Genomic DNA, 121896 nt, shown 5'->3' with positions numbered 1-121896 from the left:
CGGGTCTGCCCCTCCTCTTTCCCACACGAGGAAGTTTTAAATACAATGAGGCCTCTCCTCACTCTCCAGACTGGACATGACAAGTGGCCTCAGCCACTCCTCCTATTTCCCCGCCTCAAGGCTCTTCATAGTCTTCGTTGCCCTCCTTTAGACGCTCACTAATATCTTAATGTCTTCCATATATTGTGTGCCCAAAACTGTCCCCAGAGCTCGAGGAGACGTCCCTTTCCGCGGTGCTGCTTTCCAGCCTCTCGCTCCCCAGTCTCTCCGTGCATCAGGCACCAATTGTTCACCACCGTTCTCCCCCTTCTTTTCTATCAGAAAGCAGCCGGGGGCTGACTGCTGGTGGCTCTCCAGGGCGGTGGCACCCTCTGGGCTGCCCAGCGCTGCGCTCCGGCTCAGCCAGGCCGTGCCGGCGGGGCCCCGGGGCAGGGCTGTGCCCGTGCCCGCTGCTGCCGCCGCCTGAGGCGCTGGGCGCGGCCGCAGCCGGGCGGAGCCGCCCCCGCGCGTCACGGCCCGGGCGGGCGGAGTGCAGCGGCGGAAGATGGCGGGCGCTGCCGGGCCGAGCTGAGCGGGGTTCGGCGCCGCCGCCTCCCTCCGTGTCAGGCTCCGGCTGGGCCCGGGCAGCCGCCGCAGGGGCCGAGTGCGCCTGACCGTGGGGTGAGTAGGGGCGGGGAGGCGGGGGGCACGGGCTGGCCGCGGAAGGGCAGGGGAAGGACACGGGGCTGTGGGGGAGGCGGCGCTCCCGCTGCCAAACAAAGGGCGCCGCGGGGCCGCTCCCGGCGGGGCCTGGGGGACCGCTCGGCTCGGGTGATTCGCGGCCGCCGTGGCTCGGGGGCGCGGTCCCCTCAGCGCAGGGCCGCAGGTCGGGAGCGCCCGCTCCGCTGTGTCCTGGGGCTCCGGCGGTGCCGTGTGCGGGGCGGAGCGGGCCCGCTCTGCCGGTGTCAGGGGCACCGCCCGTGGGGGAAGCGTCCCGGACACGACCGGGAGTCTCTGTCACCCCTGTCCCGGGCATGGAGGAGCCTCTTGTACCGTGTTTCTCTCTTGTTGACTCGGACGGGTAGATAAGGGTTCGAGCCGTCAGCAAAGTTTTTGGCGTCTAATTTCCAAGGTAAAGAATAACAGAAGGTTGAGGATGGGAGGGACCTCCGCAGGTCATAAGGGTGCAGTCCTTCTCCTCGAGTAGGGACAACAGGAGTGGATCTCCCGGAGGGCTTTGGTGTGTCTCCAAGGACGGAGACCCCGCAACTTCTCTGGGAACCTGTGCCCGTGCTGGGTGACCCTCACAGTAACAAAGTGTTTCCTGGTGTTCAGACAGAGACGCCTTCGAATGCAGAGAAGGGTAGCGAAGCTGGTCAAGAATCTGGAGCACAAATCCGTATGCAAGAGTACTGGGGGTGTTTAGCCTGAAGAGAAGGAGGCCCGGGGGTGACCTTATCACTCTGAAAGGATGTTGTAGCCAAGTGGGGATCAGCCTCTTCTCCCAGGTAACAAGCGATAGGACAAGAGAATGTAGCCTCAAGTTGTGCCCGGAGACATTTAGGTTGGGTATTAGCAAGAATTTCTTCTCAGAAGGAGTGGTTAGGCATAGTAATAGGGACGTACTGGAGTCACTGACCCTGGAGGTGTTTAAGAAAGACCACTTAGTGCCATGATCTAGTTGACCTAGTGCTGTTCAATCGCAGGTTAGACTCAATGACCTCTCAGAAGTCTTTTCCAGCTCAGTTGATTCTTTGTTTCAGTTTCTGTCGATTGCTTCAGGTCCTGCCACGGAACATCACTGAAAGAGTAGCAAAATATCTTAAAGGTAGTGGGGCTTTGCGCTTTACATACATGCTTAAAAATTGGTTGGAAAAGTGATTTCCTCTCTGTAACTTTTGGTAAAGGATTAATGGTAGAATAATACCCTAATATGTCTTTTGCTGGAAAAGTGTTTGAATCATTACCTGATTAATCACCTGACACTCCTCCTGCCATCAAATAATAAAGAAATGGACAGAAACACAGAAGATCTTTTTCTGAGACCGGAACATGTAAGAAAACCCTTTTTGTCTACTGAATAAGCATCTGTTCTTTGCTCTGCCACAGTGTTTATTTAAAATGAATTGTTTATTGAGAAATTAGTATCTGCTTGAAATTCTGTGTGACCACAGCTTATGAAATGGTGCCATATTAGTTTAAAGTTCTACATTACAACATTCTTTTAAAGTGGAAACACTCAAAAAGTTAGATTTTTGTCATATAACTTGTGTCTGACTAACAAACTCTTGATTTTATGGCACAGAGAAACATGTTGGCCATATGAGACTGTGTAAGATGACATTGCAGACTTTCTTGTGTTGTTATGCTTTTTGTTCAGTTTTTGACAATTGATTTGTGTTGGTTGGATAATTTCAAGAAACTCCTTAATATTGGTAACTGTTTCTCTTTGCTCTCTTTTATCTGATGTATTTAAAACCTGAAACTATAATTTGTAGGTCTGAGCACCTTATATTTTGTTTAGGAATTGAACTTTATCTTAGGAATCGGATGTTCTTAGCAATATGTTACTGTTAAAATTTTGTCTTGAAGGTGGACACATTTCTCTGATAAAGTATAAATCCTGTTATCCAGTACTTCACGCTTTATTTTAAATTATTTTTTTAACTAGGGTGGAACATAGGCATGTCTGATAGTTGCTATCATCTAACAACCAGCCCTTAATTTTAAATATAAATTTACACCTTTCCAGTCTTTTATACATAATTCCCAGCCTCTTTTGTTTTCTTGAAACTAACAAAAAATCCATCACTACAGTATTTGGAAATGGCCGTTGCCTGAAGTGCATAAGGTAGAAAAGAAGGACTTGTGTATTTCCAATTTCCCCTACTTCTTACTGTGTGCAGTTATGATGGTTACAATAGAGACCTTTGTGCAATTTTTTGTAGTTATATTTGTTTCAGGTTTCAAAAGAAGAATGCCTGTGTGTCTAGCTGTAGTTCACTTCTTGTCTTTCGATATTTTAGAGTTACACAATTTTGTTCTTTGTGATAAAGTAACAAAAAGTAAGGTAATTAAAAAAAAAATTCTTCTCACCTGGATAACAGAAATGTTGAGAGAAGTAGAATAAATGTTTCCAGATAAATAGGGAAAAGCAGAAATGCAGCATAAGGTTATTAGTCACGCAGGAATTTCAGACTCTGGAGAAGAAGTGTGGGTGTAGACTACTTATGGAAACTTAGATTTGTTATTTCTCTCTGAATACCAGAAATTAATATTTTTAGAGAATCATTTCAGCTGTTCTGGAAATTTATTCTTTAAACAGAATCCTGGTTGACTCAGTCAGTCCCAATAGAAGGAACATTTTAAAATATTGGCCACTTCATGTGATGCCTGACTTGTGATCTCTTCACGTTTAGGAAGTATATCCATTTAGGAAGGGATTACAATAAGCTGTTGTAAAGGCTGGGCAATGCTTGTGTTAGTAAGATTCTGTGTGGTATAAGTAAAGGTGATATTTCAGCATGTTTTTAATTTCTTTATGCCACCATAAAGCATAAAAATGTGTGAGAATATGAGACTGACTTATGTTAGTTTTTTATAATAGATTTCATGTGTACAATTTTCATGTTTCACATTTTTAAAATTCTAATATGAAAAGATGGCGTTTCCAGTTCTTAAGGGTGAAGTGCTGTGCATTTACACATTTGAGTTGTACGTGCTCAGATTTCAGCAGTATAGTAATTATTTCCTTTTATAGTTAGCTGAAAGATCTACCACAGTGTTGCATGTTGGGAAGGTGGCTTTTGTGTCTGGAAAAGGAAGCAGGCATTAAAAAGTAGACAACAGTTCTTCCTTTGTGTGATGAAAAGTATGAATTTAATGTCTTTACTATCTTGACTTTCTTTTTTTTTTTGTTTTGAATAGGTATTCTCAATAATGCTAGAGTTGATGACCAATTTTGATATTTATTTATAGAAGATCACTGTTTGCACTATTAAAAAAAACATGCAGAAGATCTATGTAAAATTATGATAGTTGGAAAATCTAGCGAGTAATAATATTTCTTTTATAGTTAGATATGAAGTTCTGAGAATGCATTAAATACCTGCAAATTTGAGTTATCAGGACCTCTGTTTTTAATCCACAGATTTTTGCAGTCTTTCTGAACCAGTGATAATGTTTGTCTGTTTCAGCTCAGGATGCAAGAGCCTTACAAAAACAGGTTAATCCCTGGGCAAACATTGCCTTCACCTGAGCATTTGTGCACTTTATATTAGTTTTCATAGTTCTTGGTGTGTTGTTAGTTTTGTAAAATACCAGGATTTGCTGCCCAAGGGCATTGTGAGGTTTCCAAGCTTGAAAGTTTGGATTGTGAATGAAGAGCAGGTTTTTGCACTGGAAATTAGCTCGCTTAGGTGGGAGAGAAAAATAACAGCATTAATCCTTATTGGAAAGGGGATTGGTTTCCAGATAGAATCCTGGTTTTAATAAAAATTTTTGTTATAGGTTATGAAAATACCTCTGCTGTGTCAAAGAAAGTAAATATGTTAATTGAGCAATTAAAGACCATTTATGTATAGGATGTTCTTGAGTGATACTGGTTTCGCACGGTATTTATGAAATTTGGCAGGGATTAAGTTCTCATCCTTTAATTTGGTCAAGGGTAAGCCTTAGAGTTTTCTTTTTATTCCAGGGTTGTTTGAAAACAGTATGAATATATATTTCAGGAGCTTTTTTCGTTAGAGTAACCAGAGCAGAATTACTTCTCTAGCCAGAGACTGTTCCTCAGAGTCTTGCTTCAGTTTTTATGATTATTTAAAAAAAAATCTGAAGCATTGGAAGAAATCACACTTTAGGGACCAGCATCCATATGGACTTTGAGTACAGTGCCTAGTTTTCATAACATAATAACATACATTTTGTTTAATAAAAAGGTGGTCTGTGGCTGTATTTGGCTGACATTGAGTTGCCGTCATTATGAACAGACCCACTCAGGCTTATTTTGGGCATGTTCTTTGTTCTTGGTGGGGAAGAAATAAAGCAAAGTTTCCAAAAATCTTAATACCACAGTTTTTTTATGCATCCTTGTTTCTGTAGTGTTGGGGAGATTTTTGTTTGATGGTTGTTGTTGTCTCTAAACCATGCTTTCCTAAAGCCCTCCAGTGATGTTAATCTTTTGGATGCTCTAAGAAGCTTGGCTGAAAAAGGGCAAATAAAAGCATGATGATATAAAATGCATAATTAGAATATTTGATTTTGTGATTCTTGTTTTTATAAAATAGACTGCTGTTAATTCTAAGAAGGGGATGATATGTGACAATGAAGCATAGGAGACAAGAAATATCAATATTCTTTGAGATGTTTCACTGGTACAATTTTTTTATCGTTTTATAAAAGTAATATTAACATGGAGTTTATAAACACATCTCTAGATGTGTTCATTGGCATCAGGTGTTTTACTGTTAGTCAGAGGTTTCAGCTGTCTCTAAGGATTCAGCTCTGCGTGAAGGCAGAAGCTACGCTGTTGCCAACTGGGATTTCTGAAGCAGGATGCTTATCTACAGTGCAGCAGGGCTGCCTCTGCCTTTTGGAAATGTGCCCATAGGGAACATCAAGGGAAAAATCTTACTTTGAGAAAAAAGCAGTGCTGAATACTTTCTTTCTTTCCACACTAGCTAAGAATTAATTGGTGAAATTTTATTAGCAACTGCAGAGTATAAATCATTTGGTGAGACATTTTTAGTCATGTTTTGGGGATGTTCTTAAAATGTTCTTTCAATTTAGTATTTGATATAGCAAATAGCATGGGGATTGAAGGTACAGCTACAGGAGAGAAGCTGGGAGATATCACAGGAAAAGCAGAAAATGCCTGTGATGGCAGTGGAGCTAGCAGCAAATCATATTTTATGGACTTCTGTTGTCCTGTGTAAAAAATAATGGGAGAAATACAGGTGTGTGTGAATATCAAATGTCATTTTAAGTGCCTGAGAATATCTGAGACACCTGCATAGGGCTGTGAGATGCTGCTGTAGACAGTAAGGGAGGTTGGCTGTTCTGGACTGGCAGCTGGATGCCAGGCAAGATGCTAACTTTCTTTTTTGTGTCTGAAATGGCAGTAGGAGCCAATATGTCCACACTGAGTCAGTAAAATTGCTGTTTCTTTTCAAACCTTTCATATTTTGTGTGGTTTAGTGGGTTTTTTGTTATAAGTTTGCAACCTCTTAATTGGCTGTTCCTCCTACTGAAAAAAATGGAGACAAATATATACCACCACTGTAGAGCTGCTCACCCCCTTTGATGGTAATTTAACTGTACGGTAAACGTGACAGACCTTTTGTGTTCTTAGCTTATTTATTTATAGCTTTCTTCTGGGGCAGACTGGCTGCTTGGGCAGTGCCCAGGAAAACTGCTGCTGGGCTTAACATGTCAAATCTAGATTTATTTTTGTACTGGTTTTAGGTGTGGGTTTTAAACAATTTTTGTAGTCGCTTTTGTCACTAGACATTCATGTGCACCTGAATTTCATTTGCATGTACCCAGAGCTGCTGTCATCTTAACTGAGGTGTTAAATGGCATTATTTTGAACAAGGCAGTTCTGTATGTGAATCACGTGATGGCTGCAGGGCTGTAGGTGAGCTCAGGTAGCATCTAACATATCCTGACAACAGTATGTATGACTATACATACTCACTTGGTAAAGGAGAAAGGATGGTGTAACAGACTATGTAAAGTGGAGCTGGATTATTTGATTTAAATCTCCAAATCTAAACTAACTTCTCTGTGCTAAACACACTGAAGTTCTTGCTGGCTTTCTCTCATGTCTTTTGTTCCACTTCAGTTGGAAGCACACCAAAATTAATTGTCTGCTTTGATTTGAGAATAAAAGTAAGAATATTTGCCTGGGAAAGCCACTAGTCATTGGCTTCTCCCTGGGAGAGAATAGCCTTATCAGTAGGCTTTACCAAACACTAAACTGGAGGTTTTCCTCTGCTGTTGCAAGGAAAAGCCAGAGAACGTGATCATGTCAGCCACTGGAGAGGAGAAAAATGTGAAGGGATGCTGGAGTCTTGTATTTAATCCCATGACCTATTCTATATCCGTGAAACTTAATTTAGGTGCAGTGAGTGATTCAACTTCTGTTGCCGTATGTATATGAATTTGGCACAGTACTACTGAGCTCTGCACTTACTGGACACACCTTTTTAGGAAGCCTGAAATGGTTCTTAGTGGTCTGCCTTAAGAAAGAAAAACCTTTACTATCTTGCGTATTAGAGGTTAAAAACATAATCAGTTAACAGAAGCCATATTATGTTTGACTAGCAAGTTAACAACGTGCCATCACATGCAGGCATGTCTGCATAAAGTCGGTGATAACTGATTTAGTAATCATGTTTCTCAGAGTTCCATATGGCTGCAGTTTGGATAGAATGACTGTATTTTGTAATGCTGATTAGTCTCAATGCTCTGCTTATACACATAAAGGATAAGGGTTATATTGTAAGTAGCTAGTATATATAGAGTATGTAACATCTACAGATATTCCTATAATGCTGTATATACATACATGCATTCCATTCAAAATATGTGTTTAGACAACACATAACAGAATAATTTCTGTAATTTTCTAGGAACTAGAGGGAGTTAAGACTTTTCATGGAAATGTAATGCACATCTCCAAAGTGTTTTGTTGAGGAGAAGGGCCTGTGTTTGTACCCAGCCAATAATTTATTACCATAGTCAATTCATGCTTCTAATGTCAAATGTCATAGCTGTTACTTATGCTTTGCTGTTTGTTTGGTTTTTTTTCCCTGAAATACAGGTAAGCGTTGTTATCTAGAAGCATTTGACATAGTGTGTGAAGATGGCGAGCCTGATGAGTCAGAGTCTGTTGACCTATGTAGAAGAAGGAAATGTTCCTGCTCTGAAAGCGCTCCTTGAGAAGTGCAGGGATGTTGATGAGAGAAATGAGGTAAGATGATTTTTGAAAAGGTCAGTTTCACACTGCAGCTTATTAGTTATAAAATGAATAATTAGTGAGATCACACTGGTTATTTAATATACAAATTTCATTTTTGTTTTTAAGTGGTTCCTTGTGTTTGCATAACCTGAACACTCTGTATTCAGTGTCTGACAGCATCTTTCATAGTATTTGCTTTCTAGAGTGTTCTTCTTAGCTGGAAAATGCAGCTCTTTCATTATATTGTGAATGGAGTTTATATCTATTTCTGCAGCTAAGAATTGTTTTTTAGTTCACAGATCCAACTGCGTATGCCCAGTTCATTTTGTGGTGAAACCTGGCATGATGATAACCCTTGCCTCACATCCTGGTTTTCAGTCAAGAGATGCTTTGTTATACAATCCAAATAAGAGCATATATTGCAACTTGCATGAGCATATGCTCATCTAGGTGAAAAAATATGTATCTGAGATGCAAGTCTAGAGTTTACCAGGAGTACACAAAAGTCTTGATACACAGTAGAGAGTTTATATGAAAATTATTCAGAATCTGTTATTTTGATCAATTTTTCAAATCTGCATAAGATGGAAAGAATATTTTTTGGAAGGAAATCCAATGGCATATATTGCTCAAACCCAAAAAGCATCATGTGAAAGCAAATGTGAAAACAATGTACAGAATTTAGACTTACTGTAGTTATTAGATCTGGTTTCAATTAAGACAGTTTTCTTTCATTGTTGGCACATTCATTCCATTCTGTGTATGCACATATGCTGAGGTATTTCAGATGGGCGTATTTTTGAGTTTCAGGGCATACACATGAACCTCACCACCTGGCATGTAGCATATCCGAGAAGGGAAATGTCTGTTCCCTCTGCTGGCAGTTCCTTTCAACATCATGGCTGAAATCAGACAGATCGTGTTGATTTTATTAAGTGCCACTGCCTTCATCTTCTTTTCTAAATTTTTCTTCACTTATTGGTGGGACTAAATGTAATCCTGGGTTTCATCAATTGCCTTTTTTGCAGAGATCATTTCCCTGATACCTATTGTTTTCAGTCTTCTTATCTTGCATTGGAAAAGGTCATTTCTGCAGACAGACTTGTATGGTTTGCATCAGTTTTAAACCCCTTGTGGGGACGGTCTGTATGTATAATGGTTTTGTTTAAATGATAGCTCTTCTTTGGAATTCAGTGGCTTTGAGTGCAGTTCAGTTTCCAGTTTTGGACCTGCCAAGACATCTTTTCTTCTTGGGTAAAAAGAAAATACCAAAAGGAGAGTACCTTTGAAGATCTAAAAAGATTGATGGCAAGCTAAGGTTTGCTAATGCCAGGACCTCCCAGGCTGCAATGACTTGTCCAATGGTAGGATCACCCACCTTGTTACCAACCCTTTATTCCAACCCTTTTCATCTTGACTGTGGTCAGTTCCCAGAAAAGCTGGGATGTCCCAGTCAGTTTGTGTATGGATGGTTTTATTGCATTAACACCATCAGTTTCAGCTTAGTGGGGCAAGTCTCAGCCTCTGCCTTTTCTATGCACACCCTTCTGCTTGTGTGATTTTTTTCTCTCTCATACCAGACACATGAATTAACAGCTAATGATAGATGCTTGCTTTGTGTGATACGCTTTGATCCTAACAGCCTCCACTTTCTCTTGATGTGCCTTTCTTGGTACTGAAGGAGCTTCTGCATGTTCAATTCTGAATCTTCTGTTCTCTCACAGACTGCGAGAGCGCTAACCTGTAAGGTGAAACCACTAATTGATTTCCCTAAAAAGATACAGGTGTGCTCCTTTATAATTTGGTTATTCCAATACTTAGACTGAGCTATGATGTACAGATAGATAGTACTTGATGTGTGTGTGAGAAATATGAACATTTATTTGTGGAGTGTCTAGACTCTGGGACAACCTTTGAGAATTAATCTGGGGGTCATAGACATAGTAATTATCTTTTGTTTCTGTGTTGGTGAAATCTTCATGATAGTTGCTAAAACATTATAATGTTATACTTATATCTGAGAGTCTTCTAACAAGAAGGGAAGGATGTCTTCAGTACCCCTGCAGAAAATTTTACGTCTGTCTCAGAAAACCAAAGCCTGCAGCTGTATGACACCTCTTACAGGAGGGAGTAATTTTACCATCTGCAGCCTCTTGCCGAGACATACTTTTATTTGGAATGTGTTACCTTTTCCTATTATCCACTTGTGGAAGACAATCAGAGTGATAACAATAGTAACTGTTCAGAGAAGGTGAGAATAACTGTCAGGCTAAAATACGGGGTTTTCTGTGTTTTGCTAAAGCACTGCTTGGAAGGGATCCCTGGAGATTATCTAGTCCTGTGTCCTGAGGTGGGTTGGTTGGAGCCAGCTGGAATTGCCTGTGTCTGGTGCAGAGCCGTCCTAGCCTCTCTTCACAAAGATTCAGTGCAGTTCCCTCTGGACATCCCAAGCAGACACCTGTACTCAGTACAGTAAGGTTCCTGTCTGCCCAGCCTGTCAGTGCCCTTGGGATCTGGTACATCAGCCACACCTCTCAACTTTCTCCAGGCTGTGAAGGTGCTGTGAGTGCACTCTATGCCATTGCCCCAGTCCTTCATGAAAGGGTTAAACAGAATCCCAATATTGATTCCCTGCACTGCTGGACTTTGTACTGCTGATCCCAGTGCACTGAGCCCAGCACTGCAGCCAGTTTCAGTCCACCTCACTGTCCATTTGTCTAGCTTGTACTTCATTAGTGTCCCTGGTTGTTGAAATCCTCGCTAGACACGGCACAAACAATGTCTCAGCTGTACATCCACTGACCAGTGATGTCATCACAGAAGGCAGGGTGGTCAGTCAGGATCTCTGAAATCACTTGGCTTGTGTATTCCCAACTTATTAACTTGCACATCTTAAAGAGCAAAAGTTGTGACTGTTTTCTTCTCTGAAGAGAACTGTTCTTTTCTAAAAGGTAGTGTTTTATTTTCTCTTGATTTTTTTGAGCATTATAATGCTTTTTTTTTTTAATGACCAGACCTGAAACTCAGATACTCCTTGTTGATACAAAATATACTTTAGGATCTAAAAGCAATGGTGTCCTTTTGAATGTATACAATGTACAGTTATAACAACATAAGTTTACATGAGAACATAATTTTTCATTGTGAAAAATTACCTTATAGGTATAATAACATAAGGAACAGCTGATGGGGCAGAAAGCATTTTTGAAAGAATCCATGCATTTCTGTGATTTTTATGTGTGTCAAGAGCAGAAAGAGCCATCAAGTATCCTTATTAATCGTATTATTAGTAGTTTTAATTATGAAGATTAGTGATAGTACTGTATTGTGATTCTGCATTGATTTTCATTCTTTCCTGGGAAATTGCTGGTATATAGCTCCTAACATGTAGCTTTTGCATTATTTAAAGACCAGATAATTTTAGTTCTCTGTATGGTGGAGAGAAAAAACAGAAGCAAGGTCAGGAAAAATTATCTTAATTGCTTAAACTTATAATTAATAAATTTACTGTAAAATTTCAGCATCCAGAGCAATTATATCTCAGAAATTTGCTGACAAAAAAGTAGGCTGATGGAAGAGTGACAGATTCTAACTGAGTTTTAAAATACTTCTGAAGGCAAATAAACCAGATTTTCTTTTCTTTGTCTTCCCTGAGCTGAGACTTGCCAAGAATCCATGTTGCAGAGGACAGGAAGGATGTCTGTATTTCTCATGCTGTGAGATAAAAGTGGGGTATATAACCTGAAAGGTTTTAGCAACTGTTCCTCTGAATCAGTGTGCATGTTTTAATGGCCCTTGTGGTTCCTAGGGTAGATATATTTCTTTATTAGTTTTTAACAAAGTGACTGAGTTGCTCCAAGTTATAAAGATGAAACATGGAGATGTCTTCAGTGAGCAAATAATTCAGAAAGGTAGATGCTTAATAATGTAGCTTTTTTCCTTTTAGTAGCCCTTTTTAATGTTTGAAATGTTTGGGGTTTTTTATGTTTCTTTTTTAATCTCCTATGGGACAGGGTTTAATACCATATTATCCATTTTTATTGCAAGTATGCTGTATGGTTTCAACATCAATCCTTACTACTTCTCAGTGGCAATTAAAAATGGAAACAGTGTTGCTCTGTAGTTTCTGGTTTTTGTTGTGTAGGTATGTGTGTCATTTTCATCACTTCCCAGTGCATCTATTTTCCTGTCACTTTGATTTCAGAATGGCCAGACTCCGCTTATGTTGGCTGCTGAGCAAGGCAATTTAGAAATTGTCCAGGAGCTTCTCAAGAAGGGAGCTAATTGCAACTTGGAAGATGCAGTAAGTATTAGTGCTTTATTATGCAGTAAGTATTAGTGCTTCCTCCACCTAACAGTGGAGGAATAAGAAATTTTAAGGGGCAGGCAAAGAAAGAGAATTTAGGTTAGTGTTGAGCTCAGGGGGGAAAAAGCAGGTGGAAAATGATGACATGTACGAGAAATTTTGTACAAAATTGCTTAGTTTTTGTATTTCTCTGAGCCCTCCTGAAGAGTAGGGATATTCCTCAGATGTTTACAACATCTTGATCTCTGCTGAATTTTCTGGTGCTTCTTCTGGGAAATTAGAATAGAGAAATGCAGCATCAAAGATGAGGTCAAAGTGGTTTTGCTGCTCTCAGTGTTGTTGAGGTATGTCAGTGGGTTGAATTTTTGTTTATCTGTTTGTTTTTTTTTTTAATTTGGGCTTGGTGTTTTTCCAGTAAATACCTAGAGAGAATTTAGGTTGAAGGATTATTTCATCTAAAAGCCAGAACACTGGCAGAGAGGGCTTTCAAATTTATGAATTGTCTTCATGCCTCAGCAAAAGGGGTTGACTCCAGACAAAAGATGCCCAAAAGGTGTTAATAGAACAGAAATATTGTTAGAAAGTTTTAAAAGGTCTGTATATACCAGTGAAGAGTGATAAACAGGAAAAGGATATCACTTGTTTTTTTCACTTCTGCATTTAGTTTAAGTGTAGCAGTATGGACATCTGGAAAAGGTCTCATGTGGAATCTGTGACCTAAAAAATCCAGAACAACCAAAACCTACTAACCAACCAAGTCTCTGTTGTTTTGAGACATTTTATTACAATTGCTATAAATCCCACAATTTCTATACTTCTAGGAAGGCAGCTACCTTATAAACTGTTGCTATATTTTATAAGTGTGTAGCATATAAAAAATCCATCCACACCTGGATGAACTTTGAGCAATGGGAGAGAAATAAGCATTATGCAAGGGGAAATGTATCTTCCTGAAGTGATCAGAAAGCTGTGGTCCAGGTTACCCTGCATATCAGTCCCTTGAGAGCTGTCACACACTGTATGTGGAGATCCACTGCCAGTGTTTTCTGTGGTCTTGGTTAGCATCTCATTCCCTCTCAACAGTTTTTAATATCTTTATGTTGTTTTCTAATCCTTTGTAGGTGCTGCTTCCTCTATATATTTATTAAGATAATCTGCAGTGAACTGGGGAGTGGAAAGGGCTGGACATTGGGTAGGAGAACACATAATTGGAGGGGAGATTTGGAGTAGTTGTTCTGTATTTCCATGTTTATAACTGGTGTGCTGTGAGTTTATTAGTACTTTTTTTTTTTTTAAAGGACAGCTATTTTAGGGGCTTCTGTATTTCCTGCTGTGAATTAAACATTTGAAAAACAAGGTTACTTGTATAGAAATACTGAATATTACTTTATAACATTTTCCCATTTTTTTTCTAGGATAACTGGACTGCTCTTATTTCAGCAGCTAAAGAAGGACATGCAGCTATTGTAGCAGAGCTACTCAATTATAATGTCAGTTTGGAGCATCGAGATTTGGTATGTGTTGTCTTAGTGTAAAAATAGAATAGAAAAACAGTTTTGTGAGTTGGAGACTTTCAATTCCATAAAACTAAGGAAAGATCTTTCATTTTTACATTATGTACCCAGTGCTGCTGAAATGAAAAAGAATATATAGTTAAATATTGCTTTTTACACCTGTAAAATGGTTGCTTTAGTGTTCATAATGGCAACTGGTTTACTAGGGCTGCTCTTTCCTCCTGAATTTGCTTTGGAAAAAAGCTGAACTGTAGAACAGTTTGATTTTTGGGTATGTTTTGTGTGGTGAGAGTTTTTTGTGGGAGGAGGGTTGGTTTGTGGTTTTGGTTTTTTTTTTTTGATGGAGGTTTTTTTGGGCGGTAGTGGCTTTTTTCTTTTTTTTTTTTAAGTATTCTGGTCAAATAAACATTATCTTTCCCAGAACATACTTGTCTGTATTTACTTTTACTCTGGGCAGTTGTGATTGTTCATACAGCAGTCCTTGTTTTCAGTCTCCTGACACTTGCTTTTATTCATCTTGCCAAATTTTTATATGGAAAAGTGGACGCTACAGTCCAGCCCATCTGAAGAGTTGCAAAAGCTGCTGACATGAGTCTAAGGTTAGGTGCCCTAAGAGGTATAAACTGTCTCCATTGACAGAAGATGGAAGTAGGTACCTGCAAGGCCTGATTTTGTTATGCTTAAGTTAAAATGTGGAAAACCACTAGGGGTGAGTTCAAATGCTCCTTTAATTGAAATTCCACTCTGTCTGAAAACTGAGGCATCTTCACTAACCAAGATTTTTTGTTTAACATTAAGCACATTCACATGACCAGGTGCTTGATTTCTAGACCTCTGCCAGTCAGGAATTTTTCACATCTCTGAAAGTGTATTATAAAGAAATAAATAAAAATTGTGCTTAAAGTTATTGGAGGCATACTGTTTTTTTAAAATCAAATTTGTTTCCCTGACCTGTCAAATGCCTTAGGCAGTGAAACCTTGTTGTCTCCTAGCTTACAAACTTCAATGAACACACCAGTGTAATTTTAAATCACAGTAATTTCACGATTATAAGCTGCACCATTTTGACTAAAATTTTGCTTCCACCCCGGAAATGCGGCTTACACTCAGGAGCGGCTAGTATGTGAAAAATTTTCTGAAATTTCCAACCCTGGAAGTGCAGCTGAGGTGCCGACCCGAGCACCTGCCGGTAAAACCCGGGATTGCGTGATTGTTACAAATTGATTACTCTGTTGCACGGCGGGTGGAGGCGGGCTCCGTGCCCACAGCGTGGGGTGGGGGGAGGCGGGGCGCTCCTTCCTGCCGGCCCCATGGCTCAGAGGGAAGGCGGGGCCTCTGTACTGCCATCCCCGCGGCTCAAGGGGGAGGCGGGGGCTTTCGCCACCGCCGCGGGTGCCGGCGGGCTCCGTCCCCGCCTGCTGCCGTGGGGCAGTGCCGGGCCGGGGCGAGTGAGCCCAGTGGCAGCCGGCCCTGAGCGGCAGCGCTGAGCTGGGCCACCTGGCCCCATCGGCAGCCCCCAGCAGGCCGAGCCTGCGTGGCCCAAGCCGAACCAGTAAACCCCACTATCCTGCGATTCTGTTACTATTTGGCAACTTTGTTGCATGTGGGTCCTCGCTGCGAATGACAGAGTGGCTTATAATCAGGTGCAGCTTATGTACGGACAAAGAACGAAATGTTGCCGATGCCCGGAGATGCAGCTTATAGTCAGTGCAGCTTGTAATCTTGAAATTACTGTAATTGCTCTCTTTACTCTCTGCTACAGAAATCAAAAGGAAACTTTCCATGTTAATTGATTTGGAGTCTAGACTTTGTTTTAAGATAGTAGTGTGTTTCTTGTTTGTTTTTTTTAAATCCAGTGGTTGCAACATTAAGGACATTATGTTTTCTGAAGTTTTGCATATAACAGGAAATTAGTACTTTCATACAAGAGCTTATGATTTATTCTAAATAAATTGGGTTACATCATTGTGTGGTCAATTGTTACTATATTTTGAATTTGCAGAATAGTCTTAGGACAAGTACAAAATGAAATGAAAATCATTAGTTATATTTTTAAGTATTTTTCAGTTTTTACATTTCTTTGAATTGTGTTTGCTAGGGAGGATGGACTGCACTGATGTGGGCATCATACAAAGGCCGTACTGAAGTGGCTAAACTGCTGCTTGAGAAAGGTGCAAATCCAAACATCACAGGCATGGTGAGTTTTAGTCATAAACATCTCCTCCTCCCAAGTGCTTGAAGTCCTGAATTGTACACTCGTCTTATTATCTTGATTAAACGTTTTGCATTTTTTGCAATATGACATTAATCACTGTTTATAAAGGGCTTACTTTAATAATTTATGTGATTTCCACTGGCTCTTTTAATTTTGAATTTTTTAAAATTGAAGCAAATGGATGTATAGCTCATACTAAGATTCAAATTATCAGGAGAGGGAATAATAGAAAAGATAAAGAGTGTAGCTAATATTACTTGTATAACAACTGTCATTTTTCTGCATCTGTAGAAGTTAATAGAGTAACTAATGTGTGCAATTTAGAAACCATAATTGGCTTTAATAGTTTAGATTATATGAACATATACCATTAATGTTGAAGAATTAAAAAAACATAAGATTTTGAGATTTAGTTCATTTATAAGCATTTTCTAAAAAGTGTAGTCACTGAATCATGTTTATACTGTCAATTCTCTGCTCTTTGAGGCAGTGAACAATGAAGGAAGAACCCCAGTGGCCAGAACAACTTTGTGATGGTTGATTTTCTCTTGCGTATGTAGTGTCTGTGTGCATGGCCCAACTCCTCTGCATTCCTAGTTGCTTAGGGTTTTTAGATAGCTGTCTGTTGCTTCCTTTCTACCTTACAAATGTTACTAATAAGACCAGGATGTGAATTTACAAACCTTGTTTAAAGCATTATAAATCAGAACTGATTCAAAACAGTGGACATCTTCCTAGATCTAGGTAATGTAGTAGATAGCAATTATTGGTAATGTAGTTGGATTTATTTTTGTATATTCATTTTTTATGGGTTTAACTTCTCTTGAGACTTGTTTTGTTGATGTAAAATAATTAAAATACATAAGACTATAATTATTTATTTGTTTTTTAATTCTAAGCAATACAGTGTTTATCCAATTATTTGGGCAGCAGGACGTGGCCACTCAGATATAGTCCATCTCTTACTGCAGCATGGAGCTAAAGTGAACTGCTCTGACAAGGTAAGTTACACCTGTATAACATTTAATTTCTGTAATGTTTGATACATTTATTGTAAAAGGAAATCTATGAGTTCTTGATTAGAAAAACACTTGATGTTATGTTTTACCCATAAGATTAGAATTAGCATGCTTGAGTAAGTTATGCTTGAAAGAGGTTTTTCCATAGTATGCTCAAAATGGTTGTGAACGTATTTCTGTTTTCTGAGCTATTGGAAACCTTGCTATTCTAAGTATAGAAAGTAATTCTTACAGCTGTCTACAAAAGAAAAGTTGAAGTGGCTTTTCAAATGCTTGTGTTAATTCACATGACCACATTAATATTTTTGTAAGAACTAAAGCAATGAAGTATAGGATAAATACTAGATTGTATGGGACACTAAATGCAGAAAACAATATGGCAAAATGTTGTGAATACTTTTTCAGTATGGAACCACCCCACTGGTTTGGGCAGCAAGGAAAGGTCATTTGGAGTGTGTGAAATACCTGCTGCAGATGGGAGCTGATGTTGATCAAGAAGGAGCTGTAAGTAACTGCATTTTCCAGTGAGAAGTCTGTGTGTCCTGTTTGTGTTTTTTATAAAACAAATACCAAGAAATACATGAAGCAAGATGAAATGTTGGTGTTGGAGTGTTTTGCTTTCCAGCTATTTGCAGGCTGCATGTGAGAGTTACTGAATTTTCTTTGTGCCTTTTCATAAAACTATGATGTAACTAAGGAGTTGTATTGACAGCGAACAGATCAGTATCTTAAGTGTAAATTTTAATGGACATAAGTTAATTTATATAATTGTTATCTGAAGATTAACACTATCAAAATTCGTTCAGTATCCAAGCCTGATATATCACATATCTTATTCCTCAATGCCATTTGAAAAGTAAATCAAACACAATGCATCTTTTGAAAATAATAATGATAACTGCAACTTTTCAGAAATTGAATTTTTTTCAGAAGTTTCAGCTGCATATTGTTTTTAAATAAAACAGATTACATTTAAATTGATTGTCAAAACAAAAAAAAACCATTAAAAATTAAGTGGAAGATTAGGAAAACTTTTGGTATTCATATGATTATTTCTGAAGTTCTTCAGAAATCCTCTTTGTGAACAGTATTTGTAGATCTAGATACTCTGGTAATACTATGTTTCCATATGACAAGAAAATTATTTTATCATATGTGGAATAAACTCATCTGAACTTTACTTTTTGCATTTAAAGTGTTCTCTACTATTGTTCTTAGTTATTTCTTTGTTTTTAAAAAGCATGGTTTTTGGTGCACTTTAAACCACAAAACTGAAGTAGCATTTGGATGATTAAGAGAGTGATGTCAGTGAGTGTTCTCTTATTTGAACTGCTGATATAATGATGATTGCTATATCCACTGTACAGTAAAATCTTTTGGTTTTATTTAAAGAATTCTATGACTGCACTTATTGTAGCAGTGAAGGGTGGCTATACTGATTCAGTAAAAGAAATACTGAAAAGGAACCCAAATGTAAACCTAACAGATAAAGATGGAAATACAGCTTTGATGATTGCGTCGAAGGAGGGACATACTGAAATTGTGCAGGATCTTCTTGATGCTGGAACTTATGTGAACATTCCTGACAGAGTGAGTCAATTTTCATCATAATAGTCATTTTATATATATGTAGTTTATGTTTAAATACCAGTGTATGAAAATTCGTAAATGCGTGATTTTTCAGACTTTCTAGTTCTTCTGCCATCTAGGGGTATTTTTGTGTATTGATCTTTTACAAGTACATTAAGTGGTAAACATTGTTATGTGAAGATAAAAGATAAACTACTGAAACTACTCCTTGAGGTGTTTGAATTGAGAACATAAACCATCTGTCATATCTGTAACATAAGACTAATACTGAACTAATCTGTGGATTTGGGATGGGGTAGTGCTGCTAAAACTGTAAATCATGGCTTCTGTAAAATTCAGCATGTACCTTTATCTTTTACAATGAAACTTTTTACTAGAAAACCTGCATATATGAGAGGGAAACTTCACATCTGGTTAAGAGATGTAAATGTAACGCTGTGTACCTGACCTATGCATGCATTACTCAGTCGAGATGTGGCGTGAACAGTGCCCAGAGTATGAAACTGCTTGCTGGCAGCTCAGGATTTTATTTGGTTACTTACACAGGTGCTTTGGACTGTCTGCAGTGCCCTCTTGACAGTCAGGTGTTTCTGAACAGTCAGAGTCAGGTCAAGCACTGCAGCCTTGAGGCTGTAGTTGATTAGATACCTAAATTTAGATGTCTCCATCAAGGTCAGTGACTTAGTTCAGAAAAGTGATACGTTTTTGAGGCTGCATTCACAATCCCCAATTTGGATTACTTGGGGTTGCAGAGAATAGAGGAAAACTTCCTAATACTTGCCACATAAATCTAAAAGGATTTTTGGATGGATTTTCCTGTATTTTAAGTGTCAGTGCGTTTCTCAGATGGCAGTGTACTGAGCTGCAGTGTTGCATGTCACAACAAATTTGACCTCAGGCATATATCAAAGCAAACTTTTAAAATATTTAAGAAAAAACACTGCAATCCCTCTTAGCACCTCTTGTGCCACAATGTTCTACAATGGTCTATATTTCTGTGCTTTTCAGGAAGGAGAAATTACAGCTTTCAGCACAGCAGACAGCATTCCAAAAATACACCAAACAATAAGTACTTCTAGTTCAAGATGCTAGAGTAGGTTTTGATAAAGAAAATTTCTTGGTTTGCAGCTAAATATGTAATGTCTGATTGATGGGGCATTTCCTATTGCTGAGCTCTCTGATTACACCTGTGGTATTGCTATACTCTTATTTAGTTTTCCTCTTTCATTGTACAAGTAGTACTGGGCAGCTTCAGGAGTATAAGGTAATTTCTGAAATTCTGGCATGTCCTTAAATGTGTTAAAATCAGAAGCCTTAAGCACAATTGTAACTTTGCACAAAAAAGGGCATTAATTTGCTCAAAATTCTTGAGGAGCTTTTGTCAGCTGTGAAACATCTCAAGGAGACAACAGTATTCTCATCTGATTGCAAGTAGGTTATTACTATGAGTGTTTGGTCTTCCTATGAACAGAAAACAAGTGGGTTTTTTTCATATTTAGCATTAATTTATGCTGGGTTTTATAGGGTAGTGGTTTAAGCTAGACCTATTTATGGAGTGTTTGTTTTCCTGAGCAATTAAAAAAAAAAAAAGTCCAGAATTTTTTCTGTTATATACCCATTTTTTCAGAGATAGGTCTATTTTTTTGTATCTTTCTTTTTTAAAATGAGTGGAGATTTCTTAATGTAAATAGGCATAGTATATATATTTGGAAGCTATAATTCCTTCTCTGTTGCACATCTTGTTGGTAAATTATATTAATTCATCCTCAATATTCTTTTACATTTTTTTTAGAGTGGAGATACAGTGTTGATTGGGGCTGTTAGAGGTGGTCACGTTGAAATTGTGAGGGCCCTGCTCCATAAATACGCTGATATAGATATCAGAGGTCAGGTAAGTACAACCATGTAAATGTTAGAGCACTTCTTGAATAGACTGTGAATTTGTGTACCAGTTATACTGTGTTCCTGAAAACAGGTCTTTAAAGTTTGCTCTGTCTGCTCTGCAGGAAGCTTAAATTCCATTGGACAGTAAAATATATCATGTTGCTGTGCAGCTTTTCAGATATAAGATACAAGGGATTTTAATGGCTTGTAAAACACAGGTTTTTTAGTTGATTGTATAACGGTTGAAAAGCAAAAGATGTAAACTGAACTTATTTCATCTGCACTACTGAACAGATTTAAAATAATGACATACTTTAAAAGACAGTTGATGCAATTATTTTAATGATATTTTAAATAGAATATCAATGAATTGTGCACCCAAGATTATATCTGTTGTCAGTGCAGTTCTGTCATTGTGCTTGGTTGGTTCTTTTCTCCACCAACTTTCTGTGTTACGTCCTGTTTCATTGTTGTCAGTGATTTCTGTGTTTTCTACCTGCCCCTTCCTTCTTTTTTGTCCCTTTGATTAAGGTACTAGTTTTACTCTTTTACTGGAAACTCTCTCGCTCAACATGGTACTTGGTTTTGTTACATTCAACTTGCTTTTTTTGCTTGAAGCTATTCAAATTACTCTGCTTTGTTGGCACATGTGTTCTGCCAAGTGTGAACACAAAACTAACTAGTCACTGAGAACTGCAAAGGTTCAGTGCCTGCTGCTGCTGCAGAGCCTCTCTAAGAAGCCAACAAGTTTTATTTTCAAGAAGAGGTAGCATTTGGTTCTCTTCCTCTAACCTGCCTTTGGCAACCAGTGTGTCTCAGTTTCTGGCTGTGATATGAGTTGGAAAATCTGAAGCTTTTCAACATCTTGCTATGACTGAAGCAATACAGAAACAGCAAGAGGATGCAATGTCTTTGGCAGCAGGGAAGCTTGTGACTTCTGGCAGTGTGAGGTTGCTGGAGTGGCAATTTGCAGTGGTTGATGTAGAGAATGCTTTTGCAGCCGTACAGGGGGCACAGCAGGGGTCAGTACCATCAGAGCAGTGTTCTGGCTCTGCACTTCAGATCACAGTTTAGGACCAGCAGTATCTAAATTGGAGATGAGTGCTCCTTCCCTGCTGGGAGCAACTTCCCTGCTATTTGGCATTCCAGGACCTTCCTGCTGGCCAGATGTGTTCTGGGGAGATGTGTTGACTGCCCAAATTTGTGACATTTCAGAAATATTGCAAGTCTTGTCCAGCCTTCCAGCAATGGTGTTTCTTGATGATCATTCATTCATATGGTCACTAGTGGTGGACCTTCAGCAGATAAAACATGACTAAAGAGCCCTTGAGAGTGAGTGTTGGGGAAGGTGAGGGCTCAGGTGGTGTTTTCCTCAGCCCTTCTGAGAGGGGGAAGCACCTAGCAGACCTGTGCCTGGCTGTGTAGCTGATGTAAAGCTCAGGCTGATGTCTTGGAAATCAGCTCACAGAAGGAGAGAGAAGATGAAAGCCAGGTGACTGGAGAGTAAATAAATCTTAGTGACTGGGCTTGTTAAACTGTTGAGAAAGGCATTAAACTCAGTTTTCTGTGAAACCCACAAGTGGAAAAAAAAGCTGCAAATGAAAGAGGCAGCCGAGGTAGAAGGCTGCAAGAGGCACTTTGACATTCCTGCTTAGAAGCAGGTGTGTGTTCAGAGGCTTTTTTAACTTAAATGTCTCTACACAAATATACATCAAACAGAAAGAGTCATGATGCAATCACTAGGCTACGGAAAAATTGCATATGTGAAGACTTTCTGGGGTAGCACACATCCACACATCACTGGGGAAAAAAAAGGATGACAGGAGCAGATTTGCAGCTATGACCCTTCCCCCATGTTTATTCTGGTTCTTTGTGTTGACTTTCTTGTCCATCTACTTTCACAGCTTCCCAGCTTGCTTGGCCTCTGAAAAAAAGTTGTTTTATTTCATTAGGTAATTTCTATATTTGAGTTAGACAAGACAGATTGAGTCTGCTTAGATTGTTAAAACTCTTAATCTATTTCACAAATGTTTTCAAAACAGATTTATATTCCCTAGCCAAATTTGCATCCTCCCCTTTAAATTCTGCTAATGTACCAATTAGATTTATTGACCTTTCCCTTTGCCTTGAGCTGTGCTCAAAATTGCTTTATTGTATGCAATTTTCAATATATTGTGGTTGCACTTTAAATACTGTTTTTGAAATTACTCCAACTAAATAAAAATACTGTTAGTGTTTAATACTTTGGTTTTTTTTAGGATAATAAAACTGCTTTATATTGGGCAGTTGAGAAAGGAAATGCTACAATGGTGAGGGATATCTTGCAATGCAACCCTGATACTGAGACATGTACCAAGGTAACAAAATTCTAATTTAATTGCTCTTTTTAACCTCTGTTCTTTTCTCAGCTCCTATGTGATGTGAAGATCATACCACATTCAGTTTTTGTGAAGTGTTGGTACCTTGAGCACTGTTCAAATTTTTTTTTCCTGAAATAAGGCTTCTCAGTAACAGCAATGTTCCCTCTGTTGCTAAATATGATTTGCTGTTAGATCCTTGATAGCAGGGAATATGTGGATTCTTTACCTCAGCATCATTGACCTGACCAGCAATAATGAGTAAAGAGCAGAGCCACTGGAGGAAAGAGGTTTCTGATATTACTAGGCATGAGTTCAGGCATGTGGAGCAGTAAGGAAAAAAATAAGAGAAGTAGTTGGCACAACACTGAAATATTTTCAAATATCTTGTATTTTATTTGAATTTTGTTTTTATTTGACACTGTTATTGACAGAAATGTATATTGTTCTTTGTTTCTAATCAAGCTAGAAAACTGAGTCTGGGATACTATTTCAGACAAATATGCTAACGTGTTGTTGCTTGCACAGTAGCATATTTAATTTTAATTATCTTAATTTTTTGTTTTAATTTGTTTTTCAATTACTTTTTTTTCTTCATTTTGGGTATACAGAGATCTTTATATTATATTTCTATTATATTTTGTTATATTATTATATTTTCCATTTAAGGATGGAGAAACACCACTTATAAAGGCAACCAAGATGAGAAATATTGAAATAGTGGAGCTTCTTCTGGATAAAGGAGCTAAGGTCTCTGCTGTAGACAAGGTAAAGAATAATTTATTTGTTTTCTTTAGTATATTTAATCATTTTAGTTTTGCAGAAGGGTTTTGGAGAGAGCTGTCGAGGCTAATACAGAAAGAGAGCTTCCTATATGCTTAATAATTAAATAGACCATTAGACTTATATTCTTAGTCTTTCATATGTTTAATAATTAAATAGATCTGAACATTTAAGTGTATGTTTGTTTCCACCATTAGTATATTGTTGGGTTTTGGTTTGTTTTGTATTAGGGTGCTCTTAATAACTTGAAAAAAAAAATCCAGGTGAGGAATAAAACTTTCACAGGTAAAGCAACTGATTCTTAGTACACTTGAAAAAGAGCATAGAGAATGGTTTTTATTTGTCACTAACATTAGTTTTTGATTAATAGACATTAAGCAAAGGGATGCCAAGGACAAATACAACTGGTTATTGCCGTCTTCCTATGCATACTTTGCAAACTTTCTAAATACAGCAATATTTATTTGGTGCTTTTTAAATCTCTTGCTATTATATTTAGGGCGAATAAGTAATAATGTTGATTTGATGCAATAAGAAAGCTTTTACAGGGAAGTTTTTGGGGCAGTCTGAGCAGACATTGAAACAATTCTAACAAGCACTGTCTCTTGTTCCAAACAAGTCTCTGAGTTTGCTTGTAGATATTTGTTTCTACACAAAGGCTACAGTTTTCATGAACTTCAGGATATTAATATAAACATTTAAGAAAGAAGGCAGTATCTGAGGTTTAGCATTTTAAGAACTGCTTTTTCACATGTCTTCTCTGAAAGGTTTGTAATACTTTTTCAAGGGGAAAAATGCTTGCTATAAGGCACTGATGCTTTTGAATGTGCCTTTAGATTTATTTCAAGGAAATAATGCTTCTGAAACAGTGTTGAACATAGAGTCTGTCCATGATCTTAGGAATTCGTGTTAGACATTACTAGCTTTTCACTTAATTGCAGAAAGGAGATACTCCACTTCACATTGCTATTCGTGGAAGAAGCCGTAAACTTGCTGAATTGCTCTTAAGAAATCCAAAAGATGGTAGATTGCTTTATAGACCCAACAAGACAGGAGAAACCCCTTACAATATTGACTGTAGCCACCAGAAGAGTATTTTAACGCAGATATTTGGTGCCAGTAAGTATAAGTATTTTTTTTTTAATCACTCATATATTAACAATCCAGTTAATTCAATTATGTATTGAAAAGTGGCTACAGATTTTTTGATGTTTTAATGTTGCACCTAATGGGAAGGCTTAAAAATCAGTTGGCAAAAACCCCATCACTCTAAAAACCTGGCAAAGGTCAAATATACCTTTTATTTTGGGACTTCTGCTGATCACTTTGTTTTTACTTGGATCTTGCTTGTGCAGGCATTACTTTCTTTGACTTCCTGTAGTTTGGGATCTTGAGTCTTGTAGTAGGCTTTAATAGATGTGATAATTATGTATGATTTATGGAATGTACAAATGTACAGGAATGTACAAATAATAACAGCTGTTATATGGCAGGAGTATATATACAAATATGAGTGAATGTCTCATGAATTTATGTATGAAAACTGTCATATTGAAGAGCTTTCTTAGACCAAAGGTGTGTAGCACAGTGTTTGTGTTGCAGGGCACTTGTCTCCCACGGAATCTGATGGTGACATGCTGGGCTATGACCTGTACAGCAGTGCTTTGGCTGATATTCTGAGTGAACCAACCATGCAGCCACCCATCTGTGTAGGCTTGTATGCACAGTGGGGAAGTGGAAAATCTTTCCTGCTTAAGAAACTGGAAGGTAAAAACTTGATTTAGTCTTTTCCAATCTATCTCTGAAAAGCCTCACATTGGAGTTACTAGTTTTTGTGAGGATTGTTGGTCCATGTGATGTTTTATCTGGTCACTACAATGCAAGGATTTATATTTTAATGTGGTCAGTTCATTCATAGATTGCGTTGTTCATTTATGCAATGGTAAGACAGTCTTTAAGTGCTTCTGTCTATTTTCCTGTGAGTTTCCTGAAGCAGTGAATCTACCCTTTAGGATACTGCAGAAGGTCTGGCTGCCTAAATATACCTTGGTGGGCCTGTTTGTCTGATCAGGTTCAGACCTCCTCTGCTGCAGTATTTATTTATTGTGCATCCCATGTCTTTTTCTTCTTAATGATTAAGATCATTTATCAGGATATTAATGCTTTATTCTCTGTATTGTGTGTTCTTTGCATCTAGTTTTCTTCCCCTTTCCTCTTTGAGTTTTTTGAACTTTCTGAAATGACAGAGGAAGACAAACATAGTACATGAAATGAATCAATGTTTTTCCTGCTTGAAATAGGCATCACATTTAGTTTTAGCATTTTCTTATAAAGGGTGTTTTTCTGAGATGTTTCAATGTAATTCAAAATAGTTCTACCAGTCTGTTTCTTACTGTTTCTACCAGGTGTTTCTTAATTTCTGTGATTTCTGTATTAGCCAAATGGGATCTCTGCATTAATTTTTTCACCTTCTGTTCCATGTCATAAACAAAAAGCATACGTACTTTGACTGTGATATTTATTGCTGATGAACTCTTGCATTTCTAGAACACTTTCTCAGTTATTTTCCTCCTGTTCCTCATTTCTGTTTTTATTCTGGATTATATATCTATTATTTCTGATTCATAGAATTGAAATAAGTTCCTTCAGGAATTCCTGTTTTAGTATATAAGAATCAACAAACAGAAATAATATTGCAGCCTTCACATTGTACTCTTAAATCTGACTATTTGAGGAGCACAGTCCATGTTTCAGTGATTGAGATTTTGGGGGTTTGGTGGGGTTTTTTGACAGATATGGTGGATTTATTTTTCTTAGTGTCATAAAATGCATTCCATACTTTTAAAGGAGGGTAGGAAATGACATGACTTTTAATATGCTTTCAAAAGTAGAAAATCTTCAGCAAAGAATGTGAGTATTGTGTATTTAAATGTTTTGCACTAATGTTTGAAGAATTCAAGCGTCATTGTCTTTTTTTTGAATCAATAATTGGGATAAGTTATACAGTCTGCTGAAAAAGTTATTTTCACAAATGACCTTTCTTGAGTGACTTCATATGTTAACTGGTCTTTGTCTTTTTGTTTTAGATGAAATGAAGACTTTTGCAGGACAGCAGATTGAACCTCTGTTTCAGTTCTCCTGGCTTATTGTATTCCTCACGCTTTTGCTGTGTGGAGGTTTGGGTTTATTGCTCGCTTTCACAGTGGATGCAAAGCTTGGAATAGCAGTGTCACTCAGCTTATTAGCTGTCCTCTACATTTTCTTTAGTAAGTCTTATATGGTATTCATGGAGGTTTTTATCTATTTCTGGAATTAAATGTTACTTTGTAGATATGCTTTGCCATTCAGAAAAAGTGCTGAATGTTTTTGTAGACAAAGGTCCCTTTGGACCCTTTGTTTTGCATGTAATTTGTGAGAGGGCATTCTTGAGAACAAAGAAGGATTTTGTTTATTAATTTCATTGGGTTACTCTTATCATTCTCATTTTTAGCCTAACTGCTAAAAGTTCATAACTTTTTTTGTGGAACTCCATGCTTTATCTGTTCAAACATCATGATTCTTTCAGCTGTCAGTGTTGGCTAAATTAAAACCATAACATCTTTTTAATGTTTTAGCTGTAATTTACTTTGGTGGCCGGAGAGAAGGGGAGAGATGGAACTGGGCCTGGGTGTTAAGTACAAGGTTGGCAAGACATGTTGGATATTTAGAGTTGCTTCTCAAACTCATGTTTGTGAACCCACCAGAACTACCAGAGCAAACTACTAAAGCTTTACCTGTCAGGTTAGTTACTTAATTTATTTACTCTTGAATAAATCAATCAGGCTCACTCTGATACTTCTCAAACTGTGCATATTAATGAGCATGTTTAGCTTAATATGAAAAGTTGAGATTCTTGTTTGAAAAACAGTAGCCCTAGAAGATCATAAACTTCTCAGTGTGAGGAAGATAGTAGTGTTTTCAAGAAAAACTATCTGCCAAAGTTGGTGAAAGTGCTTTTTAGAATTAGAGATTTTGGCTATTGTACTAATGAAAATTCATACCAGAGAAAATAAGAATTTTCCGGTATAACTTATTGAGTATTATGTATGTTTAATACGTGTTCCACTGATAAATTCTGTTAAGGTTTGGGGTTTTTTTTCCTCCCTGTAAGTAGAGCTGTTCAAAACTGTTCAAAGCTTCTAGTTTACCTGAAAACAAGAAAACTTAAGCTGTGCGTTTGAAAATTTCATTTACTTCTATTGTGCCAAGACTTCTATTTTAGCCTCATGGTGCGTTTATGTGATCTTGTGTTTCTGTAATTTTTTTAATCCTCTATAAATATTTAAAAATAGATCAGAATGCAGTTTTGAAAATATTAGTCACTATTATGTTTTGGCATCATAAAGATATTTTCATGTTTTTGCTGTCATCTGAGGTACTATTAGTGACATGAGAATTTTTGTCTTTTTAAGAAATCAAGTTTTAGAATAGGAAGTTGGGCAAAGAAGAGGTTGGTAAATGGAGAAGAAGTAGTTAAATTCCATGTAGATTTTTTTAAAAAGCAGTGTTTTGCATTTTGTACCACTTAAAAAAACTTTTAACTGCAGAGATGCAGCAAGACTTTTGTTTTAGTTGCCAGAAAATATTTAAAGTTTTCTGAAGTATACCAAATACATGTTTTTGTCTCTTTCAGATTTTTGTTTACAGACTACAATAGACTGTCCAGTGTAGGTGGAGAGACTTCACTGGCTGAGATGATTGCTACCCTCTCTGATGCATGTGAAAGGGAATTTGGTTTCCTAGCAACAAGGCTATTTCGAGTTTTCAAGACAGAAGATACACAAGGTTTGTTTTTTTTTTTACCTGAATGACATTTCTAATTATTCCATTTCAGTGCACTGTTACCAGGGCTTCTGTTTTTTGCATTATAAGCTCTTTTTAAAAATCATTGTAGCCATGCAGAAATTCATAGAGAAGGGGGAAACTCTTTCTGAAAGAGAAAAAATGCCCCATTTTATTTGCTAATCTTGATTTTATTAATATAATGAAGGAATATCTCCTGTGAAGCATAGTTTTCAGAAATGTTAATAGAAATGTGTATTTACGTTACATCCTTATAGTTGCAGCATATTTCTATAGCAATTAAGTCATTGTGTCTGAGTCAGATAAAGGAAAATACATGGGTTTTTGTCTATTGCTACAAGAAGTTTGTTTAGTTTATCAAATTTTAATTTAGAGCTTTTATAAGTGACCACTACTTATTCTTGGAAATAATAAATGTGTAGAACATGTTAGTCCAATCCTACAAATTGCTGTGATTAATACTAGTAAGATGGGATGAAATGTACCTTCTTGATCCAAAGGGAACAAGCATTTTTATTCTGTTTCATCTGTAGATTTCCAGAAAAAGAAATAGACAGAGTAGAGTATGATATTGTGAAGAAGGAGTTCTTGAGCTTAACTTTCAATTTATTGAGGACTTGTACTTTTAGTATGTGTCAGTTACTTCTCATTTCTTTTTGTCCATGAATTGAGGAATCTGTCTCCTCTCACAAAGTCAAGCATTTAGACTCTTCTGTCCTGCAGAAGCTGGAAAAAATGTGCTGTGTTTGCTATGTTCAACTGTGTGCTGAAAACAACTTACTCCTCATTGCTCTTTTTCCAATTTACTAAGTGTTCTTTATGAAAGGGATGTGTGGATTTGTTCATCCCTTTTTTCCATATTAGGTTCCGCAGTTCCTCTCTTTAGTCTCAGTGAAACAGCTTTCATGATACTGTAATTTCTCCTGAAGTTGTCTTGAGAATGGCAGTGTAGTGCTGGCTTCTTGTGATTATTTGCAGTAATCATATTTTCCCTTTCATTTGTAATCTTATATTCACTTGTATTCTTTGCTCTGTTGCCTTCCTATGCTCTGCCTAATTATCTAATTGATTTTTAAAATTTATTTTATCTATTCGATGACTTTGCACATTCTCTCTTTTTCTTCAGTTGTTTACAGGGCCAGGGTTGTAGGTTTACAGAAATTCTATAGGGGTTTATTTTTAGTCTTCTATATCTTCTTTTATGTCTGTAAATTTGCAGACATGCCTCTTTCAATTGTCATTTCATTGTTCATGATATTTAAGTGTCTCTCTAATTGAGTTCTGTCTCTGTCTAGTAAGAGGATGCTTACATTTATACTTATGTCTAGAACTGAATCTAATTATATCTGAGCTGTTCCTCTTTGTTTATTGCCCCTCACTTCTGTCATTATGCATTTCTGTTGCTTTGTCCTGCAGCACAATCCTATGAGTCACTTATGTCAGCAATATGAAAAACCTTTGCAGCTCTTAGCTTGTTGTATAGAATAATATGGCCCACATATAAACCTTGAGTATTCTTTGTACTTAGCATATTAAAACTTTGATTTTCCCCCTGCAGTTCAAGTACTGATTTTTAGCTGTCATAATTTTGCTTCAGATCATTGCTATTTTGTTCTTTGTTATCAACAAATGTGTCCAGAAGATAGCAATTTTCTAAATGTACCACTGGATCTGTGCAAGTCCTAAAGGCAGAGACTGCTACTTTGGAAAATACTGTTTCTTTGGTCACTAATTTAGCTGTGCTAAGCTCCAACTGCAGTATTTGCTGCTTTCCTATCAGCCCACTTGAAGTCAGGAGTTCTGTACTCTCCTCTGGGGCCCTTGTGAACTGTCCAAACTGTATTTGCTGCAGTTTTCCCATTCATGTGTGTTTTAGAACATTCAAGAAAGGATGGCCTCAGGTTGCAGCTTGCAATTTTGGTTTAGTTCTTCAATGGTACCATTACTATTAGATTATGTAAGTACCAGGTTCCACCTTAAAACTGAGTAGTCCCTGTACAGTTGTACCACAATTTATTTACCTAAGTACACTTTAAAAGAGATGCCACAAAAGGGATGATAGCACTGATACAAAATTATCATTTCCATCCAGTGTGGATTTCTTGAAATGATGGAAATAAACTGAAGATTAAAGGAATACCTCTGCTTCATAATTTCCAAGAATGTTGGCAAATAATAGATTTTTTTTCCCACTGTTTGTGACTGGGTGATAACACTGCAGTAAGCTTTTGTGCGAGTTAGTGTTTTATGAGAAGTATGCAGGTTAATAGATTTTGTACTCGCCTGTCATGACACTGTACATTAATTCTAACAGCAATACTTGTTTCCTAGGTAAAAAGAAATGGAAGAAAACTTGCTGCCTCCCATCTTTTGTGATTTTCCTGTTCATCTTGTCTTGCGTCGTTTCTGCAATCGCCCTGTTGGCAATTTTCAACGTGGAATCAGCCAACATGACCGTAAATGTCATTCTCATAACAGTGACCTGTATTGTTGGTTTGGCCTTTTTCTTGAATTGCCGCACATGGTGGCAGGTGATGGATTCAGTTTTGAATTCTCAGAGAAAACGTCTTCACAGTGCTGCCTCCAAGCTTCACAAGTTGAAGAGCGAGGGGTTCATGAAGGTGAGCATTTATAGGAATTGGCCTAAAAGGAATGCCACAAACACCCAAACATGGAGCATTATTAAGTTGGGGCACTGTTAATTTAATCAGGCCAAGTCTCACAACAGGAGAATGAGACTTGGTGAGTTTTTACTGAATGGAACACTTCTGTGCCAGTGGTAATTGTACTTAGTATATGAGATCCATCTGCTTAATCATAATTGTTAAATCTGGGGTTTCAGTTTTCTGATTTTATTTTTGCTAGGAAGAAAGTACTTGGAAAAACAATTCTCAATTACCATTATTTATTAAAAGCTTACTTTAGGTCATAAAATTAGAAGGAATAACTTCAAGAATCTTCTGAAGGTGTAAAAACACGCCTAACTTTTTCTGTCTGCAAGACCGCTTTGCTAAGAAAGGAATTGTAGCACGGAAAAAACATTCCAAAACACTCCACATAATTAATAAAAAATGGTAGAAAATACTATTGTTTTGCTAGCCTGTATAAACTGATAAATATACTCTCAGGTTGTCATGAGGTATGCTATATGCTCCTATTTGAAAGTAAAATGTAGCGTCATGATTGCTAACTTTGTAGATTACAGCCATTGTATTGTATAAGAATCTGTTGTACAAATATTTTTCATACAGTCACAGAATAGTTTGGGTTGAAAGGGACCTTCTAAAGGTCAGCCAGTCCAATCTCCCTGCAATGAGCAGGGATGTCTTTGATTTGAGCAGGTTACTCAGAGCCCAATGCAGCCTGACCTTGAATTTTTACAAGGATGGGCATCCGCAACTTCTCTGGACAATCTGTACCAGTGTTTTACTACTTCATTTTAAACAAACTTCTTTCTCATAGCTAACCTAAATTGACTGTCCTGCAGTTTTTAAAACCATTCCCCCTTGTCCTCTTGCAAAAGGCCCTGCTGAAAAGTTTATCTTCACATTAATTGCAGGCCTCTGTAGGTACTGGAAAGACAACATCTCCCCAGATTCTTATCTTCTTCAGGCTGAATAATCCCAATTCTCTCAGCCTTTCATCACAGCAGAGGTGCTCCCTCCCTCTTATCTTTGTGGCCTCCTCTGGACTTGCTCCAATACATTGGTGTCATTTCTGTGCTGAGGAGTGCAGAGCTGGATGCAGCACTGCAGGGGGGGTCTCACCTCAGTGGAGCAGAGGGGCAGAATTCCCTCCCTCACCTGCTGCCCATGCTGCTTTGGATGCAGCCCAGGACGCATTTGGCTTTCTGGGCTACAAGGGCACATGGCTGGGTCAAATCCAGCCTTGCACCCCCCAAGTCCTCCTCTGCATCTGTTCATTGCTCAGCCTGGATCAACACCAGGGATTCAGTACACAGGTGCAGGGCCTTGCACTTGGACTTGTTGAACCTCGTGAACCCCCTTCTTGAGCTTGTCCATGTCCCTGTGAATGGCATTCTGTCCCTCAGGTGTGTCAACTGCACCACTTGGTGTCATCTGCAAATTTGCTGAAGATGAACTCAATGCCTTCATTCAGGTCATTAATGCAGATATTAAATAACACTGGTTGCGGTCTAGACCTCTGAGGGACAGCACTTGTCACTGATGTCCATTGGGACACTGAGCCATTGACCCTTTCTTATTTTTGCATCTCTTGACAAGTTCAGCTCCAGCTGTGCCTTGGCTTTCCTCACCACATCCCCTTGCATCCAGACTGTGTCCCTATAGTCTTCCTAGCCTATCTGTGCTTGCTTCCACTGCCTGTGCATTTACTTCTTGGTCTTTGGTTTGACCAGCAGGTCTCTGCTCAGCACAGCCAACTTTTAGTCTTCCTTGCCAATTTTTTTGTACCTGGGGATTACAGGCTTCTGTACATCCTTAAAAGATCTGCCATCTGTGTTGTTCCAGGGGGTCTGTTGACTGTCTCTTTGATGAGCTTTGAGTTTGCTTTCCTAAGATGCAATGTGCTGACTTTACTCCTTACCTGACCCATGTCCCTCAGACTGCAAACTCCACCAGTATGTGACCACCACAGCCCAGGCTGCCTCCAAGCTTGATATCCCAAATTAGCCCACTTACATTAGTGACCATCAGGTCCAGTGTTGCTCCCCTCCTGGCAGAGCTTGTCTACTCTCTAGCTGAAGAAGTCATCCCACATGCATTCCAGCAATCTCCTGGATTGCTGACAGCTCATGAGGCTACATTTCCAGATGTTGGGAGTCATCTAAGTTCCCCAGGAGGATGCAAGCCCATGAGCATGATGCCTCCTGTATCTGGGACATGAAGCCTTTGTCAATAGGCCCCTCTTGATCAGGCCTTTTACAGACACAAACCTCAAGGTGTCATTTATTGGTCTGGCCCTTGCCAATTTTTATGCACTAACTCCACCAGTTTGTGGCTGCTTCTCAGAGGCATCTCTTTGTGATCTCTGCCTCTCTCGATGTAGAGGGCAGCCTCTCCTCCCCTCCTTCCTCTGCTGTGCCATTGAACAGCCTGCAGCCATCAATAGTGGCACTCTGGTCATAGGATTGATCCACCAGGTGTCTGGAATGGCAGCTAGGTCACAGTTTCTAGCAGCACGGTGGCTTCCAGCTCCTCCTGTTAGTTGCCCACTGTGTGCACTGCAGTAGAGGTATCTTGGCTGGGCTGTGAACTGTGTTGCCTTCTTAGAGGAATACCCTTTAATTCCTTTGAAGTATTTCAGTGGTGTTTCCCTGTTGGTTTCTGTTGCCTCAGGAGACCCTGCTTCATCTCCCTAAGACTACCAAGTATGCTCCAGTGTGGCCAGCACATCTCAGATGAGGGTCCTCACTAGCACTGCATCCCTCTAACCCTGGTGTGTCACCCCACAGTTTGTTGTGGGCAAGCCTGATATTATCCCCTTCCCCTGTCATGTCTTGTTTAAAGCTGTGTTGATTAACTCTGCTGGCTCCTGGTCAAAGGCTCTCTTTGAGGAAGGTGAATCCCTTCTGATGCCAGCATGCCTGGAGCCATGTTTTTGCAGCACCGAAGACCGGATTGTGTCTTGGTACTGTGTTTCTTGACAGTTGTTTGTATTTATCTATTTATCTGACATAACTTCAGCCTTTTAGGAGTTAGGTTCACCCTTAACCATCAAAGGAGAGAAGTAGGTATTTCAGAAGAGTTATTAATTTGTTTTAAGTCATCTTATTTTGCACATTCTAATGAATCTTCTGGTTAAGAGATCAGATTTTAATGTCTACTGTTACCTGCTGACGTTAGGGCAGGCAAATTCCACCTTTGTTTCTAGGTTATGGGTGGTTGTTACATGTGTAACAATGTGGAAAAGTTTAACAAAATCTTCAGATTACTTATCTTGAATAGCAATGACTGACCATTAGAGTAATAGCATAATGTGCTTGGCTGGAAGGCAAATAGAAAAATTTTGCTGTACATTTTAAGCAAAGCAATTTTTGAGGACTAACTGAAGCTACACATCCTCTTTTATTTACTTTTTAAATAATGTTTTACTGTGAATAAGTATTATCATACTAAATCATATTGTAATGAATTTTAAATAAGGATAGTTTGTTGTATCAAGGCAGAATATATGTTTCTGTTGTACATTTTTGTTCAAATGGGAAATAAATATGTTGAAAGTGACACTTTAGGACTTTTCACAATGAGTATTTGTGAATTTATTCTTGTCATCTTACTGAAGTATTTTTGGGACAAATAGCAGTCTGCCAAAGGAAACATATGTAGTTTTATCAGTTTTAAGTATAACTTTTCCTTCTTTGTGTTTTGTTTTTATAGGTTTTGAAATGTGAAGTGGAACTGATGGCCAAAATGGCAAAAACCATTGACAGCTTCACTCAGAATCAGACAAGGCTTGTTGTAATTATTGATGGATTGGATGCTTGTGAGCAGGACAAGGTTTTGCAGATGCTTGATACTGTAAGTTGGATCATTTTGTGAAGATAACCTCTGGATTATATGCATAATCTCTTCCACAGATGAGCTCAGATACTTACGGTTGCTGTGTGTTTTCTGTAAAAAGGCTATGTTTTGTTGTAATTATGTTGAGACAGACATGACTGGCAGCATCACTAGTCCTTTATTAAAAGCTTTAACATGCCTTCTCTCAGGCAGCTCCACACAGTACTGACTCCTTCTCTCTTCTCTGCAAGTTTCCTTCTTCCTTCTGCAAGACTGGCTAAACCCCAAACTGTCCCTTACCCAGCTGCCTAACCCTGTCCATTACTCACCCAACATCTTCTTACCTTATCTGTGCCTTGTACAACCACACGTTCCCTACCTCCTCACAGTACAGCCAGCAGACTCCATCCCAAACTGCACCAGACTCCTGATTTCAAGCTGCAACTGCAGCTGTAACTTGTGGCTAGCTAGCCTGTTCTTTTATAACATCCATTCTCATTGGGCAGGCAAGGCTGTTTCTACTCCTTGGTAATCAGTACAGCTGTAATTAATTGGGAGAGATTGCCTTCTGCACTAGCCTTACAAACTATTCTCCTACACTTACAATCTGTTCTCCTACAATGTTGTGGTAATTAATATTTGTGTAGATTGGCAAAGCTATAATACTGAGAGTGATGGATTTTAGAAGTTGAAAAGTAAATTGCATATTAGTGCTTTTGAAAAGGTTTGAAAACAATCAAAGATAGACTAGGGAAGATAATTATTCTGTTGAAACAAACAAAATATTTGGAGAGTATTTCATATTTTTACCATTGAAGCACTTCATATGAAAAATACTTAAATGCTACAAATATTTGTGGGGGGCTGGAACATTACTGCATGATACATCCTTGGTGATGACTTCCACTGTAAATTCTGTTGTTAAATTGTTGAGTTTGCTTATTTCTTGCTGTGGATAAGTTCCTAAGGTTAAATATCTCACGTAGAAGAAGCTGATATCTCCATACATCTCTTGGACTCTCGGGTTTATTCCTTGAACAAAATGAATATAAAATGTTCAGCTAAATGTTCAACTACAGTTAGTTGTTATTAACAAGGTGTACTGTCTGCTTTTTTACAGGTACGAGTCTTGTTTTCAAAAGGCCCATTCATTGCAATTTTTGCAAGTGACCCACACATTATTATAAAGGCAATTAACCAGAATCTCAACAGTGTTCTACGTGATTCAAACATAAATGGCCATGATTACATGCGAAATATTGTTCATTTGCCTGTTTTTCTGAACAGCCGAGGGCTTAGTAATGCAAAAAAACTGATGGTAGCTTCAACAACCAATGGAGATATTCCTTATGCAGATAATGCAGGTGAGGTTATACAGGAGAGTGAAATGAGCATTGCAAAACCATGATCCAAAATCTGTGTTTTGGAAGAAACTGTTTAAATAATTGACAGATCAATATTTTTATAGGTCAGTCAAATATATATGACTGGAGAAAATGTCTACCTTTGTTTTCCTTTTTGTAGGATTGCATGAAGAGGTTGACAGGAGAGTTTCCCAGAACAGTCTTGGAGACATGACCAAACTTGGTAGCAAAACTGCTCTCAACAGGCGGGTGAGAAGGATTTTTAGTCTAAATAGAGATACTGGTAAAGCCTTTTCTTCTTTTTTTAATTTTTTTCTTTGACATTTTCAGTAATATCAACTTGGAAGACTGATCAAACCATTCTTATCAAACGAATTTTTTATAAATGATCCATGTAGGAAAAGTCCATTCTTAAATCAGTAGACTGATGGTGTGTCAGAGAGGAAGATGTTTGCTTGCTCACCCAAGTATTCCTTTCCTCAAAAAATTAAGTGCAGCTCTCTGTGAATGCTGAGATGATTCAGCAAATCTGGTAGGAGCTATGGTCTGTGTATCTAAGCGTACATTTTGGATTTTTTTTGTGTAAGCCTGGTATTGGTTTGTTGCAGGATGTTGCAACAAGGGACAGTAATTGAGTAAATCAAAGAATTTCAAATACTAAGTACTAGACTTGTACTGCAATGTCAACCACATTTTTTTTCTGCATTCTCATCTTCCATCTTTAAATAGAATCAAAAGCAGGTTGAATAAAAGGTATCTAGAAAATTGTGAAAGGTGACACAGTCTGAGGATTCTGAGGTTTTTGAGCTGCCATTGGTAGAGACTTCAGGAGTTTTGTAGCAGAGGAACCTGATGGTCACCTTATTTTCTATGTGTAGTTAGTAAATGGATGGTATTAACCCTTTGGAGAGACAGTAGGAAGTGACAATGGAAATGCTCAAAGCAGTAACCTTTTAACAAAATATTTTGCTATATCCCTCTATTTTACCCTGTCAGAATTGATGTGGAAGTAAAATGTGTAGCTGTTACCACTTCTTGGCTTTGTTGGAAATAATACTCAGCTAAATCAGAATTACATTCTTGTATGTTTGATATTACCTGTCAGCCTCACAGACTTACTCACAAAGGCTCTAACTTGTTATCAAGTAAAACTGAAAATACGTAAAAGCTTTTGTTGCTCATCAGTATTCCTTGGGTTTTTGTTTCATTATCAGGATACTTACCGAAGACGCCAGATGCAGAGGACCATTACCCGCCAAATGTCTTTTGATTTGACCAAGCTGTTGGTTACAGAGGATTGGTTCAGTGATATCAGCCCTCAGACCATGAGGAGGTTGCTAAATATTGTTTCAGTGACAGGTAAGTGTGACATGCCCGTGTTCAGTGAACAGAAATGTGTTTTGACTGCTTGTAGTTACACTCAGACGTTTTAGTGTGTATACTAAATCAAACAAGTCAGTCCGTGTGTTGCCTCTGAAAATCCAGAAGTAAACTCATCCAGAATGTAAGAAAAAATTATAGACCATTCTACATAGAATTTGAAAGATGCATAATATTTGTTGTTTTGCTGACTTCAGTTGGGAGGCAAATGGTTCTAGTCTACAATTTTAGGAAATTTTGTATTTTTTGATTTTGAAATGGGATAAGAAAATTACGTTTTCCTGTAGTGTGAACAAAGATTGTAGGGATGACATCTGAAAAGGTAAACTGTGAGAGGAAAACCAGGAATATGTACTGTTCATTTTTGCTATGAGTATTTGGAGTCCTTTTTCCCTAAGTGATTGTATGAGGCTGATGAAAGCATTCTCTCACCAGCAAAACGCAGTCAAGACGTTGGTGTCTCTGAAGTTTAAAAACTGGAAATAACTGGAAAAGGGCTTATGGAGGTTTAATAAAAACATGTTTCATGTAGTAAGTGAACGGGGAGTGATTATTTAGTGTCTTTTCTATTACAGACAATAGAAGGCACTGGGTACAGGTATCTAGAACAAAGAAATTGAGTTGCTTTTCACACTGTGTATACTTAAGAGCATAAATCTGCAACAGGCCTCAAATTCTGGACTAATCTTTTAAATAAGTGTTCTGTCTCTTAGCTTGTCACTGCAATTTGTAGCATGTAACCTATCTTGTTTTGGCAAATTGTAGAGCAAAATCACAAAACGTTAGGTGTAAAATTAAACTTAAAAAGAAAATGACCTTTCAAGAACACTTCTAGTATTGTGTAATCTGTGGTTGGACATTATTTCATAAACAGCTTTATCAACAGAGCCTTCACGCTGTAGGTTACATGTAATTTCAGATATTAATAAAGGAATTATAGAAAATTTGCTGAAACTTCAAATGCATAAATTGTAGCATTATCTTTTTTCTGTTTTTAAAAATAACTTTATTTGTAATTTATATCTTGCCTTTACTAACTTAAAACAGTCTTTTTTATAGCTTTGAATTTTACTATATTGGCCATTGAAATTGGCAGTTGTATGCTTAACTTGTTTTGACCACATTCCATATACCAATGCACAGAAAATCTATCAAAGTATTAGCATGAATTTCTGTGTTTAGGTAGAGAAATTAATGCTGTGTGAAATTCTTTATTGAATTTTGTTCAAGTAAGTTAAGATTCACCAGTAGCAGGATGAAGTTGACAGTTTTGGAGAGTCTCATATTTTGACCAGGATTTGCAAAGATTTTTATTAGGTTGTGAAATTATATTTTTAGATGCAACTTGTGATGATTTTGAGTTTACTGAGCTAAAAATATAATAGCAGGAAGTTCACAGATCAGGTAATAACAAAGTAACATGTTATTTTGAGGGGAAAAAGGTATCTTTCAAAAGGGAGAAAAAAAAATCCTCTAAATTCTTTATTGAATTTTATTGAAGTAAGTTAGCCCTAACCTTTTCTTGTCTCCTTTCTTGTTTTTTCAGGTCGTTTATTGAGAGCTAATCAGATCACATTCAATTGGGACAGACTGGCAAGTTGGATCAATCTCACAGAGCAGTGGCCGTATAGAACATCATGGCTTATCCTGCATCTTGAAGAGACTGAAGGTGTTCCAGATCACCTGACTTTAAAAACCATCTATGAGAGGTAGTCATCATTCTGGTAATGGTGTGCACTTTCAGTGGTTAAAATAATGATCATTATTAATAATCTCTAAAATAACATGGCTTTCGAACATTTATCAGGTTGTAATCTAAAATTCCCACAATCACACCCTCTTGTGCTAACTTTCGAAAACTTCTAAGTGGGTTTCATTGCTATTTGATGCACCATGTATGAATGTGTGCTTATGAATGAATGCTTTGTATTTGAACCAAAGAGAACTGTACAGGAATTCTTTCACAGGCAGCTAGCTGTACTTATGTATCTTGATATCCTTTTCATCTTTATCTTGGCGAAGATGTAAGTTGGGTATTTTTTCCACTTCTTTGTTAATCTGAAATAAGCCCAGCAGAAACTGGCCTTACTGATAAAAATCTCTGAAGGTTTTGTGCTTAGCAGGTGTGCTATGGCAATGCCAAGTGCTGCAGTTAAGGGATGTGAAAAAGAGGCATGACTTTCTCAATTTCTGCTACAAGTTGCTGTCCAACAGAGCTGTCTAGGTACTGCTACTGAGAACAAATTGCTCCATGTTGCCAGTGAACATCTCTCTCCAGTACCCTCTGCTTAAAAAAAGGATTTGTGGGTTGTGACCTGATGACAGTGGGTGGAATGGAAGAGAGCGAATGTGACTGAGAGTGGGACCTGTAGAAGAAAAACAGAATCTGAGAATCAGAGTTAGGGGAAGAAAGAAAGGTTTGACTTGGGTAAAATATAATTGAGATCGGATGAAAAGAGCAGCTGAGGTAAAGATTGTGACTGACTGAACAAGTTACCAGAAAATCTGGAGATTTTGCTGGGTCCAGGGGAATGAACTTGGAGAGAAAATACTGGAAGTGTGCCCTGCACTGAAAGTTAAGGAACAGGACAAAGACAATGAACTGTGTGAGGGTCTGGGATGGGCTGAGAATGGTTGAAGTGTTGAGAATGGAATTAGAATTGTTTGGGAGAGATTGAATGAGTTGTATTAGGAAAGAAAAGTTGAAGTGCAGTTAAGATCTGAACACAGAAATCCCAGAAGGTAAAGGACAAGAGTAGATTGGGCATGATGAGACTGAGGGTTGAAGACTGAAGTGGCTTTGAGCTGGAAGATGATTTTAGAAATACCAGACTTCACAGGTACACTAAGTGCATGATTAGAAAACACTCTCCTCTAGAGTATGGACCCAGTTTTTGGGTTTTGCGTTTCCTCTGTGAGTATAATATACCTGTGAAATCAAAGGTAAGGCACTGGGAACCCATTTTTCCACTGTGCATTCACACAACTAATGTCACAAATGTTTATGTGATGAACTAAGTACAGTAATTCAGAATCATCAGGAATTCCCTTTCTTACCATGCTTTCTATTCAACTTCTCTGTATTTAGCTTTCTGTATGGCACGTTTTGCAATTTTCTATTTTCAGTATTTATCCAATAAACTCATTACAGTTTTTTGATTATTGGCATCTACAGTAATAAATCACTTTGGAGTGATCAAAGTCCAGAGCTGTCTTCAAGACATAACAATGTTTGTCTTCTGATAAGCCAGAGGAGGTATTAGAGACCTGATTTGTTCTCATAAATGGGTGCTAGTAATTCCAGTATTCATGGATGTTAAATTGTAGTAACAATGAAAAAAAGAAAAGGACATTCACAATTGAGTGTGAATAACTTATTTGGGTTCTGGATTGTTTGTTGTTAGCACAAACACTTGAGCTGTTGATGCTCAGTGCCAGCTGGAGCATGTCATGGTTTATTAGTTAAGGGGTGGAGGAGATTCATGACTGCTGCTATGTAGGTTGTTTGGAAGTGATACAGCCAACTGAGTAGACTGCTAGTTTATAACTGATAATTGCAAGCATATAGGTAACTTTTTAGTGTTTGAAACCAGAGTACATAATGGGAAAAAACAGTGAAGAGCCCTGTACTATATATTGGAAAGGGAAGGTGGTCATCGCCTTTTTTGGAAACCTGTTTGTATTCTACCGGCAATATCAGGAAAACAAGACCGCTATTCAGGATTTTCTCTTTAGCAAAAAATGCCAACAGGATTATTTGATATGAAAATGGTAAAGTTAAAAGACTTCTTTAGCTTCTTAACAATTCAAAATAAGTTTTCTAACAATGATGCATGCTCAGGAAGAGAATTGATGTCTCTGAGCCCCTTCTGTTGAACATGTGTAAGGAGCTACATATGTAACTCTCCTGAACTATTGACAAAGCTGAAGTCTCATCTGTCTGGTGATTTGGGTGATCATCTTTACTATATGCTGAATATGAAAAGGTCTATTCAGCTCTTCTCTGGGATTATCTAGAGCTCTAAAAATTCTGTTTTATCTAAAGTAAGCCTTTCTGTGTCATTGCTATTCTTTTTATCTGCAACTGTTTAAAGTAACTTGGCCTAAATAACTGTTTCAGTATAATTTCAAAGTTAGTTCCCCTTCCAAAACTTCAGTTTAAGTTTTCTAAGTTTTATTATTTTACAGAGCAGCTTTCCCATTTGGAGTGTCATAAATAGATGCCAGATTTTGCTAATTATGTAGTTTATTCCTGTACTGAGTTTGTGTTACTTCTCAAGAATACAGTTTTCCTAGTATTGAATAGTTTGTGTCAAGCTACTTTTTATTGTGACTCTGCAGTCTTAGGGTTGCCGCTTGGACATCAGAATCTTGTAGGTTCTGTGTTAAGTGTAAGAATTTCACACTTGATCTCTTTCTCTGTGTAAGGAAAATGCTTGGATATTGCAGTTGCTTTTCCAAATTTTAAAACATCATGTGTTAAAAAGCTTTTGAATCACCAGGATTCCCTTGCAGTGAGAACTCTCCATTGCCTCCCCCTCCGCTGCAGACGGTTCTGAGCAGAGGGTGCCCACACCGGGCTGATGGGTTACAGCTCCTGTTTCAGCTCCCTTCAGCAGAACAGTTACTGCAGGTGATCGGTGCGTGTGCTGAGGGTGTGACGGGGACAGTTCGTGCCATGTCGCCTTTCGGCTCTGTCCCCGGGCCGGGCTGTCCCCAGCCGTGTCCCCGGGCCGGGCTGTCCCCAGCCGTGTCCCCGGGCCGGGCTGTCCCCAGCCGTGTCCCGAGCCGGGCTGTCCCGGGCCGGGCTGTCCCCAGAGCCGTGTCCCCGGGCTGGGCTGTCCCCAGCCGTGCCCCTGGGCCGGGCTGTCCCCAGAGCCGTGTCCCCGGGCCGGGCTGTCCCCAGAGCCGTGTCCCCGGGCCGGGCTGTCCCCAGAGCCGTGTCCCCGGGCCGGGCTGTCCCCAGCCGTGTCCCCGGGCCGGACTGTCCCGGACCGGGCTGTCCCCAGCCGTGTTCCCGGGCCGGGCTGTCCCCAGCCGTGTTCCCGGGCCGGGCTGTCCCCAGCCGTGTTCCCGGGCCGGGCTGTCCCCAGCCGTGCCCCCGGCAGCGCTGGTGCCGCAGGACCGTGCAGCGCGGCGCGGTGCCGGCAGAGGGCGCTCCGTGCTCGGAGAGCGCTGGCACCGGAGCCTTGGCTTCCAGAGTTTCCAGGAGGAAGCGATACTTTCGCAGCATAGAAAAAATACAGGAAAATGGAAACAATCGTGTAGCCAAGCACTAAGAAGCAAAAGAACAAATATAGTCTTTAGTTAATTCCCCTCTATACAGGCACAATGATATATGATTTCCATGATTATATGCTATTTTGCCTCCATGAGATTCCCATCTTGTAATGTCCAGAATGTAATTTTGCCAACTGTGGTAAAGGAGAGGACCATTTTCTGTCATGTTGCAGTGCTATCTGTTGAAGTTGAATGCAATAACTAAAGTAAGACAATGAAACGCTGTTCCCCAGCTATTAGTCAGAGTTTGTGTTATGCTGGACTAGTCACCTCTAGAGTACCTTTCACTTGGGTAGCATTTGTGCCTCTGTGGGCAGGTGGTGTACAGCTTATGGCTCTGTAGGCTGATATTGCTAAGTACTTAGTGTTCAGAGCTATATCTGGAGCTACTGGGAGCTCTGCTTTCAGTTGGTGGAGTATTCTTAAAAAAATGGATACCTCAATTTGGTAACTAAATAAATATATCTCTGTGCTTCAATTTGTCATTAAAAATAAATATATATTTTATATATAAAAACTTATATATATATATATATTTTATATATATAAATGAGTATCTTCTTATTATGGCAGCTTGTTGGGGACAGTAAATTTGTCTTTTTCTATAGATACTGTGAAGAATATCAAAGACTATATAGATGAATATGAAACCAGGTCTGTCAGGAGAAGTGTATCTTTCCTGTATCATACTATGCAGAGATGAAAAACCTACTGAATATCATATTGGGAACTTTCCTCCAGGGTCTATAACAAAAAAAACCCCAACAAACAAACAAAAAAGCCACCCTCACAAAGAAACCCACCAAAACCAAAAGAACACAGACTTCACCCCTCCCCAAAAAACCAACCAAAACCAATAACAAAACCAGCAAACCACCAACAACCAAAAACCCAAACAAACCACAACACTAATTAGAAAACCACAAAGAAACCCACAAAAAACCCAACACAAAACAGACCCCCCTGCTTCCCCCCACCAAACTCTAAAGAAAATAAGGCTTCAATTTGTGACACAGGCATACCTCTGTGGGGAACCTTTATGAGCTGGAGTCACTTAACATCTCTTATAATGTAGAGGCACTATGCTCTCAATCTTTTGTAGAGGGGAAGAAGAACATACTTTGTCACTGTTGCAAATTTTGAAAAGAAAATGTTGAATCTGCTTTGTTGGCTTTCAGTCTATATGCTCAAGAAAAGCATCTTTACTCCTTTTACTTACTTAAACTGACCTGCTATATCATCTCACTTCTATCCTGTCATTTCAACCTCTCTCTCTCTCTGCTGGTCTGGTTGGTCTTGCTTTCTACCTGGTATCTTTATTAGTAGTAGTATTCACTCCTTCAGGTTATGTGTTGCCTTTTTCTCATCATCAGGATTTTCATGTAGTCTCTCTCCTTACAGTGTTAAGATCTTAATTCTGATTTTGTCTCTCCTTCCTCTTTTGTGTTTAGGCTCTTTGGTGGTGAAACTCACTGTTGTCATTGCCCATCTCTCCACCCTGGTCTAATTTAATTACCTTTACCACTTTATTTATAGCTGTGACAGAGAGTTAATGTTTCCCTATATTTATGTTGTGCTGCATTCTTTTCTGTGTTACTGTAAAGAGTCTTCCAAATGTCAATTTTGCGTAATACCAAAGTGGTTTGCAAAAGTTGCAAAAGGCAAATTTTTAAAGCTCTGAAGTGGAATAAAATATGTGAGCTTTCTGCAAATAAATTTCTAAGAGAATTAAGTTGTCAGATTAAAGCAAGTTTCTGTTGAATGTTTGCAACTGAGACTTCTCAGACTTGTAAATTAGCCAGCTATGGGAATGTGCTCTCTTGTGAAAGCAATAAAGCATCCATGACACCAGAATAAATGACAGTGCCAGATCTAAATAAATAATATCTTGGGAAAAGTCACAGTGGCTTTTGTAGAAAAAAGATACACTTCAAGAAACTGAATTCTCAACAGAGTCAGTGAACATAGGAAGAAGACAAGGAAGTATTTTGAAATTTAAGACATTTTAAGCAAGATCTTAATCTAAAAACATCTAAATGTATTAAAATCTAAGATAATAACAGCACTATTGCCCCAGGAAAACAAAAGAAGGAAGCAAAAGACAGGAGTATGTGTCTCGTGAGAAACTTGCAGGTGAGGTTTCCAAAGATAATTCTTGTGCTATTTGACATACCTGTGAATAGTCTGACACAGGGAGGAGATTCCATATGGACATATAACCAAGGTAAGTTTCACAGAGGGTTGTGGAAGTAGCTATGAGCGAGTTGCAGATCAAAGTCATGGTGGATATAGGTATCATACACTGCTGGGGAAAATAATCTCATCTATAATCCCGCTAACGCAGTAGTGGGCAGTAAATCTGCACTGAGGAAAGGATTCATAAATCGTTGCTGATTTCTCTGAAAAATGTTATTTGCTCCACTTCAGTCAGAAAATCAAACAGCGTTCTTAGGGGTTCCTAACAAATCAATGGAAGGGCAGAATGTATTGTGTTATACAGATCTGTGGTTTTTCTAAGTTCTGAAGACTAAGTTTCTAATCATCACGTTTCAAAATGGTTGTACTAAAGTAGATATATTTAAGAGGCTGAGGAAAGCTGTAGTCTCGCATCAGGCAGTGATGACTCCCAATTTTGCTGGACTACTTTCTCCTCTCTTCTCCAGCCCTCCTCATTCCTAAGACATTTAATTAATTTATTTATTTTCCCTGAAAGTCCTGTTTTTTTCATTTCAGTTTGAAGCTCTGAGTCTTGGTCATCTTTGTTTCTTGATGTTTTCTACTTCTTAAGGCTAAAGATGGCAGGGATTGATATTACCACCTTGTTGAACAAAAACCATGCTGTTGAAGCTGATTGTATGAGAAAAAATGTCTTCCATTTCCCCATTAAATTGCCTCACTAAATAAGATAATCTGCTGAACACATTTTATCTCTTTGTGTGCTTCTTATCATGGCAGAAATCAAAGCTGCAGTACTTTGTCAATTGGAAAATGTTCCTAGAAATCGCTAAAGTAATTTTGTAACTCTCCTGCCTGTCCTTTTGGAGGGTTTTGTGCTTCCAGAGGTGTTAGGGAGAGTTTCTGTACCTATGAGCTAACCAGTTCTCTTCTGGATGTGGCAGATACTAGTCTGACACTTCTCGGAGCCGTTAGTAGCTGGACTGTGAGATCTATATAATTGAAACTTCAGGCATGAATGTGCCTCTTGAGTTCAAGAAAGTCTTGTATGGCATTTCAGAAAATGTAAATTTCTAGACACTTGAAAAACTGTGGATGGTCTTAATTTTTACCTGTGAAGCTCCTGTGAAATCAATGGTTCTGCTGTTGTGAATGCATAGAATTGCTAAAGCAAGGCCTACCTTGCACCTAGAACCTATTCAGTCAGTAACTCAAGCCCTTAAAAAGCCAAAAAGAAAAGCCAAAAAAAGACCAAAAAAAAGGTATTTTGAGCATGTTTGCAGCAGGAGGGTTAGGATCTAGGTTCTTTATCTTTTTGAATAATTCTAGCCATTGCCTGCTGAAATGGTGAGAAATGTAATGCTGGTGTATCTGAGGAGATAGTCCTAAGAGAGAGCGTGACATCAGTGCCTAAAGGTGCTGGGGAGGGAAGGGTGCTTGTTCCCCATGACTGAATATACAATTTATTTAACACTACAGAATTCAAGTATTCACACAATCTTCTATTCAAGTGTTTCCTGCTGGCTGCTTTTGATGTTAATCTGTTTGTTGGGGTTGATGTCACGTGGGACAGTCCCACCTGTCATTCTTTGCCCAGACTTTGACCGAACTGGGGTGTTAAGACAGGGGCTCTGACCAAACCAGAATATTAAGAAGAACTTTCTGATTTTTTATAAGGATATTTGTAAATAGCTGATGGTCCCTAAATTTTGGTGACTATTTTTATATATTTATTAAAGATATTAGAACAGAATAGCTTGGCTCAGGATAGAAGAAACTCTCATGAGCCATCTGTTCAGATTACGATCTCCACCCTTCCTTAATCTCCTTGAAAATATGCTTTTTGGGAAGCTGAAGGAAACTATGGAAATCAAGAACTCTTTTGATTTTGAAAAAAAGAGATTTTTCAGGACAAGAAAATAGTTATACTTTCCTCAGAATTGTAGGTAACCATTATTTAAAATTTAGCAATCTGCAATTAATCCATCACTTGGGCTTAATTTAACCTGTGATAAAGTCTTTGTACTCATATGTGTGTGTGCCTACCTATGATGGATGGCAAATTGAATGGCAATACAATATGCTGAGGCAGAATGCACCAAATTTAGAAGGATAGCATAACAACTTTCTTAAATTCAGTATTATTTTATTTTCTTTTTATTTTTTTTTCTTTTTACAATTTTTTTTTGGCTGGGGGAAGGGGAGGTTTGCAGGGGGTGAAGGGAACTAAAGGATCTAAGTGAGCCACAGCTCATGTATTACTTTCATTTTAATGCTTCTGAACTCTTACACCATTCCAGGGGATGAATTGTGGGATAGACATGCTTTGTCTAATGTATCAGTAATAGAAAAAATTGTTGTTTCTTAATTTCTTCAGTTCTAGTCCAGTTTCAGCACTGGTATATGATTTTGCTTGGGTCTTTTTCCAGTCTTTGCTGAAGTTATCCCTTTTTGAAATCAGCCACAGAACTGATTTTCTTTTATTTTTTTTCCTTTTTTCTTTAAATTAAACTGGTAAAAACTAATTTAGTTATAAGTGAAACAGCAGTTCATTACTATAGATTTGGAGTTCTGTAACATGGTTTCATTGGTGTTACGTTTTCCTGATAGATTCAGATCTCTTGTGTGATACACCCATGGTAATCAAATTAAAAAATCGCTTCGGTTAAAAAAATTTTCTGTTTCATGTATGGTGGAATATTTCTCCTTGATTGTTTAATCCTTCAATTTAAGAAAGTATATTTATAGCATACTACAAATATCACCAAGATATAAATGATATGAAATTATTTTGATTTCATAAAAAATAGTATTCTGTAGCACTAGTAGTAAAATTTATTTTTCTCCATATAAAGGCTCATTTATTTTTATAGCAATTTGATGACACATCTGCTTGCTTTATTCAGCTGAAGAGAAAATGTTGGTTCTTGGTGTTTTGTAAAATTGCTTTGTTAAATTATTTTCAAAATCGTTCAACTTTTAACAAATGACATTTGATACTAACATTGGAAAGCAATTTCAGCTAATTAAGTAGATCCTTCTATAAACCATTGGAACATTAAGATGACAAACTGTTCATTCAGGATTATTTTAATTGGTACAATTATTGTAATTTTGTTGCAATTATGTGTTGAGCTAAAAGCTTTTGTTTAAATCATTTGAGGTTTTTTTGTTAATATACATAAGTAAGAAGAAAAGAAGTAAAATAAAAACGGAAGATAAGCATTATCTGTTTACTTTTCCATTACAGTGCTTTAGACAAGTACCTATTGAATTATTCTTTTAGAAAAGTATGTTACATGCCTTCAGCAAATCTATAGAAATTTTAAATGTTAAAACTGAGCAAGATCATTGAAATGTAACTTTTCTGGAAGGTTATTATGTTAATTCCAGTTTTGACACTGTTTAAATACCTTTTAAGAAAAAGGGTGAAATGAACTTTTGAGGGATTTATGAGTTGCTTAATGCCTATTGATGTATTAATTTAAGAAGTGTAGCTATTTAGTGATTATAGAAATTAAAAATGAAAAAGCCGTGGAAGGTGCCACGTTCATCACTTTGATTATAATGCTTTCTGCAATCATCTTTGCCCAGGCCAGGTTTAAATAAATCACTTCCTTTAAGTAGAAAATTTAGTATTCTTGTAGACCTCACAGTGAGGCATTACTTCTAAAATATTTAACCTGCTTTTTGTTTTTCCATTTCCTTTTATTGCCTTTTACTTAAAATGCAGGACACATAAAGTTATTATGTTTCTTACTGTGCTAATAGTGTGGTCTCAGATGTTAAAAGGCAATGTACCAGTTGAGTAGTAGGTGGTTGATGCCCACCTTTTTAAAAATTCTTTTGCCTTTTGTAATTCAAATAGCACTGCAAAGCTGTGAATGAATCCGGGCATTTGTAACTGCTTTAACACATTATTTTAATCATAAAGTATGGCAGAGAGTTGTTTAAAGTACAGAACTTTTAAAAATGGCTCAGTGACAGTGTGTGATACTGGGTGTGGGAGATTAGTTTAATAAATATCAATCTTTTAAGCATCAGAATGCTTTCTGCAATGATCAAAAGCAGGAACACTGAGGAGAGGAACTTGAATAGAGTCAAGTTATGCAAAGCAAGCTTTTCTGAATACCTATGGTGATGGGAGTTTTTAAATAGCTATTAAATAGCTATTGTTCAATGAAGTCTCTTCTGGTAATATGTGCTGAGGGGGACTTAAATTTTTGTCTACGTAGATGTATCAGACTATAGCTTTCTCTGTTTTTGGTCTTTATTAAGGTAAATCTTTTATTCCCTTATGATGACTTTTTATTCCTGTCTTTATATGAATAAGCATATAAGCAAATGTTCTTTTTCAGTGTCCAAATTACCTGTTGCAATTCTCACTTTGAGAGAATATTTGCAGCACTGTTGCTGATCTGTTTATAGTACTGCACAGTTCCTGGAATGATTTGTGTGAGAGCTTTTAACACTGTCACTGTATTGATCAGACATGAGAAGTGTAGGATAAGTAACTTCAGCACAAAGCTGAAGTAGTAGGATTTGATTATTAGGAATTAGAGACCAGACATCTAATTAGCAGACTGTTAAGCATCAGAATTTCATATTGCATTCTATAACACCTAAGATTTTCTAGTTATGTGTTTCTTAGTATCAAACCTCTAGAATTTTTTTCTCATTTTTTAGTGATAAGTGATTTCATTATTTTAAGCAACATTTTTAACTTGTACTATATTGAGAGGAAAAAATTAAAAAGCACATGATAGATAAAACATGACATGCCTTCATGCTCATGCCTTCTGTTGCTCTATTATTTAATAGCAATTAATTAAGTCGTTTGCTTTTTATGGAGTGAAAAAGTTAAATGACTCTTGTCCATGCAGTTGCTTTCTCCTGTAAAACATATGAGGAAAAAAAGAGTGTGTGCAAAGATTAATTTGAAGCATTTCTTTGTTTTCACCTTCAGGGAGAGGTTTGGAAAGAGCAGAGAGAACAGCCCTTCTGGATATGAGGGCTTGAAAAGAAGTCAGCCTTCCACCAGTGTGGAAACAGCAGGGCAGGCTGCTTCATGAGAGAGGGTGAGCTGGGGGCTGAGGAGGGCAGTGAGGCAGGCATGGCATTGTGAGCAAGGAGAGCAATCCCTCAGTAGCAAAACAGGAAGAGCAGAGCAGGTTCAGTGGTGTAACCAAACAGCCCTGTGGTGTGTAGCCACAAGGCACAGGTCAAGGCAGGAAGTTAAGCCAGTGTTCAAGGTCAAGACCAAATGTGCATAGATGTAGCCTGGAGGAGGACCGAGGGCGAAGGTCTGAGCTTATAAGCAGTTCTTAGCTGAAGCAAGAGAGCCCTGGAGTGAAGCTTCTCACAGCTCTTGTCACCACAGCCTGGTTACTCAGCTACGCTGTGCCAGAGCTAGCCTTGAGCACCTGCCCCAAAACCCTTGGCTGGGGGAAGAGGTGGGTAATCCTGTCAGTGTATTCCAGGGCCTGACATAAGCGATGGCATAGGCAATGTGGACACCTCCAGTGTGGATGAAAGTGGCTGGTTTTGGCTGTTGCCATTTTGCCACTGCCTAGCAGTGTTATGAAGGAGATGGTCGATAGGTGCAACAGCTTAGTACCTTCCTCTGAGCTATGCTGGCAACATTCAGTGCTGGACACCCTGTCAGACCATGGTGGTTATTTTCTAAGTCAGACATGGAAGTACAAGGTGAATATATTTAGAATAAGTTTGAATCTACTTTACAGTCTCTCGAATGAAAGATGATGTGCCTCTGCGTACTTGTACTAAGTTATCTGTATTTGAGGAAAAAACCAGAAATAATTCGTCATTGTTGCAATATAACTTGCTTCACAATGAAAGCAGTTTTTCGTTTCAGTTGCTTTTGGGAAAGAGATGTAAAGAGTAGTGGAATGAATTTTTAAGGTTCACTTCAATCAAGGAAATGTTTTGTTTTAGCTTCATTCCTTCTAAATTCAAGTAGTTTCTCCTGGAAACAGACAGTCTGTAACACTGACACTTTTTGATGTTTCTGATTTAAAAAATAATTCTTTTGCCTCGGGAATCTAGCCCCAAAATGAGAATAGTGTGTTCATGGTGCTTTATTTTTAGATCTGCATGCTTATATTTTAGAAAAAGTAACTCCTAAAGTGCTTTAAATGCTAACCTTTTATTTTTTTTTATCTGAGAAGTGCAGGCATGTATGGGTTTTGTGGCTCTTTGCCAAAAGATTATCATTTACATAAATATTTCTTTCAAAGGCGTAGTTTAAGACATTGAGCTCAGGAGGTTAGAATAGAGACTTCAATCTGCACACCAGCAGTGGGCTATTGGCTTCTGAACAGTAGCTTTGTTCATCGTATTCGGAACACTGTTCGCATTCAGACTTAAGTAGAGCTGGCATTAAAAATCAGCTAATTTGTTTCATGTGATTCATCAGCTGTGTGTTTTATTTAAATCTATGTCACATTCTCTTCTGGCTTTTTATTTTGTAGATTGAAGTGTTGAAGTAGGCCACTCTTTAACTCTTCAGTTCCTGACTTGAAAAGTGACTTTATTTTTACTTTTCCAGTGTTGAACTCCTGTCTAGAATACTAGCAGTAAATATATATAGCAAATATATATAAATATAAATAACTAAAGTGTGCATTAAGGATCTTGTTTTTTTTCACCATCTGATATTTGATTTAAAACATTTACAATCAGTTTAGTTGTAGTTTTATATAAGGCTAAATAGAACAACCTAAGGCAATTGCTAAATATTAATGTAAAATATGCATTTCTCAAATTCTGTGGAGTATACAAGTTATACTTTGATACTGCCATTGTTCTTATTTTTTCTTTTGGCCCCTCACGCCTTGAGATTAGGAGTACTTTCAGTTTCTATTAGATTTCATTAAACTCACAGGAGAATGAACTGTTCCCATTATTTGAAATTGTAACCTTTGAGTGTCAAGTTTGTCTCCTCACAGAAACAGCACTTTTTATTCTCTTAAGGCTGGAGTCTCTGAAGTCTTAAATGCACTGAGCTTCCCTAAAGTGGATAACTTCCCCAGTGCCATCTGGACAATGTCTCATAATGATTTGCAGAATCAGAGCCTTTGTTAGAATAGGCTACACTTGCTTGTATGCTTTATATTTGTTACATTTTTCCTGTGCTATAAAGTAACCTCTCCCTGTGAATCAGGTTTTTCACAAACACTGTTTATGACAGTGTGGTATGGCAGTATCCTCCATCTGGTAGGTGCACGAACCATTGTTTTCTGGTAAAATTTATAGGAATTTGTTAATTCTACTCCTAGTATATGGCAAGAATGTAGTAAAACATCAGATTGAAAGATTAACACAGCTGAAATACATTTTTAATGCAATGGAGTTGCACTTACTTCAAGCATATAGCATTGAGTCTCAATTATTTTATTTTTCTTAACATTATAAAGTAAGTATTCTGTGTAATCTGCCACTTTTGTCTCTGGAATAATCCCATGGTACATAAAATTCTCCTCTCTATGGAGGATCTAAAAATAAAGATAAAAGATTGTTGCTTTTAAAAAGCAGACAAATTGTGAAATAGGGTAAGATGGTTCAGCTAATGGTAGACTTAATTAATTAACTCTATTAAAAATACAACTCAATTACAACCAGTTGGGGGTTTCTTTTAAGTGTTTGTGTTTTTTCTTTTCAAAGACACAATGTGAGTGTGAATTTATTTAATGTAAGAGATGCCTGGTGTACTGATTTACTGAGTGTGCATGAATTTCCTTCCTCCCTTCCCGTCCATGCATCAGTGTACTCATTTCTTCAATGGCAGCATTGGTAGTTGCCTTAGCTCTTTTAATTGTCCAGTAGTTGGAGAAAATGCTTGCAATTTATTTTAAGCAAGTTGCAGCAGCTCACAGAGCAGCCGACATATCTAAGCTGTTCCTCTTTGTCATGGAATTGTAGTCTTAATATGTGTTTAAAAAAATAATAATTAATTTTATATTTATATAAAGTTTTTTGGGTTTTTTTTTCTCCTCCTAATTCTCTTAATATTTTACTTTATATACAGTGTGGTTACTTCACTGGTATCCATACAGAGTGGTGTCACAGTCACTTTATAACCATTACTGTAACTATGTTCACCATTCTCAGTACATTCTTTCACTATTTACATTTTTGTTATTCTGGGTGTGAGAAATGCTTTTTCATTTTCACAATCTTTAATTGAGGTTATCATTTCTCATTTTATATGAGTTCTATGAGACTAAACATCAAATAAGATAGGTCCAGCTGAACAACATCAGCCTCCATCACTTGCTAGGAACTTTTCATGAACTTTCACAAGACTAACATTTAATGCTTTTACTTGTTCCTTCCTGAAACTCCCCGTTATACTAATGCTCACAAAACCCCCACTGTTGCTTGACGATAGGCTTAATGCATGAACAGTCCCTTATATTGATCATGTCTCATGGTTTTGTTGTTTTCATTTGTTTGTTGCTTTTTCTTAGAAGGTGAATTACTTGAAAGCAGGTGGTGGTTGTTTTCCCACTTTTTTCAAGGGATACACAGTTAAATTTTGATCAACTTCTAAGATGCCTGTTTCTATTACAGAAAGTTAGGTTTAAAAATGAAATTGTTTTTTCTCATGGAATTTCTGAATTGGGTATAGAAATTTGAATAGATATTTGGGGTTAAAGTTCACAAATGTTAACTTCCCCTTACTTTGGATTTGACATTATTGATGTACGGCTTTGACATTTCTCTGAAGCATGACATTAGATCAGGTTGTTCAGCAGTTTGAGGGTTTTTTGCATATTAGAAAACATTACATTAATCTTTCTGCAGACAGTGCAGCTCTTTATGGGTTCTCTTATTTTTCATAAAACAGGGAGAATGGGTCCAAGTGTACTAGTATTTCACCCTAGAATATTACTTTGTAAACTGAAGTCATACACTAGTAAATACGGTTTATGATGTATCTAATTTCACCCCCCAGAATTTCAAAGAATATTCCTACAACTAAAGATGTTGAACCTCTACTTGAAATTGATGCAGATATACGGAACTTTGAAGTATTTTTATCCTCAAGAACACCTGTCCTTGTTGCACGTGATGTAAGAACCTTTTTGCCTTGTACAGTGAACTTGGATCCCAAGCTACGAGAAATCATTGCAGGTGAGTATGCTTTTAAATTATTGAAAAATGACATATCTGTTGTTTATTTTAAGTAGAGCTACTTGGTGTGTCACACAGAACACTCATTTCTTTATAAAATCGTACCTTCAAATTGTCAGATTTGACTTCAGATTAACTTCAGTTTCACTTAATAGTTTTGCTGCAACAGCCAGACCATCCTGTACTAAAACTTCTGTTTTGGAGAGTGAATTCCTCTGTTCTTGTTTTGCAGTGTTTTAGGAGATGGAGGAAACCAATACACACAACGATATTTCAGCAGAAGGGATGCAAGTTGATTTCAGATCTTTGTTAACTATTTTGAAAATATATGTAAAACCCTGTAGAAATGAAACAAAGCCTTCTCCAGGCTGAAGAGCCCCAACTCTCAGCCTTTCCTCCTAGGAGAGTTGTTCCTTAGAATCTTATAATAGCTTAGGTTGGAAGAGACCTTGAAGATCATCTAGTTCCATATGAAGGGATACTTTTCATTAGACCAGGTTGCTCAGAGCCCCATTCAACCTTATCTTGAGCACTTCCAGTATTGAGGCACACATAAGTTCTCTGGTCTACCTGCTCCAGTACCTCATCACCTTCTTGGTAAAGAATTTCTTCATAGCATCTAATCTAAACCTTCTCTCAGTTTGAAGCCATTCCCCCTTGTCCTATCACTACATGTCCCTGTAAATAGTCTTTCTCCAGCTTTCTTGTAGGCTGTCTCCAGGTGCTAGAAGGCTGCAATTGGGTCACTCCAAAGCCTTCTCTCTGAAAAATCCCAATTCTTTCAGCCTTTCCTCTTAGGAGAGGTGTTCCATCCCTAATCAGTCATCTTTGTGACCTCCTCTGGACTTGCTCAAATACATTGATATCCTTTTTCTGGGGATCCCAGAGCTGGATGCAGAACTGCAGGTGGGGTCTCACCAGAGTGGAGCACAGAGGCAGAATTCCCTCCCTCACCTGCTGCCCGCAGTGTTTGGATGCAGCCCAGGACACATTTGGCTTTCTGAGCTGCAAGGGCGCGTGGCGGGGTGAAGTCCAGCCTCTCATCTACCAGAGCCCCCAAGTCCTTCTCAGCAGGGCTCCTCTGTATCTGTTCCCCCAGCCTGGCTTGTTACTGAGGGTTGACCCAACCCAGGTGATCTTGTTAAACCTCATTAGATTCCCATAGGTCCATTTCTTGAGCTTGTCCAGGTTGCTCTGGATGGCATCCCATCCCTCAGGTGTGTCAACTGCATCACTCAGCTTGGTGTCGTCTGCAGACTGGCTGAGACTCATCTCTTCATTCATGTAATTAATGCAGATACTAAGTAACACTGGGCCCAGTATGGACCCCCGAGGGACAGCACTTGTCACTCATTTGTCTGGGGACTCTGAGCCATTGACCACTACCCTCTGGATGCTATTGTCCACACCCAATTTCTTATCTGTGTAACAATCTACTCATCAAATGTATCTCCAATGTAGAGAGGAGGATATTGTGGGGGACTACATGATAAGCTTTGTAGAAGTCCAGATAAATTATATTTGTAGCTCTTCCCTTGTGTCCACCGATGCAGTCACTCCTCACAGAAGGCCACAGGGTTGGTCAGGCAGGACTTCTGTGTGGTGAAGTGTTGCTGGCTGTCTTGAATCACCTCTGTACTCCATGTGCCTTAGCAAAATTTCTCCGAGGGGCTGGTCCACGGTCTTCAGAGGTGAGGCTGACAGGCCTCTAGTTCCTGGGGTCCTCCTTGCTGCTGTTTTTAAGAATTTGCAATCTCTCCATCTCTTCATGGAGAGGTCAGCCTCTCCACCCCTCCCCTCCTTCCTCTCCTGTCCCATTGAACAGCCTACAGCCATCAATAGTTGCACTCTGGTCATAGGATTGATCCACCAGGTGTCTGGAATGACAGCTACGTCACAGCTTTCTAGCAGCACGGTGGCTTCCAGCTCCTCCTGTTAGTTGCCCACTCTGTGTGCACTGAGGTAGAGGCATGTCAGCTGGGCTGTGAACTGTGTCACCTTCTTAGAGGAACACCCTTTAATTCCTTTGAAGTAGTTCAGTGGTGTTTCCCTGTTGGCTTCTGTTACCTCAGGAGTTCCTGGCTGATCTCCCTAAGACTTTCAGTGCAGAAATTATTCCTTATGTCCAGCATGAATGTCCCCAGGCACAGGTGCCTTTCGTGGGGAGAATACAGGGCCTCCTGGATCTGGCTTTTTTCTGGTGGTTGTTCTATCTCAGGGAGGCCAGTGCATGATTCCAGCAGTCCATGTCCTCTGGCTCTCTCATGCTTCTTAATCTTTCTGCTTCCTTACTTTAACTGTCACCAGGCTGGACCAGGGTTGTCTGCCTGATCATGTCTCACACAGCTGTTGTCTCTACTACCATCTGAGACAGGCTCTGGGCCCCGCTCTCCCCACCAGCCCACCCCCACAACCTGAGACCTGGATGGGAGCTCTGTCTGTGTTGTCACATCCTTTCTGGTGAGTGCAGAGGACTATAGGTTTGTCCCTTGTGGATGCCGTACCTGAGCTCCTTCCAAGAGGGTGATGACCACCAAGGGAGCTCACCTCTTCACTGGGGTGACTGCACTCTTCCTGTACCCCTGGCCATACAAACTACCTTGTCACACTCCCTGGGTTGAGGCTTATTGGGGACCTTGGTTGCTCTGGCATCTCCCAGGTCTTGGTAGCACCTGCTGTGAGAGCATTGACAGCCCTTGCTCGATCAGAAGAGGCCCCTGGTTGCAGGGATTTGTCACTGCTGTAGTACAGACCAGTCTTGGAGCAGCTTCTCTTGGAGAATAACTGTTAGGTTCCTTTATGCCACATTTTTAACAAAATTAAATGTTTAGAGAGATTTAATATGCTACATAATTTTATGTGATAAACTGTTCTAACTTTCCTAAAGACTCCTGTGTAGATATAATCATCAAGAGAAATCAACCAAATCCAGCTGAAATTTGACCTACTTGATGTTCTACTTGATGAGTTCTGATTGGAGTTAAATATACAAAGATGTATTGTAGTGAATTGACAAACAAATAAGAACTTTTCCAAATACTTCAAGCAAAATCTTATTCTTGTTACCAATTTATTTTTCAGACGTTCGTGCTGCAAGAGATCAGATGAATATTGGAGGACTTCCTTATCCCACCTTGCCTTTGCATGAGGCACCTGCTAGAGGAACATCTCTGTTCAGTCAGCCTTCCTCAGCTTGCTCTTCTACAACCTCTTTCAATGGACCTTTCAATAGTGGAGTTTTATCCCCCCAGCCTCACAGCAGTTACTATAGTGGTATGACAGGACCTCAGCATCCATTTTACAATCGGGTAAATAATCGAGATCCAATTAACATTCTTCTGATGTAGTCTGGTAATACTGCAGATGTCATCTATTAAATATTAAAATACCCATGCAAGTTTTATTTAGGGTTGGAGAAAAGTCCAAAAGTTGACAAGTTTTGCAGTAATGTTCAGTCACTGTTGTCTGGGGAAGAAACATGTTAAATGGCATCAGAAAAACAAATTACAAAGGGGAAAATATAATACTGAGAGACACTGCTCAATTGTAGGATATTGCATAGGGTTTTTTTCTTTGTGGGTTTTTTTTGGGTTTTTTGTTCACAGACATTGGAAGGGATCTTGTCTTTTTTTGGTGACTTTTGTTAAAACATACAGAAACTCAAGTGGGGAGATAGATTATAAGAATGTGTGTCTGTCTTCCCTTTTGTCTTAAAGTTATTCCCCTTTGTTTTAAAGTTATTCTGTGATCTTTTCTCAGCTGGTGTTGTACTAGTTTAAAGGAATTAACATGAATTGCATAAAACATACATTTTTGAGCTATTTGTGGGCCTCAGAAAACATAGTCCTGGGAATGGCTCATGTGAAAATTGAATGAAGTGCTTCACTGTACAGTCAAAGAGAGTCTAAACTTTCTGGTTTTGTGGGTTGTATTTGGTATTTTTAAACTTTATTTTAAACTTTTTTTTTCTGCAGTACTATCATGAAAAGACCACAGAGAACTGATATAAGTCATAGCTTACTCCTATATGCAGGAAATAGCCTTAACATTCAATAGATTTGACTGTAGATAAACATATAACCTAGTAAGCTGAAAAGTAAATTGAGTTATTCCTAAATCAGCGTATGTTAACCAAGGCAAAAAAAATGTATATGTACACTTTTAAAGTTATCTATTCTAAAATTATTCTTATATTCCTTCAAGACAGTGTGACAGTATGCTGTTTTATTGAAAAGAACGTAAAATAACATCTATTTTGAAGTAGTCCAACACTGATAAATGCTTGACACATGAATATTTGTGCTGATATTAGCTCAGCTTAGTCCAAGTAACTGTTTCCTTGGAAGCCCTGTTTTTGTGTCTGTTTTGCCCTGTTTTGTGTCACTGTACATGACAAGGTTTAAAGTCAGGGGTGATAAACTGTTGTAACCTGTATGGGGGTTTTTGGTTGCAGTAAGCAGCATTAGAGAAACAATTACTGGTGAATCATAAGCTGTTCTTGCAAAGAGCTTATTTATTCATTTGTGTTAAGGCTTACAGACCTGCTAACTTCATTGCCCGCTGAAGATTAAAATACTTCAATTTTGGCCTTTCTCACTGGAATTTTATACAGCCCTTCTAAAGTATAATTGTTTTTAGTGTGTTAATAAATAATGTCAGAGAACTGTCATTGTGGAGATGATGGAAGGTCAGAGCAGCAGGCAGGTCTAATTGGGATTTCCTGGGTGGGAAAGAGGAATTACGGTATGTGAATACTTTTTTTTTTTTTTTTTACTTTTCTTTTTTAAATTTTTTTGTAAAAAGAGGAGAAAATTCTTTAATATCCTGAAAAAATGATGTTTTGCTGCATCTATTAAGCTTTGTAGGCTATCTGCAGACTTGAAGAGCAACTCTGCACTGGTTTATGCCCAATATATATTTATACTGATCTCATATTTTCATGATACCTGTATTGTACTTCAGATGAAGATTGAGTCTGTAGTGCTTGGCCTGTAATGGAGAATTAATCCCACAGCTGGTAAACAATGGAGTAGCTGAAATGGACTCAGGAGTTGATTAGAAGTTATGAGAGGATTGTGGGATAATTGCCTTAATGGACAGATTTTTTCCATTGCTTTGTAGTTTGATATCATGCAACCAGCAAGCTCCCTGTGTGTTTCAGGGAAGAGGCTCTGCAGTGAGAGCTGGGCACTTGAATGCAGTTTGATTGTTAAGCATTTCATGCTTGAGGGTTTTCCACATGGTTTAAGCTGTCAGTGCAAAACTAAGGCATTAAATTATTCTGTGGTATTTTCTGGGAAATAATCTCTCTCAAAAAAAAAGTTTGTATTATTTGTAAAATGTGCCTTTTGACAGTGAAATTGTGGTAATTCAGTGAACTTTCCTGCATCCTTTTATACTAGCCAAATAATAAGGCACATAATAGTAAGGCAAGGGCTGGGTCACCAAACTTCCCCATTTAGACTAATGGTTACAGTGAATATTGTGTTACTTTGTGTGTTGGAAGAGTATATGAAATTTTTGTGGTAATTGTGTGAAAGTGCTCAGAATCTACCTCTAGCAGCTAAGAATATGGAACCATTTTCATTTTCCATAAAGTACACGAAGTTGTAGCATATGCTGTCTACATAAATGATATACTCAGAAATTAAACTAGAATTTCTCTGTTGGTTTAGAGCTACTTCTAAATACAGAAGTTTTAAAGTCCTTATTGGCAAATCTAAAGTGGAATATTTCAACAAATTTTACTCCTTTCTCATAGATTATCCCTTGAGCCATAGAATTATTACTCTATACTGAATTTGGTGCTGTAAACTAATCAGAATCTTGTCATGTGCAGAAACACAAATCAGATAGTATGTTCTCTTGTGAAGAATCTGGATAATACAATTTTGAAAATGCTACGCATAGAAACATCAGAAATACAGCCATTGTTTTGAGATTTCTTGTAGGTTTTTATGGTGTTTTGTTGGTTTTTAGTTATTTTGGCTTTTTTTATTATTTTGGGAGTTTTATTGAGAACTGGGCAATGAGTTGAAAGCAATTCTGCTATTCCTAAAGTCTAAATCAACACTCTCCCTTGCAATGGTATTTGTATTGAACAACATGCATTAATGTATTTTCAGCAAAACAAAGCTCCAATACTGTCTGCTATAAGCATCTATTCATGTGTTTATAAAATCTAGTGTCTGTGGAAGCCCTCAGGTTGGGTGCCACAAATATGGGAAGTTCTAGTGATGCTATTATGTATCACACTTTTTGTTTATTTGGTGCAATTGTCTTGGCTATTAGGAATGACCCAAAGTTTTACTGAGCATCTGATTTTTAGTTTAGAGAGTCAGAGAGTGAAATTGTCAGAATCATTGTTAAATTATCATTTTCCCATATTAAAAACAGATGTTAGAGTGTAGCTATCAAAACCATTCTGACTCTGTTCCTCCAGAAAACTATACCAAAGCACCCACTGGCTTGGAGGAAAATAAGGGGGTCATTTGCTGAGTGATTTTGAAGAACTCTTTCCAGAGCTTTTGATTGAATTCTGTTCAATGGTTCAATGCAAAAATTAAAGAAAGCTATTAGTAATTGCTCTTTTTTACGTTATGAAACTCAACTAGAGGATGTGTTTTGTTGTAATGATTTTTATTTTATTATTACATTTTGATTTGTGTAATTGTTTGTCCCTTTTTTGTTACACCTTTTTTTTTTCCATAGCCATTCTTTGCCCCATATCTTTACATGCCAAGGTATTACCCTGGCAGTTCTCATCTCATCTCACGTCCACTAAAAACGAGTTTGTCCAGAGATCAGAACAATGGCCTAGTAAGTATTTTGAAGGGTAATTCAAATGCTAACCTAGACAATAAATATAGTGGGTAATGAAAATGAAGGTTAATTATTATGATTCTCTGTTAGACAAGTATAAGCTTTATATTATAAATATTTTAAGCAAAGGTGTTATTAACATGTAATGTAAATGTATTTTGTTTTAACTTTTGAAATTCCTTACAGAGCAAAACCAATTCTAGCATTCATGAAGATTAGAGGAGAATGACCTATGATACTGGCAAAAATATATTAATGAAAATGCCAACTGTATTATAGTACCTAAATAGATGTAGTGATAGAAGAAAATGACTGCTACTTGTAAATTTATGTTCAATCTTTTTTTTAGTAATATGTCACAAATTCTTTGTATTTGGAGAAGATAAAATTGCATCCTTTAACATAGTAAAGAATGCTAGAAACTGGAAGATCAAATTTAAATTTTAAAAGAAATATTTTTAATATTTAAGTAAAACAAAATACATTTTAAGTGTTTTTGCAAGAACATATAATTCAACTTTACCCATTAGAAGGGCAAAACTAGCAGACTTTTCTAGCTTCCTACAGAATAATAAGTTTTGTATTTAACAGTATTTCTTTTACTGACAGATGGCTGTTCAAATGGAATTATGAACTAAGGAAAAATAAAGTAAAAGTCTCACTTGTTGGTTCACTTTAATTCTAGGGTGTTGATACAATGAGCAAGGCTGTTCGAAGGTGGTAAAAGCTTTAATCACTTAAAACAAATGTGTTTCTATTGAATTATGTATTATTATGAGATCATTCTCATTCACTGTTTACTTCATAATTTTTGTTGAGCCCTTGATCATTTTACCCAAACCATAATATTTTGTTGTTGTTAGGATGTTATCAAGGAGGATGCTGATGAGGGGCTTCCTTCACCCACAGACCCCTCAATGGTAAATGAGTAGTCATGTGGTGTGGAAATTTTAGCATCTCATTGCTTTTTCAGCAGTAATGAGTCTGCATTAATCATAACTGCAGTTCACTAACACTGCATCAGTGGCTTTGGTGGGCAAATAGAATAGTTGAAAACTAATGTAGTTCGTGAATGAATTTAAAAGCTAATATTTCACTTATAAGACGTACTCTATTTTCCCTTGTAGTTTTCCCCTTGCCTTTCTCAGTAGCTGTGGTGAGCTTTCAGTAAAGTGTTGTGGTGGCTAAACAGAGTGTAGAATGATAGCTGGTCATTCAGTGCTTAAGTTTTAGAAGTAATTGTTTTTCTCCTTCAGTCAACTCTCTCACCTGAACCCTACTTCTTTAGTTGGTGACATAAAGCTATTGCAGGTAACACAGTATAAGGCAGCTTTGACAGGAAATGAAAATGAAAAATAAATGGAAAAATAAAACATTGATGGTCATAATCCTATTCTTGAGTCAGAATGTTAACAGTTACCTTTTCTATGACTTGTTTTGTTTTATCCTGAATATTCATACTTAGGATGTCATCTTTATGGTATATGTTTTAACTCTAATTATGGTAATCATGATTTATACCAAAACAAAGGGTTTAATGTGACTGTCCTGATTATCTTAATATTTGCTGCTAATAGTTGTTGATGACAGTTAGAGTTTGATTGCATTTACTTTTTCTTTTAGTAAAGCGTTGCAAAAATGCCTTTCTACTGTTGTGCAATGAAAAAAATCAAACCCCACACAGATTCCAAACTCTGTTAAACTGTACCTGACTTTCACTGAGAAACCATGTATGTACAGTGCAATAGAAAAGGTGCACTAAATTTCTCTCTCCAAAGTAATTTGCTACCTTGTGTGAAGGGATGACTTCGGAGTAATTTTTCCTTTGGAAAAGCCATCCTTCTGTTTGATTCCCTATCTTGGTATCCCATTCTTTCCCCAGACATTTGAGACTTATCAGTGCAAGGAGAATTAAGGACTTTCTCAAAAGTATTAGGGTGATGGCTTAAGAGTGTGTGTCCCTGTGAGTATGGGAAGGGACACAAGCCTGGAAAAGTAGGATTTAGTCTTGGGGCAAAGTAGCAAATGAGTTCCAGCAGCAGAACTGGAACTGCGTCCTCTTCAGCTAGCTGCTATGTTTGTATCTTAACACACATTTAGGTGCAGCCTCAAACAGCAGTTTGAAAGACTCCTGTAAGTTAAGTAACATATTGCCTCTAAGTAAGAAAATACAGGAATTAAAACATTAAAAAGAAACTTCCTTTGAGATAATGACAATGGAAGATTTTGTTAGATCTGTTTTTAAATTTATACTATTAAATTTATACTATTATGAGTCTGTAATGCAGCGTATCAGATCATATACTTTTCTAAGACTTAGCATTATTTAACCTGTGTTGTAAATCTAAAACTTTGAATTTTTTTTAAAGTCTCTTGGGAAGTTGACAAGAAGATGTTAGTCAGGATATGATATGTGATGTCTTATCAGGGTTTCATGTACTTTAAATCAACTTCTTTTGTCAACTTTATTGAATTTTCTGTGAGAGGAAACAATATTATATCTGTGTTATGTGCTACGATTATCTGTAGATGATGGGTACAATAATTTCACCCAGCTATTTGGTAGCTCTTAATTGATGGGTCGTTGCTACTGTATAAGTGATCCAACTTATTAAATGGTTTGGTGCACGCAAAGTAATTAAATAAACTAAAAAAACCTGCACAAAGTGGTTAATGAACACTGAGATGTGTAATTGGTTTGGTGATTGAAAACAAGAGGAGCATGTAGAATCAAAATTGTCTTTCATGCTAAACTGGCAAGGAGCCAGAAATGTTGCAACTTCTGTGTAAAATAGAGAATAATCATTGTTTTGAAGGTTTTTGTCATAACAGGATGAAAAAACATGATTACTCAGTAGTATAATTTTTTTTTTAATACAGATCGTAATTTCTGCTTATTGCATGAGTTGACAAAGCTGTGTGGAGGCTGTTATGTGATCTAGTTATGGGTCTGCCATTGTTGTCAGTCTGATGTTGGAGTGACCAAGTTCTAAAATTCCAGACTGTCATCATTAGTCTCATAATATCTGCATAAGTCTAGGTTATCTTAGTAAAAATCAGGAATATTTTGAGTGTAGTCATCCTGTGTCAAGAATTTTGTGTCAGCCACCTTCTATAATTAGATTGTGTTGCTGATGATAAAACTTGTCTATCTCAGACCATAGTTTACTGTTGTTTGCTGAATGGATCAAAACATAGATAACAAACTGGTAAGTTGATCATATACCATCTTTTTAGTTGTATCAGCATGAAGGTGCATTGCAAATTTTTGGCTATCTTGAATCTCTAATTAAAATAGTCTTATGATCCCAGCCTTTGACATCTGTAATGGAGACAACCATGCATTTCTGCTGGTTTTACTGTCCAAATGCTTATTTCTGAATAACTTCAAAAACTTCTAGAGAGCCCTTTTGAAGAGTTTGTAGGTGGATTGTAGTGTTACCAGTCATGGAATGGTAACATGGAATGGTTCACAGAATTCCCTTTTATGTTAGAAATCAAACTAGCATTAGAAGTGCTTATCTGTCATAAACTTTATTTTGTGCTTTAGTTTGCATTGTTAATTTTGACTTCTTAGGAAATAGCTTGTTCCAGTATAATTACTTTGTTTGAATGCAATTGTTCATACTACACTGAATATATAATCCCTTAAGATGTAGTAGGTGTGCTTTGATTGAGGACTAACGTGGCCCAGAGCAGGTAGTAGAGATAAATATAGAGTACTTCTTAAGAAACTGGAAGTACTTTTGAAAAGTTTGAGCATGAATGAAAATGTATGGCACGGGAGTTTTCTTATGGATTTTCCAGTGCTTAGTGTAGCATTTTTGTGCTTTGAATATTTGTGCTTATAAGAAATAACTTTTATATTCTGTGGGGGCTGCTGGTTTGGTTTTGGGGCTTTTTTGGGGGAGTGGGGGCGAGGGGAGTTGGCAGATTTGGTTAGATAGAAGTTTAAAAAATTATTTGAGGTACATTGGTAGTATAATTTGATCTTGAAAGAGCAGGAGGATGTTTCATTAGAAGGAGGATTTTCTGTCAGAAACATGATTAAAATTCTTATGCAAAATGGAATATAGCAAGTCATTTTTTTACAAATGCAAAATAGAATACTCTGCTCATAAAAATAGTATTTGTATAGCATATCCTAAATTTATATTTTGAAGGCTTATTTTAAAAGTTTCATCACATATGAAAATATCCTGTGTCTGTCCTAACCCTGATTTCCTCTGTTTACTTCAAAGCATGTTCTCTCTATGTTCAACCTTTGTGATGTCACTTTAAGCTGTTGTTTCTTTTAATTCTGTTCTGTCCTTTTCTCAAAGCTGTGTAAGTCTGGGTTAAACAAAAACAGACAGGTACAGCCACTTTCTGTGAATTCTCATTCACTTGTTTCAGTCATTCCAGAAGCTATCATACTGGTGCTTCATGCTGGGCTGTCTGTAAACTAATGCTCATTACTAGCCTTGAGGTTTGTTTTGACAAGCTGCTTTTAGCTTTTGCATGGCAAATACTTTTCAGACTAATGTTCTCTAAGCATCTCTAACAAAACCACTAAGGCTGAAAAATGTGTCAGTTTAAGTACAGTTTTAATTCACTTACATGATGACAATATCCCTAAAGCTATTACATTACTTATTCTTCAGAGAGTGCTTTTCATAAAGAATGATTTGGATTAATGCGCCTCTATTTCAAGCAGTTCACACTTTTACAAAAATAGTCTAAATATTTCAGCTTTTACGTATCCTTTTTATACACTGAAAGCAAAGTTTCTAAACTAGGTCTTAATGCATGCAGAAAGAATTGCTTGTCCTTGATTGTTAGAAAAATATTTTGATCTGAATGAGAATCTGTTAAATTAGAAGTATATTAAACTTTTCTTCATTTATTTCTGGATATATCATAGATAATGTATTTAATAGATTCTGAGAACAAAGGCAACTGCTAACACATGTTGCTTAGGGATCATTTATTTTAGTGGTGCCACAATGTAATTTTGGCTATAACAGTTTCTTTTATTTTAATTGATAAGCTTTCTTTCAAAACAATAATTAAGATTTGAATTAACTTAGTATCTTGTCTTTGTTGATGTATTATCTAACTCATACCAATAGTAAATAGTTTGTATATGAGGAAATAGTGGCTAAAGCTGGTATTCTGAAGAAAAACCCACGGTGATTTCTTAAAGAGGAAAATTAAAGATGTTCATAAAATAATTATATCATAAATAGATTATGGAGAAGCTTCATTCTGTCATTTCGATCATTTTGATAATTGGCTTATATCCATGACATGATACAGATTTTTGATGCACTAAAAATCAAACTAAATTAAGACAAAATTTGTCCTTTAGATGCCTGTATGATAACTAATTAGATATTGTGGGCACCTAATTGGGAGACATTGCAGAATCTGAAAAGTAACTGGCATGTCCTCTAAAGGAGTACCAAGCCCTAGTTTAAGTGCCTAGACTGGAGTGGAAATTAAAAGTTTAATTTTTCTGCAGTAATTTAGGTAGATTGCCTTCCCAGAAAATGGGATATATCTTTTGTTTGTTTGTTAGCCAGATGACATGACATTAAAAACATTAGGAATGGTTAAAGAAACAAAGATTGGTGCCCCGGCTATTTCCAGGCAAGTGTGTGAACTGCCAGGTTCAAATTCCCCACAGCCCCCAGTAGTGTTCCCAAATGAAGCTGATAGTTACATACTTTAAAGTACATTTCAAAGACACCTGGTGAAGAACTTTGGGGGAATTACATATAATATGATCTAAACTTTGAAACTCAGAGAAGCTTGGGTGGTGAGTGTGCCTAGCTCCCCAGATCAGGATATCTTTGATAACAATAAGTCAGAAATAACTCTGAGGTAGAAAATAAAGGGGTTTTGGATTGCTGCCTTGTAATTACTAGTTGAATAAATTATTTGTAAATATCCTCGTTTCGATAACTCAGATAAGGTTAATGGCATTCTCTGTGGTAACTCTTGGTTTTTGTAAGCAATATGTTGGGATCTAGTAATTTATATTAATTCTGAAAAATTAAGCACCTTCAAAACAAATAAACATGGGGACACTATTACAACTCCAAAAGCAGTCCTTATTGGTGATTTGAAGAATATAATAAAATTTGGTTAATTGGATAGTCAAGATGCACTTTTCTATCCCAAGGTTTGTGCATGTGATGATGACCTCTGAAGCTTAGAAACTCTTTTGCATCTTCCCAAAATGAGCTGTTTGGTGCACAGTCTACAATGCTGAGCCAAAAACTTCATGTTCAAGATAAAGGAAGAGTGCAACCTCCCTCACAAATGGAGAACGTACAAATGTTTTCTAACTGATAGAACTGATTCTGGTTTTGCTTTTAGGAATTTAGAATCACTAGTGTAACTGTGTATAGGTTCCTATCCAGGGGGAATGTGTTTTTTTTAAAAGAACATACTGCCTTAATATACTGTCTACCTGCAGATGCATTTGTTTTAGTTTTCCACCCTTTCTTTGAAATTCCCAGAAGCTAGCAACATTAACAGGACAACTCTTGTATTACAGAGCTGAATTATAAATAATTTCTACCTGAATCTTGCCCAAGTTTGAGGTACATCCTCATAGTACCTTGTAGGGCATTTGCAGTGCTGCTGTTTCAGTACTGTGGTACACAGCCCCTTGGCTGATCTTGCACAGAGCTGAAAGAACCTTTGGAAAATGAACAGTTATTGTTAAAATTACCCAATTAATCCAAGTAGTTCAGGAGTTAGTTATCTTTAAGTGTCTTTGAGTTTTAGGTCATCTTTGTTTGATAATAAACCAGGAGTTTTTAAGATGGAAAAATGTAAGTTGTATCTGCATTATTTGAGAAAAAATCCCAAACATCCCAAAACCAAACTAACTACTAAAGTTAGGGGAAAACTTGTGAGTGAAACTGCATTGTAAATTGATTAACCTGTACTTAATATTTCTGATTTTTATGTTTTGTTTCTTAGAATTATATAAGAGGGTTATTTTGTCACAAAGGCAGGACTCAAGATGCTGGCTTTTTTCTCCTATAAATATGTATAATGAATGTTTTCCAATATATAGATATTCTGATAGTAATTAAAAATGCCTGTGCATTCTTATTCTGATCTCTTAATTTTAAAATGTAGTTGAACACAGCTTGATTTGTGTTAGTGTGTATTGTGAATTTCTGTGGGTACTGAATACTGGAACAAGTCTTATGTGCACATTTTCTCACTTACAGGGAGCAGGAGCAGGCACAGGGTCAGCCACAGGAGTATCGCATGTATCTCTGAGCACAATGAGTGTGGAAGCTGTGTGTGAGAAGCTAAAGCAGATAGATGGTCTGGACCAGAGCATGCTACCTCAGTATTCTACAACTATAAAAAAGGTATCAGCTGAATTTCATTAATGTGTTTATTTCCTAAGCATGGAGATACACAAGGAAAAGAAAATATTTAGTTGCCTCTTCTCTTGAAAATGTTTATTTAAACACATCAGATGTTAAAATTACATCCTAAGTTCTGTGCATGACAAGTTTGAAGGACATTTTAATACAAGCATTCATTTTTCAGAGAAAATGCTCTGTTGAAAAGGACAAATAGTCAGAAATATGAATGCTGATATGATTAGTTATTCTGAGAAAAGAAGCAAGAAAAATGTTTTCAAAATTGCTATGTGTGATAAAAAAACAAAAAGGGTTGCAAATGTGTTGTAGGTCTAGTTAGCAATATCCCTTCTTTTTTCTCTGTGAAAAATTGGCACATCTCTCCTGTTGTAAAAGAGTGGTGAAGATGGTTCAATTTCTTCATCACAGTCCATATCTACTTGCTTTAGAAAAAAGTCACTGTATGTTTTTCTGCCTCTCTTTTCTGTGATAGATACATTAACACAGAATTATTTTTTGCTCTTTAACTTTTTTTTTTCACCATTCTGTGTGCTCTTTTTTGCAAAGAAGGAAGGGAAAAATATGAAGGTTGTCATTAGTCAGCTGAGCTCACTTTGTCCTGCAATCTATCATCTTAAATAATACAGGAATGATTTGATTCAAGAATTAAGAGACAGGTTTACCATAGGAAACTTCAGCAAAGGTACTTAAAGCAAGAAGTAGAATTTTTAGATTGCAGGTCTAAGTTAAGCTGCAAAAAATTTCAGTTCCTTCCATTGCTCCAGAGTGCAAGAATGTCCTCATCAGTTATCTCTAATGAGATTCCTCTAATTTATAATCTTGCATTTTTTACAAGGGATATAATGTAAAAAAGGAAGAAAATGGCTCAGCCTGGTCCTTTTCCTGGTTTGACTAAGACCATCTGCTGGGATATGGGAACAAAACCATTGAGAGTATAAGCAGAGCTCTCAACTTGGGTCTTCCATTTTCTGTTTTCTCTCCTAAGGCATGGCTCCTCTTTTACATTCTGTCCATACACTGATACCTGGTATAAAGAGAAATACCTCTCATTGTTATATAATGAAAATGGTTCTGTGTTGAATTTAGTGCTTTTGGAAGTTAAGCACTTATATAAACGTGCCACATATAAGGAATCACCTTTCTAGAATATAGATGTTCTTTAAGCACTTCTGTGTTGATCTCTGATTGATGATGAACATTAGAAAGAAGTCTAATCTTCTATCCCTGGGCATTTCTGATGATGGGAGGAATGTAAGACTGTTTTATGCAGAGAGGGAACTTAATGGAGGTAGTACTTGATCTTAGGTGCCTCAAGCCAGGGGTCAGATGCTGCCTGGAACTTCATTGTCCGATTATCTTCAAATGTGTCTGCAGTCCATTTGTGTTCTGAGTTGGAGAAATTTAAGCAGATTAATTGGCTTATTGTCTCTGAAATTTTTCACCACTTATATGTTGTTTCCTTAAGTCTGTATATAGGACACTATCATATTGCCTTTTATGTACAGTAATTTCACAATTATAAGCTGCACCATTTTGACTAAAATTTTGATCCCACCCTGGAAATGCGGCTTACACTCAGGAGCGGCCAATATATGAAAAAAGTTCTGAAATTTCCCAACCCGGAAGGGCAAGCTGAGGTGCCAAGCCCAGTACCTGCCAGTAAAACCCGGGATTGCGCCATTGTTATAAATTGGTTACTCTGTTGTGTGGCGGGTGGAGGCGAGCTCTGTGCCTCCCTCCCGCTGCTGCCACGGGTGCGGGCGGGCTCCGTCCCCCCCTCCCACTGCTGCTGAGGGTGCGAGTGGGCTCCAGCTGGCACCACGGTGCAGCGCCGGGCCGGGGCAAGGGAGCCCGGTGGCGGCGGTGCAGGGAGCGGCCGGCCCCCAGCGGCTCCGCCAAGCGGCAGCGCCGAGCTAGGCCACCTGGCCCCGTCGGCAGCCCCGAGCGGGCCGAGTCCACCCGGCCCCGAGCCGAGCCAGTAAACCCCGCGATTCCATTCCGGTCCTCACTGTGAACAAGAGTGTGGCTTATAATCAGATGCGGTTTGTAATCGTGAAATTACTGTACACATTTTTAATGGGTTTAATATTTCCATTTTTTCCCATGACACATTGGTGTTTCTTGTCCATCAGAAGTCATCACTAAATATACTCCTATGAAATCACATGGTTATTATATAGAATTGGACTTAATAGTGACTTTGGAAAATTTCACTGTTAATCTGCATCTAGCTTTACCTCTATCTTTTTAGTCTGTTACTACCATGCCATAAGTCTTGTGTCCATAATTTACGTTATTTAGTTTTATTTTTTTTAGGCAAATATAAATGGTCGTGTCTTGGCTCAGTGCAATATTGATGAACTGAAAAAAGAAATGAATATGAATTTTGGTGACTGGCACCTGTTCAGGAGCATGGTAAGAATTTCTGTTCAGTGTTCACATCATCATAAATTAGTCTTTTTCAATACAAACCTTTTTTTATTTCTGGTTGCTTCCTTGTTGTCATAATCCCTAAGCTTTTCAGTATTATCTTAAAGCATGAATGCATCTATTCTGTTACTCTGTCTTTTTGTCTAAAGAACTAATAAGTAACTGTTTGCCTATGGATTTGCATCTTAATTGATTGTGAATTCTGAAGTTTTGCCTCCTTTTTTTGTGGGATATGTTTTTTCCTATATGGGCTCCTGTCTTGATTTGAAAGACAGGTGTCTGCTAAGGAAGGCAGGATCCTGTCTTGAAATGGAAAATGTAAACTCCCTCCCTCCAAATTATTATAATTTTGAAATTATGGAGTTCTCAGGCAATTATATGGGAATAACAGTTCTTTACTAGAAAAATTAAAATAAAAATACGATAATACAAAAACAAAACACTGACAGAGTCAGAATACAACCTGACACCCCCTCAGTCAGTCAGGGTGTTGGTAGCAGCCCGATTAAATGGTGGCTGCAGTCCTCCTGGAGTGTGACAGATGTGGTTCTGTTGGAGCAGTGGTCCTGTAGAAGGACGCAGCTCTCCTCTGAAGGTCCAGCGATGATGCGGAAAGGTCTGGTTTTCCTCTGGAGTCCAGTGGAAAAAAGGCTGCTCTGACATTCCAAATCTCATATTTTATCTAGGTAGGAAATGTTTGGCTCCTCCCCCTGGCTGGAGCATCTCCCAGTGTGATGATGTAATTTTATCAGTCATGCAGTGGGACTCAATGCCCATTAACAGAAGATACCTTCCTGGAGGAAGGAGGGTTGTGGAAAAGATAAAAAACAATGCCCCACCTAGTTTTAACAGATGGTGGTAGAATAGATACTTTTGGTCATATCCTGTATTGCCACCTAAGACAGTTCCCTTTTTGAAATTTTCTTATTTTAATGAAATTAAGTTCTGAAATGGCCAGAACTTATATATTTTTTAAATCTCTGTCCTGCTCTTGAAGTTAATCGGGGAATTCCAAGTATGTGTAACAATAAGTGGAAGGAGTTGGCCAGCCAGGCTGTTACAGTGAGGGTTATGCATCACAGTGAACTATTTTCTTTTAAGTATTTTTAGATTTTTGTCAGTTTTCTTTATTGAAATAACAGCATGTCTTTCAATTGTAAGTCAGTCTTTAAAACACCAAGAATTACATTATGAGATTTATTGTTAGATACAAAGTGTTTGGTTTTGCTTTAAAAATTGTAATTTATCACTTACTAGTTTTATAAGAACTTAACTATTTTTGTGGTATGTGAGTTCTTTCAAGGGTTTGAGCAGTAATAAGAATAATTTGTAAATGCAAAAGAATTATGAAATTATTTTCCTCTGTACTTTTTCGTGATCAAAACTGCATATACAGGTACACTTCTATAGCTGTGAATTCCTCGTTCCTATTTTTAATTGAATTCTTGTTTATCAATTTTGAGAACTTCTTCTATTTATGTAATTACACTTAAACTCTCTCTCTTTGTGTGTTAAGATACTTGAAATGAGAAATTCAGAAAATCAGGCTGCTCAGGAAGATCCTCGTGGAGCAACGGAGCACGGTACAACTGCGATGGCTCACAGTGACCTTACTCGCCGTCCTGGCCATAACACTGAGCTGCCTCACACTGAGCTGACAGGTCTTGCTGGTCAAGCTCCCTACACACTGAACTTCAGCTTTGAAGAACTCAACACAATTGGTCTTGATGAAGCTCCTCCACGCCATAGTAACTTAAGTTGGCAGGTATTTAATAGAGAAATGTACTCTGCTTGCTTACCTGTATGGAAAAGAGGTTTTTTCCAGTCTTGAATATAGACAAGACAAGAAATAAGTCTCTAGGGCAGTTCAGATGCTCTCAGTTCTCAGTCTTGGTAAAGCCTAGTTCTGTAGAGATGTGAACTGTAACCATACTCTGAGTTGAAGTCTTAGGTCTTTGCCATCTGAAAACAGTCCAGTAATCACTCTTCAGAACAAAAAAGCTATAGCTATCATGCTTTCTCATCTAGCCTAGGGTGGTGTCTTCCAAGGCTTCTGTATTTTTGTATTATTCAGGTGTTGTGTATGAAATATTTTAGCTATGTGCTAACTAGAGGCTAGCCCAATCAACAAATGTATTTGTTAGGTTTTTGAAAATGGACATTTACAGTGCTCCATGGCATCAGAGCCTTGTCCTTACAATGCATAACCTGTTCATACATTCCAGAACTGACATCCTTCTCCAGCTGTGGTTTCTGCCATAAGTTGTGGGCAGTTTTCTTCTGCATCTTATGAGAGCCCCTGAAGTGTTGGATTTTCATTTGTCTGTCTTTAAGAAATTACACAAATCAATTGGTGGCTAAGTAGTAGTTAGAATTTAAAAAAAATCCAGAAACCACAAACCCAATGGGGTTTCATCTTTAAAAGTAAATTATAAAATCTTGAAGGTGCAACAAAATAAAAAGACACTCCAAATCCCTAACTATAGGTGATACCCAGAGATAGATTTCTATCCCAATACTTCTGAGTGTGTGCATGCACACTTGTGCATGTTTGTAGCATACTAATTACCCTTACTGCCCATTTCCGTGGAGTATCAATGTATGTTTTTTCTAGACCAAAATGGTATTACACACATTTAATGTATTTGAATAAACAGGGCTTCTGATGCCTATATAATTATCTGAAGTTGAATCAAAGGAATGAGAAAGGTAGTTTGTCCTTAAGAAAACATTAGAATTCACCTGATAGAATTTTTTAAGTCAATATTGATTAGTATTGCAGCTTGCCTGTTGTGGTGAGCTGACCTTGGCTGGGATGTCAGGTGCCCACCAAAGCCTCTTTATCAATTCTCTCCTCGGCTGGGCAGGGGAGAGGAAATACAATGGAAGGCTTGTGGGACAAGGTAAGGGCAGGGAGAGATCACAGGGACCATCATTGGCAAAACAGACTGCGCTTGGGAAAACTAGTTTAATTTGTTACCAATCAAATCAGAGTAGGGTAATGAGAAATAAAACCAAATTCTAAAAGCAGATGAGGGGCAAAGAGGGTTATGTTTGTCAGGAAACTGAGGTTTCTGAAATCTGATATATGCAAAGGAATTCTGCCAGGATATATTGAAGTAGGTTTGGTGGGGGTCTTTTAAAAATGTTTTTGAGAGCTGTTCAACATTTAGATGAATTCTTGTTGTCTTTCTAATATAAAATGTAACTTTTGAAAATGTGTGAAATTATTTTAAAACCCCATTTTGATGTACAAATCCAGTTTTTATAATTATATACTCAAAAGAGTTAGTCTCAAATGCACTGGATAAAATGGTTGTTTCGTGGAAATTCTCCATTATGGCAACCAACAATAAGAATATTTTCTAAGTTTACTTTGTATGTGTGCTTCCATATATGTTTTTATAGTAAGCATATGTTAATTACAATGTTTACAATTTCACTTTCATAATCTCATTTGCAGCAACAAAAAGAATAATTTAAGTACATATTTAATGCTCTGAGTTATTTAAGAAGATTAATAGAAGTGAAAAGAAATAGTTCATTTAACTGTTACCTTTCTCTCTTCTGTTTTCTCTTCTTTTTTTTTTTTCCAGTCACAAACTCGTAGAACTCCAAGTCTTTCAAGTCTTAACTCTCAAGATTCTAGTATTGAAATATCAAAGCTTACAGACAAGGTGCAGGCAGAGTACAGAGATGCATATAGAGAGTATATTGCTCAAATGTCACAATTAGAAGGAGGTGCCAATTCTACCACAGTAAGTGGGAGGTCCTCCCCTCATAGCTCAAGTGCTTTCTATATGGGCCAGAGCACATCGGGGGGCTCCCTGCACTCCAGTGCAGAACAGGAAAAAGGAAAAGATGGTGAACAGAAACAAGATGATGGAAGAAAGTCCTTTTTGCTGAAGAGGAATGATGTTGATTACAGTACTTCAGGTGTTTCTACTAATGATGCATCTCCTTTGGATCCTATTACTGAAGAAGATGAAAAATCTGATCAGTCTGGTTCCAAGCTTCTCCCAGGAAAGAAGTCTTTGGAAAGAACAAGTATATTCCAGGCTGCAGATTTAAAGCTTAAGGGAGTTACTCTCCGGTATCAGAAACTTCCCAGTGATGAAGATGAGTCAGGAACTGAAGAATCAGATAATACTCCACTTCTTAAGGAAGGTAAAGATAAGAAAACAGATATAAAAATAGAGAAGCAGCCCAAATCTCCAGAACATGGTTCTGAACCTATTAGAACCTTCATCAAAGCAAAGGAGTATTTGACAGATGCCCTTTTGGATAAGAAAGATTCGTCTGACTCTGGTGTAAGATCCAATGAAAGTTCTCCAAATCATTCCCTCCACAATGAAGGAGCAGATGATTCACAGCTTGAAAAGGCAAATCTCATTGAGCTTGAAGATGACAGTCACAGTACAAAAAGAGGAATTCCACACAGCCTTAGTGGCCTTCAAGATCCAGCTGTGGTTCGCATGTCTATTTGCTCAGAAGATAAGAAGAGCCCTTCTGAAAGCAGCCTGATAGCAAGCAGCCCTGAAGAGAGCTGGCCAGCCTGCCAGAAAGTCTATAATTTAAACAGAACACCTAGTACAGTCACCTTAAATAACAACAGTGCTCCAAGCAATCGAGCTAATCAAAATTTTGAAGAAATACAAGGTATGAGAGATCCATCTCAAATTATCTTGCACCCTGGTTCGGGTTCCAATTCAACTGCAGTTCAGAATGAGAACCTGAAGACGGTTGCTCACAAGCGAGGCCAGCGTTCAAGTTACGCCAGGCTTTCAAAAGATTCATCAGAGCTCCACACTGTTGCAGCCTCAGAGGGGGCTGGTTTTGGAGAAGAGCGAGAGAGTATCCTGTGAAAAGCAGCCAGGTTAAAAAGAGTATGCTCATGAATTGTAGCTTGGAATGCTTTGTCAGTCTGTGGTTACATTTATCTCTGTAGTTCAAGCTTTCTGTATTGTGAAAGAAGGCCTAGATTATTTTCAGTCATTTTCTCTGAAAGGAGGAGTAATTTTTACAAGATGCAAGCTACTTCAGACCTTCCCCACATATAAAAGCAGTAGTAGTCAGCATGGAAAATCAGTTGTTAAAACACTGCAAAGGTTTGGTCAGGGGCAGATTTTACAGAAGTATGGTTTGATAATGAAAAGTACAATATCATTTTGCTTTTCTCTTGGGATATGTGTTACTTATCCCATTGAAACATTCCATTAATTGTCCATATTTGCAAGTAAAGTTAATACTGCCCATCCTTGCCATTTGATACACAAGATGCCACAACTTTGAATATCACAACCTGTGACACCCTTACCAAACTTTGCATTAAGTTATGAATTAATGTGTGCAACATAAATTACATACATTGAAATTTGAGTGTTAAGGTACTTGTTTGGCTATGTGTATGCTTTTGCTCTCTGTATGTTCAGTAGTTACTGTTGAATTTGTGAACTTTGGGTAGAGTGGTGATAAGGTTTGTAAGGAACGTTGTCTTGATGTGTCACTGGAATTGGCAGTTATTTGTAAGGTAATACCTTATCAGTGACTTAGTGGATCCATTATTTATTATAGGTACGCAATTTTGCAGTCACAGAATAGATGGTCTCAGTAGATGCAAGCATCACATTAAAATATTGTAAGGATAAAGCATGAATATGATGTTTGAATTTATGAAGCATTTGTGGCTGTGTGAGGTTTTTCCTTGGTACAGTGTTCATAATTTGGTTATGGAAAGAAAAATAAGCAGTGTTTTCCATTTTAAAATTAATGCATACCTTCTGGAATCTTGTCAAAGCTGTACTCCAGCTTCTTTATTTCTGAAGTACAGTGTTTGAAGATTTTTTTTATCATAAAAGTGATGTACCTGAATGATGTAATAGCAAATACTTGTACTGTCCAGTGACATCTGCATGGTTTTGAGGAAGAATTGTTCAAGGTAGAGTCTGCTAATAGAAAGAAAATAAAAAATAAATTGGCATGTTGGGCTTGTGTCCAAATTTCTTTTTATTTGCAGTATTTTGTTTCGTCACTTGATTTAACAAATGTTAAATCCATATCATTATGGGTTTCACAGATTCAATTTTTTAAAATGCATTAAAGCAATGTAATTTTTAATATAATATTAAATAAGTATAAAAATACATTTGATAAATTAAATTGCCAAGACATTTCTAAATGAAGTGCTGTGAGCTGCAGAGAAGTGGACACCTCTCACTAGTCCAGAGCAGTATTCCTGCTGTTTTGGCAGTCACATGTGCTGATAGCTCTGCACAGCTTTGCTTCTGTGTCAGTGCATCTCCAACCAGATGCTTCCCAGGGGACCTTGTGGTCTTAGCCTTTGTTTTCCAAATCAAGAGGATGCATTTCTACGCCAGAGTCAACAGAAGTGTTTCTGCCTTTATCTAGGCTCTCTGTTTTTTCATTCCATGGATGACTTATACTTACAGGACTGGAGATATGATCTGTACATTTCTGGATTTGGTTGGTATGTTATTTGGTTCAATTAAAATTTACTCATCAGAGCATTACAGAAGTACTGTGTGCACTATTAGATTAATAGATCAGCCAAAAAGCCTTCCAAAACAAAATAGGAAGCCCCCAAAGCCTGTGTAGCTTTGTAATACTTTGCCAAATCTTTGGGAACAGATTTTTGGGTTGGGTTCTTAGTCTTAAAAATAAGAGTACATTACTCTGCTCTCAGACATTTTTGGGATGTAAAAGTTTTTGGCAGAAAGATACTTATAATCATTGCTTTGTAAGAAAAGACAGGTGTAGCCTTCTTCATTCAGACGTACAGTATTGACAAAAGATACCAATTATTTTTAATAATTTAATCTTAAATCCTCCAAATTGATGAATGACAAATTATCATATGGTTTTGAGGTATTTTTCTTCGTGTAAGTTTTATTCCTCAAGTCTTCATAAAATACCAACATTGGGATGAAAGAGGTGGTTGAGTGGAACACTTTCCAGTGTTTCTGTCTTGTGTTCACTAATACCAGTGGAATTGCTTACTAGGAAGCAATAGTTATTAGAAAGTGCCTTTGTAACATGGCACACAACTTAATGCAATTCTCCCTTTGGGTATGTTAATCCATGCCACACATAGCTTGTGGGCACCTAAAGTCATTTCAGTTCCAAACAGTGGTTCCATCCAGTTTCATGGACTGCTTTAACTGCATTATATAGTAATGCAGGCTGCAGTTTATATCATCAAGTATGTTCATGGACTTTTTATTTAATGCCTTCCTAGCAAAATTCCTAGAATTGGGGAATATGAATGCTTCATAGCCAGTTTAAGAACAGCATGTCATAAAAGCTGGCTTTTAACAGGACAGTAAATATAACTGACACTCAGAATCTGCTAGCATAAAAATAACTAGACAGAGTGAATTTTTCTTTTAAGTTGTTTTTTATGCAGGTGTTCATAAACCAACAGAAGAAACTGTGCTAGTGTGATAAAGGGAGAGAGGAGAAAACAAAGAAGGAAATGGAATACTTAATACAACACAGTAGTAAGTGTCCTATAGTATGTAACAGAAATATATGTTGGTTACTGTAAATATTTAATGGTTTTTCATATGTAGAATATAATGGAATAACATTTGCAAGAATTATAAATACACTGCAGTTTCCTAGCTGAAACTTGGGTTTTTTTCTCTACCACAGTTTCTATGGCTACTTGCTTGCATAGTTGCACAATTTTTTGAGTTAAGAAACCATAAACAATTTCCAGTGTTGAAATATTTAATGTTAGCTCTGTGACTTGCGGGAATCATGGAACCCAAGAGTTCCATGGAAAATGGAAATGAATGAAATGTATAAAACAATAAGACAACTGCAAACTTATTTCTGGTACTCACAGCTTTCCAGAACTCTTGTAATGATAGTTTATGTATCCACTCTAATTTTGGATGGCTGATCGTAAAGGAACTTGAAACCATGACTACTTTGTCTAACTGAATCTTAAGAGCGCAGTTTGGCTTGTCCTCATGTTATGATGCCTGGATAAGATTGCATGGTAGGGTGAAAATAAACCGCTTTTGGAAGGAAAAATTGGATGCAAGAAACATTCCAGGTTTTATATGAGCCTCTTGTGGCTATTTGCCAGCCTTTTCCAGGACTGCAGTTTCTGAGGAAGTGAGAGAGGGAAGTTCTTACATTTCACTTGTAAATCTTGCAACAAAATGATGGTCTGGTAAAATTCTTGAAGATCTGGAAAAAAAGTTTCCAGTTTGGGCCTGTCCTGGTCACTCTGGGATATCTGATCACCTGTGTGACTTTGCCCACACAGCAGAATAGGTATGGAATGTTGGTAAGTTTTCAGACCCTAACTTTCTTAATTTTCTTTTCAAATACTGTTAAGTTTTTTTGTTTCTTCCCCTTTTTTAAATTTATGTAATCTTTGGGAAATTTTCCTGAGAGACACTTAGCATGGGTTTATCCAGAATGCTGAAAATAGGTGGTTTCTCTTGTGGTCTGGGGCTCAACTGTTCACTTCTGTCAGCAGAATCCACAAAGCCTCTTTTTTTTCATGTGCAGCTCTCATGGGAAGCTTTCTGGATCTCACTGTAAGAATGTGGGAAGTTCTTTGTACGGCTACAGGATAACACAAGCAGAGGAGGCACAGTTCAGCATGTTGCACCCTGTGGCTTTGATCATTTTGATCAGCTTTATCGTCTGTTACAGGTTTATTTAAGTTTCTTAAACACATTACTAAGAAATTGCCAAAGAAAAATAATACCAAAAATAATACCTGAATATTTGAGGTCTCAAATGAAAACTACAGTAGTGGTAAAATAGAAATGTTCATACCAGTTAGTGAATTTTCAGAAACAGGAGAGAAAAACATTACAGTAATTGGTGTGAGATAAAGACTGCTTTTGGGATTTTGGTCTTTTTTGTGCTGTATAGGAGCTGTAGTGAGGAGAATTTACAGCAAAATTCCGATTCCAGTTAAGCCGAGAAGACTGGAAAGACTCTGGTAAACTTACACACTGTTTTCTGGCAGCCTTGTGCATTGTATTTTCTAGATTTCAATTATCTTTCTTAAGGTCTATTTAATTAGATTAAGGGCAGGGTGTGCAAATATTTTACTTAGAATATTTCTCCTTGGGAATACAGAGCAGTTTCATAAGATTGACATATTCTCACAGGTTTCTGAATTGTAACAAAAGAAATAAAAAGGGAGAATGGGTGCTCAAAAAAGTTCATAGGATAAATAATACCACTCTGTGTTTCCAGGCTTTGAATGTAACATTTATATCTTCATCTGTGGGTTTGACTCCTGTGATATGCTTAATATTTTGGTGAAGAAATTTATGCCCTCCCTGTATTCCATGAAGTAAGACTCAGAGCTACAGGTTCTTAGCAATGTTTTTTGCAGTCACAAGTGATAGTAGTTCTTTAAGACTGATACTGACAACACCAAATGTTTGGGCCTTAAAAAGCATTAACAGGTGGTGTTCTTTACCCTAAATTGTTGTGGTGGTGACAGTGGATAAACTTCTAAAGGAAATTCCGTTTGCCAATTTCCTTCTTTTATTTTATTGTTATCTTTGGGTCACCTTCTTCTAAGGGGAATGAAAAAAAAAATCTGTGGGATATTTCAGAAGATCAAAGTCTTTTGGAGGAAACAAAAGAAAGGTGAGAGATTGTGTGACATTTTATGTAGCAAAAGGTTAATTGAGAGTGTAACAACTCACCCCCAGAAAGTCAAGGGTAACGCAGATTCTTGTTAATGGGTGCCTCGGGGCAGCTTAGAGAGAATGGTTGGTGTTTCTAAATATGTATAGGGTTTATTGCAGGACAGTTTGGTTGCAATGGAAAGGACGCATGTAGCCATTTTGATTATTATTATCATCTATATTAATATGACAATATACGCCTTAAAAATGTATAAGGAAGGGGCAAGGTTAGAAAATTTTCACTACCAGAAGGCATCCTTGCAACAGTTGATAGTTGCAATTATAATGTCTGTTGGCCAAAGTGGTGGTTGCAGACCATGAGGTGGTGGGAGGAGTCACACAGAATTCCCTAAACCACTACGTCTATTGAGTTTTTATCAACTCAAGTTCAGGTGGGAATAGGAACGCCGAGGTAGCTCTCCTGGGGTTGGGAGTTTCACACTGGATGATGATTGTGGATTAAAGTTGTGATTCAGGGACTCTTCGGAAGCCTTTGACACCTTTTAAGACCTTAGAGCTGTCTATTAGCTGCCGATGCCAGCCCAATAGAGTCCATTATGGCCCATCAGCAGAGATTAAAACCTTCAGGCTGAGTGCCAATGTCCCAGTACTTGCCCGGCAAGGGAGTTACCACAGCTGAATTCACAGTGAGGACAAGAAGCCAGTTCCCCGAGCCTCAGGCTTTGCCTCTTGGCTTATCTTGTTCAACACCAGCTGTAGCTGTAGAGGTGTGCTCGCCCTCTGCACCTGGTACTTTGCTCATCGCCTGAATGTTTGAGCTATCAGCATTCCAGTCTCGCTCCAGGATCACTTGTGGATACATTCTTCTCCCAAACCTGGGATGACTGGACAATAGCACCCTTTTATCTTATCTCAAGTGCCTGTCACTTTCCAAACTCCAGTCAGGAGGCATAATCGGAGTGGGGTGGGCTGGGCTGCCCTGGTCGCAGATGGACAACTTTGCAGTTTGCTAGAATGGGCAGAAGTCCTCTGATAATTTCTACAGTGTTTAAGCCATTAACCATTTCAGTCTCTCATAGAGAGCTGGTGTATATTTCTTTTAAAGATGAGATTCCAGCAACAGAACATACTTCTTGTTTTGTGAATTCTTAAAGCTGCCATTACACAGCACAGTGTTCAGGGTTCTTTTTTGTTTCAGGTCTGAGTACTGAAATTTCATATCCTCGTTGCTTCTTACAGAAGTAACCTGGGTTGCAGAATTATCTTTGTGCGTAAACCAGAGTGTCTGTATATCATTACTGGAGTACAGTAAGTTTATTGTTTATGAAGGAGAAGGGGAGGAAAGGAATGCTCGTGGTCCATTATAAGATTTTTCTTTGTGTCCAGGATTTCTCATGGTAGAAAACAAAGAGAAAAGTTTGAATAGTTTGTATATGTCCCTGGAACCTGGAAATAAAAACAAAGGCATAAAGTACTGACTGTGGGGAACAGTTAAACTAAAATGGAAATGTTGTGATGCCTTACTGCCTTGCCTCACTAATTAAACCACAGGGAAGCAATCAGCAGAGATTTAACTTTTTGGTTTTGAATATTTCTTCTGAAATAATGTGATGGTTTGTGCTTGGCTAAAAGCAATCCATATTCTTGAATATGTTTACATATTGCGGTACCATCAATTCTTCCTCATTTGTTATAGTACTTTTGAGAGGCAGCAAAACTTCCCTAGGTTCATTTTGGACACCAAAAATCCTTTCCCACCTCAGCAGTGGTAGAATACAGAATTATATGTATTTTTCAGGAGAGTCCTGAGCTTTTATCTGCCAGTCAGAATGGACTTTTGTTGAGAGACCACCTTTATTTTATGTTCACTGAAACAATAAGTCCTGAAATCTAAACTGAAGATTCCTATTTAACTTGACTTTTACTCATTACCCAGCCTTTTTTTTTTTTGTTCTCCTTATGTTCCCTATTTGACTATAAATCTTGCAGCCTCTTTATGGTACTCTCCTTTTGGTAAAACCTAAGATTCTAGCATTGAATGATTCTAGCTTTAGGCACGCCAGTCATTTGGGACTGGGTATATATTTGCTTTCCCTTATTGCTGGACATGCTCCTATCCTGTCTTGCCCTCACTCCCTGTGTTTGGTGCGCGAGAACATTGAGTACTTGGAACTGTTTCAGTTCTGCCTCAACACCTGACTGGTAGTTGGGGCTTTGTTTGCTGACAGTGTGACTTACCTTCCCAGATGTTTTCATGATAACCTCAGAAATGCTGTATTCTGCAATTTTTTCCACTTCAGCAATGGCAGAAAATGCTGTTGTAGTGCAGTGGTGGTGGTGTTTTGGTGGTTTTTTTTGCTTGGATGAGGATATTTCATTGGTGGGGTTTTTTTACCCCAGGAAGGTTTTACAGCCTAGGTAGGCTCTGTTCTACAATAAATTTTTCTCTCATTTCTCTCCATTCTCTTCCTCAGGTCCTGAAAAATTCACAGGATATGCATATCCACAGTACACAAAATTTGTTTTAAAATACGTGTTATCTGATTATCTTTATTGTAGATGGTACTGTGGACACATCTAAAAAAAGTGCACTAATTTATATATGCCAATAGAAAAAAACTTTGGAGTTTATTTAGTGGGGGGAAAAGCTGCTTCTTTGTTTCCTTGCATCTGTTCCTGGCAAATAATCAGGCAATGATTGCCCATAGGATAAGGACAGTTGTCAGCTCATCTGCATTCTAAGTATCTGTTAAGATTCTAGAGAACATTATAGTTGCACTCAGGAAGGGTTAATTTTTCCTCACGGTTCTCTAAGTTATGCTTGATGATGCAGGTCTGAGTGGCATTGCAAATAGTGTTATGTGCAGGACATTTTAGCACTTGCTTTCAAGTAATCTGAAGAATCTGAAAGGTTCTACATTTGTTTAAAGACTCAAGTGTCAACCTTTGGTGTTCAGATAATTTCACTCTGAAAGATAAAAAGAAATCTTGATTTTTTTTTTTTCATTTTCTATAAAAGACAAATCATCAAACCATAAGCCTATTTAACCTCAGGACATATTTACACTTTTGGAATATAAAGGAGGATTTCGAGGTTTTGTTGTTCCAGTATGCCTTCTGGTCTTAATTTTCAACATCGTCTTTTCAGTAGCTTCTTTCAAGGTGTGACGAGGAACCATGAATAATTTCCTCTGTTTTCACCATCTGTGCTACCTTCTGCCTCTCTTCCATCTGATAACAGACTAGCTCAGCTTCATCAGATCTTTTTATATGCTAATATGAACCAGAGTCTTTAATTTTGTTGTCCATGGCTACAGTGTTTAGTAATTTTTATTTTTTGTCTTCACATCAAATTTCAGATCTCTTTCTACAGTAATTTCTTTAAGCACCTCGTCGTACATTGCAAAACCGAGATCCACAGAACTAATTTATCTGCACAGACCCTTTACTCTCAAGCAAAATATACAATGGTGATTCATCCTAGATTCCAAGAGAAGGTATTTATACTTAAAATTCAAATTCAGGAAAGTAGTCCCACTTCTGTAATTTTCCAGTATAGGAAGGGGACAGTTATTTTATTCTCACCCTCGAAATTATTTGGACTTTCAGAAAAAATGCAGATTACTTTTGTTGGGACTGACTAGCTGTTTTTTAGCAGAGACCTGCCACTGCTCATCTGAGCTGGACCATGACTCTTTTGCTTGATTAACTGGCTTTTAAAACATAAGATCAGTTGGTTTCTAAAACATAAGATTAGTTGGCTCAGGTTCTGTCACCTACTTTATGGTTCTTCCTTTTTTTTTTTTTCCAGGGAGAGTAGATGAAAAGAAAGAAAAAATCACCTATATTTAAGTAGCCCCTGGGATTCAGAGGAGGGCAGAAGCCTATCAGAGTTTTTTCTCTTCAGGAATCTTTTCAGGCTGTGGAAAGTTGGACAGAGTACTTAGACAGACCTACTGGGAGGAGCTCCTTTCTAGTCTTTCTGGAAAAATACCCTTCGGTTTGTTATATTTTTGTTTTTATATCTATCTGTCAGTCACAAATCTCAAAGTAACATCCCTGTCTGACCTCTGATCTGATGAAGAATTCTTCACCTAGTCTAGTCTGCTCACCCTTCCTATTTCAGTGTGAATACCGGGTGTCTGTCAGGGTTAAGGTACTGATGTCCCTATGCTGTGGAAGCGATCCTTATCAGGAGCATAAAGGGCTCTGTGAGACAATGCTCTAAAAAGCCTTCAGTTTCTTCTCTCTTGGCTGAGTGTCCAGACTTTTGTTGGAGCTAAAGAAGCTCAACCAACCCATTGCCTGCTCCACAGTCACTTGGCAGCATTGCCGTGGTGCACCAGCAACACACATTCGACTCAGTGCTCTCAAAGATTCTCTAGGTTGAATTAAATATTTTCCTGTGTGGAACACCAACAGAAACAAACCAGGTAAGGATCAGGACTAGGACTGCAGGACAGAACCTCAGTGGAATTTACAGAATTGCTATTCATGATTATGTCTCTTCAGATTGTAACATTGTTTGTACAGCAGGTGAAATCCACACTTTAGAGCTGCCACTGTCACTTTTTTGGTAAAGTGAAGTCCTATAACTTTCCCTCTTCCCAAGCAATTCTATTTTAACTAGGGAATGTAGTTTTATGAAGACTCCCATTCCTAGACCATTCCTTCATGACCACGATGATAAGAGGGAGTGATTTTGTCTTTACAGGATCAAGTCAGGACCATGTTAGTGGGAAAGCAATGCTATCTGTAAAGGATCCTATCTAAACAGGATGATGATTTATGACATGTCTATTGTGGAACTTGCCCAGAGTGGTGCAATTCACCAGAGCTCTTGAAACCCTTGAGAGTCTCCACTGCAGAGAGTTGTGAAGCTCTTCTCTGCTGAGAGCAGAGCCAACAGGCTTTGAGCTGACATTCGGCAAGAGTTATGGCATCACACAGGAATCTGGGGGTTGCTGCTGAGCTTCTAAGATTGATCTGTCAGTCTTAAAATGAGGACTTTGACACCTCTTTCCAGGTCACTGAGAGTAATGCACAGAGATGTTTAAATATATATTTTAAAAAGGAGAAAAAAATATTCATAGGTTGCACGGAAGGGCAAGTCCTTCTGAGAACTCTGAGTTCTGTAGCAGAGCCAGGACTGAGATGACACAGCACCTGTATCTCAAGTATGTGTGAGGATGTGGTGTGAACACACGCCGTGGGTAGTGCAAAGGTTGAAAATTCTTAACTGCATGGGAACATGTGCAATTACAATATAAATATGTAAATGAACAACACTTCTAAGAAACTAAATCACTGCTAAAGAAGAGAGATTTCAGGGAAAAAATGAGAATGTCCTACTGAGGAGAGTAATTAAAATCTTCCATGCTGATGCTATGTAGCACTGAAATGTATTAAATTCAGATATCTTAGAATCATCTGGATTTGAAAATTCTGAGGAAAATATCTTCAAAATTCATTCATGTTTAGCTGTTGTAAGATCTTCTTTTCAATGCTTTCTGAAAAGAAACAAGCAGAAACAGAAAAAATCCAAGATAGAGCGACTTTACATAACTGTCTTGTGTATTTTTCTCCTCTCTAATTATCTTACAAAGCTAAATTATTATGGAAATTTCTGCAATACTAAGAGATCAAGAATTATTAAAAAAACCCAAAAACTTTTTATATAAGAAATGGGAGGTTTTGGGCACACAGAACTGTCTAGTATGCCAACAGTTTTTTTGTCCAGATAGTAATTTAAGCATACTTATTTTTCTTTCAGTGACTCAAGTCAGTATGGCCAAGCTATGTTTTCTGTTGAAATTATGGACCCAGTCAAGACAATCTATAAACTATGATCAATTTTCTTGGAGAAATGGAGAGATAGCTGTATGATGGAGCTACTGCTACTAGAAGACAGGAGAGAGTATCTGGAATCATATTCAAGGCAAAAAGGGAGGCCTGGGGAACTATCTTTACTTTGACATCTGGAAGAACTTTATTTATCAAGCTTTTATTATTCATCAGGTGTTTAAACTGTGAGTTTGAAAGTTAATATTAAGTTTTCAGGAATAACCCTTATCAAATTGCTCCAATTTCCTCCTGTGTCTGAGTAACCAGCCTGCAGAAGATGGATACAGCAGATGTGATATGTTTGACTGCAGTAAGACTTTTGTCATTGAAACTTAAGCAAATCATGCAATGGAGTGAAAGCAGACTGCTGGAAAAGGTAAACCTGGAGTGATCATCAGTTATCTCATGTCAGAGTAGGGTCACATGGGGGTCTGGTCCATTCTTGTTCAGTACCTCAATTAGCAACCTTATTGATGGAATCTCAGAGTTTGCTATTGCCTGAACCTGCCTTATCTCAAAGGACAGAATTACTGATACACAGAAGACTGTAAATTAACATGATGCCATTCAGTAAAGGGAAGTATAGTGCATTGCACTTACAAAAGTGAAATCAAATCCACAAATATAAAATTGATTATAAGCCACTGAAATAATGCAGAGGACAATGGAGTTTCAGTGTGGCTACTAAACCAGTAGTAAGTTAAGAAGATAAATGATACTGTGGAAGTGAGAGGGAAGAAGGGAAATGTCTGATGAGTGAATTAATTGGAGTATTATCCAGTCCAGGAGAGGCATCTCCTGCTGCTGAAGGTGTATTGCATCCAGACCTGAGAAACTTTAATAAGCAATGGAGGAGAATGGCAGAAATGTATAGAAAATATTACTTTACAGGTATAAAATATTGGAAGAGTTGGATTCAGAGGAAGGTTGAATGGATATGATTTCTTCTATTGTAAAATATTGTTATAAAAAGATTATAAGCTCCATCAGTGAAACACAAAGTAATCAGCTTCTAATTTGTGGTGGAAACTCCTCCCCAGTATTCTGAAAATAGAAACTTTCTACTAAAGCAATATTAGTGATGATAAGTTGTGGAATTTAATTCTCTGGCAGTGTTTGAGAGTAATATAAATGAACGAATCATAAGATAACCTCCTGCCAGTCTGGTTTGCACTTTTTGGTTTTACATTGCAAAACGCACAGAAATTTGTTTTGAACATCAGCTGTCACTGCATTCAGCACTGATGGGACTCCTAAAGGAAAAACAGCATGTGCCAAATGATATGTGTTCCTGGGAAATTCACCAATGAAGTAGGCCTCAATGTAAATACCCATCAAAGAGAAAAAGTTGCCAAATTCCCCCTTGGAGCAGGTCCATGAATAGAAGTTCAAATGCAGAAGGTCCCACTTTGAAATAGAAAGAGCCAGGCAACACCAAGCTGGTTGGAGGCAAAGATAACAGTAACCCAGACCATTCCAGTTGTATGGGGTACAGTGGCTGTCAATTCAAATGGAGGAGCAAACCAGTATATTTTGCATATTAGATTAATTGCTTCTTGTTCCTGTGCTTGGTGGTCAGAATTCCAGTCACAAGTATAACTCTTGTATTTTACACAGTGACCCCATGCCCAGCCTATTGTCATGTTGAGTGTTTGCATTCATGTTACAATATTATTAACATTGATAATTAAATGTGTGGATCTTGGAAGAATTCAAGTACTTGACATAAAATTATGTTACCTGATTTGCATTCAGGCCAAAGAAACTGCTTTTACTTCACCCAGAGATCTGTGGCTGCCCAGTGTTTATGCTTTCTCCCTGGCTCTTTTTTCTTAGTGATATAAACAAACCCAGGGCTCCAACCTACATTAATGCTTCCAACAGGATAAGGACCATTCTTTGGCCTATTGCCATGGAATCTCTCCTGTTGATATTGATACTCTGTAAAACATGATGCTACTCTGGGAGGGTTTCTGGGCCATGTAACTGCCAAGTCATGACTGGCAATTGTTTGAGTGTGTGGCAGGTACAATTTCACATGATGAATGACCAATTTCAGCGCCCAAGATGCTCCCATTGATAGTATTACAAAGGTAGCCCAGCATGAGACATGCTAGTTCATAAGAATTCCTGAGAGGGAGAATGATATTTCCCATTTTTACAGATGGCTAGAAACATGAAGGAGTGAAATGACTTGCAGAGGTTGCATACAAAGTCTGTGAGAAATTTGGGCTAAGAGCTATGTCTTATAGCTCCCAGTTCAAAGTCTTAACCACGAGATCATATTTCCCCCCACATCAGTGAAGCCCTGTTTCATCACCTTCAGCAGCTGATAAATTACCAGTTTGAGCTGCTTAAATGCCAGAACTTTGAGGGGAAAGGTAAGAAATTTTTGTGGCCTATAAGTGTTTTCATGGACACCTTAAATCATTCACCAACTCTATAAGAATCTAATGAAATTAACTTTCTTTCCTGACTTGTAATTAAGTGCTTAAGAAAGCTGTGGAAGTCATCAGTTGATCAAAAAAAATAAAAGTACATTTCAGCAATAGTTCAGAGACTAAGAGATACTAAACTAATACTTTCAAAACTTGAAATTTATTATATTTATAAAGCCCCTTTTTTTTTTTCTCTCTGGAAACCAGAAGAATGTCTATAAATATCTCTTCAGCAAAACATTCAATTGCTTAGAGGCATCTCTCTCTGAAGATCTTTTTAGAAGTGCACTTCTTTTGAGATATTTTTCTGTGATGATTACATCAAATTGTCACCACAGTTACCTTACATTTACCTTTAGGTCCCATGTGACACTGTCTCAAAGATAAGGACAGATATCCAGTAATTGAGAATATCACATAATAATTCCAAGTATACTTCCACTGAAGCCCTTAGGTATTTGTTTTTGGATATGCCTGTGTTTCAGTCTGATGCCTTTAGGTCAGCTCATGCAGATGATGAGGATGACTGAAAAAGCTGTTTGAAGCATCAGCAGCAGTCAGGTTGCAAAGATTTAGGTGTCAGTGCAGCCTTGTGTATCTTCCGTGGCTGTCTTCTACACTGAAGTCTGTACTGGATAACCTTCTTTGGTGTTGGTACCCAACTCAAAGGAATGAAAGTTTGCTTAGGTCTTGCTCACATACTGCAGTCACACTTCCCACTTGTACTACAGAGGTATCATTTTTCAGGATTGGAAAAATGCTGGATCACCCCAGGACAACATCCACTCCCACTCTAACCTTTGAGTTACTGCATGAATTAATGCCCTCAAAAATAGCACTTACTGAGCTGTTTTTCCTTTGTAAGCCTAAAACTTGTATATCAAAAGAACCTGCAGTTATTGTTTCTTAGTGAATGACTTTCATTGGAAAATCTGATTGTTGGAAAAATTTAGATCACAGAACTCTTGGTTTTAGTGTCAGTCGTCCTTTTCTCTGTAATTTACTGAACTCTGTTCAGCATGTCTGTTATTTTTTACACAATCCTTTTTATCCTTTGTTGCATATATTTCTGAAGGAGAAACTCCCAGTTTTTATTCTTAATGTAAACAACATAAAAAATGCTCCTTACTACTTATTTACATATTTATTGGTAACCCCCTGAAATCATATGTAAGGTCATAATTGTTATAAATACACAAGATTTAACAAGAAATAACACTATCTATTAAACTCCGGTATGGAATAATAAAAAAAGTTCTCAAAGCTGACCTACTTTTTTGTTCTCCCTGCTTTTAGTGAATTACATGCTTCCTATGATAATATTTTGTTGTTACAGTATGCTTGGCAGGAATTTTGTTACCAAAGGTGGTTCATTCATAATTTTCCTAGCTACTGAAGCTGCAAAATGAAGTTTTAAAGAAATACTTCTATTTTTCCCTAGAAAATATTAAATTTAGTCTGTTATAGGAGGTATAGTTATCAGGGACTAAAATGCTTTATTTTCCATAGGTTATACAGTGTGAATAATATCCAAAATGGAGGGGGAAAAATAATTTATATTCTGATTGAGGTGTAAGGCTGGCTGGAACTAGCATTTTATATTTGTAAATACTGTAGAATTAGAAGAGGGATTTTTAGCTCTTTCTTAGGCAAAGAATAAATCTGTCTACCCCCTTCCTGAGTTTACAAGACAAGTAAGTTTTACATATTTTTGTTCTAATAGCTCTGTTTTTTTTCTTGTAGAATTTGTGACTGCATCCACTTTCTACATTAAAAATATAGTTTCTGTTCTGCACCTCTCTTACATGGACACTACTTTTTCACCTAATTCATTGTGTTTTGCATGTTTTCATTACCTGCAATCCTTTGCATAAAACCTACTTGTCTTCCCTTCCCTTGGGAGAATAATTTTCTTCAGAATTTTCTTGTATGTGTATGTGTGTGAGTACATGATATCACTTATTCTTTTTCTTCTGCATATCCCTCTTGTCTCATTCTTCCACTTGTAGTCACATTTCCATTGTTTTTTTGGCAAAGTGTTGTTGCATCATATTTTTCAGTGGAAGACCAAAAAATCCTAAAGTACCTGCTTTGTTTTCTCACTTTGATGCCTGACTTCTGAGTTTCTTTTTCCTTTTGAAAAAATTTGTTTATTTTTAGGCTCATAACTAACAAATTTGCTTCCTTCCAGGGCTGCCACAGTCCAAGAAGTTTCTGCCTTTGGATATCTCTCCAGAAGTGCTCCCTTTCCCCTTGTAAGTACCGTTCAGCCACCTTTCTTTTATCTTTTTTTGAGAATACTGATTACCTCAAAGCCCTGTAAAATAGAAATAAAAATAATAGTAAATATTCAAAGCTACCAAACAACAACATACCATTAAATATTAGCGATGCTCTGTGTCAGATATTCAGATTAGGAGAATTGTTTTCATGCTGTCATAAACTGCTAATTGCCTGTTGGATGTAGTGTGTACATAACACACAGTTTTTATGTATATGTTTACCACAAGGGTTCAAACTTCTCCCCTTTTTAACTCTAAGCATAGCTTTTTCTTCTAAATTAAACTTTTAAACTTAGGTGCATGAATTAAAGTAATTTAGCCAAAATATTAAATCTCCACGGAGCTCTTAAAATTTGAATGACTAAGGAATCAGATTTACAGTGGAATTTAGAATTTAATTTTATAGTTATTGTAACGTATTGATACTTACAGGATAAGGTCCAACCAACACTTCCAGCTTTTTCTGAAAGAGTGGTAAGTGCAATGATGTGATAATAAGAGCAAAATGGGAATTAGTAAAGACTAGTAAAAAATGTGCCTACATGTGTAGCACCTTCTTATCTGCTGGGTGGAAATATCTATGGGCTGTAAACCATCTTTCTAAAAAGAGCTAGACTGAGTTTATAGATTTGGCATATGATTTACTCAGCCTTCTAACTGGTACATCTTTTGAAAAGTATTAATGAAAGATTTACTAAACGCATTTTACACAAACTTTTTTTAACTCAAAGAAGAAAACCTCTAGCAGCGGCACTGTGTTCTCATATACTTATGGGGAGAAATACAAAAGCACTAGGAAGACACTTTTCCAAGACGTTGTGAAATGTAGCTAGTAGCTTGACCAGTCTTCCTGAAACAGCCTGCCCATCATTTTATTCCTGTGTATTAACTCGTGCAGACACTGAATCTGAACTTTAAAAACACTTACATGTTCATATTCTTGGTCCATTTTTATTTTTGTTTTTGTTTGTTTTGATTTTTGTGGGTTTTGGGGGTTTTTTGTTTATTTTTTGTTTTGCTTACTCTTGTTCTTGAAGCAAACCTCTTCTTCTACCCTTAATGAATAGAAAATAGTAGTAAACTTCCTACATAATGATTTCCATGAGAAACATTTACTCCTAGTTCCACTGAGGTAAGTCTATGTGTCTTTCTGATGCTGCGTGAGACTCTTTTCTAGAGACAGAAATAAGTTACAGCTGGGTGTGAAGCTACTGGCCAGCAGCAGCATCTGTTGCTGAGCACCAGTTCTCTATTCTCTGCTCTCTACGTTGGTTTACAGTAGACTGTTATCACATTCCTTCTCTTCAAGCAGTGCTCATATTTCTTAAAGGTTACAAAGAGCTTGTGGATGGGCAAAGAGGTTGACAGAAAATATGGCTGAAGGGCACTGTCAGAGGTTTTCTAAGACACTGAATTTCCCTCGGGTGTTGGTACCTGATGTAGCCAACCCAGCTCAGTTCTGTGGGGTGCCTGAGTGAAAGGGTCCATCTGAGGCTGGGCTCTCTACTCCAGGTGAAAGATACTTGCACAAGACTGAAAACACAACTCAAACTTCAACCTCATTGTTTTTTAAAGCCAGATACACTGCTTTGATCTTTTACAGTTTAATATGGAGGAAATGTTTAGTCTTATGCTACTTCTGTCCTCTTTCTGCCTCTCTCCCCCCCTTCAGAGCACTACATCTCTTCTCAAGATAAGAGAAAAAAAAAAGGTGACAGGTGTAACTCCAATAGGATACGCAAGTTCTGTATTGAGAAACAGTGCATCAAAGAGAACCTCCATGCCAAAAATATGAGGAAAGCTGTTGTAGGAGCATGTGAGATGCTGGAGGAAGTACACCCAAAGCTGATCCTGCACTCTTCAATCAGCATCAGGTATTGCAGCTGTTAGCAAGAGGTGAGCTTTAGTAAGGCAATACTGCTGGTCCTGTGTCTGCTCAGATGCAAGATGGTAAGTATCCAAATAATTTGTTCTCTTTCAAATGAAAGACAAATTCAGCAGGTTTACAGTCCAGTTCTTAAAAAGAAAAGGAAAAAAAAAATAAACCCACAAACAACAATGTGTGAGCTTTTGAAGTTCTGCCATCAGTAGTAAAACTTAAGAGCTGTTTCAGGCTGTTAGTTTTACAGAGAAATACCTGATATATTCATAAAACTGTTAGTCACAGGGTGTAATTTGTGATGATACTTAGTAGAAATTATAAAAATGTACTCTTTTTTGCAAGTAATGCAGTTAGTTTAATTGTTTCAAATCTGGATAGGCCTTGTTGCTTCACATAATGTCATTTCATCTATCCATTCATTGTATTCTTGTGAAATAGCAAGTAAAATGCTGTCTTCTAGTGCAGCTAACAGCAGCAAGTCCACTGCAACACTTCACGCAGAATTAATTTTTCTCAGTTTGGCCCTATTTATAGTTCTTGCCCAGTGCAGGGACCACCTTTTAATTTTTTTTTTTCAAGACAAGCAATCAGCTGAAATATAAATTCCTCTCAGCTACCATGAGTGACTCCGAAAGCAATTGCATTTGTTCATTTTGTCCTTTGTTTTCTCCTTCAATTTACCTGAGCTTGTGGCTACCACAATCAGTGGCTGTTGCAGTATCAGCTTGTTTTATTGAAATACTGTTTGCATTTGGCTTCTACACTTTAGAACTATGATAACGTAATGGCTATTTGAGAGAGGAATATGGTAATGTGGGTAAAACAAATTTGATTTCAAAGATCCAATATTTTAATTTATCTGTAGAATCAGAAAATACTGATCCTTTTGCAAATCGGTAGTTTTACAGAGTACGTTTGTGAAAACCTTTTTCTGAACAAAATTCAATGTCAGTGTTTTCTTTTGCCATGCAACAGTTGCATTCTGCTATCCCTCTTTACAGCTTCGAGTAAAAGCTGTGTAAATACTTTCTTGTAAGTAAGCAAGGGCAGTGATAAACACAGGAAGAGATTCTAACCCACAGCTAATTCTCATTAGCAAATCACAATTTTATGTCTTTCCCATATTGCATTAATTGATCCAGACTGCAAAGTGTTCTGTAGAAGAATCCTTAACACACTAGACTGTTTGGAGAACGTGTTTTACTTTCCGAAGTCAAATTAGTTCTATGAAATGGAGCTTTTCTCATTGCGTTACGAGCAAAGTATTTGGTGTTTCAAAGCAGATTTCTCTGTAGGTTTTTAGGCACCGCGTCGCTCCTTGGGTTCGGAGCGGGCAGCTCTGGGCGGTGGAGGGGCAGGAGCGGCGCTCCCGGAGCTCGGGAGGCGGCGGTGCGCGGAGCGGAGCGGGCGGTGCGGTGCGCGCCCGGCCCGGAGGGTGGCACTGGCCCTCCACGCACCGCCCGCCGCCAGCCAAGGTACGTCCTGCCCGCTCCCCGCCAGCGCCCTCGGTCATGTTTTTGTCAAAATATTGGCACCGGTTCTGCAAGTGGCTCCCGAATGGTTTCGGTGCGATAGACACAGTGCTGTTTGCCCGGGGGTGAGTAAACAAACCCCGGCCTGCTCTCTGCGTTTCCTTTACCTGGAGATGGGCTGGAGGGACCCTGCCGCCCGTGGGTGTGAGCCTGCCGATTTCTGACTGGGATAAGGTTGGGAGCTGGGCCATGGGTTATTGAGGGCGATACACAAGAAAAGCCAGGTTTGAAAACCTCTCTTCTAGATGACAGAATCCTCTTTTATCTGTTTCCCACCCACCCTGTGTGGAAGTGTCCATAGGTGCATTTGCAACTTGCATGCATAGCCTACTCGAGAACAAATTGCAGAGATTAAATATAATTGTCACCAAACCTATTTTGCTGCTATTATACTTGGCTGCAGGTCATCTTGATCTGTTGTGTTCAGCTACTCAGTTAACAGGACTATGGACAACAGCTGCGTACGGAGAAAGTAAATGGGCCAGGGAAAGTAGTGAAAATGTCACAGATTTTTCTGATGTGTTCTGGAGGGACAATGACAATGGTATAGAATAAAGAAATCCCACATCTTCAAGGAAACTTAAAGAATTAATGTTAAGGCTTTGGGCACTCAGCCTTGACCTTACTGTTTTATCTTTGAATGACAAAATCTTAAGAACAAAAACAAACAGTGACTCTTTAAGGAAGGACCTAGTTTAAGCCCCCACTTCTGATCGCAGGATTGCATTGTCAAGCCGAGGAATTAGTTAATTCTGAAAGAGGAAAAATGTTTTCCTTTCTTAATTTACATTTTTAAAAACATGTTTGTTTGTTTTCCTGCTCAGCTCCCCACGCCTTGTAAATTGTGAATTTCTCTTTTGGCTATGCATGATAAGGAAACCAGTTTCATTCTACAAGTGTGTTAATCATCCTGTAGCTTAAAAATATCAAAGTGTAAACGCCGTAGTTTCTAAAGGGGTTGATCTTAAAATAATTACAGTGTTCTGACCGTTGCAGCTCTTTCATTTTAGAAAATGAACTGTGGGTTTTAAGTAACTTGCTATTGTTTCACCCCAAAATGAGCAGCAGGGTGGAAAGTAAGTTTTGATGGTGAAATTTGGTGGCGATTGCATTGGATTGTGACTGGTTTGGAAGATCTCAATACTCTGATTACAACCTCGAGTATGCTACTGTTAAGTTAGGTAAAATACACAGGGACAGTGGTATTTTAGGGACCGAGGCGTGCTGATTTGCGGCAATGAAGTATTTCACTGCTGGGCTGTCAGGGTTAAAGGCGGATCGCTCGAAGCTGGAATAAGCCCTGCGCTCCGGGCGCTGAGACAGTAGCGAGGTTCGGCCACAGGAGGCACAGCCGGTGTGTGCTGCACGGAGCTTTCCCTAATCCCGGCGGGGCTGGGCACGGGGAGATGCAGATCAGCTCCGGGCCGTGTCCTTGGCTCCCCACCCCCCGGGCCGTCCCAGCTTTTGCAAACCCTTCTTGTCTCCTGATGGCATTGATCCTCTGAGAGGGCGCGCTTCTGCCTGGGCAGGGCAGCGTCAGTATTAAGAGATCAGAGCTGGCTTTCTCCCAGCCTACGTGAATGGATTTGGTGTCAAGGGCAAGGAAAGGCAGCTGCCGCTGCCCCAGAGCACCACCCACCCACCTGTTCGCCAGGGAAAGTGTTACTGGCCCCAGGTGAGGCTCCGGCCTTTCACACTAAGAGTCCCCAGAGCACAGAAACCCTAAACACGCTCCCTCAGGCCCCAGGCGCAGCGCCTGCCAGAGCTGCACTTACCCTAAGCACCAGTGAAGTTTCTTCCTTCAAGATTACAAGTGACTCTCTTAAATTCCCAAGTAGGACCCACACTTTAACTTCTCATTTCGGGGAACTTTATGCGTGCGCTTAAATTAGAATGTCATCTGATAAGGCACAGTTCCCACATCCACTGTCTTATGACAGCAACACATTTAATGAACAGTGGTTCCATAGGGTACAGTAAGTGTCCCTGGAATAATAAGGAATATTGCATTGCTTCTGAGGGCAAAAGAGAAAGAAGAAATAAGCAGTTTCTGGCTTTCAAGAATTTAGATCCCTGTTTCAAACTTAATTTAATTCTTATGGAGAGAGTCCCTGTAGGAGCAGCCAAAGTTTAATCAGTAACACAACAGCGATTTAACTCAATTCTCAGTATCTTAGTCATATGGAGAAGCTGCTGCAACTGATTAGAAAGCTCATGTCATTGAAATATTGCATGGAAGCATGAAAATTCCAGTGAGGAAAGGCAACAGTCACTTCATCATTCCAGATCCCATGTTAACGCATCACCAACTCTCCCATTCAAAGCCTTTTTAGAGAAATTTAATAGTTGGGGCACTAATAACCACCCACAACCCTTAATTCCAAGTGATTATTCTGAGCACAAATTAACAGATCTGGGCCATTACTACCCCAAACTGAATCATTCAGAGGCGGGGAGGGAAGAAAAAGGGCAATACTCCATGGGAATGCCTCAGGATTAACTGCTTTTGTACAGTTCCAAGCACTTTTGTCAATAGCATCCCTTGTGTAATAAATTCCTTTTCTAGTTCCTTTCACACTGTTTACAGGCAGATGACTTAGAAGACTGCAAAATACACTCAAATAAGATTTTCCAAGTTACAAGAATCATTTACTTCAGGTAATTTTATTCTTTATAGCCTCTACATATTTGAATTTTTACTTGATAAATTCATAACAATGTGTAAGTATTAAAAAACAAACACAAATCAAAGCCAGCAAACAGTTGGTCCCCAAAGAATAAAGCAAGCAATCAGTTCAATAAACACACTTGATTTATTTTGTATAAAAAGGGTTAAGTTTACAACTAAACTTTTATAAAAAGTTTAGCATGATTAAGTACATCATTACACTTTTTGCAGAAATGTATATTTCTGCCACTATACAAGAAAACTCTAATTAAAGAGTTCACAAGGTTTCACTCATATATATATATTTATATATAAATATATACACAGCATTCAGTCCTAGGTTTGTGTCAAAAAGGTAATTTCTGACCACAGACTTTCCTAAAAAAACTGAACACTGGATCCTTCTGGTACTCACGCTCCACCTTCGGAAAAAAAGGCAAAGTCTGCTTTAAAATGGGCAACTCCTTGTGAGATTTTTGTTTCGCTCCCCACGTTGGGAATAGTATATAAAGGAAGCCTTCCAACTAGGGAAAGGGTATTTAAGAGTCTCTTCATAAATAACTAGGTTCAGTCCAAGTTGAAAAATGGGGTGGGGATAAAGATCAATCTTGATTTTTTCTTCTTTTTTCATTTTAAAAGGTCCTTTTACTTGAACGTGGATTTCTCCCCCTCCAGATACAGCTGAAAAATAAATTCAGCACCTCAAAAAAAAATCCTGTAGACATTTTCTTGTGCAAAAGAAAAAAAAATCTCATCAGTGGAACACCTGCAAGAGATTGAAAAGAGGCGTATTTAGGAGAATGCTAACAGGGCAGAGATCCGGACAGACTGGCGCCAGAGAGGAAGCCACAGTTTGAACATTTAACCAAACACTCAGAGATTGGGCAAACCCTGGCGTCCAGATGCAACACATACACGCTCACACACTCGCTCTCAAGAGCACAAATTGAACATAAAAATAACATACACTCCAGGGAAAGGCTAGAAAGAGGATTCTCAGTCCAATCTTTATTTAGATCTCTGTAAACGCAATGTTCAGAGGCGCCAGTCTGCCTCTTAGAGCAATTATTTGATTAAAAGCAGTCACTTATTTAACTGATAGCGCAGACAATCCCACATCACAGAATTCAAGGAATTGTGCCAAGATTCCCAACTTAATCAGTCACTTTGGCCCAGGAAGTTAAGGCTCCAAGAACAGATAAGAATTTGCATTAAGCAGCGAGCAGGATCAGAGGAGCCTGTATTGCTGGGTGAACCTTAGCGACACACACACACTCAGGACCTCAAGACTCAGTTAATAGTCTCGTTTCTCACCGATTACAAAGGCATCTCCTAATCAACTTTTAGGACCTATTTTTAGCACTCGCCATCACGCCTCCCATTCCCCAAAGAAGGCAGTTTTTACCCGAAGTTTAGGAAAAAGGCGCACCGCACTCACCGTTTGATTCAGCCACAAAGTGCTTTGCTGTCGCTCGACATGAGCTCTGAGGGGAACTCGGACGCCTGCGAGAGAACAAGAGCAGGGTGAGGGCGAGGTGGGCGAGCACTCCCGGAGCGGGAGCGGACTGGACGGTCCCGGCTCCCGCAGCGCGTCCCCGCGGCACGGCCGGGCGCTGTCACCGCCGCCAGCGCCAGCGCCGCCCGAGCTCCCCGAGCGGGCAGGCACTTACCTGTAGCGAGAGGATGCTGATGTCTGTGTTGAGCGTGGTCAGAGGAGTTCTGGAGGAAGGGTTCTGCCCGGGTCTCTGGTGGTGCAGGCTGACGATGCTGGGGTGCGAGTCCAAGGCGATCTGCAGGTCCAGGATGTAGTCGATGACGTGCTGCAAGATTTCCATCTTGCTCACTTTCTTGTTCTGCGGGATGCTGGGCACCAGCTCCTTCAGCTTGGAGTAGCAGTCGTTCATGTTGTACAGCAGGCTCATGGGGTCATCCACCGGGGTCTTGCTCCGGGAGATGCCCAGGTTGTGCTCCGAGAGGCCGGTTTTCCTGACGGACCGCACCGGGCTGAAGGCTTTCATGCTGGCAGGCGGACGGAGAGCGCGATTCGGGCGGGCTGGTTGGCTAGCTAGCTAGCTGGAGCCTGCGGAGCGCTGTGCTGCCGCTCTGGCGCTGCCGGAGCTCGCACTGAGGGCCGGCGCTGCGCGGCCGCTCTTATACGGCGGCCGCCGCCGGGCCCGGCCCGCGCTCGCTGCTATTGGCGGCCGCCGGCGCGTCCATCACGGCGGGGCGCCCTCACTGGTGGGGCCTTCCGCCCGGGCAGCCAATGGCGGCGGGGGGCGGGGCCGCGCGCACAGCTGAGGGAGTAAATAGTGCGGGAGCGGCGCGGGCCCGCGCGGGGCTCCTGCCCGGCCCCTTGGCATCGCCCTGCGCTCCCTTGGCATCGCCCTGCGCTCCCTTGGCATCGCTCCGCGCTCCCTTGGCATCGCTCCGCGCCCCTCTCCTTCCCTGCCTGCCCTCCGCCGCACCCCGCTCTCTGCACGGTCTCGCACGGGTGTGCGGGGCGGCGCCAGGAGCGCGGTGCGGGATGCGCGGGTCCCCCTGCAGCGAGGGTGGCGAGGGCTGAGCTGTCCCCAGGTCACCGTGAATTGGAGCATCCCGGCGGTGTTCGCATGTCCCCACTTAGCACACGGCAGCGAAAGTCTATGGCCGGGTTTGCAGCCAGCGCTGCAGGCTGCGGCTGTAAGCAGGGATGAAATAAATCAAGATTAAACATAAAATAAGCTTATAAACCCCACTGCAACTTTCTGTCCTGGTGAGGACGGAACATTAACGCACCAGCAGCCAGGCAGGCGTCAGTCCTAGCGCCCTGCTTCCTGAGAACAGGGCTACTTCAGATGATGCTATTAATTGGAGATCATTAAGCAAATCTGCATATTGGAAGTGCATTTACATGTATTACCCTTGAAAGGCTGCTCATCTGCGCCCTATCAGTGCTCGTGACACAGTACTGCCATTAATTATGCATAGATTGTTTCTGGTGACAAATGCAAATGCTTACTACACGCTGTACTTTTAGCAGCTTTTGGATGCAGCCAATGAGACATCTTCCACAAACATGCCAGAGGAAAAAGTTTTCGGGGTTTTTCTGTTTTGTTTTGTTGAGCTGGAGAAGTGACTTTGTTTTTTTGTTCTTTTATTTTTTTGTTTAAGTTTAGTTCCATTGTATTTTCCTATCTATTGCTTATGCTACCGGCTGTGTAACAAACGGACAGAGCTTCCACCTTCCATTCCACACACTACCTAAGGAAAGTTCAACTTTCAAAAGCGTGAACGTATATACACAACTAATAGAAATGAAATTCTGCACAAATCGCAGCAATTCTCTAATTGTAAAATCACACAGATGCTTAAAACGCGTTAGTGTTCATTGCAAACAAAACCGTAGTAAACGCATACATCCATAAAATCAGTGAGGATTGTGCTGCCAATCACAAATATTAAAAGCAGACAAATACTAGATTTATCTGCGCGGTTGTTGCATAGCTACACGAAGGGGGTCGGGGCTGTGTGAGAGGAACATTACGGACACTTGGAGACAAAGCTGGGAAGAGCCACATCAGGTTTTTTTCCAATTAACGTGGCATTCCTGAGCTGGTGGTCGGCTATTCTTTTAACAGGGCACTTTGGTGACTGTCACACCAGGGTGTTTGCCCCGGGGCTGTTCTCCGGGGTGGACTGGAGGCGGTGCTGAGGCTGACAGGAACACAATTCAACACGTTCTGAAACACGGAGGGTGAAAGTGAATCTCGACATTCAATCTGATAGGAAGACAAGTATACTGTTCAAGTGCAGTTACAGAGAGTAAATAATAATAAAAAACACCCTGTCAATTAACGACTCACTTAAAATCACGACTTAGGGCGTCTTCAAGCTTTACATCTCTAAGATATCAATTGGTGGTGGTACTTGACCTGCGGCCACAGGTTTTGGTCCTGCATTTCTGTCTAATGGAGACACCAGTGGAAGAAATGTTGAGTGGTTTTGGTGTAATAATAACTAATGCAACAATGCTCATGCTTGTCGTTCTTGGACAGCGGAGCAGCAGCGGCCGGCCGGGCGCTGCACAGGACCCCGTATTCATTGCTTTCGGTTTTCTACGCCAAGGGCTTAGCACGCCTTTTGGAACACCGGGAAGTTGTGTGGAGAGGCTAACCTGGCTATTTGCTCTGTCATCAAATGACTGTCATGTGCGCTTTTTTGCACGCAAAGGAGAGCCCGCGAGCAGCCAGGCTGCGCTTCCCCGAAGAGAGCGGCTGAAGTGGCTTTCCCTAACATTTCATTCCCTCAATTCTGCTGTTTTAGCACTGCAAGCTTTGCGCTCTGACACGGGCCCCAGGAGCGGTGTCGCAGCCGTGGCGGTCCCGCTGCCGAGCGAGCCGGGGGGCTGCGGGGGGGAGCCCAAAACCAGTGGAGGGGGAGCTGCGAGCTGCTCCTCGGGGGCTTTTCCAGGACCTGTCCCAGGCAGCTCCGAGTGCCTCGGGAGCCGTACGTCCCCCTCTTAGTTTTCAGCCGCCACTTCAGCAGCCGGTTCCCAGCCCCGAAACGCCGCCGCATACATCTGGGAGGAACCGCCGCCACTCGAAGCCACGCACAAAGCGCCGCTTTCGCCTCCGCGCCCCCGGGATCACCACCGCGGGGCTGCGCTCCGCGGGTGCGCGGCTCCCCCGCCCGGCGCCGGCCCGCGGCGCGCTGGGTGCGCGGAGCGGCGGCGGGAGCGCGGCCGCCCCGGGGGCGCCGTCCCCCCCCGCGCCCCCGCGCCCCGCCCCGCGCCCGGGGCCGGCCCGGACTGCGCGGCGCCAGCCCCGTGACATCAGCCCCTCGCCGCCGCCCCCCCCGCCCGCGCCGCCCGGGCCCGGCGGCGCCGCTCAGGCGGCTGCCATGGCGACCGGGGCTGCGCCCGCGGCGGCGGCCCGGCCCCGCTTCCCCCTCCCGGGCGCACCTGCAGCGGGGGCCGCCGCCGGACGCCCCGCCATGCCGCGGGGGGAGGACGAGGGAATGTGGGAAGGCGGGGGGGGGGGGCGCCCGCAGAAAGGAGAGAGGAAAGAGTAAAACGGCGAAAATCGGGGACGGACGAGGGGGGAAAGGTGCTGTCGCCGCTCGCCCCCCAGCCCGGCTGCCCTGCGGGGCTGGGTTGCCTCGACCCAGGCGGGAAGGAGCGGGCTGCGCTTCCCAGGCTCCGATGTAGGGTAGAGAGGGGGGGTTCGGTCCTGCCGCACCCCTTCCCCCCCTCTCTTCCCCCCCCAAAAAGTGTATTTTCACGGCTTTTTTAAAAGACTGCCTATTCTTTCGCCCCGAAGGTGTTCTCAGCGCAGCCCCGGGGTCGCACAGTCACCCCGGGCCAGGCTGCCCCCGGTGCGTGTGCGGGGCTCCGGGCGGACCCTGCGGGGCTGCGCTGCCGCCCCCCTTGGGGACCGGCACGTTCCTCCGCGGCCCTGTCCCCTGCCTCTAATGAAATCTATCTAAAACATCCAGTAATAATGTAAATAGCTTTAATTGCCGCGTATTTAAGCCATCAAACCAGACTACAAAAAAAAAAAAATCTGTTAAAATTGGCCCTGTTCCAAGTCATTGACACCATCCAGCCTGTCCAAGCGGGGTGTCCAAATATGTTTTGATACAGGAGTTTTCAGTGTACCAGGTAAAATATCTCGCAAAACCCGGCCGCTTTTAACTACCGCTCCCTTCTGTTTGCCTCACGTTTCTAATTCATTCAAAGAAAAGTTGTAGAAGTTTGGGGGTTGGCTTTTTTTTTTTTTTTTCCTTTCTTTTGAGCGGGAGAGAGAGTAATGCATGCAAAATATTTAGTTACAACTTCTGCGAAAGGCACCGATCTGTAACAGCATTTCTACTTTCACAAAGGATTTTCCTGTTACTTTTGTTCCGGTCACAAAATTAAAAAAAAAAAAAAAAGGCGAAAGAAGAAGAAGAAGAAGAAAAAAAAAAAACTTGGGGGAGAGATAAGGTCTGGAAAACAATCTGGAATTGCCAGGCTGTTGGTGGGAGCTCTGCGGGGCTGGCGTCAGGAAGTCTGCACCGCCTTCTATTACTGTTGATCCAGCTTTGTGCAGCTGCACTCAGTACAATTAGCTTGTAGAAACAATCCTGCTGTAGGCAGCCTCTTCCCTTCAAAGTGCTTTTCTATACTGATCCCCTCACATCATGATGCTGGAAATCAAGTCACAAGCCGACCACTGTTTGGCCAACATCATCTGTGGGAATTCATTAACCTCCATCTCGGAGATGCAACAAGAGATTGTTTGTCCAGAACTAAACTTACAGCTTAATATGATGTAGCCCATACAGGAAAAAACCTGTGTCCTCATTTTTTTTCCTCTTTTTTTTTTTTTTTCCTTTATTTTTCTTTTTCTTTTTTTCCCCTTTCTTTCTTTTTTTTCACCCTGTCCATAACAAGAAACACATTGTGCAGCTTTTTCTTCCTTTTTTTTTTTTTTTTTTTTTCTTCAGGGGGTGGGGAATGTAGCTGAAACCAGGCAAGAGCCGGCTCCTGCTAAAAACTTTGCCATCGAACTGTTTTTTGGTTCATCGGGCTGCAGTTTCCATAGAAGCAACTTATCCCCGCGATCATCTTGTCGGGTGCACTTCGCAAGCTCATTTCCCGTCTGAGCTTGCTCCGCTGCTCTCGGATGCTGCAGCTGACACATTTCCTCCCCGTGCACTTTGCACCCACCTCATCCTTGCCCAGATGCTCGGGGCTGATTGTGCCTAAAAGGGGGTTTCAGCACACTCCGCAGCTGCCTTGGGGGAAGGGACTTTTTTTTTTTTTTTTTTAATTTTCCTTCTACTTCTCCGCGTTTCCCACCAGGCCGGCAGCAGCCCCTCCCCGTGCCCCCGTCCCCAGCGCTGCAGACCCGGCTGGCAGGGGCGCGGCTGCGGCCGCTGTCCCACGCGGGTGCGACCGCAGTCGGTGCCACCCGGCCCGGCCCGGCCCGGCCCGGCCGCGCGTGGGACAGCGCTGCTGTGCCCGGCTGGGAGCGGGGCTCCGCGCCCCCGTGTGCGTGGGCAGCCCCGCAGCGGCGGCAGCAGGGGACATCTCCTGCTCGCACGGCGGGCTGCGCACAGCTGTGCTGCTGGGAGCAGATCCTGCTGCCCGTGCTGCCCCTGGCAGGGCTCCTCTGCTCTCTCGGGCACAGGGGCTGGCAGCACAGCTCCCTCGCCTCCAGCTCCTTCGGTGGGCACGGGAATGCCCTGCCCACCGTTTCCACCCACCCCGCTCCGAAACTCTCCGGGTGCTGCTTCAAGGAACGTATGGGTCCTCCCCTGAGACCCATTTCCAAACTCCATTCTCTTCTGGGCCGTATTTGCAAATGCCACAGATCTGCCAACTTTTAAGATCTCTTTTCCTCTTTCCTCATTGTGCCTTTGAATAATGTTGCTTTCACACAGCATCGTTCCCTTCATCCCCACTTTTAAGCATCCCTCATCTGCTGCTGTTAATCCCAAAGCGTGTGTTGTTGGGATGCTTTGGAAGTATTTTGGAAAATCATAAATGTTTTTTCATTCTTTTGAGACATCTCCATTTTGGACAATAGGAAGGGCAGGCCTTTGTTTGGATCCTCTTTGGACATGTGTATCATTTTATGATCATATTCCTAAACTGCTGCTGTGCAGTAAAATGACTTTTACTCAAACTGTGTTTTCCAGCACCACCCTGCATAGATGTGTGTTTCCATGTGAATTGCATGGTTTTGCTGCAACATTTATATCAAATCCAAATTCAGATGCTTTAGTTCTAATGTTTATTTCTATTTTGTAGGATTTCTTTTTTTGTAATTAGGACCAGTGCCAGGGCTATTGCTTACCTGATTCTACTTGAAGAAAATTTCTGTGAAATCTTTCTGAGAGCAGCATCTCTCTGGCATAGTGAGTTCTAATGGTATAAGGTATTAGATCAATGTATTAACTCTTACTCAAAACGAAATACATTTCTTTTTTTTTTTAATCTTTATTTTATTAATTCAACATATATGTTTTAATTATGTTACATATCGTCCTTTTTAAGTGCTTATAGTGAACCATTTAGGTGGTTCTCTAACTTAGCATGGTTGTGCTGGGATCAAGCAAGCTCACTTATTAGTGCATGGCTTATGTAGCAGATGGTTTTCATCTAATGTAGCTTTTTTACCTTTAAATTAATGTAGGTCTAAAATGTTGCAGATTTTGCACTCCCCACCAATTCTCTGGAAAATCTACTCAGGATAGAAAAGGGAGAAGGGGCCAGGCAGGAGATAACTGACACTGCCTGATGTGGAATAAGGAGTAAACCAAGGAGTTAAAAAGGGGTTTATTCTTTTAGTTAATTATCCAGCTCTGCTCAGTCTCCCACTTTGGCCCAGTTTTATCTTTAGGTACAGGCCTGTGGGAATAAGATCACAAAACACTTGGCTTAATTTCACTGAAAAAAAGGAGGGATTGAGAATTGGCTTGGTGGGAGAAGATTTTGCAAATCTGTTCCAGTTATGATTTTAAGCACATGCACCCCACTCCACCCCCCAAATTGGAAAATTATGATAATTTCAAGTATAAGTGGGTTTATGTAGTATGTTCCGTATGTTTTGTTTTTCCTCAATCATAACAATGTTTCATGAACATGGAGGAGAAATTGAGTCTGTGCTGCAACCGACATCTAATTGTTGGTCAATCTGGCCTTCCTGTTGTCTTCAGGAAGAATACCTGAGTTCCACGATGGAAAGCTTTGTAATATTAAGCAGACAGTACCTAATTTAACTTTTCCAAAGCTATTGTTATAGGTTATGTCAACACAGGACCCACAGCATTCTCAGCCCTTTTTAACTAATGTACAGAAAAAAAAAGTATGGTCAGGAGAGCCTAATTTCGCTCAGGGTTTGGGTCCTGGAAGTGGAGTTTAACAAAATACATGCACCACATCCCAAATGCACGTGCACCCTCACAAGTCCTGTTGAACCACGTGAATTCTAGTGAAGTTTCCTAGGCTGTTAAAACTTTGCTTCTTTATTGGCCCGGAATGAGCATTATCTAGGTTAAGCTGACTTTGTTAGTGACTGTCGCCTGCATAAAGCCACCTGGGACACACAAAATAGGTATGTGTCTGAATCTCTGGAGAGGCCTGGGCCAGGAGGTGTGTGCAGGATCATGGTTAAATGCACACTGACAGCATGGAGCTTAGCACAAGGTGCAGCAGCTGGAGCTGCTGGAAAGTTCAGGGGCAAAGAAGGAAAAGAACTGCTGCTTTCTCATCAGCAATTTTTCTCATGAGAGCACTTGTCCTGGAAGCGAGTGATGCAGATTCAATGTTCTCCTCATCAGAGGTGATATAAACTCCCTCCTGCTTGCAAAGCAACCTTAACGACCAGAGATAAGGCTAAGGTGGAGGACACCCACCCATCCTGTTCAAGCTTGCCACAGTAAAGAAACAGATGCAAATTTGAGAGGGCCAGAGGCATTATAAACAAGAGGGAGCCTAACGCTGTAGCTCAGGGGTAAAGGCATCTCCTGGATGGCAAGAAGCCTGAAGTCTGGGCCTGCTGGCCTGGCAGACTCACCCATTCTTGAGAGTGAGGTTCATCTCACCTTATCTTAGCTATTTAGAGGTTTTATGTCTCATCTCTCTATAGTCAGTGGGAAGAAAGAACAAGAGACACCTGCAGAGAGTGATTCATTCTGTGCCCATCTGACACCTCTCTCAGGATGGAGTGAATCTCCTCGCTGGGGGCCGTTGCTCGCCATCAGTTCTCAGCAGGAGCCAGACAAGCAATTTCAGCCAGAAGCCTGACTTAGAGGTGCCAAGTGAGGTGGATTCCACTGTGGATGACTAATTTTTCTGATTCATCATACCCGAATTTAGTCTTTAAAATTTGGGTATATAGTCAAAGTTAGTTGGGTTCTGTCTCTGTATCATGGTCATTCCTTCCATTGGGAGGCTGGACATGGAGAGCTAGGGTGAAAATGTCTTGGGATGAAGTATTGCTGAGCCTGTAGAGCCCAAGGGCTGTGTGTGTCCCTAGTCTGAGCTTGTGGATCCTGGTGCCAGGTGTCTGAAATGTAAGTTTGGAACTATTACATGTCATTTTGTGCACTTCTTTTGTGGATGGTCCGACTTGAAGCACTATGTACTGCTTCTAAGGGAGGAGCTAGATGTGTAAAATATGCATAAAATTGTTTGAAAATATTACAAGGCTACAATTGGGATTTCCACAAAGCTGAAAGGCTCTGTATTTAAATCAAAGAAAGTGAAGTACTATGGAAAATAGACTAAGTGTATACTGAATTTTATGCACTTGAATACTTAGAAAAATCTGTCTCTAACTTCTACAACTGGAGGTTGGATGCCTTAAAAACATCACCTTTAATACTAGCTCTGAAGAGATTAGCCTGTAATTTTCAGTTTCAAAAAGCTATAGTTTTCAAATTTTTGATAATGTGGAATAGTGCTGCAGCATAAATCCCAACTATGTACTTGATTGTTTCATCAGAGATCAGCAAAAGGTCACCCAGCTTTCTTATCAGATTACTGGAGTGCAAGTGTTTTCTGTGCTGGTCTGAGTTTGGTGCACACATATTCTTTGGAAATGGATGATTCCAGAGAAAGACAATTTTAGTTAAAGGTCACCAAAGGCTTATTGTACAGTCATTTTGCAAATTTTAGATTGTAGAAACAATTGTGGAAAATAAGTGTCCAGTTTGGCAAAATTACAGTAATATGTTCTCCTGATGCGTTTTTAGCTACAGATACAATTGGAAATGATGCCACCACATTGTTCATGTCAATCACTCCATAAAGCTCAATGCCTTCAACTATTCCAAAACACATGGTTGAGAAACTCTTCTACTTCTTTTATCAAAATACAGAGGGTATATTACAGAGTTTAAATTTGGCAACATAAAAATAATTTAGAATGGACTAAAATTAAATTATTTAAGGCCTCAAGATATTGTTTACAGCAGAGACAAGAGATCTGAAAATATTAAAAAGATGCACAAACTTGTTGCAGCACTTTGAGCCAGAACAAAACAGCTCCGTTTATACTTAGCTGAGATCTCAGCTGTCCTCCATTGAACAATCAGAATTTGGACTTTTAGCAGTTTCTTTTTTTTCCTGCCTTATCACTCTGCTTGTTTTCACTTCATTAGTGATAGTTTTGTGTTCCTGATTCCCTTTCACAGGTCTCTTGGCTCCGGAGATGGGATTCACCTCACTTGATTTATGGCATATGTCTGGTTGATGTCTGCATCTAAGCTTGTCTTTAAAGACTCAGTTTACAGCCAATTGAGAAAATCGTTGCTTCTATGATGACTTATTTCTACCTAATACAGTAGTCTAAAAGCCTATCTCTGTCTTTCATACTGTCTTGATTTCTGAGTCCAGCTGTCCTTAGCCCAGAAGTTCTCCACTGTGTTCTTTTTTTTCCCTCTTTTTTTTTTTTTTTTTTTTTTTTTTTGGTGGGTAAGTGGGTAAGTGTATGTGACTTGAGATGTTTGACAGCATTGAGAAGAATGAGCAGGGGCTAATAGCCCAAGAAGCTTTTCTGATTGTGTTTTGGTGGAGTGCTGGGGTTTTACAGTCCACAGTGTGCAACCTCTAGACTAGATGCTCATAGTTGTAAGTTTTGTGCATTTCTACCTGTTGTTATTCTGCCTGTTGTTAGCTAAGCAATCTACACCAGCAGGGCTGTGTATTCCTTTGTGGCATAGATGGGACTTACATGGGGAGGGAGGTTGTTTTCTGTGTAAGCCTTACCTCAGCTGCTATAGAAGGTATACAACAAAGGAAGATGCTCCTTAAAACAGCTGAATTATATCCTGGAGGACTTAATCCATGTCTCTGCCACAAAATTTTGGGTTTTTTATGGCACTGATGGACAAATCACTTGGAGCAGACCTGTGTCAGGAGATTGTTTATCACATGGGATGTCCTTAATCCAATGGGAATTGTCCTTAAAGATCTAAATTACGATGAAAACACCACTTGAAGTAACAGGTCCCATCGATCACAAGTTTGGCAGCCAGAACTAGAGTTAGTAGCCAGTACATTTTCTGACCAGCTGCTTCACATATTGCCATAGGTTTAAAGATAACAGGGTGGGGGGGTTTTTTTGGTTGGTTTTGTGTTGGGCTTTTTTTTTTTTTTTTTTTTTTTTTTAGAAGGAAATATCCCTTTTGAGGTAGTACAGAATATATTCTAATAAATGTGGGAAAATATTCTGGGGTGGAAGAAGTCATAATTGTAATAATGGGCGTTCTGGTGTCCTTTCCAGTTTTTCAAGGCCCATAGATTCCACCTTCTGCTCTCCAGCTGAGAAATCACAAGGTGGTGCAGTGACAGTAGGGTTACTGCCAGAGACCAGAGAAAGTACCAGTCACAGCTGGATGAGGACTTGGAGCAGCAACAAGGAAGTCTAAGGATTAAAGGGGAACAGGAGAGGGAGAATCCAAGTTTCAGATTTCTTCGTCAATTTAGATTTCTTTCATTTGAAATGTCAAGCTAAAATAAGCAACACTATCCAGAAAGTCAATGCTTCTGAAGAAGTTTCTTGTATTTCTGTCTCCTGTTAGGACAACTTGTGAGGTAAACTGTGATGATTGTAGCCCTGAGTAAATTAGTTTGCTAGGTTATGGGAGACATAAGTTCTGGGTGAGTGAGTGAGGTTCTTATAATCCTCAGATAAGAAACACTTCAGAAATGGTCATTTGGGACATTCACCTGGTGCAATGGGAATTCTAAATTCCAGTCTAAACTGGAAAGAATGGGATATGAAGCATTTGATAGGCCTTGTAAGCACCAGACCGCTTCTCTGAGAATTTCATGAGAAAATGTTCAGGAGAATAATCTTGGTTTTCTTCTTAGGCATGATGGTGTTTCTCTTTATGTGAGCTTCTGCTTTGTTTTCAGAAGTGCTTTTATAGATTCTATTAAGGAAAAAATGTCATGGGAAAGTTTTCGGTAATTTTTTAATTGACTGGGTATTTTTTTGCTGTAATGCAGATGTTCCTTTTTTAAACCTGATAAAGGCATAGCTACTTGGGGACATGATACTCTCTGCTCTGTACTGCGAGCAGCAACACACCTTGCAGAATTGTTTTAAGGAGCAGTCTGGAGTGTGCCAATTTCTCTCTTTTCTGCTATTTTGGTAGTGTTTTGTGGAGTGAAGCACATGTATATAAGCTGCAAATGTACATTCCTGTATAGAATAAGCAGGCTGTCTGTGTGAATCAGCTGTTATGAGGGTGGCTGTGGGTAAGACATGAAACAGGCACTGGAAACTCCTTTGATGGAGACTCAGAAGATGCTTTACACCTATGGGGCCTGATGCAAATTCAGTGAGACCCAGGAAGACTCTCCCTGTCAGGTCAAGCTTTGGATTCAGCTTCAGGTGTGTTTGTGAATGTGCATGTGGGATGTGGCTGGTTCTTGGCTAGTGTAACAGGTGCCTGTGAGAGCAGAGAGGGAATTTGTTTCAGTGCTCTGGGTTGGCAAATGAATTTTATCTAAAGCTTGTCACTTGCACATAGCCAGCCTGCTCACGTTCTAAATAGATTCTGCCCTCAGATTGTAAAGAACAAGATAATAACATTATGTTATGTACTTGAGAGCTAAATTATTTTAAAAGTCTGAAATTAGCAGATGAGGAGGAATTTATTTGCCAAATACATTTCAGAAGCAGCTTGGGAAACCTGTCAGAGCCCATCTTTAAGTGCTTAACTAGTGGCTGTTCAACTTAATAGCTCTGAAGAGTGCTTGCAGTATGAGGGAGACCAAAACAAAATCCCAGAATGCATGAGATTTTCTTCCAAACAGCAAAAAATACCATCAGTTCACAAACCAGATTGTTAAAGAGAAAAACCTGCATCTACAACCGCTAAGTTCACCCAACATCCTCTGTGCTCCAGGCAAAAGAAACCTCTTGCTCTTTTTGTGGACTCTTGATCTGCTCTTTCCAGTTCTATTAACTTATTGCTTAGCTGAACGTGACCTTTGCTCTGGTAGTGATGCTGGCCTGTACCACACATTCGTCCTTTTACCGCAGAGATATCCTCACCTTTTCCTGTGTCCTATCATCCATGTGGGGGGCAGAGGTCTGGAAAACTCTTTCCAGCCACTTGCCTTCAAATCACTCCTTAAGATGCAGTCCACCCCTCATGTCTGTGGGGCTTTGCTGACAGGAGCTGGGCAGAGTGGAAGTTCAGTTGTTTTCTAGGCAGCCTGTGTGAAAACATGCTCAGGTTATTCCTACTGCAGATCTGCTGTCATTCCCTTTCCAGCTGGGGACAAGGCCATGATGCCATCAGCTGTCATTGGAAGATGACACAGACAGGAGCAGCTCTTGGCTCTGCTGGTTGGTACCTTCCCTCTCCTCCACTCCCAACTGTCCCAGTTTGCTTTCAGCCACCATGCTGCTTCCATCCTTCCTGGCTCTGGCACATCTGCAAATTCAGCTCCTGTGCCTGGCTGAGGGACTAAGGCAGAGTCCCTCGTTCCAGGCTTTGTTAGCACATCTTGGCTGTAAGCATCGAAGATCTCTTTTGGGGAGGTGACTTTCATGCATATGAAGCCACAGATCTTAATCATTCAGAGTGGCAGAAAGTCTTTCCTCCTAGTTGATATTACTTGCCCAACTCCATATGGAAGGGGACGGCATCCTAGCTAATCAGAGCTTCAGACAGGCAATTCTTCAAATTGTTTTAGGATTTTTAATTAATATTGTAGGCTTCAGCATCATGTGGCAGACAGCCAGTATCAGTCATCTGACAATAGCCTTCACCATCTATCAAAAATGAGGGAATTCCTCTCATAAGCTCCAGAAGCTTCTGTAACGGGTGAGATTGCTGTTTGCAAAGCATCCTGCAACATTCAGCCTTGCAGGTCTGCTGATTTTTAAATTATATAAACAAAACCCTGTAAAATCCGCATAGCCCAAAGACAGTGACTTCTGTTTATACTGTCCAGATCACAGATGCTGAGCATGAATGCATGAGCAGTCCTTTTGTATGGTGTTTGACACTTTCTGTGGCTGTCTGCACTGTTTTTTAATATACAGAATCCCTGATTCTCCACTGCCTTGCACCCTGTCTATTCATTCTCACCCCTGTGAAGTGAGGGTAAAACACTATCAAAACAAAATGGTACCATTTTGCATGTTTTATACTCAGTTTGTTCAGGTGTAAATAACGACAGAAAGAACGGGGCAGAGCAGAACCTGACCCGCAGTCTGTCTCTCAGTGCGTCAGGGGTCTTGAAGTGGGGGGATGACAGAACAAACACAAGCTGTTACCTTGCCATTTTTGCTAATGTTTTAAAACCAGGCAGCTTGTGAGGATGACAGATGCAAAAGTCAGGCAGTACTTGTTCCTGTAGTCCTCACGTGATGTATTCCCCTGGAGCAATAGAAGTGGTACCTGTGGTGTGGATGGGTGCTAATGATAGCTGGGATGGGAGCAGCGTTGTCAGTGATCTTTCTGAGTTGTTCAGCTGCTCCACTTAGCACTGGAGAAAGAAAAATCCTCTGTACTTTCTGCATATCTTTGCTGCACCTTGGCTTTTATAAATGTTTGTAAATGGAGAGTGAGCTCTTCAAGCTGTGGTAAGCCTGCTACTTTGTCTCCTGGGCCCTGGACATGAACAGCACTCACATCTTTTTAACTTTATAAATTTTTTTTTGTCATTGTAGCGACAGAAAACTGTACTCATCCTAACAGACTTTCTATCATCCTCTAATACTGCCTTTATACAGCTCTGCAAGTAAGTACCCACACCTTCTTCTGAAAAAGAGTATCTCTTTTCCCTTCCCATCTTTCTTTTTGCACAAATCCCAGTGCTGACACCTTCCTTGCTTTCCTGAAGAACACATTAGACCATCCTAGACCACTCTGTTTTCACCAGGGTACAAGAATTCAAGTATACCAGAATTTAAGTACAATTATGATTTTTTCATAAGATATCGTTATTACTTCTTGTGATATAGCGTACTTCACCATTAATGCATGAAAAACAGTGTGGTATTGCACAAAAAAATAAAAATCCACCCTCCCTTAAAAAATACCCAAATAATCAAAAAATGCATATACTAGGATAATAATGGAGAAATACTGGCAAGATCTGAATTAAATGAATGTTGCATGGGCTGTTGTAGTAGGTAGGAATAATGAGCAGAAGTTAGAGTCTCTTTGAAACCAGAACAGTAAATATTTTTGCTTATCAACAGTTGAAATCTCAGCCTTACCATTGCATTAGCATTTCCACTCATTTTTAGAAACAGAGTGAATTTTCATGACTCATTTGAGTGCTCTTTAACTATTTGTATGCAAATGTGACTCAAACTTTCTCACAGTCACATGCTTCACCCTCCTGTTGGAGTTCATGCACAAATGAGTGGTGGTGTTCCTTTTCCTTATAAACCTTACCTTTCCTAGACAGTCTTGTACCTTTCTCACATTTGTGATAGCATTTGAAGAAACACTTGTTCCTATAACTTCAGAGTTGATTTAAAATTGAAAGACTCAAAAGGAGAAATAAAAAACACTCTGTATCAAAAGCATTTTGTTAAAATGTGTTCTCACATTTAAATTTGAGAGGTTAGGAAGGGAGCGCATGTTTACTTCTGACTTTCAGAAAAAGATATGCAAGTTCTGGCTTGAGAGCAAGCATGAAAAAGTTCAGCTGTATCCATTGATGTATGCAGAGACTTAGAATGAAATTGCCATCTCAACCACAGCTAGAATGAACACCAGCTGATGAATAAATGTATATTGACTAAAATAAATACAAAGTGTAATGCCAGATGTGGACAATGCAGAAAAGCAGTAAACTGAGTAAACATCAGATTAAGGATTAGCCTTAATTGTGAGGAGTCAATTCCAATGGGAAACAGAACTGGTGAGCTTTTTTGCCCAGAAGCAGTTGAGGTATGTTTCTAACTAGAAGAGAAGCTGCCTAATCTGTCACTGCTTTCCCATTTGAGGCTCATCAGGAACAACCTGCTGCACATAACATACAGTTCAAAGGCTGCCTTTATTTATGAGTATCTGTGACATGGCTGTATGCTTTTGCTGTAGCCCAGCAAATTTGGTTTGCTGGTTTTGTCTGCATTTCCAGAATGCACCTTTCTGTTCTCCATAAACATCCATAAGACCTTCTGTAGCAACATCCCTTGCACTGAAATCACACAGGGTGTCTCTTGTTAGTGGTAGGAAGTATGTTTTTATATTTCCCTCTCTCACAAAGTCCACATTACTAAAATGGAGTCTTGCAGATTTGCTCATTCAGGAGCAGGATTTTTGGAATTCAGATGAGACACACCACAGAATGGGTCAGGTTGGAAGGGACTACAGGGTTATCCTGGAGCACAGATTTGTGAATATCTCCTGTGAGGGAGACTCCACAGCCTCTCTGAGCAACCTGCTGTGGTCACTTGCACAGGAGGGCTGCTCTTCCTCGTGTTCAGGTGGAAGTTAATCTCTTTCTGTCCACTGCCTTCTTGTTGGCACCTCTGAGGAGAGCATGCTTGCATCTTCTTGGCACCTCAAATGGCACCAGTTGCAGTCAGTGAACATCTAATCAGTAAGCTCAGTCTCTAGGGAGTGTCAAACCAGAGTCCCAAACTATGTCTGCCTCTGAGTCAATTCCATGGCTCCGGAGTCACTGACCATGAACTTAAAAACTGACACCAACAGATAAAAACAGAAACTTTCTCTTATCCCAGCAGCTAATTTGCACCCTACATAATTGTGATTTTTTTGCTATACTATGCCTTTCCAGAGTGGCCTGCACAACCAGCACAGGGATGGAGGCCAATGCAACTGTGCACCTGCTCCAGTGCTATGTTACACCTTGCAGGTTCTCAGATGCTTTGCTTATTGAAATCTTTTGTCTGTTTTTCTGTTTCTGATGTTTCTGCCTTTATTAAGCAGCTCTCCGAGGTACCTGGGCTCTGCTATGGTTGCAGTAAATGTGGCTAAATAAGCTAAATGCAAATGAACTCAAATGTCTTGTTGACACACCTCTGACTGAACTCAATGATCAGTTGGTGGTCACCTAAAATTTCTAAATTGACATGAAATTAAGCAGCTTGCAACAACTGTAAACAAACTGTAAAGAAAAGAAACTAGGAACTTGATATTTGGTCTGGCTGCAAGTTCCAGACTGATCCAAAACCTGCCAACGTGAAGTTCGCTGCAGGATCAGGTCTTATGAAGGATGCACTCCCTCTTTTCTTAATGCCAGCATCATTAGTAGTGAAGGTATATAGATCTCTTAAATTAATAGTGCAACAGATTGTTCCTGCTGCACTTAACAAGCAGTTCAATATAACAGCCCTGAGCTAAAATATTGGCAAGTTTGTGAACTTCAAAGCAAACTCTACTTCTTTTTAAAGAGTCTTACAAACAACTAAGCACATTTTCTCTCACCTCATCTTAAAAGAAATCACAGAAGAATATATACAGCAGGCCTGAAATTCCTGCCAGTCCTTCATCTTGATTTTCTTGGCATATCGGCAAGGAATCTGGATGCTGAAATTTACTGTTAATGAGTATCTTATTTTATGGATGTGTTCTTTTTCTGTGCCCTAATGCTTATCTGAACTGTTCTTGCTCTTATGGAGGGCCAAAAAAGATACCTAGAAGATAAATGCAGAAGTAACCAATGAAATAGCTTACTACCTTGGTTTTTAATTTTTAGTTTGGGAAGTATGGGTGGTCTTTAGTTGATCTAGATTTCTTTATTGATTTATGTATCTGTTGATTATAATCCTACAAATTATCTGCAATCTTAATTTCAAGGGTCTTCTGTGGCTTGTGATGGATCAGTTGTAGAGGCAGTAATTATTAGGGAGCTGTTGGTCAATGCAAACAGAAGTGGCAGGTAGTGGTATGATTTGAAACAGTGTGGATGAAGTATAAACCTAAACACAAACATCAAGTGGAAAGTGAAAATGTAAAGAAGTGGCAAGGATAGCAGCTGTTCCAGAATGGAACAGATGAGGGGGAAGCTGAAAATACTTGCCCAGAAATGAAAATAAAAAGCCCTAAGCCCCACCAGCAGTAGGCAGGAAGGATTGAAAATAGTGATATAAAAATTAGAAATGTTGTACACTTACCACTGATTTCTAAGAATCCCTAAATGGCTGTTGTTGGAAGCTAAAAAAAACAAAAAACAAGGGAGGTAAAAAGTCAAACTCTTTGAGGGGAGAGTAAAAGAGCGTGTCTGCCCTTTCAAAGAAAAAGGCAAAAATATCTGCTGATTTTATCAGATCAGAGTTGAACAGTGTGAGCTATGGAGGAACAAAAAAAACTGAACAAAAAAAACTGTGTTTTTATCATGTTTTGGACCTAAACTTACACATGTGATTAATGTGATATTTTACATGCTGTAAAGTGATTGTCTGTACTTCAGAAAATTTTGAGGACCGAAGACTCTGAAACATCTTTCCTCATTCCTCCACTGGAAACAGCAGCACAGTGTCCTTCATATTCTGGGCTTTTGTGCCTTAAAACCCAGCTACTTCTAGCTGGGAAAATCTGTAGTCTCTCCAGGTGATCTGTCCCTGCACCCACTGGCTGTGCATTTTTTTCTTACTCCTCAGTTTGAGAAGCAGATCCTTGCTCAGCTGTGCTGGTTTCTGTCCTGCCTTGCTTGATTTCCTGCACACTGGGATTGAGAGCTCTAATATTATGAGAAAAATGGCCTTAAAGAGCTGCCAGTTCTGTTTAGCCCCTGTGTCCTTAAGGCCAGTTACCCAGGGATCTCATTCACCAATTCCTTAAACAGCTGGAAGTTCACTCTTGCAAAGTTCAGGGTCTTGACTTTGCTCCTCACCAGGCTGGAGCGTGGTCACCACAGCTCAGGCTGCTTCCAATCGTAATTCCTTTTGTGAGCTCATCCACGCTGGTGAGCACCAGGTCCAGCAATGCCTCAGCCCTGGCTGCCTTGTCTAACACCTGCACCAGGAAGTTGTGCTCTACACGCTCCAGGAGTCTCCTGCACTGCTTGCAGCCAGCTGTATTGCTTTCCCAGCAGATGTCCAGCTGGTTGAAATCACCCATCAGGATGAGAACTTGCAAGTGTGATGGTTCCTGTATGTGAAGCAAAAAAGCCTCCTCAACAGGCTGCTGCTGATCAGATGGCCTAGAGTGGACCCCCATCACCAGGTGTCCTTTGTTGGTCCTGTCCTAGGTTTTTACCCGCAAGCTCTCAACCTGTTCATGGCTGTACTCAGCAGCAGCTCTTCACAATCTATCCCCTCCTTAACATGGGGTGCAAACGCCCTGGTCCCCCTTCCCAGCCTCTTCTGAAAGGCTTTTGGGCCATAGTTGCCATGCTTCAGTCGAACATGGCAAACATCCCACCGTGCTTCTGTGATAGCAATTACATTGTAGTTTCCTAATTGCACCATGGTTTCCAACTCATCCTGCTTGTTACCCAGGCTGTGTGCTTTAGTGTAACCAGGCTGTTGATCTCCCCCTCTTTTGGGAGGAGCCCTTTCCAATTCCTTTGGGATGATTTCTAGGTATTTCCCTGCTTCAGGCCTGTTGTTTCCTGGTTCCATACTGACACCTGGTAGAGCATCCCCTTCCCCACTGAATCTAGTTTAAAGCCCTGCCTAGTAAGTCCCACCAGCTTGCTCCCCAAAGCACTCTTGCCCCACCTGAGCAGGTGTGCCCCCTCTGCTGTTGGCATGCCCAGTGCCAGATCACAGACCCCAAAGCGCTGGGCTTGGCACCAATCTTATGGCCAGTCCTTCATCCTGTGCACTTGTGTCACTCTGCCTGGGTCCCAGTGCCCTACTGGGAGGACAAAAGAGAACACTACCTGTGCCTCAGATCCCTTCAATATCTTTCAGACGGACATGAAGTTCCTTCTGATATTTTCGAGTCTGTTGCAGCTTCAATTGACCTTACGCGAATCCTCAGCTTTTGCCAGACTTGGAGGCCTCTTTGTGACATCCCAAATGCAGGCCCCTGGGTTGGCAGCAAACCTCTGTGTTAAGGCAGCCTCTCTACTAAATGGCTAGCAAAGCTGTTCTTCATGTTGGAGATTTTTTCCCAGCTCATTAGTGTCACTGGAATTAACTGATTATCTTGCTGCGTCAAAGCCCTGAGTAGATGTGAAGTAGATGCTGCTTCATCCAGGATGGGCTGCACTGAACAAGACTGCAAAGAATTCTGTCTTCCTTTACAAACTCCTGTGGTTCTTATTCCAACGAAATTATTTCTCCATGTGCTTTCATTTATTACAGATCTAATAAATGTAATTGAGGGGCAAAGGGAATTTTTTTCCTGTCTCAGGTAGTGTCACTGGATCAAACAGCCTATACTCATACAGAAGTTGCAGTGGGAAACACTGTTACAGGCGTGCAAGAAGGAGCTAGAAGACAGGTTTTCACCTGCAAATCTTGGCTGAGCAGACAGATTTACCTCTTTAGTTCCTCCTTATCTTCTTAGAGCAATGGAGAGCAGGGCTGAGCAGCACTGACCAAGGAATGAACACCATTCTGACCAGGTGCAAGTGTCCCATTTCAAACCAACAGTCTTTTCCCTCCATCACGTTTGACATATTCTCCACAGGTTTATAGGTAAGTGGCAGACAAGGAGATACTACATCAAAATCTCAGAATCTTGGGTGTAGTCATTTTGTAAATACATTGTATGAGCTGTTCAGACAGATGGTTGTTTGTATAGTGGGTTAAAAGATTTTCAAGCACGACTGCATTGTTCTTCATAGTAGCTTCTAGGAAGAAGCAAGTGGGGGAGATGCATAATACCTGATAGATAAACAATCCCTTTGCAAATATTGTGGAGGCAATTGCAACACAATGCCATACATCCATGCCCCAGGCTTCTTTGAAACAGCTATTTGTGAACAAAGAGGTCTAAAGTGCACTGAATAGTTAAAAAGCTCTTTCCAAGAAAGGATGAGATCAGTTGTCAGTAGGTGTCCAAACACAGAGAATGGCCAACTTCTTTAGCATTTGTCCTCAGAGACAGAGCAAGTGCATCTTCCTCACCAGCACTGGGGTTTTGTGTCCCCTCCCCCTGCCCTCCACTGCTCTCCAAGGGGCCAGTCAACACCTCAGCTCTCTGCTATGCGGGACAGCTTGGCTTTAACCAGCTTGGAAACTCTGCTGCCTGGAAAGAAGGAGACATACAGTGCTGTGGAGACAGCGTGTGTGATTTCTTGAGGACAGTGATAACATTTACTCTTCATAACTGCCTGGCGCCAAAGGGAAGCAGAAAACCTTGATAGAAACCATCCTTTTGGTGCGTGAGGCTGCTACAGCAGGGTTTACTTACCAGGACTTGAAACTCGCCTGGGCGTTGCTCTCAGTTCCACATTTTTCCTGCAGCAGTTGTTGCATCAAGGCCCAGTATCGCTTCACAAGATGAAGTCCTGTCTGAATTCAGAGGGACCAGAGGGGGCTGTGGGTAGAGTGGTATTTGTCCTAGCTCTATATGTCCTGCATCAACAGTTAGCATTGTGTTAAGTGCTAGAAACTTTAGTTAACTTGAAAGCCAAAGAATGCACAAATGGAGTGGGCTGACTCTGACTCAGCAGCTGGTTTTCATGGATAGGTAAAACAAATTTATTGTGTAAAGGATATTCTTTTGCATAATCTACTATAGAAGTTCCATATGTTTTCTTGTGCTGTGTTTCTTTGCAGATGTTATTTATTCTTAATTTCTTTCTATTTTTATACAAGCAGCAAGTTTTTTTCCCCAGTTGCCAGAAGTATTTTAAGGATGTTGGTCATGTTTATCAAGTGCTTCTTTATTCTTCTTGGGACTGTTGCCATTTATCCCAGGTCAGGCTTGGAAGCACCCTGGGTAATGTTTCTGAGTAACTGTGCTGGTGGAGCTGTCACTGTACTTACAGCTCTCAAGCCCTCTGGAATTACAAGCGTAGAAGGAATATCTTCAGACTTGGACCTTTGTATTCTTAAACATCACAGACTTAAAGATGTCAGGATTAAAGACATGTTTGTTTGGCTAATCCCACTAATAATGAGTTAATTCACACATAGGGAGTGTGTTCTACCAGTATTTTTTTTTGCTCCTTTTGTGAGTTAGTAACATACATCTCAAGAATCATGCACCTCACTGCAGTAAGTGCAGACAAGGATACTTTTTCCCAGGAACTAACCCAGCACAGATGCTGTCAGTGACTACATGTGATCTCTGATATCCAGTTGGAACCCTCCCATAAAACCACCAGTATTTATCATTCACTGATAAAGTGTGTCTTCTCATACTGGAGACACTATGAAATTTTGGTGTCAGATGAAAATAAGATATCTCTGAGTTTCTGCTTCAAAGCAGTTCTTTGTTCTCTGTGACTTGGTCTTATGCTCCATCTACCTTTAGATGCTTTACTTTGAATAACAGATCTCTGTTTGATGCCAGTTTTGGTAAAGGGTGGCAATCATTGTTTCAGTAGAATGAAGACTAAACTCTAGGATCTGAGTGGTGGCTGAATGACAATCACAAGATGTAAAAAAGAACTTTGCAATGACACTAGTTGGGTCAGACCAGTGTCCAGCTGCCCAGGTGTTGTGTCTCTGAAAGCAGAAACAGGAAATGTTATTTAGGAGACCATCCTGCAATTCCTATCCTTTCTGCAATTCATTCTTCTTCACTTCCTTCCCACATCTGGAGCAGCTGTGTTAGGGATGTTACACTGTGCCTCTGCTTAGCCCTTTCAGCATGTGCTTGTGGACTCATGGTCCATCAAGTTATCTCATTTTTTAATGATCCTACACCTGCAGTTCTCCTCCTCACCCTTCTACATCAGCAGGCTCCAGAAGTTAATAGATGCTTTGTAAAGAAGTGCTTTTATCTCCTTTAAATCAATCACTTACTGATTTCATCAAGTGACCCCTAGTCACAGAATTGCAAAAGTTACTGAAGACTTCTGCTTTGTGATTCTAGAAACTTTACTTATATTCCCTCTCTCAGCTAGCCCCTCATCAAATGGAAGCTCTAATCATTTTAGTCACTTTTTTCTTCTTAGAGCAGCTGTTCTATCCCTTTGATTGTTTCAGCCGTCCTTATCTGCACATGCAGTAACTCTACCATATGTGCCTTGAGGTGCTGGGACCAGCGCTGTGAAGAGTAGTCAGAAGGGATACCACAGACAGTTTCTCTAAGAAGAGCCTTCAGTCACTTGTCCCATGCACCCACTGCCTGTTTGTAAGCCATACTGCTTCCCTCTGGCTGAGGCACTTGGATGGATGTTGTGCTGGGGTGCAGAAGGGGAAGTGTGTGTGCTTTATCTTTCTGCAGCTTTCTGCTTTCCAATCCAAAACACCAGAATTTACCAGGACACAGTGTTAATTCATTAAAAAAAAAAAAAGAAAAAAAGAAGTCAGCATACATGCAGACCAGAAGTGAAACATATATTGACAGACCATCTCAAAAACCTACAGTAACTGTAGGTAACAGACTAATCTCTTCAGTCAGCACATGGCTAACCTTGGACACACGTACACATCTGTAATGATACCCATTTTATGGATCATATTTGTTCAAGTACATTACTGCTACAAGAAAGACATAGTTTTCCAATAAAGGTACCTCGTGTTTTCATATCAAGGTAGTATCTACATATTTATTGCAAGTGAAGTATTGCAGAAATAAACTTTCTCATATTTATTCCTTAAAAAATCTCAAACTGTTGC

At 39.5% G+C, this 121896-nt stretch overlaps 2 protein-coding genes across 6 annotated transcripts; one reads left to right on the top strand and one right to left on the bottom strand.

Moving 5' to 3' along the window:
* The first annotated feature begins 552 nt into the window (after positions 1-552).
* On the top strand, positions 553-76919 carry KIDINS220 (kinase D interacting substrate 220). 5 transcript variants are annotated; one of them, XM_033055690.2, is made up of 31 exons: positions 553-660; positions 1315-1487; positions 7802-7951; positions 12144-12242; positions 13661-13759; positions 15858-15956; positions 16874-16975; positions 17399-17497; positions 18386-18583; positions 20376-20474; positions 22726-22824; positions 23494-23592; positions 24549-24726; positions 25210-25374; positions 26694-26873; positions 27222-27387; positions 28280-28431; positions 30781-31070; positions 34809-34949; positions 36052-36295; positions 36456-36544; positions 37510-37654; positions 39222-39384; positions 54108-54286; positions 57368-57594; positions 60998-61105; positions 61972-62028; positions 68341-68487; positions 70822-70920; positions 72452-72700; positions 74532-76919. In XM_033055690.2, exons 3-31 carry the CDS (start codon positions 7844-7846, stop codon positions 75798-75800), a joined length of 5349 nt encoding a protein of 1782 aa, XP_032911581.1. In that variant the 5' UTR covers positions 553-660; positions 1315-1487; positions 7802-7843; the 3' UTR covers positions 75801-76919. The 5 variants fall into 5 exon arrangements, with proteins under 5 accessions (XP_032911581.1, XP_032911582.1, XP_032911580.1 ...); XM_033055691.2 differs by lacking the exons at positions 1315-1487; positions 61972-62028 and adding an exon at positions 65431-65463 and having other exon boundaries at positions 554-660; XM_033055689.2 differs by lacking the exon at positions 1315-1487 and having other exon boundaries at positions 554-660.
* A 20438-nt stretch (positions 76920-97357) lies between these two features.
* Positions 97358-99354, bottom strand: ID2 (inhibitor of DNA binding 2). The gene is made up of 3 exons (XM_033055654.2): positions 98902-99354; positions 98670-98734; positions 97358-97997 (listed from the first exon to the last, which is right to left on the bottom strand). Exons 1-2 carry the CDS (start codon positions 99247-99249, stop codon positions 98678-98680), a joined length of 405 nt encoding a protein of 134 aa, XP_032911545.1. The 5' UTR covers positions 99250-99354; the 3' UTR covers positions 97358-97997; positions 98670-98677.
* Positions 99355-121896: the final 22542 nt, after the last annotated feature.

This window comes from Catharus ustulatus, chromosome 3 (genome assembly GCF_009819885.2).
Source record: "Catharus ustulatus isolate bCatUst1 chromosome 3, bCatUst1.pri.v2, whole genome shotgun sequence".
Taxonomy (NCBI): domain Eukaryota; kingdom Metazoa; phylum Chordata; class Aves; order Passeriformes; family Turdidae; genus Catharus; species Catharus ustulatus.
This window is presented reverse-complemented; position numbering and strand designations above follow the sequence as displayed.

Coding starts and splice junctions, on each gene's coding strand:
- ID2 (XM_033055654.2), bottom strand. CDS start 99,249: ATGAAAGCCTTCAGCCCGGTGCGGTCCGTCAGGAAAACCGGCCTCTCG. Junction 98,735..98,901: donor TCAGCATCCTCTCGCTACAG/GTAAGTGCCTGC, acceptor GTTCTCTCGCAG/GCGTCCGAGTTCCCCTCAGA.
- KIDINS220 (XM_033055690.2), top strand. CDS start 7,844: ATGGCGAGCCTGATGAGTCAGAGTCTGTTGACCTATGTAGAAGAAGGA. Junction 16,976..17,398: donor AAGTGAACTGCTCTGACAAG/GTAAGTTACACC, acceptor ATACTTTTTCAG/TATGGAACCACCCCACTGGT. Junction 68,488..70,821: donor ATTCTACAACTATAAAAAAG/GTATCAGCTGAA, acceptor TATTTTTTTTAG/GCAAATATAAATGGTCGTGT.